The following is a 144,179-nucleotide window of genomic DNA, read 5'->3' as shown; positions in this document are numbered from 1 at the left end:
ATGTTTTTCTTGTTTCTCGTAGGGGTGGCAGTAGGTAGTCGGTTATTGGAGATGGGGTTTGAGGCTTCGAGGCCAAAGGTAAGGAGATGGTGGTCGCTCCATGGTTGAGGGGAGATGGTGGTGATGGAGGCCACACAGTTTTGGTCTGCAACCCAGTGAAGGGTTCACCCTATGTTGTTTGTAGGGATGGACACTCTTTGGATAAAGCCTAATTCTGACAGGGTATTGTCAATGAGGGTAGCCTTGGGGTCTTTGGGGTCTTTAAGGCCTAAGTTAAAATATCCTAAAATGAGAGTCTAGGAAGTATTTTTTAGGTTGTTAGTAAGGATGATAGTGAGGTCTTCCTTGAAAGAGCCTAACAGCCCAGGAGGTCTGTAGAATAAATGAATGGTGATAGTTTGGGAATTGGTAGGAGGCAATTTAGCTGTAAGCGATTCTCAAGATCTGAGGTTATTTGTGGTGTCAAGTCTAATATTGAGGTGTGCTTTGGCAATTATGTCGAGACCTCCGCCTCTGGATTCTATTCTGTCTACTCGGATGATAGCATATTCATCAGGGATAGCTAATGAGAGAGCTGGGCCAGTGGCTGCATGGACTAGTGATGGCTAGAAAGTCTAGTTTTTCTTCTAGAATTAAATCTGCTTTACCTGAGGCATGGGCTACTACAGATCGTACATTAATTAGTGCACCTCTAATGGGCGGGACAATAGTTTTAGTGTGGGTAGGTATGGTGGCTGTATTGTGAGGCTTATGTTTGGTCTTAGTATTAGTTAGTTTATGCTTAGGTCTGTTCATGGGACAGTTGGTAGGTGTGACTATGTGCATAGGTGGGGTCTGGTTAGTCAGTGTAGACTGGGTGGAATCCCTGGGACGAGGTTCATATAGTTTGGTTAGTCTGGCTTGTAGTCTGACATTTCTGGTGCATGGACTACATGGCGTGTAGAGGTGGGGCAAAGTGGGTGTGATGGTGGATGTAGTCGGTAGAGGGTAGGCATAAGGCATGATGGTAGGCGGAATGGTGCCTGTGGAGGCAAAGCTAAAGGTGAGGCTTGAATAGATAGATGAGTGTATAAGGTGGATAATTACTCTCAGCATTGCTGAGTAGATGCCTGGTAGGTACATTCTGTTGGGAGTAGGTGAAGTGCAACAGTCAGATGGCAGTGCAGCTAGAGGCTAAATGTGACAATCAAATGGCAGTGCAGCTAGAGGCTAAATGCAACAATCAAATGTTGCATCTAATGTTATCTCCCACAGGAACAGTTCCTCTTCCTTTGAAGCACGCTTGGTATTCTTGCTGCATTTGAGCCTTCACTGGGGGTTATTTTTCTTCAATCCATGTTAATTTAAAAGTGTGTTTCACCCAGATATCTTGACATTTGCTGTTCTCTTTCCATATTACGTATTCACCAAACCCAACCAGGGCCAAAACTCTACAGGTCACCATTGCCTCCTCCCATAGGTTAGATATAAACAATTCATCGTTTTGATCGGGTGCAGCATAAACTGTGGGTCTTTACAATTCTTGACACACTACTTGTCATCTTTATCCATTAGCACCAGTCATACTCCATCAACCTGCAACAAGATCTACACTCGGCATAAAGCTAGATTGACTAAGCAATGTCAATCTAACAACAACATTTCTTGCAGTACTGGTAACTTGGATGCCCCTGATGCACAGGGGACTAAGGAACAGAAGACATAGCGCTCATGTCGTTGTACCACATATTATTAAATCCTGGATGGTAAGCAGTCACCATTGCATTTAAACCAAGGCCTTACAGTTTATTATACAGTTGTATGGTGCCTGATTCCCTTTTTAGTTTTTAGTCTGTGCAAATTCGCTTTGGAATTCGTTGTTGATAGTGGTGCTGTGGACAATGGTTCATAGTGTTTTGTAGTTGGCCCCCATCAATTTCAGCTACTTACACACACCTATTTCTAGTCGCAGGAGGATAGATCAGGGGCAACGCACTCGCTTTGGAAGCAAGACGACACAGAGCAACACACATTCGATCCACGGGTCCATGCTTAGAAACCTCTGGGTATTAAGTGCGTTTAATTATAACCCTCCTTTTTATATCTTCAACCAATATAAAATTATTGCTGATCATGTATAATGTCAATCCACTCAGGAAGCTGAAAAGAAACTTACAAGTATAAATATTACACATTCATAATAAGAATAGTGTTGTATCTTGTTCCGGATACTAGTGTTGTACATATTTGGCTGTGCATGGTAACAAATATGTATGTCGGTGGCAATCATAGTATTCATGAAAACAGGTAAATACTTTGAAAACGTGAAATGTGTTGAGAAATAGCAGCTTTGTGTTAATGAGGTAGGTGTGTGGATAGGGTAAGGGATGAAGAAAAAGGTATTATGTATATATATATATATTGAGTAAAAAAACTTTGTAAACGGGACGTTATGGTTAAGTTACGCTAATAAAAACCTATGAAATTCAATGAACAAACTTTGTTAAAAGGGACGTTATGGTTAAGTTGCGCTACTAAAAATCTATCAAATTCAGAAAAAAACGTTGTTAAAGGGACGTTATGGTTCAAAGTAAAACTGAAAAACCCCTGAAATTCGGCAGTTATGGTAAGATAAGCAACAATAACTCGTGCCACCGTGCACTGCTAACAATAACACCCAGGACATCAAAGATGACATCACAAATGTCATTGATGACATCACTGATGACATCACATGTGCATTTACTTTTCATGAAAACTCTGTAGGAGGGATTCTTATAATGTTGACCAAAAAGTGTCAAGGATCATTTGAATAAATATCATGAGCTAATAAGTGCATTAAGCAATGCATTCATATAAATAGCATTCTATTATGAAGTTCTATCCAGTATACTAAGCAACTCATGCAGAAACTTAGGCAGTGTGTGCAGTACACATGATGAAGGTGCAATATTCATAATCTTGACATGTAGAATAATGAAATGATAACTGCTTTCTTATTAGAGTTGTGCGTACTGTGAAACATGCAATAAGTAGCTAATAAAACCCACTTAATACATAATTACACTTAATACAGACAAAACACAAAGAGACAACAACACATATAAATATGAGTATATACAGGGACAGAGAAGTTAGCAAAAAAGCAGAAGTAGTAGCAGAAAGAGTTCATAACCTAACTGATTATCTTTATTCAGAGAAATGATTGCTCTGTTTCAAAGCTGCTACTTACTGTATGTATGGGTATCAAATGATGTCAGTGAACCCTAAGGAAAGGAGTGTGAATACAATGTATACAAATATGAGCATATACAGGGAAGGTATAGTAATACAAATAAAACTATGAGAAAATGCTGATAACTCTAATGATTATCTTCATGCACAGAAAGGATTGCTCTCTTTCAAGCCTGTGTCTTCCGCTATATATATGTTTCATATGATATGACTTGACCCTAAGTCTACAAATATAGTACTTTTTGAATTTTTACTTCCTAACTGTTACTGAAGAAAACTATGTGGCTTAGATATGTCAGTAAAGGAAAAAAAGGGAGAGCCAGCCATGTGATGTCATCAGTGATGTCATCAATGACATTTGTGATGTCATCTTTGATGTCCTGGGTGTTAGTGTTAGCAGGGCACGGTGGCGCAAGTTATGGTTGCTTATCTTACCATAACTGCCGAATTTCAGGGGTTCTTCGGTTTTACTTTGAACCATAACGTCCCTTTAACAAAGTTTTTTTACTGAATTTCATAGGTTTTTATTAGCGCAACATAAGCATAACGTCCCTTTAACAAAGTTTTTTACTGAATTTCATAGATTTTTATTAGCGCAACTTAACCATAATGACCCGTTAACAAAGTTTTTTTACTGAATTTCATAGGTTTTTAGTAGCGCTTTTTTCATTAGCACGCAGACAATATACAAAGATGGAGTGTAAAAAGCAATTTCTCAGGGATGGCTTTACACAGAATGTTGCAAAGTAAGAATTTATGCTCGTTCACAGTGAAGGTCAGATGCTTCAATTTTTTGCTCGTGGGCTGGAGTGGCCCACGACTCGCACTATAAGGTTCTATTGTTTTTTTACCTTGACAGACAGGGATCGTGCCAAAAGACTTCTTTTGAAGGAGGGGTGCAAAAACGAGACGATAAGGATGAAATTTCTGAAACAAAACCGCTTTTATATATTATATCACTATGAGAAAGATCGTTGGCACAGACAGAGTCGTATTTAGGGACTGCATTACGCGTAGACAATGGAAAATGCCAATATAATGTAAGCAACCCTTTAAATTATTTTATACCGGAATATAATAACAATAGCGTGGCCTTAAAGCCCGGTTAAGTTGTACTTGTTCGTTCAATGTGGCATATTGTTTTGTACCGCACACTATCACCACCAAAGTGGTCCGCTGGCGCAGAGACGGCTCTGTAAAAGGCAGAGGAGAGAGGGTGGGTTAGTGGGAATAACATACTCCGTTGCACTATCCTCGCTAGCAAATAGTTTCACGCCCTAATAAATAAAATGAATATTTTTAATGAAGATCGGCTCGTGATACTAATTCATGTTTTTAAAACATGTCAATGCCACAATTTTCAGACCCTGGCCGACGCATTTTTTAACTGCCAGGTGCAGCTCCTAGTAAACAACTTCATGACCCTCACCACTTTATGGGACAATCGCCAAGGACCAATATGCCCTTACGTGGTATTAGCGGCTAGAAGCAACAAACTAACCGTTATGGTGGTCTAATGCTTCATTGTTGGAACAGCCTTCCGATTATCAGTGCGACCACAGTCCTTATTTTATCATAAACCAACACCCTGTGTAACGCAAGGTACAGCGCGTGACTCAAGATGAACTTTTGCAGATCGACAGCAAAGACAAATGCAAATTGCTGAATATTCTCTAAACATTTGATGTCAAATAAATGTACTTTACAAAATGTACAATCTTGCTGTTTGCTTTTAAATCACAGTTTCATATTCCGAATTGTGGCGTGCTGTGTTGTGAGATGATCTGTGTTGTTTTCTGGATTCTGTATGAAGTCGCGTAGGAGCAGTGTTGGCAACTCCTTAGTAAGAAAAGTAGCTATTTGCCATCATAAAAGTAGCTAGAAGTAGCTAAATGACATCATAACCTAATTTGCATAATTCACCAGGTGCATGATGGGTGATTGCCGAGGGCATGGTTGTTATAGCCTCTCATTGAGGTCACCCCTTTTTTGTAATGAAAGTCGCGAATGCACAGATGCAAACTCATTACATCCATATGCATACATTCACATGCACATGCACTAGTATTTAAATACACCCCACAATGATTAGGTTGTTCTGTTGTTGCTTCTTAAACGTGTACTGCCATTTTTAATATGCTAGTATTTTATAATCCATAATGCCTCGTTGTTGGAACAGCCTTCCGATTATCAGTGCGACCATAGTGCTTCTTTTATCATGAACCAACACCCTGTGTAGCGCAAAGGAACAGCGCGTGAGTCAAGATTAACTTTTGCGGATCGACAGCAAAGACAAATGCAAATCGCTGAATATTCTCTAAACATTTGATGTCAAATAAATGTACTTTATGAAATTTACAATCTTGCTGTTTGCTTTTAAATCACAGTTTCATATTCTGAATTGTGGCACGCTGTGTTGTGAGATGATGGGTGTTGTTTTCCGGGTTCTGTGTAAAGTTGCGTAGGACTGGAGACGACTGGGCACATTTGGCTACACACCCTGTAACATCACGGAGAGAGACGGGGAATATGAATGCTTTGATAATGTCAGGTTTAGGGGCGGGAGATATGATTTAGTGTTGCAAAAACAGGTCAGCCAGGTCGATGGGGCAAGTGATAGGATTATCACATAATGTCCGTGCACAGCAGCCTGATTTATCGTTTGTTTAGTGGACAAAAAGTCGGGTAAGGCCCATAGGAAATTGTAATGTCAGCGGACATAAGGAGGGTTCTTAGAACACTTTCAACCTGACGATGAACAATACGAATAGCGTTCTCAGAACACCCCCATTTTGTTTAATTGCAAACATGTCTGCACCGCGAGTGTTCTTAGAACACATTCAACTTGCCAGAGTACAATACGGACAGCATCCTCAGGACACCCCCATTTTGTTTATGTACCAACATTTAAGGACACTGCAAGTGTCCTTAGCTCAATTTTAGCTTGCTTACAAACAAAACGGACACATACTCTGGCCTCGGAACACCGCACCATTTAGTTTATATAGAAAATTTCAGAACAGCCGCGTTGTCCGCAGACAAATTGAACACAATAAAACCGTCTAGCACATAAAAAAAAACAGAACATTGAACCTATCTCATACTCCCCCACCCTCCCGAAACACTCTTACACACCAACACACTCCACTAAACACAATTTTTAGTCCAAGTACCACCGCGCTGTCCGGGGTCATCGCGAATGCAAGATGGCGGGCGCCACAAAAAATCTGACGTGCTTCATGCACCACGCTGTCCAATCAGCGAACATGTTGCATGTCCGCGGACATCATGCAAGCCACTTGGCCAATCGGGGCGCTGTCCGCGGAGCGAACAGGGAAGTCCGTCCATGGAGCGAACGGAGATATCACTAATTTTTGTGCCATACATTCTGATCATTTGAAAAAATATTACTGGACGGATTTACAGCAAATTTGCAAAAGCACGCTTTCGGGACCAAGCCCCCGCTCCTGCCGCAAATTTGGTGTAAATTCGTCCAGGGGTTTGGGGTGTAGGCGTGCGCAAAGTTTTTTCCCATTATGTCTATGGGAAAAAACAAAAGTTTGGGACCCCCCTATAACTTTGCCCCCCCTGGACCAAACCTCTCCAAACTTTGCAACAAAATTCAGAGTGGGCCATATACTTTTTTTGCAAATTTTGGTGAGATTTCGTCCAGAGGGATCGAAGTTATAAGCCACCCAAAAAATGCTCTTCCTATGGAAACACCAACTTAACCATAACTACATGGACGCTAACGCGTCCATGTAACTCACAACAAAAAACACTTTGTTGAGGGGACGTTATGGTTAAGTTGCCCTACCAAAAACCTGTGTACTTCATAAAAAAAATGTCTACCTCCCCATTATGGTTCAAATTAAAACCAAAAAAACCCTGAAATTCACCAGTTAAGGTAATAAGCCCCCATACCTGCCATCACCACTGTGCACTGCTAACACTAACACCCCGAACATGAAAGATGGCATCAAAAATGTTATTGATGACATCACTGACCTCATCACATGTTTAGCCCCTTTGTTTTCGTTCCCTGCCACATATACATATGTATATTCAGTAAAAAACTTTGTTAAAGGGATGTTATACTTCACACTGAAACCAAAAAACACTGCACATTCCCCCATTATGGTAAGCTCAGCAACCATAACTCGCAGCATCTACGTGCATTGCTAAGACTAACACCCAGGACATCAAATATGACATCACAAATATCATTGATGAAATCACTGATGACATCACATGCCTGCCTCAGTTATTTTGGTGCATTCACAAATCTAGGCCAGGTGGTTTTATTCACTGACAATCACAATATAAAAATTAAAAAGGAGTTGTATATCAAAACGGTAACCTTGTTGTGTGTTCTTAAAGTACTTTCCTTAGGGTCTGGTCTGAGCTCATGATGCACATGCATGGGGCAATAGCAGGCCTCAAACTCACAATTAATTTGTATAAAGGAAGATAAACTTTCTGATGATGCTGTTTCTTTCTTCCTTACTTGAGTTTCCCTGTATATGCCTCTGATTTATATGCATTGGGTCTTCATATGTATTGTTTTTACTAGCACAAGTGTGTATTAAGTCTTGAATTGTTAGCTAGTTATTACATAAATGAAACAGAATGCAACAAAATCCAACAGCAAATTCCTCAAAGAAAAGAAAAGAAGCTAAACTTTCAGCAATTACCGCAAACAAAGAATAACCTATTAGGGAATGTAAACCAGGGCTGTCGGCAAAGAAGGCACAGAAATTCCGAAAAAAAGGGCTCAGATACAGAACTCGCTGGTCCATTCACATTTGAAAATGAAAGTGGGGTAAGTTGCTATGCAAATGTAGCAATGAATATTCTATTTCAATTGCCACCAATTGTTAGAAATATTTACTTGCACAGTACAGACCAATTGTATTTGCAAATGTTAGTGCTTCATAGAAATGCAACAAGCAATCCTGACAACACCTACAGTGTTCAGAGAATACGGCAAGAATTGGACGACTGTGCTGGAATGGTGAGATTCACTCTGAACTCACAAGAAGATCCAGAAGAATTTGTAATGTACTTAATATTAGTATTGGAAAACAAAAGCAGACCTGTAAATGAAATCTTCCAGGTTTCATACATGTGGAAACATACATGCACTCTCTGTAGCAATGTGATACATGAAAAATCCCACATGAGCGATTTGTGTATGTTTCCAAACCAAATTGTGAAAGCATTCAATTTCAGCAACTTGTACAGAATGCAAACCATGGCAGATTATGTACTATTTGCAATTCAGAAAAAGGCTCCACCTTACTGATACAATCACATAGTGCCTACATCATTCTTATGCTTCTACGTTATAATGCAGATGGTACCAAAAACAACTGCAAACTGACTGGATTCACACACGGTCAAGTGTCACTTGGAAAGAAAACCTTTACAACAATAGGTATAATCTACCATGCAGGAACTACAACCAATGCAGGTCACTACACTGCATACATTAAAAAGAAATGTGGATGGTTCAAATGTAATGATAGCACCATTGCTCTAAAGCAAAGATTGCCAGATAATCTTACAAATGTGTATTTAATCTTCTTAAAGCCAAAATTTAATAAATAATGTGTACTTCAAGATTGCCAAAAAATTATGTGAACGACTACAAAAAGTTAGAATACGCCAATAGGTATCTAACTGCCCAAGAGGATATAACAATGACACAAATAAATGGATATCACAGATTTGTAGGAACAAATGCACAGTTGCAATACAACTACAGGTATGTAACTATCGTTAAAAATCGGAAGGAAGGCAACAAACATAACATTAATCAGAAAGATGAAGGGAACAGTATAAAACAACGACACAAATAAATGAATATCACAGATCTGTAGAAACAAATGCACAGTTACAATACGCCTAAAGGTATGTAACTGTTGTTAAAAATCGGCAGGAAGGCAACAAACATAACATTAATCAGAAACGATGAAGGAAACACTCAAAGGAAACAAGGAAGTAGTTAGTACCCTAGCAAAAGAAGTTTTTTTTTTAATCCAACAAGGATTTTATTTCCCCAGACCCAAGGATTAGAAAAGCAAACACAGAAACTGAGCACAATGCACAGTACAAAAAAGGTAAACTGTCTATTATGCAATCTAGTACGTTTTCATAAAATGCAAAGACTAACATACCTTTTTTTTATCACAGAAATTAAAAAAGGGATACTTCCGCGAAGTACGAAAAGCATTTAAAAAGTATATGTGGATTCTGAACAAAGTAAGGAGTAAGTATATTGGCAGTCATTTTCCACACATGCAAATCTACATGTCTAATCTATGGTAGTAATATGCTGCAGTGGCTGGAGGCTGGCCCTTGCATCTTCAGTGTCTAATCTACGACCTATGCCTTACGACCAAAGTACAAAGAGTATACTTCATAGCCACAACCATTGCTGCATATCAAAACCATGGTCCTTGTAAATTAGCTACTTATAAATGTACTGTTGGGACCATCGTCTGCAGCCATGCAGCCAAGACATTAGGGCTTGCACACAACTAGCGCATTACACCACTCCCATATTCACTTATAACTACACTGCTTATGACTTCAGTCTAGGTGTGCACGGGCTTTGGGCATGCAGTCAAGACTCTGGGTCTTGGCCAGAAACACCACAGCATATCAGAACCATTGTGCCTTCTCATTTCACTATATACAAAGTTGGTTTTGGGAGCATGGCCTTTAGCCATGCTTCCAAAATGCTACGCCCTCCCCACAACCATCTTAATGATGTTGCATAGTACAAGTGTACCAATAGCTGTGATATGTTGCAGTAGTTTGTAGCCACAAGCTACAGAAGAGAGTTTGAGGCCATAGAATTATCAATGTTTGGGTGTACAGTATGTAAAATGCACAGTTGCTTACAACTGCAGTTCTTATTACTTTGTTCAAATACTGTGCGTCATTGCCACTACTACCACAACTTATGACATCTATTGTGGCATATAAGTAAACTATATACAAATGTGCTTTTGGGGGAATGGCCTTCGGCCATATACACATGATTGCAGCCCCTTCCCACAGCCGCCTGAGTGATGCATTACCACACCATATCACACCCATTGTGCCTTGTAAGTACAACTACATACAACTGTTCTGTTTGGTGCACAGCCTGCGGCCATGCACTCATGACTGCAGACCCTCCCCTCAGCCACTGGACTGATTTTGAATATTAGGGGTGTCTCTGTAGCCCTGAAATGCTTCACTGTTTGTGGGCAGGGCCTAAAATCTAAGGTGTATATTCATACATTTCAATATATCGTTGTGAAGTAGCTTATAACTGCAGTGCTTACAAGTTTCCTTTTGGGTACTTTGGTGTATGGCATACAGCCTGCAACCATGCACCCAAAAGTACACATGTTGGCCAAAAGTACTGCACTAGATAAAACCCATGTGGGCTTGTAAGTGAAGAGGTTATAGCTTTGTTGTTGGGTGCATGGCCTCAGGTCATGCACTCAAGACTGCACACACTGCCCACAACCAGGCAATCAATACGCATTACTATGGGAGTATCCATGGGTGTGACATGCTGCAGTGTGTGTGGCCAGGGCCTAGAGTTTTGGAAATAAGCCCTTCGGCCTTCAGCCAACAGCCATGCATCCAAGACTCTAGGCCCTGGCCACAACCACTGTAGCATGTGACACCCATGGCGGCGTACTAATCAATACAATACCCATAGGAAAAAGTAATGCAATTACGGCATGTTGGCAATTTCAATGTTCGCTAACACTATACGTCTCCTTACAACAGTAACAAGTTTCCTGTGCACTGCATGGACTGAAATGCTACCGTTATTACACCCCTCATTTTCTGTGTGTACAAGGTGACCATAGGAAATACATCATGAAGAGGTTCTAACTTTGTTATTGGGTGCATGGCCTTCAGTCATGCACCCGAGAGTGCAGGGTCTCCCCACAACCGCCTCAGTGATGTGTGGTAGTGGGGTTTTTTCTATAAGTGTGGTATCCTTCACTGCTTCTGGCCAAAGCCTTCACTCCTAGCTGTATGTCCATAGATATTAAATGGGATGGGTGTGCAGTGGCTTGCCTTCGGCCATACACCCAGGACTGCACACACTCCCCAATTGATACGCAATACTACGGGTGTATCCATGGGTGTGACATGCTACGGTGGTTGTGGCCAGTGCCTATAGTCTTGAAAGTAACGCCTTCGGCCTTCGGCCGACGGCCATGCATCCAAGACTCTAGGCCCTGGCCACAACCACTGTAGCATGTCACACCCATGGTGGCATATTAATGAATATAATAATACCCATAGGATAAAGTATTGCAGTTATGGCATGTTGTCAATTTCAATGTTCTCTACCACTAAACGTCTCCTTACAACAGTAACAAGTTTCCTGTGCACTGCATGGACTGAAATACTACCGTTATTACACCGCTCATTTTCTGTGCGTACAAGGTGGCCATAGGAAATACATTGTGAAGACCGACCCCCAGAACAAATGCATTGATCACCCATGTCTTACTGTCTCAACCTGTCCCAGCGCTCTGTGACATAGCAAAATAGTTTTATAAATATAGCATGTGTACGCTGGTTGTTGCTCTGCTATCGGCGGATCCAAGATGTCGGCCACAGCCAAGCAATCTGACGCAGAACACGTCTCACAGCAGCCAATCGGCAGGGACGTTGCGTGTCCACGGTCATGACGCAAGCCCATTAGCCAATCACTGAACAGGGAAGTGTGACCGCGGAGCGGACATAGATATCACTTATTTTTTGAGACATACTTTTTGGTCGTTTTAAAGAAAAATACTGCACAGATTGTCACCAAATTTACAAAAGCACGCTTTCTGGACCAAGCTCCTATACCTGCCACAAATTTCATGAAAATACGTCCAGCGGTTTCACCTGTAGCCGTACGCAAAATTTTTCCCCCATTCAGTCTATGGGAAAAAAGACGTTTTGGAACCCCCCCTATAACTTTTCCCCCCCTGGACCAAACATCACCAAACTTTGAAAAAATATTCAGAGTGGCCAATATACTTTTTTTTGCAAAGTTTGGTGAGGATTCGTCCAGGGGGAGCGGAGTTATAAGCCGCCCAAAAAGTGCTCTACCAATGGAAACAGTAACTTAACCATAACTACACGGCCACTAGTGTGGCCGTGTAATATACACACTTACATACAAATATATATTTTTTGTTAGTCACCTTTTGTTAGTGTAAATGGGACATTTGTATTTCTTAGAACATCGTCAGAATTACTGAGCAAATGTTATTAAGCCATGGGTGTTGTCAATGCAGTAGGTGAAGGTGTAGGGTGGACGGTACAGGAAGCCGACGGACATCTGAGATGTGCACTCAATAGCATAGCTCCTTCACTTTAACTGCAAATAGAGTTTCATATATGATCATATAGGGGCCGTTATATCTAGGCTCACTCCATCTACAAACGAAAGTACTTACATATATTAACTCTGCCGGGAACAGTTAAATAGGGGGCAAGCTCGCCGAATCTAGTGCAGCGCTGGTGTCTTCTTCAGTCCGTCAAGGAACAATCTGTTGAGAGATAATTTTGAAGTCTCCAATTTTTAAAGAGTTCAGCCAAGTTGTTGGATGCCGCAGAGACATGGGCTTGGATGAGGGCTCTATTCTTGGTGTGGACTGAGAGCCGATATTGCTTTTGCTTTTGGAGCAGGTGGCAGGCCACTTTGTCAGAGGAAGTACAGGAAGCACACCATTTCCTCTCAGGTACCCTGCACTTGCGTTTAATGGTGACAAGGTCTGAGTCGTACCAGGAATTGCACTTGGCTTTGGGCTTGAAGCGGATCCTCATGACAGGGGCAAGAACTTCAAGAGTATCAGATAAAGCAGAGTGGAGCATAGAAAGGGCTGTGTCAGGGTGTGAGTAAGCTGAAGGGGTAGTGGGTGAGAAAGTGGCAGCAAAAGCTTCAACTGACACGTGTTATGAAGGACAATTGAACAACTTGTCCATTTGTGAGTGTACTTTCGCATTTCACACCTGTAGCACATGTGATTGTGTGGTGCGATGAGGCAGGTGACATGGACATTTGGTGTGCTGGCTGACACTGCTATGTGGGTGTGTGCTGTGTTATTATCTTTCTGTTCATCAGGTGGTGTGTGTCTGCTAAAATGTGTTTTTGCTACATGTTTCAAATCTGCTGTGGTGCATTAAGGTACGTGTTGTTTTCTTGTTTATGTTTGTTCAGATTGGCTGCTGCGATACTTGCACTGGATAGATCTCTAAGTTGCAGGCATGCATGTCAAGGGCTTGCACTCAGACATGCTCTAACTGTGTTTATGCATGCACAAAACAAACAACATAGCTGTCCTCTTATACTTAGTGAATGTGCATGTAGTGCTATGGACTTAATCATGGCAACCATTCCAATTTCCACTCCATATCCTGCACATTTTCCATTTCATGGTGTTTTATCATTTAAGGAGCACAGGTAAGTGGTATTTGAGATGGAAATAAGTATGCTATGCACACAGCCACAGGTGATGTATGTTAGACATGCCCACCAAATTCAGTAGTGCTCAGGGCCTAGTAGTTGTACTAACCCAGCAACCAGGTACACTATGCTGTTTCAAGCCTCCCTCCACCAATTCAATAGTGCTCATGGCCAAGTAGTTGTACTCACCCATCAGGCAGATACACTATGCTGTTTTATGTTCCCCCACCCCCCAATTCAAGAGTGCTCATGGCCTAGTAGTTGTACTCACCCAGCAGCCAGGTACTCTGTCTACCGTGACGTGACATGTACCGAGGCAGTGTGGAGTTGTGCAGCACCATGGAGTCATGGGTTGAACTGGGAGACATGGAACAGAAACGCGTGATGATGAGGCTGGCCTCACACATCATCTGTACGTCCAGCGAATTATACAGTTTTCAGTTGTGGTACACAACCTCCACAGCATGCCTGGTCACCAGCTCCACATGTGTGCAGTCCAAGGCACCAATGATGTTAGGCATGCCTGCAAGGTCATGGAAAGCTATTTTTGTGCCATTTACCTGGTCAGCAGCCCTGGGTTGGCTGATGTGGTCTTGTACGTGACACAGGAGCACATTAATCACCTGGAATAGCACATGGGAAAAACAGGGCTGCAAGATCTCATGCAGCTCACCAACAGCGTCCTGTTATATGCCTGTGGCTAGAAAGTGTAGCACAGACATTACATTCAGCAAGGGGGTGTGTGGCTGTGAGGATATTGATTAGGCTGACCAGGTCATCCTGGATCATGTCCACTATTGAGTTGGCGGTGTCCATGTCTAGCCAGTACAGGGTTTGGATCTGACATTGGCTGAGGTTGAATGGTGTGGCCCTTAAGCAAGGGATTGGTGGCTGCCTGCAGGCTGCAACTTGCTGGACATTGGGGATTTTTGCTGGGCCGTGACAGCCCTCCTTCACCTCAAGTGCCTCTGCTGCATCCTCAGCCTCCCTGCCTCTTCAAGTAATAGCTCTGCAGACAGGGCCTCCAGCTCCAGTATAGCAACAGCTACTGCTAGCATTGTGGTGTTGGAAGGGGTGTGGGGTGTGGGGTGTGGGGGTGGTCCTTTTGTGCTGTGGTACAGCCCATTGGGACAACCTGTGCGATTATGAGCACCTGTGTCATGTTTCTATACACCGGAATCCACTTAATGCTTGGTCCGCGATGCTGGTGTTTCCAGCATCAGTTTCACATTGTTACCGGCATGTCCATGCCAGTGATTGAGTGTCCACGCACCACGGAATGTGCACTTACTAACGCCATGCAGGTATCTCAGGCAGAGCAGCCGCGTCTCTCAGCAGGTACTGGCAACAGTGTTGCTGGATGCAGTGGTTCACTTGTGATGCTGGTGTTATCGGCTTCGCAACTCAGACTATACAAGTCCGTAAAAAAGTGCTGGTACGGATCTACTAGTAACGCTATTTCCGGACTGGCATACTTGTAATGAGGCGCATGGTATTTTCTATCTCAGTCATGGCTGCTAGGGACAATTCTCACCCAAGTGCTAAATTCCGTTCTCCTTAGATCCCTTCATCTCTTTTGCTATATTTTGGCACTTTGAACTTTTCATTTTTATATGTGATTTACTTTTGTGTTCTTTGGATATGGTGTTTTTAGACAAACTCCATAGGCAGCATCTTTTTCTTGAGTGTCAGACAGCACCTTCAGTGCAGTGGCACAGGGGTTTGTTTCAGACTCCCCAAGGTGTAAATACCTTCTCTGGGACTGACTACCATCTCCCAGAGCATGTGAAGTTAAATTGACTTTACTAGTCCTGTTAAATTCATAGACCCAGCACACACTATATTCCTATAGAGTGCTGGAGAGGTTGCTTAGCATGTCCTGTGTCTAAACACTCATGTAACATTCAAATGTTACCATTTCCAATTGAAATGGCGGGTGGCAGTGGTTTTAGAATAAACTACCATTATTTTTCCGGACCGGGAACACTGGTAGCTAAAAATCGGGTCAGCCATTTTTTCAATATGGCAACAGACTCCATCTTTTTTCACCATTTCTTTTAGGAAAGGTCCTTCTTGTGTTTAACTCTGCGCACCAAACCACCCCCCTCTGGTGCCTTAGTGTCTGGAGTAGACAGGATGTGAGGGAGGTGCCCGAAACTCCCTGTGCTTAGTCTCCTAGGAGACTTGAATGTACTCTGGCGTGATTAACTGGCTGACTGTCCGGCAAGGACAGCCACCCTGCTGGGTGAGTGGCAGCTGGGCTGGGATGAATGGGAGAACACTGTTTAAAAGGTGGGTCTCCGGGACTGGAAGGCAGAGTAGACCACTGGAACAAAAGAACCGAAGACGAGCTGAAGGAAGATGACTGCTGCAACTCCTGGACTGTTGGTTTGGCCGGTGAAGCCCTGCTGCACATTTGAATTGCCTGTAACTCCATCGACAGAGATGCTCCTTCAAGGATGACTTGTTCCCTTGAACTGGTGGGAACAACCAACTCATAAGCCACTTGGACACCGTCTCCATACTGGTCAAATTTTCTTCAGAGTGCTGTTGAAATCCAGATAGTCAGTGAGAAGGCTACCAGTTTGTGAGCTTTATGGCACTCACACCTTAAACTGACACTTAACCAAGCTTGTGGCCTCTTCCTTGGGTAGTGCAGGAACATCCCGACATCCTCCTTATTGTCCCTATGACTGATGCTCATGAACAGCGAGATTTGCAGGAACTGCCAGGTACAACTGCCTCAGCTACATCATATCTAAGGTACTGTGCAAACGCAGTGTGGAACTCGTTTCTGCCTCTGTGAAAGTTTGTGAAACTTTCCAAACTTTGGGGACTCGTTCGCTCCTAAACCGACATATAACTCTTTTTCTGGCAAACTACTTCCTCGAACATTGGAAAAGACTTCACCATTTACTACCAGAACTGTGCTATCCTATCCAAGACTCTGAACCATTGACTTTGGCCCAGGCCTATTTAATTGAATTGCTGGTTGTAGTGAACTGAAACTATTTGCCCTGCCTATGAAAGTAATTAGGCTTTAACTTATTTTAACCTTGTCTTTGCTCCCACTTCAGGGAAGCTTAACTTGTTCAGAAACATATTGGTTGTGTGCTGTAGTATATATGTGTGTGTGATATTGAGCTGCTTTCTTACTAGTGGAATGTTTTCCAACTGACTGTGTAAATAAATGTATATTCTTTTACCAAGAAACCTTGAATAGTGTCTGTTTGAACTACTCTGATTGCAAGTCCCTTGTGTAACATCTTGTACTGTTCACATTACTCTTGAGATAAGCCTGGCTGCTCAGCCACTGCTACCACATAACTGTGTAGTACAGGCGTTTACCAAAGGTGAAATTGTGCATACACTTGTAGTCTTAATTGGGTGTAGTGTTCCCAAAGGGTACTGCATGTAATTCTGCCTAACACTGGGTATTTATGGTACATTTACAATGAGTGGTCCTCCAAGTGGGTCTTGGCTTCCTGTAAGCGACGGTTGACTGTCCTCAGGAGTGTCTTTGGTTTGTTGAGCTTTAATTTCTTCCTCTTGCTGGTGTTCATTGTCTAACATGTGTTTTTACTGTTTGAAATTGTCAACTGTTATACTGCTTTGATTTGCTTTAAATGCAGCATCAAATGAGTCAGTCACTAATAAGTATTTTTCTTTTCTCCAAGGTTTAGAAAAGTGTAGTAGGGCCATAGGATACATTTCCCTATGGTGTGGAGTTTTACATGATAACTTTACATGATTAATTAGAATGGGTTTGGTTAGTTTTACTAGGCTTCCATCACAAGTTGAAACTGAATATTTGCCAGTTGTCTCATTTGATGTGACATTGTTTTTGTAGGTGTAGTTTTGGGCAATGTTGTAGAAACACATGTTTTTCAAAGTAGTCTTTCTGTTTGGGTAGTATGTGTCATGTATTTTCTTTTAAATGTCCTGGCTATTGGGATCATTTGTGGCTATGTTTTCTATCTCTTGGTAGCATTTTAGTTCTCTTTTTCAGATGAGGCTGGTCCAAGGTTCAGTGAGACAATGAGCAAAGATTTGCTATATAAGGCTGTAGCGGTAAAACGCTCTGCAGCTTTGTTGGATCCACATTCTCTATGGGAGAGTATTGTTATACCGAAGCTGTACAATTTCTTTGATAGTGTTTTGTCAGATGATATGTCATCCTAGAGGTTCTTTGGCTCTATTTTCTCAGATTTGGTGAGGTAGGCTGTGACATATCTTGCAACCGCAGGGGAATTGTCTGCAATGTATTGTATGTCTATGTCCACAAGTTTGCAATGATTGCATTGTAATCAATCATGTACTTGGATGCTTCATCGCTTTTAATGTTATTTTAGGGAAGTTGCCTTTTATGCTTTGTCTAACAGGAGACATCAGGCTATTTTCTTGTCCTTTTTTGCAAACTGGTCTATGGAAACCAAAGCAACATTTGCTATAGTATATCCCTTTGTTGTTACATCTACATTGGCAGTATTTGCCACATCGAAATGTAAGGGTCATCATCATTCTTTATGGCCTGTAAAGACGCTGCTGGGATCCTCAGCTCCAAAGGAGTATCCTTTGTGGGGACAGGAGCAGATGAAGATGATGGAGTGGAGGAAGTCAACCTGCTCTTACCTGAGAAAGGTATTGCCTTTCTCAGAGCTCTCTGGTTGGCCTTTTTGGTGTGGCTCCTCATGGAAGTAGTCCCATAGGAATACAAGCTAGTTTTCATGTGACTTAGTACATCTTTGCACTCAGTGCATCAAACCTTGCTTGCATGAACCTTTGGTACATTTTCAATGGTGGTGAAAAATTGACCCAACCAGGATTTATTCTGAGTACTGGTGACAGGGACTTCCTACACTTCATCCTCTTCTTCTTCTTCTTGATCCTTCTCTGTATCACTCTGCATGTTCCCCGCTTGGGGCCCTCCAGGTTGTTGAGGTGGTGGTGGCGTTGGTGGGGCTGGTTGCAAAACAAACTTAGCCATTGCAGATGCCATTCAAGCAGGTTTTCAGAGATTTGCAAATCAGATTTTCCACAGATGCTCTCTGCTGGACAGCCAGAATGAGAATGAGGACAAGTAAAGGTAAGTCTTGAATTCTTAGATATTTATTACATGCTTAACAGTACTCAAAACTCTGATAAGGTAGCATTCATTAATTTACTATCAAAAATTACAAGATAAAAAAAATTGTACCTTTTTGGTGCATGCTGCAGCAATTGCCAATGTGTATGTATTTTTAGGTTCCTGTATTAACAACAGCACTCCAATATAATGTTTTGTTTAGATGAGTACATTCTTTCTTAGATTAAGTAGTTCATGATAGGTCTCCCAATCACTCCTGACTTCTTGTTACCAATATTATAAACACAATCCCTTGTAGCGACTTTTCATCAAAATTAATTTCATATGTAATGTCATCAGTGATTTCATCTCTGATGTCCTGGGTGTTAATCTGAGCAGTGCACGGTGGTAGCACGAGTTATGGTTCTTAGCTTACCATAACTGGCTAATTTCTGAGGTTTTTCAGTTTTACTTGTAACAATAAAGTCCCTTTAACAAAGTTGAATTTCATAGGTTTGTATTAGTGCAACTTAACCATAACATTTCTTTAACAAAGTTTATTCAGTGAATTGCATGGGTTTTTGTAAGTGCAACTTATCCATAACATATTTTTGCACTGTGCATACATGCCCATACTAATAAAGACATGCTTACACTGAATCTACTTCCACACCTTCACCCTGTGCATAGAATCATCAACTGTGCATACACTTACAGACTTAGCATGCATCCACAAACTAAAAATATCCCCACATGATGTGCATATGCATATAAAGTGTATATATACACATGCTACTCAAGCACATACCACCACCAACATACTGTTCATAATCCCACATAATGCGCAAACATGCAGATATAAAGTCATACTGCACATACCCTTTGACACAACATTCACTCCCACAAAAGTGCACTCACCTTCACACTGTGCATACTTACATACAGTATGCCTATGCCAACCCACCCATATACACTTGCACACTGCATGTACACATATGCATTGTACATAGAGACACACACATTAGAGAGGTTATAGTTACCCGGGTAATCTGTTTACTGTATACTGTTACAAGTTTATTAGGTTTGCATAAACCATACATGCCAAATGGCATTTCAATGCAATCAAGTAGCAATTAAGTATACTCAAACATATCTGATATTGAATTAACAATATAACACATTCAAGCAACAATGATATACATGTACCATTTTGAAAGATTAAAGGAGCCCCCATGTGGTACAGCTCAATAGTCTAGTTTGTTTTCAGATGGGTATTCTTACATTAACTCATGTCCTTCACATGACAGAAGTATCAAAGTCTCAGTGAATCAATTGAAAATCACGAAACAAAATATGTACTATGTTGCACAGCAGAAGCGAATACTGTTTAATTTTACATGTCATCACTTGGAGTCTCAAATTTATAATGGGAAAGTCGCAGAGTCATGAACTATAATGCAAACAAAAACAAAGAAATGCTTTACGGATTACATATGCATTGCAAGGGGAACATGTGATGGCTCTGTGGAAAACTATTACTATGAAGGGTCTTTTTCAAGAATTGATCAGTATATTTGAACAAAAAAAAAAAAACTATCCAAGTAGTCGTGAAAACACCCAGGAGTCCCCTCTATGCCTTAACAGCAGAGCTATGTTAATAAACGGTTTGTGGGAGCATGGGGGGTTTGATGATAAATGAGCCACCTATTTAGTCAAGTGTAAAGCTAGGGCCTAGGTGATGGCCAAGACTCCAAACACCAACATGATAAGCACCCATCTCTTTGTACCGGATGCTAAACATGTTTTTTTAAAAGATGTTTTCTTTGATGGATAGTCACACATGGACCAAGTCCATCCATCAAAGGAAGTATCATTTGGAAGATCACCCGAAACAGACATCGCAGTCAGGGTGAAGCTCTCCATGGAGGCCTAGTGAGGGACAGATTGATGGAATGTGGAGAACGGTGGAGTGAAGTGCTGATGCATAGACCAGCAGGTAAGTGAGAAGAAGAGGTGGTGGAGGGGGGAAGGGGTGAGCAGGCTTTTAAGCTAGTGGGGGTGTGCCTCCCGAGACCAGCCTGAGAGAGAGTAGCCATCAGCTGTCATGGAATGTGTGCTTATCCAAGCATTATTAGCCCCGTAGTCCAGAATGCTGCTTGGCTGACCCTGTCTGGTTCATTGGCATTTTCTTTTGTTTGTATTATTATTTTTTTGTTTGTATTATTATTCATCATTCTTTCTGCATATTCGCAGCCCCTTAGTTACATTGCACATCTAAGCAAGACATTTGTTATTTGCAGAACTTGACATTGACTGAATTTCAAAGATATACATTAAACCTTCCTATGGTAAAATAAATCAAACATTTTCCCCCACCTTTTCATTCTCTATTTTCCCATTATTCCTCTCCTGATGTTGTTGTTCCCATCTTGTGTAATGCAAGTGCCAAGGTCAATAATACAAATCAATCCAATGAGCCAAAAAATAAAGCACGAGATGTGAGAAAAATGAAAAGTTTATTACAACACAGCCTAGGCCGGCAAACTATCAAAAAGACTTTCAACATGGTGACAGAAAAAGGCTGATTTTGTAGTAAATAACAGAGGTAAAATGACAACAAATGTTACAGGTTAGTCTCACTTTCCAGGCCTCTGATTTGGCATATCTATACAGTACCTAACCTTATTGGCGTATTCTATCCTCGTGAGGGAAGCAAGACATCACTTTATTAATTAATTAGCATTGATATCATCTCCTTTCCCATGCTGCTGATAGAATGCTTCTCTTTTTTTGCATTGGCTAGATTTGGTACTTGATTGGCTGCTCCAGGAGGTGTATCTGTGTAGTGAGCATCTGAGTAGACTTCAACCAATCTCTGAGGGAGATGTGACAGTGTGACAAAAGAATTATAACATTTACATCTCTTCCCAAATACCTCATCTGTTGGCACTGTCTTGCCATTCCCATTACTGTGAACTGTTCATCGCCAGTCCAACTTGCAATTTCTTGTTGGAAACATTACTTGCTTCCCCTTCCTTCCTCCTGATTCCATGTGCCCTGCATCGTACCTTATGAGCTGGGGGCTTAAATGCTTGCAAACTTCATTCTCTTGCAATGATATGAATAGATATGTATGTAGCTTGCAATATTATAAACATATTCTTCACTAATATTGTGTATGTGCGCTGAGGGTCATTCATAGGTTTCCATGAAAGTCAATGGTACCCGAATATTGTTATTCTATGTGTGATGGTGTTTTTGTATGGCTCCTACATTTGTAATAAATAATAATAATAATTATTATTATTAATAATAATAACAATAATAATAATAATTGGATCTCTTTCAGTGAGGTTTTTCCCACAGAGGGCAGTGTTGCTCCTTGATCATTCTTTCTTAACAGGCATACTCTTCACTGCTTATTGTTCGATTCCTACCAACGTGTGACCTTAATTATGTTGCATTTTGATGCACTGACTGTAAAGACTGGTAGGGGGTGTCTGTACTTCCGCTCTCTATATGGTAGAGGAGAGGCACAGACAGCCCATCCAAGATTCTCTAGTACGGTAGCAATGGACGAGCAATTGTAACGCTCACCTGATTTCCACGGAGGCGCTGGGCTGGACTGAGCTGTCGCCGTGTCTTCTAGTGTGACTCGTAGATCTCGGCCTTCTCCTAGGGCTGGTCCCCTTCTCACGATGTACCGGACGTGTAGAGTGAGGTGTCTGCAGACGGAAGAACAAGGATTTAGGAACTGGATTGACTGAACTTCTCCTTCCTCAGTCCTCTTATTCGAACCAAGGGCGTGGCTTGCTCACCTTAGATATATTAAGGCCGGGCTCTCCATCCTGCGTCTTTGCAGGGGCGCAAGTACCAGTTACTTCACTGGTTCACTGACAATCCTCTTGATTGCAGAGGTTGATGCTGGAAGATACCGCCGTTTACCGCACGAGTGGTTTCTTGATAGTTATTGGAGCACCCTTAATTTAGTCCCTTGCTCAGTCTCAGGGTGTCAATATTGAAATTGTAGAGGAATGATGCGGCGAGCAGGTGAGTAGGAAAGATGACCGGTTGCTCTCACCCTTTCTAATGTCTCTCTTTGTCCTGCAGGTTTAGGTGCAATGGACGCTGAATAAGTGCCCAGGATCGTGCAAGCGCGTATGTACAAAAAAGATGAAGCGCGGTGCACGTACGTAAAATGAGTGCTGTTTGTTTCAAAAGCACGCCTTAATGTCTCTTTTGTCCTTGCAGATCGTTGATGCAGATAGCGTTGCTAGATGGATGCCGGGGAACGTGCGAGCGCGTAAGTAGAAAGTTTATGGTTGGTTTAGAATGCGCCTTAAAATGTCTCCCTTTGTTTTGCAGATGCCGGCATGCAGCGCTTCTTGAAGTTCAGAACGTGCGAAGCGCAGGTAAGCAATTCAAGAATGCAATGCTTAATCAAGTCCTTTTCTTTGCAGATGTCGATGGGGAGCCGAAGAAAGCGGCGGAAAGCTTTGGAAGATGCTGCCGAATTTGGTAAGTAAGAGCGCTGCTCTCGAATTGAATTCTGCTAACCTGTTGTTTTGTCTTGGCAGGTGCACCTGAGGATCGGATCTCTAGCAGGTAAGGAATTCGTTTTCACAGGAACTGGAGCTGAAGAATCTCAGGAAGACTGGAGCTGACACGGTGAGCGTCCTGCTGCAGATGCAGAATAACGCGAAGCACGTTTCATCAATCGGGTGTGGTTTAAATAGCCTTCTGTAGTGCTTAGGCGTCTTCTTCCACAGCCTCGCCCAGGTAAGAAAAGAGTTCCTGTGTTCTGATTCCAGGGAGTGGCTCCTGCCCCACCCAGACAGGAAAAGTAGTTCCAGGCAGAGGAGGATCAGAAGACCATCGAGCTGGTAAGTAAGCAGCATGGTCTGCTGCAGGTAGGTCCACCCAAGCACTCTTAAGCATTATGAGCCCGGTGCTTCCAGCGCCGGGACCGGTCATCTTTATGAGCCTGGTGCCACTGGCGCCAGGACAAGGTCCAAAAGGTCCGGATAGGGACTGGCTGGTACCCAGGATCAAGATTATGGGCCTGCTTCCAAGGATGTGAGGCAAGTCCTGACCCCTTGGAAGCAGGGATCATGACAGCAATCAAGACCTAGCTTCTCAGGAGGTGATGCAGGCTGGTTCTTAAGTACAGTGTAGTCCCCGAACCCCCGCACACTGTATTACTGAAAACACAGTATTTATATAATTAATATTCAAAGGTATGTACACGATCACAATAACGCACTTTGTACTCGGAAGTCAATAATGATAAATATATACAATTCTACAGTGGTACCACTAATGTTATCCAATCTTATTAAAGTGCATCAACTGTACGGTTAAAATGTCACACAGATTAATAATGAGGAAACGAGCAATAGAGATTGGCAGGAACGTAAGATGGTTGAAACAATATGCAGAATGCTGACCCCTACCACTAGGCATGGTTGTGTGTGGAGATCCCCCCACCTGGGCAACCTGTAAAATAAGATATATCGCACAAGCCCAGTCCATATGTTCAATAGTCTCACTTCTTCCTAATAAGGTTTTACCCCCCCAATGTACCTGGTGGAGTAGCGTTCTCTGACGATGCGTCAACCAATCCTTCTTGAGTGCTTCCCTTTCAGGCGGGAGCCACGGATCGTCGAGAGGTGTCGGGGAACTTGGCGTTCGGGTCAAGGAATCGACAGCCCTTCTTGAGTGTCCTCCTTTTAAGGCAGGAGTCACGGGTCATCGAACGTCCGACGGTGAACAGGGTGAACTACGGCAGGGAAGTGGCAACTTTGTTCCTAGCGGTGCTCGTCGATGACAGAGCGTTGGCGTCCTGCAAGGAAGAGGCGTGCGGGGCACCTCGGTGACGATAGTTCTGGACCGCAAAGAGATGATGAAGAACGGTGGCCCAGCAAGGGCATCGAGTCGTCGGCGTCTCTGTGGCCTTTGGGTGGCGGGAAACCCACCGGTGGATGCTCCTCGGCGCGTTGACGGTCAAGCCTTCTCCAACGGGAGACAAGCGGATGACGATGCAGGCGAGAGCGTCCGATGATCAATGGAAGTTCTTAGGCAAACGGGAGCACGGCGGCTCTGGTCGGCGACGGCGGTCATCGACAGTGGCGGACAACCATCTGAGTGCTTCTCCTTGGAGTTCCGCAGCAGTCCCCATATCGGGTCGGCAGCCTGTCGAAGGTCTGTCTACCAGGGAGCTTTGGCAAAGATCAGCTGTGCACGATGATCCCTCATAGCTCGGAAAGAGGGCGCCTTACCAGGCCCTCTCTGGTTCAGACCTTGGAGGCACAGCAGCTTTCAGATTGCGAAGGAGAGCAACAGCAATTCTTCTCGTCCAGCAGGGCTTCAAGGTCAAGCTTCAGTTACTCCAGTTACACGTCATAGTGGACTTCAGCTTCTGAACACGATTCCTAGCAGTGAGAGGTCTCCAGATATACTGTTGATCTCCCATTCATTCCGCTGGGACACACTCAAGCATCCAATCACGACTACGGGCATTCATGCAGGCAGGCAGCCAATCAGACACACAAGGTATTCAGGCCATTCACTTCTCTCCAGATACTCACAACAAGTTATGTGTATTGGGACAAGTACCGAGCCATTCAACACTCCAAGCTGCATTTATACCGGTTTCGGGCAGGGCTGTCTCAGTCATTGTGTCAACAACCAGATACTAGACAACCACAACACAGAATGCATAATCGTCACACACTCTATACACCCAGGTCCCACCCACAGGTGGTACCCACAACATACATCACCGAGAAGGCTCCAGCTAGTCTGCCCGGGCCTTCACAACAACACCATATATGGCATTTACACCCAACAGCCAGTGAGGGGGAAGGGACAGAGTCAGGGCTTCCCAGGACTTTGGGAAAACAAGGTAATGGGTAATAGAAAGCAAGAGGCCACAGGGACCATCTTGTTTTCCATCAGGAATCAACGGATCCCAATGGCAGGGCCGGCGTATCCCAAAATGGAGGATACTCCACGCACCTGTCAAGTTCAGCATGGAGCTGACACCAGCCCATACCCTGCTCTGAGGGCCACCCACAGGTGCCCAAAAACATACACTAGGGGCACAGGGTTGTACCCCCACCCATGGGTGCAATAAGGGTATCCCACGGGTCCGTTCACCAAACCAACAGAAAGAGAGCTGCAATGCCAGGAGTCCCACATGAACTCCTGCGCGGAGAAACATGACAGAACACACGATAAAAAGCAGTAAAGGACAAGTATACGGAGGCCCTGTCCCTCCGATGCATTTCCAGCATCACACTGACAAGGAACATAAATTGACAGGTTTGGGAACTCGGCTAAGCTTATGTGTTTTGACCAATCCGTGTTCAGTGTGTGTCCTTTAGCTCTGGGGTCTGATAATTTGTGTTGCTTTTTCATGACCTCACTAACACAATTTGGGCCTGGGAATGTGCTTGACCCCTTGACTTAAGCAATCACTGTGCATCATTCAGTCTTTCAGGTTGCAGCTTCGTATGTGTGTGCCTGTTTGCAAGGGTTTGGCTAACATTTTCCGTTGAGAGGGTGAGTGTTTTCTTGTTTCAGGGATGACTAACTGGGTCTTGAGGCCTGCATATGTTGTTAATTAGATTAGTGTAATTGCTCAAATTAATTTTCTATCATCATCAAATTAAGTTTATTTGGATAAAATACATTGAACATTATTCAATAACAATATTAAAACATTGTGATGAAACCAGATAAGACAAACAATCATACAATAAATTGTGAAATTGTGAGTGTTATGGTGAGCAGTGAATTACACAGCATCAAGAGCATTCATGTTCACATGATCAGTTAAGTTAGGACAGTATTCTTAAGGCATTTCTTTGCAGCACTCCATGCCCTCCTTAAATATCTTAAAAATGCCCATGCAACAAAGAGTGGCTGCACCTGTAATAAGAAGGTTAATTCTGGTTGACATTGAATAAATGTCACTTTTTTTTCAATATCGGGAGAATTGTTTGCCTTCTTAATTCCCCATAATATGGACAAAATAAAGTGCATAAGATGTTCATCTAATAGGTTAAAACCAGGACATATGGATTCCTGGGCACCACCCGCCCATCTTCCTGTATTTCCTGGAAACGCCAATAGAGCACAGCTGGCTCTGGTCACTATCAAACAATCTATTTGGTTACTGCTATGGGTCAAGCAGGGTTGCATGGAGTTTGCTTTCAACACTATTGCATGGTTCCTGTTTGAGGTCAAAGAAAACCCCAGTGATTCACATATTTCCTTATTTAAGGAAACAACAGGGGATCTTTCTCCAGGCTTCACTACACATTAATGCTCGAATAAGATCTTTTGTTATATTTGCTTTGGTATTTGAGCAAATGTTGAGCCAGTGTAGGAAAGGTGCCTGGTACCATTAATCAGCTATATGGTTTGTTTCAAACTCTGCGTGCACTGCAAAAGACCAGGCCGAAAGTAGTAAACCCAGGTCTTTCTTAAAAATGTGTTTTCTGCACTCTGTATTGATGCAACATTTTCATACCCTAAGAGTGCCCCCCATATTTCATTGCTGCTCTTGTTTGTGTGTTGTATACTTTCTTGATTAGATCAAGTGGTTTCCCCTCACACATTTGCATGAAGCGATATACTCCTTCCCCCCAATGCCTGGAACATCGAATTCCTTTGTTTATTTATGTGTGCTGAACACTTCCAATTCTCTGAGAATTCTCTTTCACCCTTGGTATTATGGAACCCTTGATCTATATCTTTGGCTTTTCTAGTTTCTTTTTCTGGCCGTCAGCACACACCGTGACGGTGGCCTTTGATGTGTTGATTTTCAAGTCTAGAGCATCCATAAAGTCTGTATACACATTGATAAATCGCTGCAGGGCATTCAATGTCTGGGTGATGATCACTGTGTCATCATCGTAGGCCAACAGAGGGAAAGGTTTGTTCCTGACCCATTGGTAATCTGCTCCTGAGGCACTCCGGGCCCTATAAATATTGTTTAAATATAGGGTGAACAGGACCTGTGCCAGGACACAGCTCTGGCACACTCCTGTGTTCACGTCAAAGAATCCAGTACACTGTCCCTGCCCCCCATAACAAACACATGCCTTTGTGTCTTGTTGTAACAGCTGCAAGACTCTCAGTAGCCCACCTGGACAACCTATGGAAACGAGCAACTGCCAAAGCTTGTCACTGTTAGCTTTGTGAAAGGTGATGCTTAGGTCCATGAATGCCTAGTAAATAGGTTCAGCCTTCAGGAACACTGATTTTACCCCTACCGGATACAGATTCAGGGTCTGATCACAGGTTCCCACACCCAGTGGACATTTGAGAGCACCATGTTGGTTGAGATCCATTCTTTAATCCTCCCCAATATGACATGCCCGGAAATCTTAAATGACGTGTCCAAAAGCAAAATAGGCCTATAAGCCTCTGGACATTTGCAATCACCCTTTTTTGAAATGGGGTAAATATAAGCATGTTTCCAGGAATGTGGGAAATTCTCTATCTGAAGAAATGCATTGAAATAGTTGGTCAACAGAGGGGCCCGCAGGTCTTTCTCCCATATGTAAAGGTCAGGAGGAACTGCATCTTGTCCCTGAGTGCGATTGCGTGCTTGTTGATCAATCGCTATTTGACCTCTTTCAAGGTGGAATTTGCCCCACACCACCCTCCCCAGGAGTCAGTGTACCCACATTGCCCTCATATAATAGTGTAAAGTGGTCCACCCAGGACTTTGCCACCACATGGGTTTCCCTCATATCTTGCCTGCAATTGTGAGAGGGACCTCTTGATACAAACTCCCATAATCTGTTTGAGTCCTTGTAAAAATGTCTTTGAATATCTATGCTTGGTGTTCCAATGATTTTTTTCCTGGTGTTGATAATCTCTTTGTATACTACCCTTGCCCTGGTTATCTCCCCTCTGCAACTGTCTGTTTCTCTTTGCTATCGTTATGAGTGCCCCTTGATGTTTCCCTGACTAATAATAAGTGCTACTATACTTGTTATGGTTATGTTATGGATATGTGGTTTTATTCAAGTGTATGATCTGTGCTTTCATGGCTAACTTGACTCTCAGAGATATGGCTTTCGCATGATCTATCTGCCGCCTTCGATCTGGTGGACCACCAAATCCTTTGCAGCATCTCAAAACGGCCGCCCACTTCTCCGATGCAGCCACCTCTTGGATAAGCTCATTCCTTGCCAACAGATCCATGAGAGTCTTCTCACCCTTGGCCGCGGCTGACCCAGCACTTGTCCTTTGCGGAGTCCCACAAGGCTCATGCGTATCACCTACACTCTACAATGTATTTACTAAACCATTCTTTGATATTCTTGACCATCTGGGTGTCACCTACACAAATTATGCGGATGACACCCAGATACTCATCCCTATCACTGGTGACTATGTAACTGACGTCAAAGCTCTTAATGCAGTCTACTCCGTCATCCAGGCGTGGATGGCCCACCACGGTCTCTGCCTAAATGATGAGAAAACTGAGCTACTCATCCTCGGTTCTCAATCCAAACTTGCAAAACTTGACAGCAAATACGATGCCTTCATCATTGATGGTAACATTATCAAGGTCACTAAGGTCACTAAAACACTCGGTATTTATATAGACTCGACCCTCTCTCTCACAAGACAAACCAACTCAGTAGTTTCAGCATCTGCGCACACGTGCAAACTAATCACTGCTTGCCGCCCCTTCTTATCTACGGACAATTGCTTGATCCTTGCCAGAACTCTCATCTTATCCAAAATTGATTACTGCAATGCCCTTTACTTGGGAACCAGTCAAAAAAACATTGACAAACTTCAGGTAACCCAGAATAACGCCATCAGGGCTGCTCTTAATATACCCAGGCGCACCCACATCTCCTCCACTAGACACAATTTACGATGGCTCACCATCTCACAGCGCATTGCTCTCAAAACACTGGTTCTTAGTTACAAAGCACAGAACAACGCTGCACCAGCCTACCTGTCAGAGCGCTTCACACAACACACAGCCCACAGACCCCTAAGATCTGCACAAGCTAATACACTCATCAGTCCTAGCTTCAAGCTCCAGACTGCCAGAGGCTCGAGCTTCCCAGTCCTGGCAGCCAAGCTCTGGAACTCACTTCCCAATGATCTCAGGAATGTCCCCTCCCTTCAATCCTTCAAAAATAGTGCAAAACAATGGCTTTATGAGCAAGACGAAGCTTCAGCCTCCTTTTTGTAAACACTCACTGCATGCTGTACCAATCCTATCACTTCTGTATATATTGGGTCGACTAACTACCTTGTAAATGTATGTATATTTCTTTGCCTTACGTATATTTATACTTTGTAATATGTAACTGCCTTCCTGTAACTGCCTTTCTGTAACTTCTCATTGTAACCCTTCCAAACATGCGCCCTGATGCCCGTGGGCAGGCTGCGCAATATAAATAAAATAAATAAATAAATAAATAAATAAATAAATAAATAAATGGCTTACTGAATCATGGCTACTAGTGTCTTGTTGGGCATACACAGTGAACTCTATGTGTGTGGGGCTGCTTTTGTATTATGGGAGCCTTTTCACAGAGACTTTCAAAGCTTGTATTTTTCATGCACATTGGGGCATTGGATGTACTTCCCAACGCCCCCCCTTTTGTCCCATAAGGGATGAATATCTCCATTTTCTTTTGTTGTCCAGTCATATATAGTCTTGGACATCCATATCTTGCATACATTTCTTAAATCTGCTCCCCACCTTGCATAATCCCATGGGTTGCATTCTAAAAAATTGCTTTCCCCATCTGCATTAGGGTCTACGTAGAACTCTAGGCAATTTTCTGGATCAGGAGGTAGTGTCGAAGGGTACCCACTGGGCCTATGCACCCTATTGGGTATATTTTATTTCTCCTACTTTTGTTTCTGGATCAGTTTGACAGCTTTTGTCTTTCCAAGGAGGAGTGGCAGTACCTGTCATAACTGCAAAGTGGATAGCTTTATTTCCATGAGACACACAACAGGTTATTATAATTTGGTAAACACACCTGATTATTATCAAGAAGATAAGCAGAGGAAACGGAACTCATCCGATGTTGGTAAACCACTGAGGCATCCACACAGTGAAGACTAATAACCAATTGACATCTTTAATAACCCCCTGCTGCTTCCATTTCTGTTTTCTACCTTACCATTTGTTTAGTTGCAAGAGTCAATGTGCCAATATCTACAATTTTATGACGCATATTGGGGCAACATGTGCTGCTAATCTTCTTACAAACGCCACCTCCCATCGCTGTGGTTAGGTCTAGCACTATTCAATTTTTAATGCTATAAGCCAGAGCGCACCAATCTCCTCTCAGATTGTGTTAAGACAATGTTCTGTGACATTTGAAAGTTCCATCAGGTTCCAACTGACAATTTGGATCCATTGGGCATTTGTAGCAGTTTGTATTCCAGGAACTAGTAATGGGGTGAAGAATTTCTCTGTTCTTGAAAACAAGTATGTATTGTGCTGGTATCTTCTCTAGGGCCTCACCTGCTTCCTTTGAGAAGAGTTTGACATTTTCTTTTCTTGCTGTTTGTGGGGTTGTTTGTCCTACAACCATTGGGCATGGCAGGGGACTGGGACTGTCCTTTGGCAGGTCAGGTTTACATGTCTTTACTAAAGAACAAATACCATACCATGAAGGAGGTAAATACCAGTGTGTCTTGGTGCCATATTGCTACAGGAGGTCCATGATGGTGGCTATTGCCTCATTTAGTGCAGGTATCACATATGTTTAATTGCAGTTATTGTCAGAGCCAACCAGTATGGTTCCTTTGCACCTGAAACAAAATGAAGATCAAGTGAGTTTCTGTACTTTTACAGGTTGTTCATGTTGATGAAAACTGTTAATTTTATTCAAATGCAATGCCCATATATGTGTACAACTTTCATCTGTTTTCATTATGTCTTCTTCTGTAAATCCCATTAGTCTATTTGAATTAAACACTTCTTTCCCCTTCAGCCATTTCTTGTTCCAAACAATTGCTCCTTCTATGACCATCTGTGGTTGTGCAGGACACGGTTCTTCTTCATATTTTCTCATCCCTTCACATTCACATTTACTTTTGGATCTCTACTGCATGTCCCTGAAACTGCCCTTGCATTCTACAAATTACCAAATGTGCCAAGCACTGTGACTCTAAAGTTGGCACATTAATAGATAAGAATATTCTGGGGGTGCCAACCGTTTGTGGTATAAACCCACATATGTAACGTGACTCATTTACTTGGGCCTCCTTATGGCTTTCATTATATAGTATTATATAATATATGGGGAATCCCAGATTGTCACGATTAGGTGACCACCCTGCTTTTATCTGGGGGGTCAATATTCATATAAACAGAAGGTAGTAGAACAATTGTCAACAGTTATGACAGGATAGCTGTTGTGCTATTAAAAGGTCTATAATTGTATTCTCAATATGATACCATTCATATAAAAAATACACAATCAAAAGTATTAGGAAAGTTAGAAAATTGTGAAACATATAATATGAACAAGGCAGTGCATACAATATTAAAAACTATTATCTAAAAAACAATAGTCTATGTGACATCAATGTGTTTCCTTTTGAGGAGGTTTCTAAGTGCACACAGTCACTCAGTTTATTTTTTTTTCTACTTCTATGTTCGTATTGAACTCTTTAGAGGTGGACAAAGCTTACAAAGATTAAAATCTACGTATCTAGGTATTCTGTTACTATACTGAAATACTCAACATGTTTCTGTCCTCTCTTTTCATGTGGGACATTCGTCAGGAGGTGTCACTTGGGATCCAGGTCTAATATATAGCACTGAATCTTCGCTGTTGATATGTATATCCTTTGTTAGTTGGGATAACTGTTGCAAAAAAAGTAAAAAAGTAAAAAGCCTAGTCAGTTACAATTGTTGAAATATCGAGGGACAATATCCATTTGTCAATACTGGTGTGATGATAGAAAAATTACCTGCTTCAACCTGTGTGTTCCGTCCACAAAAATGGCGTCTTTCAAAAATGGAGATGCTGTTGACCACTAAGGTTTATTGTGTAGTCTGGAACAAAGCATATACATTGCATTTAGGGACATCAATAGTTCATAGCTGTAGTTACTTCATCTTCATTGTATAGTACCACACATTGGTAAAATCTGAATGATGGTCATCTAGCATGTTATTTGCTTATGCATTCAATTGCCTTTTGTATCAGGTCACAAGGCTATTTCTATGAGTGACTATTTTGTCTACTTCCATGTCATTATACTTATTACCTAGAACACCTAATCTCATTAATTTCATTTGTGCTAAAGAAAGACGAAAAGCGAAAAATAGACAACATATCCCTATAAAAACATTCTTGACATTTCTATGATTGGTCATTTTGGCTTCTTGAATACTGGTTGCTGCACTTGCTCTGCTGTTAGGTTTTTCTGAATTTCAACATCTGTTTCTCTTCAATCTTATGGTGCTGTGCTGGTGTCTTTGTGCAGCTCGGTCAGATGCACCCAGGCACTGTGATTCTTTAGCTTTGCTGCAATTAGTATGGCCCTTTCTACTTCATAGGGTCCTGTGAACTTTGGCTGATTCCAACATCATCTATGCTGTTTGGCATAAACTCTGTCACCAGGTTGTCGCTGAAAAGGTTTTTCTGTTGCTGTGTCTTGTTGGTCTGTTGGGCCCCATGGTGCACTTTGATGTTTACCTGAGAAGATATAAGCTTGGCACAGGTGGACATGCTTCTGAGATATACATAAAATTCCTCACGCAATAAATCTGCACTTCTGAGCGTGCCAGCCGCTGTTCATGTGGGCACCGCCAGCGTATGCATCCTCCTTCCCATCACCACCTCATGAGGTGACAGGTGGTGGTTCTTGCTTGGTTGGTTGCAGAAACTGATATTTGTGTTGCCTAGCGCACACCTAGGTTTAAGGTTTTTTTACAGGATTTGTTGAAAATTTACGGGGTGCCGGGGAGAATAACAACCTTGACACTGGGTTGCAGAAACTGAACAGGGCTAAAGGCAGACAATAGAACCAGCTCTACATACATGTATCACAAATCTTTGCTAACTTTATTTTGAGCAAATACTTAAAATGCTCCATCACCCAATTTGCGTGCAGGTGGCATGCTGTAAATAGTTTATGTCCAATGGCTAGTCTCCTGGTGACTTTGATAAAAAAAAAACTTTTTTACAGAATGGGGCCTGTTATCAGATCTCAGTACTTCACAAATGCCCCATCTGGGCAACACCTCCCTCACGAGGAGTCTAGCTGCAGGTTTGGCATCTTTATTCACACAGGCTCCTGCTTCTTTCCACTAGGATTATAGGCACACTACTACTAGTACATACCTGTATGTGCTGCATCTATTCACCATGTCAATATAGTCAACATGGAGCTCTTTGAAGGGCACTGTGGGGTGGGGAGATGTTGCCATTACTGTCTTTAGTGTGTGCCTAGGATGAAACGAGTGGCATGTGGTACTGTTTGACACAAATGTGTTGATTTGTTCAGCCAAAATAGGCACAAACTAGTACTCACGAATGTCAACAGCAATGTGCTGCTTAGGAAAGCAAAGTTGTTCCAAGGCAGCGTTAATAGCTTTATGGGCATTACTACTTTATCTGTGCTCTTTTTCTCTCCATATGATGTCACTGGGTGACAGGGTACATCAACATTTTACCCATAATGCCTTTTGTTCTTCTGGTGGTGCTCTTTCTTAAAACTCAATCATGTGCTCTTTTGCTAAAGCACTATACACCTCTGGCAGTTGCCCTTGTTGTACTGCTGTGTCAGGAGTTTAACTTTACTCTGGAAGGGGCATGTAAGCTGCCGGTTTGGAGGCTCTATACACAGCTGTGTTTCTGCACAAAATCATATCTTTGCCCTTGGAGTTCGAACTGGTGACCTATCTGCCCTCATGTAACCCCTTCTCTTCCACCATTATAATCGTACATATACTGTAGATATCATGTAAGACGAATCTGTATAAATGGTGACATCATTGTATGCTGATGCTTCTAGTGCTTCTATGAGTTCTGTTGCTTGTGCTGAATAGTGTGAAGGCAATCTCTGTTGAATCACTATTTGAAATTCATCTTCTTGGCTCTTCACTTATCTTATTAATGCTGCTCCTGTGTGCCTCTGGTCACTCTCTTGATCTTTACTCAATAACACATTGACAAGAGCATGTCTCCTTTGTCAATGGGGTCATCATTCACCCAGATGTATTTATCACGCTCTCCTTCATATATTGCAGACATGAACCTCATCTTGTGGACTCATTGGCTTGGCTATGAATGTTGCTGGGTTTATGGTGTGACATCTCACTATGGTGATGGATTGGTTAGTCAAGTTTACCTCATAACCACTTGCTATCTGGGTGGTGAGTGTTGATTTGTTTTTTTCTAAGATGAAAAAAACGACATGCTATAATATAAATAAAGTCAGTTGACATCCCATTAGTATGGTGCAGATTTGTGTTCAGCAAATACTGCTGCAGCTAATGTCTGTTCGCATGGGAATGTTGACCTGCATTACTGGTTCTAAAAGACCATTGCAGAATTCCGATAGCTTGTGTCACTGTTAGCATCGCTGTGTGAGTACTGCTGTCATGACCTGTCCATTTTAGTGTGAGAATTAAGAGGTTGCTAGTATTGGTGCACATACCTTTCATCTTTCATCTTCTGTGCTTCCTTGAGTTGCTATAATAGGGGTCTGACATGTGTAAAATAATCAAATACCCATGGTCTGCAATAATTACACAGGCATAGGAATTGCTGCATCTCTCTGACTGTTTTATACTGTGTTGTGGTTCTCATTGCTGTGGCTCTGTCTGGGCTTATCCATCTTCCGGCTGAGGATATGATCTGATCCAAATATACCACTTCATTCAGTACTGCAATTTGTCTTTGTTCATCTTGTACCCTTTGTCTACATGTATCGTCAGGAGTTTTATTGTGTCTTTTTTTCTGCACTATTCTTCCGTTGGGCTGCATACTAATAGATCATCTACATATTGTAGTACTGTGCTGGTCATATCCATGTGTCCTAAGTCAGTGTGAAAGACCCTGTTAAAAAAAACACTGGGGGATTCAAAGTGCCCTTAGGGCAAAAGAGTGCACTTGAATTTCTTTTCGTTATATGAAAACACAGTCAAATATTTGGGAGTCTGGATGTAGTGGTATTGTGAAAAATGCATTCCTAAGGTCAATTACAGTTCAATAGACTGCATCAGAGGGTATGTTACATAGTATGGATGCAAGGTTTGGAACTAGTGGTCATTCAGCTTTCACTATGTGGTGCAGATGACTGAGATCCTGAATAAATCTCCATGATCCTTCCTTTGATTTTTTTCAAAGAGTAGATAGCTGTGTTACATGGTTAGTCTGAAGGCACTATAATGAATTGGTCAAGTAGTGCTTTGATCGAGTCACACACTCCCATTATATGTTTGTTGACAATTGATATTGTTTTACTCTGGGGATTATGGCTCCTGGTTTGAGTTTGATTTTCACTGCCCCTATGCTGGTCAGTTGCCCTAGGTAGGATGGGATGCTTGTCCAAAGTTGACTAGGCACTTGTGCTAGATCCTCTTATAGCTGTAAGGGTGCTGCTATGGCTGTCAGGTTTGCCTGTGGTACTTCTCTGTGCTGCACTACCAAGTGTCAAGGTATGTTGTGTTTGAATACTATTTCTCCATCTGTTTCCATATTTGCAAATTGCTGTTTGTCTGTGACATCTCTTAGGGGCTGTGCCGGGTCTATGCATAGTACTGTTCTCCAATCCACCCTTTCTTCATCTGTGCCTGTTGTGATGATTGTGGGCCTCATTACACGGATGGCAGAGAACCATGGCGCTATTAGCACCATGGTTCATGCCGGTAAAATACCGGCACCACCTTGGCGGAAAGGGGAATTACTGCCCCATTCCAAGGTTGGCGGGGCAGTAATTCCCCCTTCCACCATTGCCCTTCCCCATTCCCATTTTTGCCCCATAGGGCATAATGGGAATGGGGAAGGCGCTAATTACGGGACCACAAATTGTGGTCCCGTAATTAGCTCCCTGGGTCCCTTTGCGGGTTGGTTTTTAACGCCTGCAAAAAGCATGCGTTAAATCCCCCAACCCGCAAAGGGACCTCGTAGTAAGGCGGTAAGGATTTACCGGTACCGGTATTTTACCGGTACTGGTAAATCCTTACCGCCATCCGTGTAATGAGGACCTGTGTCTTTACTCATGATCACTGCCTCAATGATTAATGTGAAACATTTTCCTGGGGCTGCCTCGTTTGGGACTAGAGGTCTGAATAGGAATTCTGCTGGTAGGCCAAATATCAGATCTTACCAGTTAACCAACCAAGGAAAAAGGTCTCTGCACATGCAACAGTGATGCTCGAATTGTGTTGGTGTTGCAAAGTGCTTGCATTACTGTAGTGATTCTGTTGTAATGCATTCCTGGTGTGACGTACACAATTCCTGTGTCAATAAATTAAATGGTCATGTTTAACTTTGGAAGGAGATCCCTGTCCAGAAAGTGCACTGGTGTTTCTGTGCTGTAAAGTAATGGTGCACTATTTCTTGAGTCCCCATAGTGAGGGCTAATTTGTCTTTAAAAGGAACCCTTACAATAGCCCCAGAGATTCTCTGCCTGCACATACTGTGATTGGTCAATGGAAACCATCCTTCCCTTATGAAAAATCTGGTGGCTCCGGTGTCCACCATAAAGGTGAAGATTCTGTGCTCTATCCTCCCTCCCTCTTTGGGTTCCTTGTCTGTGTCTGGGGTGATTGAGAGAACTGGGCATGTCAAGGCTCACTGTGAGTTGCCCTATTGTGTACATGTGTTGGACCCTGGAAGTGGGAAGCATTACTCTCTAGACCACTAGCTCCAGTATGGTGTGTAACTGCTCCTCTCAAAAGGGCATTCTGTTCCCATGATACCGTAGTTGATTGTGCTGGAGCCTGTTGGGTGTCATTCTACATGACATTTGGAGTTGGGTATTGTATGGACTGTCCCTGTGAGGGTGAAATCATATGTAATGGACCTACCTTCTTGGGTTGTGCAGAACATGGGGCATACATGTGTCCTGGGGCTGTGGCTTGATTTGGGCCTTGGTCCGTAATATGGAGCTGAGGTGCTCCTGGGTGGCACTGGATGTGGGGTCTGCTTCAGCAATCCTTAGCCATGTGTCCCATCTTCCCACTGTCCAACATTCTCATCCAAATCGAGGTTGTAATCTTCCAAGCCCCCCGCCTCTTAGCCTTTTTGTGTATTTCCTTTTGCCCCTTGGACCTTGCCCCTGTCGCGTTGATTATTATCTGGGTTATTGGTCCATTCCTGTGACAATCCTGATGGCTGTTTTGCATCTGTGGGGTTAGTTACTACTGAGCCCTCCATGCTAACTTTCACCAATTTCATCTGCACCAGCTTTGTTTCAGTGCACTGTGCCTTTTGTTTACAAAACTGTACTATGTGCTCCTGTATCTCGCCCCATCCTTTCACTTCCCTACCTGCTATTCTGTCTAATTCTACTTGTTCTTCTCTGGGTAGACCCTTTTGTAATACATGGTAGAATAGTGGTATGTTCTTTACCCATGTTTCCCCGTCTCCTCTCGCCACATCTCTTGGATGGACTGGATGTACGATGTGGGTTCCTTACTGTGTTTCATTGTGCATGCCATAATGGCACCTACATCAGATCTATCTAGTTATGTCCTTCTCAAGGCATCCCACACACGGGCTTGACAGTTATTGAATGGAGCTCCATCATGTGATCACTCTCTAACCAGTCCTCTGAGTATGCCGTTCTTTACCAAATAGTTTTTGTCTTATCTCCTATTATGCTTTGTAGTATACTTTTCATATCTTCTACTGCTAGAATAGCACCTGTTGTTTTATGTTCTCCACCTCTCGTCCCTTACCGTGGACAGTGGATAGGGTCCTCACTAGTGTGACACTCCCCACTCTTATTTCTAAAGCAGCGCTGTCCTCCCTCTCTTATTGAGGAATGTTTACAGTTCACTTACCAAGTTTACAACTAATGTGACATCACTGCTCCATGCTTCAGGAGCCTGCTTCAGTTTCTACTAAACGGGAGAAAAATGAAAAACAAAAGCAAAACAGATCACGTGGTTCACACTGTCATTCACTCCAGTTCTTCATGCATACAAACTCTCCCATTGTAGATATTGAATCAGGTGCACTGGCTTGCTATGGTCTTCTGTAGTCTTCTGGGGCTGCCTCTTCCTACAAATGCCTGAACACGAGGTGGCAGGTTGGGGCATGACGCTATCAGGCAAGCCTTCTGTTTAACCCTGATGCTTGCTGCCTCCTTGTGGTCTGCAGTCTTCTGTGCTCTGCAGGTGGACCTCGCTTACCCAGGAGTGCGGCGGAAGAGCCCACATATATCTCGAAGGGACCCCATACAGGCCACCAAAATATGTAAGGCAATACCCTAGTTCAATTGTAAGAATGAATCCAATGAGCCAAAAAAAAAAAAAAACAATACACTAGATGTGGCCAGCATCTTTCACGGTTATCAAAGCCACATCAATTTAATATCACACATGTGTAAGCCCTGTGAGCCTAGTTTAGCTGTTGACGAGTTTTGTCTATCCCCCCACAGACAGGCTGTCCTTACTTCTGCTACCCGGGCTATAGCCTTGGGGGTTGCCTCTCTTTGTTCCTTTGCAAGGGCAGGTAACACCCTCCCAAGAATGATAGCCATTCCTCAGGAAGATCTCCTCTGAACAGGAATCAAAGGGAACACCCATTCACAGAAGGCTAAGCCTCACACCGGAGTGCGGAAACCACATGTGCCTTTGATCCCATTATGAAGGGAAGGGACAGAGTTAGTGTTGACAGAGGGAGCTCTTTACAGCTGAAGGAAGCTTCCAACATCTTGATTCTCTCTGCCTCTATCTTTCCTTCCAATCCTCTCCACTTAGCTTATCACAAAGCATTTTGGGTGTGATGTCAGAAGGGAAAGTCCACTTGTTAAGAACATTAGTTGAACCCCTAAAACAGGATAGCTTTATTCCAATCACCTGAGGGCTTTTACCTTTAAACAAAGGAATACTCTACTCATTCTTTGATTTACTCTTGAACAAAATCCCGAGATCATTCATTGTACCTCTTGTGAGAGAGTTGATCTATCCAAAGCCCCAGTGAAGATAAGTGTCCAAGGCAGAGGGAAGCGCTGTCCCCTAACCATCCACAGGGACCAGTGTGCTTGAACTGCTGCTGGACTAAGACTTGCCTCTCTGTCAGCCACAATAGTACCCGGAACCTCACCATGTTGATGGGCCCATGCTACTGTGTGCCAGCCTCTCAGTGTTTGGGAGCCAGATAACCAGGACCAGTCAGCTCCTTGATTCCCTGGATTTGTTTTCCCAGCTAACCAAAGGATGGGTCACTGGATTAGACATGTGGTTGAAAACTGCCCCACCTCATCATTAAATTAAACTCTAGAACCACCTTGGGCTGCTAAGTCAGTGCCCATTAATTTTAGCTTCCACAATAAATACATGACACAGTTACTTAGATAACCATCAACAATCACAAACAATCCACATGATATATAAGGTTAGATTAACATACATTTTCTCACAAACATCATTATATATTATTTAGGAAAACGTGACTTAACAAGTGTAAAATATTACATAAACATTCAAGTGAATATATGTTCCAATCACACAATCATACTCATGTACTGCATTAAAATTAACTTGCACACACAAAACCAAAGATACTATTTTGAATTCTGTACAAATCAGACACGTTATTCCAGACATGTGCACGTGTCCATCCTTCTATGGGCCTACAGTACCCTGCACTTTCATCAGCAGGCAAACACTGTCTTTTTAGGCTTTTGGACAATTGAGCTGTAATTATTCTCTTGATATTCTAATTCTTATTTGGAGTAATTTCAAGCACATTTATAAAATTAAGCTGAAAAATCAAAAACGGACTCAGTCTTTTGTATAGACCTTATCAAATGCTTATTAATTATTCACATATAGTATGGCATCAGTGCCAATTTGTTCCTAGTTACAAAATCCCAATTTCTATTGTCAGTCTGCTGGCCCTTCTTAGTAGATGCATTTTACAAAATTCTGAAACTCATCCATCTTACGTGGGTGTGACTCGCCTCACAATCATCCCACTACGCTGATTTATGTCAGTAGTATTTGCAGCACTGCCTAGGAGAGACTTAGGCTAGATTTTGCGGGATATCCATTTAAAGCCCCTCTGCAGTCGTTGATGCTCTGATTTACCTGCTACTAATACTGTTTTTACTGCACATTGTGCTTTTATATTGTGACTCTTGTGATATTACTGGCATATCTTCATAGGACACTGTGTTCCCGGTCAGTCCTGTTTCTTTTTCTTACGTGGGCGTGACTCGCCTTGTTTTCATCCCGCTACGTGGATTAATGTGCAGAAGTGGTTGCTCGCGCAGCTGTTGGGCGCAGCGGCCCGACTGTGCTCGACCATGGTAGGACCGGGCTGGATGGGCTCATACATTTTTCTCGGGCTGAACTCCTTGCTTTGGCGAGCCCTAGCACTCACTATTCTACAGGCTGGGTGGGTTTGTTTACTTTTGGATTTAATACTGATGATCAACTGCCTTCTATGCAGTCACCAGTTATAGGTGACCTAGGATTGTTGCTCCTTAACACGCGCTCCTTCTCCCATGCAGATAATATCAACCAGGTACTGTCTGATCGCATTCCTGATTTATTATTTTAACTGAATCCTGGTTACAGGAGTCTTTGGCTCCTGCTTTGATTCAAGCTATAACAGATGGTTTTTACATCATCCATGCTGACCGCCCCTCTTCGCATATGGGAGGTGGGGTAGCAGTCATTTTCAAAGATTCCCTAAAGGTTTTTAAGTTGGATTTCCCCCATAATTTGGCTATGGAACCCCTTTTACTTCGTAGTGTTCCATCTCCTTCTTTTGTATGTCATTATTTGTGTTTGTATCACCCACCTGGGTCCTATACTGGTCATCTTGAGCCCTTACTGGACAATGTGGCTGACTTACATACACAATTCTCCCATCTTGTTGTATTAGGAGACCTAAATCTAAAATTGAAGAAACCCCAAACCCATACACTTAGCCCCTTTTTTGACAGTCTGGTTGATGTGGGCCTCGCTCAACTAGTCTTGCAACCTATGCACAAGTTGGGCAATACCCTGAATCTGGTCCTAGCTAATAAAGGTCTATTGAACACTTTTTCTGTGGAACAAGTACTCTGGTCTAACCACTATTTGGTGTCCTGCCTACTTAAGGGGGTTTATATACACCAAAAGGCAGCGCCCATGAAAAGATGTCAACGTGGCTGGCGCTCAGTTGACCTACCTAATCGATATCTACAGTCACAAGTAAAGGTTGTGAGGCGTCTGCATCTAAACTGACAGGGTTCAACAATCTGCTGCATGCTGCTGCAGATCTACTAGACCCTTTACTGCTTATTTAGCCTCAGAGACTCCCTTCAGATCGTTTGTTTACGGAGAATCTTAAATTACTTCGTCTCACCATGAGGCAAGCGGAACGTAAGTGGCGAATTGTGTATGATCCTAGCCTAAAAGTATGCTACACATCATGTACCAGTGCACATTCTGTAGCTATTTTGGCAGCCCAAAAAGCTTTTTTTCGCTCAGAAAATTGATTCCTTCATCTGCCAACCAAAATCGCTTTTCGCTGTGGTGAGATCTCTTTCATCAACAGATAGATTGACCCCCTTAGCTACGTCCACTCGGGACTTTTGTGATCTTCTGGCTCAATCTTTTATTACAAAAATTGAGACAATTCATATTAATATTGCAAAGGCCACAATGATAACCACTACTGTGGTTCCTAATCCTACTGTGGATCCTAATATTGTGTTTGAAACACACGCTCCTATGAGCCAGTCAGTCTCTGAGGGCTGGTCTTCATTTCCACTGTTCACACAGTCAGACGTTCTCACTGCTATCCGCCGTATTAAATCCAGTCTCCCTCAGACGCCATTTCCCTGGTCGTTATGAAAGACTTTTCTTCTGAACTGCTTGGTGAGATCACCAGTGCAGTTAACAATTCATGTCAAACTGGCAACCTCCCCTCTGAACTTAAGGCTGCCACAGTGATCCCTTTACTTAAGAAACCTTCACTCGATCCTCTGGTGCCTTCAAACTATCATCCCATTTCACTACTTCTGTTTCTTACGAAACTTCTTGAGTCTCTTGTCTCCCCCATGTTTTCATCCTATATGACATCCACTGGACTTGTTGATCCTGCCCAATCTGGATTTAGGCCAGGTCAGAGGACAGAGAGTGTCCTAGTTTCAGTTCTTGAGACATGGCCAGGTCGGTTGATGCAAGAGGGGTGGGTGCTCTGATTCTATCAGATCTGTCAGCGGCATTTGACACCTTTGACCACCCCATCCTGCTTGACCGCCTGGCCCAAGTCAGAATTTCGGGCCAGGTTCACACCTGGTTTACCTCTTTCCTGGACAAGAGAACTCAGACACTTTCTCTTCCTCGGCTTCTCTCCTCTATTTTTTCACGTCTCTGTGGTGTCCCCCAAGGCTCTGCTCTTTCCCCTATTCTCTTCAATATTTACTTCTGGCCTCTTGTGTGTCTCATCTGCTCCTTTGGCATCAGGTGCTACTCATATGCCGAAAAGACTCAGATCCTGATCCATTCAGATTTGATCAGGCTGAGATGTCTTGCCTGCGGGGGTGGCTGGTGGCCGTAGGAGATTGGATGAACCGCAACTGTCTGAAGTTGATCCTCCTGATCCTTCACTCTGGGTGTCCTCTTTCTGGCCTTCTTCTTTGGGTCCCCTTACTGTTCTGGATGATAAGTTAAGGAATATGGGGGTAATAGTTTCGGCTTCACTCTCTATGGAGTCTCAGGTTGCCACTGTCTGTAAAGTAGGGCATTTTCCTCTTAGAATTCTGAGGAAGGTCCTTCCATTGACACCTCCTCATATACATTCTCCAGTAGTGGCTGCCCTGGTGTTCAATGGTCTAGACTACTGTAATTCCCTGTATCTATCTCAACCAAAGGGACTTATTCAGTGGCTCCAACCTCTGCAAAACATGGCTGCTCGGGTCACCACTGGCTCCCCTTATGTTGCCCATATATGCCCTGTGCTTTGTTCCTTGCATTGGTTACCTTTTGCCCAGCACATTGTTTTTAAAGCTCTATGCCTGGTACATTGTGCCCTGCCTGCTCAAGGTGCTGAGTATCTCTTTGTTAAGTTCTCCAACCACCTTCCTATGTGTTTTCTGCATTCTGCTACAGTTGGCTTACTTGTTGTTCTTCTGTTTCAATACTTCCGTAGTGGCGGGAGTACATTTTCTTTTGCCGCAGCTCAGCTTTGGAATGGCCTTCCGCTGATTTTGAAAAACTTGGTAAATCACCTTATCTTTAGAAAGGCAATGAAAACGTATCTGTTTTGGGATGTTAGGCAGAATCATATGCAGTACCTTATGGGAATACCACACACAATTAAACTACAAGTGTAAGTATGATTTCACCTTTGGTACAAGCCTGTACTACACAGTGATGGCTGAGCAGCCAGACGTATCTCAAGAGTAAAGTGAGCAGTACAAGAGGTTACACAAAGGACAACAATTACTATGGTTCAAACAAACACTGATTCAAGGTTTCTGAGTAAAAGAATATATATTTATGTACACGTCAGTTATAAAACAGTTCACTATCACAAAGCAGCAGAAAATCACAATCTTAATATACTACAACAACCCCCAATCAATTCTGGACAAGTTAGGCTCAAAATGAAAATAGCACTGCCAACTGGAGACAGCAGCCCAGTAGTGGAACTATTGTCACTGTCACAAAGTGAGTTCCCATGTGCCTTGTAGGGATCGCAAGTTCGCCGTCTCGGGTTTGTTTACACATTACATCATGCACGCGCTAACGTGATGACGTCATGTTATCAACATCCCGGGCCTCCGTTACTCTGCCTCGCACTTTTCCACAACAATTACTCACTTTGTGACAGTGACAATAGTTCCACTATTGTGATGTCTTCCCCAGATAATACTTATGGCATATCTTGTAAATATACTCCAATTTGAGCACGCCGCGTCACACGCATCCGCGTGATGACGTCACGCCTTAGAACACAATATAAACAAGCACAGTGTTGCAAATGGCGTCGGCTTTCCTTCTGGGCTCCGGTCTCCAGTTGGCAGCGCTATTGTTAAACAGGTAGGATCTTACCTACCAAAGGTATTCTTGATATGCACAGGAGCCCTCTCTGTGCAGTACCTCCTTCCCACTAAGTCCTGCACCTCTTTAGTTACACTCTTCCCAATTTTTTTTCCCGCTAAGATATTTTCCACTCTTCCCATTGTTATTTCTTTTAGTGACAGTGGATACCTGCTGAACATTTGAAAAAGATATTGGCTACAATCTGGGTTTTTCAAGCCACCTCCTTGGACCACTAAGAACCTTGGGAACTATACCATGGCTATACATATTATTCAGTGTCCATATAGATCGCCATCAGTTGTAAGTTGATTATTATTTTTTTAGCCTTAGTTTTCTCTTCCTGCACCCTCTTACTAGCTTCTGATACTCACTCCTCTATTACAGATATGAGTCAGTTGACAATGACAATACTCATCTTGTACTGTCTCATCGATTACCTGGGATACTCTCCCCGGACCTACTACCTCTTTGCTTGAAGATATTTTACTAAATTCACAAGGTAAGAGCTACTTCTATCTGCTGTTACTCTTTAGTCTACACTGGTTATATCTATTCCATGATCATATAGTCACCCTTGTGTACAGCACAGTCTATAAAGTAATTCCATGACACCGATCTACTGCTTTTATTCTAATAGAAATGTTATGATAGCTGTCCAGTTAAAACATGTTAATTTGTTGCGTCAATGTACCCAGAACTTTGGATATCTACTGTTTATTATGCTCATTCAATTAGCCTGTATACCAGTTGAAGTTTGTAGAACCGACTTGTTTTGCAAAATTGTTGTTAATGGAAAATATCACTCTAATGTAAATTATGTACATATCTTTCCTTAGAATTTTTGATTTGCCCCTGATGAAGAGTGTTGTACCACTCGAAACGCGTTGGGCCATCCACAGTTTCAACATCAAGAATAAATATTAATTTTGGTTCTTGTGACCTACTTTGCCTGAATGTTGATTTCTTTAATAAATCACATTCTTAAGTTTGGTTTAATGCAATGGTTTCAAAAGATATTATTAGAAACACTGTTTAGTATACAAACTAATTGTTGTTCTGGTTTTCCAGACATTGGAAAGTGTGCAGGGGACGTGAGTTCTTTAATTGGGAACTTATCTTGTTTCTTATAACTTTGTGCAACCTAGGTGTCAAGGTTGCCTATCTCTCCTCTGCACCTCATATCTATTTTCTATTTTCCTTAAATTTCCTATTTAGACAATAATCCAATACACTATTACCCACATTAATACGGTGTGCCATATCCATCCAATTTTCTCTTTTCCCTGGTTGTAACAGCACATTCCTTTATTTGAGTTTGCAGAAGAGTTTCACCTTCAGACTACCATCTTCTTCATATGTAGTCAAATCAAGAACATCAATACCTTTATTACTCAGACTCGATGTAAACTGAAATACCTTCTAAGACTATTAAAAAGCTATTCTGGTGCTCACACGTTTATCTTCCATCACAGCACAATGCAAGCAAAGACAGCCACGATCCCTAGTGTTATCACCTCAAAACAGTAAAACTGCTTTTAAACTGGATTCACCACATCTCGAAGCACAGGACCCACCAGTTCTGCCTTTGCCACTTAACCTAACCCTTTATATCTAACAAGCTTGATGCCACATTGTAACTCACAAAGCCTGTCACCTGCTTGGCTCGAATCAACTGCTTATCACAAGACCCGACTCAAACCATTCGAATGTCACACATTGTCTCATGCCAGCGGTTTCATAACAACTTGGCCCAACTTGTCCTCGAAAGACCTCTCTACCAAAGTGCACATCAGAGCATAAAGATCACTGCTTTGAACCATCACCAAACTTTGACTCGAACCACAGGAGCGTCACTTGCTGATCCTATCCAGAGATTAATACATGTCCAGAACTGGCTCAACCCCGAACTGATCCTGCTGAGTGCTCTGACAGGTATCTCTTGAATGCCACCTTCAAACTGACCTGAGCCTCTGCATTTGACCCAACACATTCCCAGCTTGCGGCTTGCATCAAAATGACTCACTGCACCCGAACGTGCGTCAAACAGTTCTCACAACAGTTTGTGGCCTGTTTTGATGCTGCAGAATGGCCAATAACCTCAACAAGATATTATTAAGTGCTAACTGCCCCTGTGGTTCTTCTTGGACCCTAGAAACTGGTTAGGTCACTTTGATCGCTTTTGCACCCAAGAACAAATATTTTACAGAACAGTGGGCTTCATTACAAGTATGGAGGTAGCCATGCCGCTTTTAGTGGCATGGCTACCCCCATACTGGGTACCGGGTCCGGGTTCACTAAATCGGGAAATACCAGGCCATTCCGACCTTGGAGGGCACGGGATTTCCCCATTCAAGGAACTCGGACCCGGTACATCCCCATTCCCATTTGAGCCCCCATGTGGGCTCAATGGGAATGGGGAGGATGCTAACAACAGGCCCGTTAATGCCGGGCCCGTTGTTAGCATCCTGGTCTGCTTGCGGGTCCCGCTAAGGACGCCTAGTAAAACCAGACCTCGTAATGAGGCGGTAGGGGGTTAACGGCGCCGACAGCTCTACCAGTGCCGTTAACCCCCTGCCGCCTTAGTCTTAATGAGGTCCATTCTGTTTTTTTACTTGCCTTTCACCTCTGATTCAATAAATAGAATGGCTGCAACTTGCTATCTTTGCTTATTCTGTCCTCTTTCCTCAGGGATGGGATTTGTGTAGTGTTTCTATTTAGTTATTACTACATATGGTGTGTTATATTTAAGTATATATTTTTAAAGAATGTTCTTTTATTTTGGACTGTTATACTTCACTGTTCACACCCCTCGTGAGAGTATATACTTCCATCGGCACACGTTACCAAAAAAAAGTTAGTAAATCTCTAAATTGTGGGAGTTTTATCAGTTTATGTTGGCTCTTTTTTGTAGAAGTCAAGTGCAAGGGTTCAGTAGGAGCTTTAGCCTGTTTTCATCCTTGCACTCCTTCAGGCCACAATTGTCCAGATAGCCCTGATTTTTCTCTTCCCTCTTCTCCCTTCTTTGCGAGAGCATTATTACAAATATTGACATCCAACTAAGATTGGAAATCATGTTTTCCCCTCCTCCTTTAAATTCTCCCTCTTGCTGAGACCACTCCTCCCCTTCTTCTGGGTTGAGATGTTTCATAGTTTTAATAACAAGGAGAGCCCTCTTAAAGATTGCAAAATCATGGGTCTATTTTTCCTTATCTGCAAGGAAGGATGTTATTTTAAGTTGCAAGCCTTATTTTCCAAGGTCTTTCTTACATTTTATTCCTCTAAACATTTGTGATTTTTGCTTGTCAGTGCTAGTGTCTTCCTTCTTTGATGCAGCTTTTGATTTAACAGTCCACAGGTTTATTCCCGTCGACTTTGAAGTATATAAATCATTATGTTAAATGAGTGGACTGGAATTTTCCACCCAATGATTCCAGTTAAATTATGGAGAAAAAGACAACAGTTCTAACTTACTTTGTTGTGCTTCCAAAACAACTGTTTAGAGAGCACAAGGCCCTCTATGCCCACACAAACTGCTGCAACTGTGCTTTTCTGGAGCTTCTCTGGCGCGCTATGCCAGTAGGCATTATAAACAGGTGTGGGTGAAATCACAAACCACTGTAAGTTTCAATCATGGAACACAAATTAAAGGGATTATATTCTAATAGGGTTTGCTTATGTTTTGCTTAACAGAACCCCCTTCTCCTCTAACTTACTCACATCTTAATCTCCCTTCACACTAAACTACTAACAGAACCAACCCTTGCATGTGGCAAAATGCTACCTAGAAACACGCAAAACTAATAGAGCAACACCACTGCTCCCATCTCTACAGCAATCACACAACTCCACAATGACAGCTACCTAGGTTCCGAATTGGCTGATTTCAACTGATCAACCGTGAGCTTTCCCTTTTAGATGAATCCAGCACCCAAAGCTTCTGAGACACCTCCAACCCAGATTCACACTCGTTCACAGGATGAGTGTACTTCTGGCCTGATAGCATCAATGACACAGAACTGCCATTTGTTGTTTTCTTCATTCCCAATAACACCAAGTTCCCCCAGTTTTCATGCTGTGCCAAGTGGATCAAGGCTGCCAGAATGGCAGAAGTGCACATTGCAATACCATCTTACCTAATTTGTGTGCCCCAGTGCATAACATCAGGCCAGTTTTTGTTTTGAAGGGTGTTAACATATGAAAGAATGCAGCCACAAAATGTGTCTGTTAAATCTCCAAATGCCTCTTTTACCTAAAGTGGTTTGTTATTATCTGATTACACTGCCCCTTGCCCCCAAGGCAATCATCAAGTATAAGCATTCAAACTATACACAATGTCGGGATGAATGTCCAACTCCCCTTCCTTACTAAGCGGTTCAGACTAAGGACTCTATGGTAGAGAGGCCTGTAAGGGGTAACATGAGGTAGTCGCAGGAGGTGCACACACAGGATATTGTAATAGATGTAAGGGCCCTGGACGGTAGGTACCCCCAGTGGGGAGCATGTTGAACAGGTGCCATTTTGGCGAGCTAGGCCGAGCCTGGATGATGGTCAGAGGGGTTCAGCTGCAGCTCATATCTTCATCTCCATTCCCCTTACGGGGGCGGGGAGGTGTACAGGGTGAATGCAACAAATGTAGGCCAATGATGGGGAGGCAAAGTGGGGGCACCTGGATATCTGGGATCAAACAAAGCTTGCCACATATCTGAGAGCTGTTTTGACCTCAAGTATCCCCTGAGCTCAGGTCTAATTAACAGGTGAACATCACATGGACAGAATGTGAAAGAGAGGAGATTTTTTTATGTAAGGAGCTAATTGTGCTGTTAGAATGTAAAAGTAATTAGGGTAAGACCTGAAAGATTAAAAATAGCAAGGCTCATTACCACATAATAGAAATACGCCAGTCACAAGGTGAAAGTTACAATTGTATTTATTAGCAAGTGGCCACTTGGTTCTCAACACCCCACAAGGTGTGCAAGCGGACACCGTGAGATGAGAGACTACTGAAAATTCCACAAGTACACATATTTATACAAATTCTTCACAGCCTTGGACACATCGTCCAGCCCCTCTTCATAAAATACATAACCTAGGGTTCGTGACCTAACTACATAACTAATTCATACTTAAACATCATTGCATATTTTGCTGTTTTCATCAAACAATCCACATGTTTTCCAAATACAAGACACAAGGTAACATTCCTCATTTTACTCGCTTATATTTGTCTACCATTTGTTTTTGAGCTTAACGTTAGTTAGTTCCAAGGAGAGAAAACAGGGATTTCTGTAGAAAATCACATTCAGCTATTCATTATTCTACTTGACTGCTTGAACAGGGAAGGAACTGTTGGGACAGATGGCATCTAAATTACTGATTAGTACAGCTTTTGTTTAGCTTCAAGGTTCTTCAGTGCAGGATAAACAATCCACCTTAGCAGCTTCAACATTCTAAGTTAACATCATAAAGCAGCACAAAGTTCATCTTGCTCTGTTGAAGCTGAACACATAAGTTCTGAACATGGAAGAGAAAGCAGAAAGCGATCAAAATGGTGGACAACTCAAAATGGTGGCATAGTCAGCCTGTTTCAGGTTCATTCAATGTGATATTACAGAGTGATGCAAATGTGCTTAGGCCAACATTTACTATCAGGCGGTATTATAAAAAATACATCTTCAGAAACCCTCCTTTTGGCCTAAGCCAAGAGCATTATTCAAATATTAGCATCATTGAAGGACCACATATTATCATCAGAACATTCTGAATCGTCCTTTTCATAAACATTGATTGCCATGAATTCCTTTTGGTGACATCTTGCATTACCAAGGCATTAGTTACATTTTACCACGGATGTGTATTAGTTTCTAGTTTATCAATGGCTAGTGTACAGCTTCCCCCTATCATGGAACAAAATGGCAAGAATACACTGTATGCAACAACAACAAAAAACTACAATGCCAAGGATAACCATCACAACTGCAAATATTTTCCAGCCCCAAGTTCATAACAGGTCTCAGAACCATATGCCAGCCCAGCAGCATGTCTTATTGAAAATGGTGTGTGTGGCGTTTTTAATCATCAAGAAGGTGTTGCTATGATAACCCCTTCTATGTCGGATGTCCTGAGGACTAAAAGTATGCAAATGCACATATGATGGAGACATGGTAGACTAACTTGCAGTCGGCAATAAAGTTGCAAGTGGACCCATACTTCCCAAATACCAAAATACTCATGTCAATGTAATTGCATTACAAGTTGTTACTGTGATCAGTATCCACTTGATCCTAGGGGACCATGGCCCTTGATAGACAGGACCGTCATCAGCAAAATGGTCAGTGTCATCATTAGTATGAGCGGACCCAAACACGGGCATAGTTTCTCAGAGTCCATCAAGAATCCTCACTGTTAGGCTTTTCCTTTTCAGTTCATTCGTTGGTGGTACTTCACCACATGGCCAATGTTGCTTGAAGGTAACTTTGCCAGTCCCTGCCTCTTATCGTATGAAGAAGAGGAATGACGAGGGACTGGCTCAATGTTGGTTTCTTGTGGGTGAAAATCCTAGCCACACTTTCCTATTCTATTACATTACTGTAATGTCAAGCCCTAAATCTAAATCCTGTTTCGTGGTTGCATATTGTACCTTGAAACACCAGGTACAGAATGGTCTGCAAACAATGCGTTGTTGCTCTCTGAAAAGGATGAAGAAGAAACATCGGTTGATGGCGAAGAAGAAAATGAAGAAGAAGCTGCAATCTCCAAAGACCCCACGGGCTCAGGAAGCAATTTTGTAGCACGCTCATTGATCCGAGTTGGCTCAACTGGATTGTTGGGATAATCAATTTCCTTCTCATCCCCTTTATCACATGTCGAAGGAAGAGGAACTCTTTTAACATGCGTCGCGTGAATCCAGTGTCGCTTGCCGTTCACTCGTACAGCTGTTTGAGTAGCCCCTTCCAAGAGGTGAAAGACAGGTGCCCCTCTCAAAATTCTTCACCAAGACCCACTCGCTGGGTTGGAGTCCCTCATATTTTACAGGGAGGGCTGCTCGTACCTGTTGGTGAATCAAACGCACGTTTTGAGTCAACTGATCACATTAATCAGACAAAAGCAGATATTTGATGTTCCTCAATCGTTTTGGTCTCGGTGCATTCCATATATTGGCTGGTCTCCCCATGACAATCTCAGAGGGTGAGAGCCATGTTGTTGACTGTGCGGTCGTAATCTAACTGTTGACAAATTTTCCTAGCACATATGTGTGTTGGGCCATGAGCCATGGTGACTATAACAGTAACATAGGCATTGGGCAGCATCCATCTCTGTTTCTCATTGTCCACCCAACAACCCTCATCGTCTAGACTCGCTGGACCCTCAGCCCACTGTTTGATTTCTTCTGGATTAGCTTCAGCCTAAATTTCTTTTACACTGCTAATCCCTTCCTCTATCATGCAAGTATCAGTGACCCATCTCGCTGAATCGAGCACATACATTTTAGAGTACAGATCAGTAGCAGTCTATTTGGCTATCCTATCAGCAAAAGTGTTTCCTTTTCCCACATCGTTCGTCACTTTCTGGTGTGCGGCTCACTTCATTATTGCTAGTTGCGTAGGAAGCACAAGTGCTGATAGTAATTGGACCATCGGAGTGCCATGTTGAATTTTAGTCCCATGCGATGTCAAGAATCCCCATTCAGCCCATAGTAGGCCAAAATTATGAATCACCCCTGATGCATACTGGCTATCTGTATATATGTTTACACTAAGCCCTTCAGAAATTTCACAAGCTCTAGTTAATGCAATAATCCCTGCAGCTTGCACAGAATTATTTGGAATTCATTTGCTCTCTACAACAGTGTTTAATGCGGTTACCCCATAAGCAGCAGTGTATATACCATCCAGTAGCTTAAAACAGGAGCCATCACAAAATATTTCCCCTTGTGGAATCTTTAAGGGTGTATCAGTTAAATACATTTTGCCCGTGGTTTCTTGTTCTGTAACATAAAGGTAATCATGTGACATCTTGTCACTGCAGTCTCTTGTGGAGAATGCAATAGTTCAGCCGGATTCAATGAACAACATCTCTTAATTTGGATATGCGGTGCAAATAGAATCAGCATGTACCGTGTTAGTCAAGTTGATGTGAGATGTTGAGTCTGCATTCTGTTTAATAGAACGTCTACAGAGTGGGGTACCATCACGTTTAAAGAGTGACATAACACCATACCCTCACTTTCTTTTACAGATGCATCAGCAGCAGCTACAGCTCTCAAACCTCTGAGCAAAGCATGTGCAACAGGGTCTAATGTGGAGGACAATTAACCGAACGTCTATTCTTACCCCCATGTTCCTGTGTCAAAACAGCCACAGCACACCTGTCACGTTCATGCACATACAAAACAAAGCCCTTTTGGTAATTTGGTGTGCCCAAAACTGGTGCTGAACACAATACAGCCATAAGCAAATCAAAAGCGTTCAGGCAATCCATGTTCCACGTAAAGGCAAAGAAATGTCCTTTGTCAATGCCAACATAGGTTTTATCAACAACAAAACATTTGGAATCCACTGTCAACAATATGAAGCCATGCCAATTAAAGCTCTGACCTCCTTCTAGATTGTCTATGTATTGCAGCAAAGTGCACGTGGAAGACAATTCAAGCATATCAATCTGTTCTTTTATCGCTCTACTGTAAATACTTGGACTCTCAGTGTATCCTTGCAGGACACGAGTAAACATGAAAGAGCGTCCCCCTAGGGTGAACGAAAACAAATATCTTCTGTCAACATGCACAGGAATACTAAAGAAAGTTTTTCAAATACACAGCACTAAGATACGTAGCAGTGGCTGGAATCATAGTCAGAATAGTGGTGACATCAGGCAAACTCGGGAACTGAGGAGCAACCACCTTATTAATTGCGCGCAAATCAATAATGAAATGGAAAGTGCATTATCCCCTTTCTTGCAAACTGGCAAAATCAGGCTATTACACATGACCCCCCAAATTTCTTCAATCACACCTCGGTGTATGAAATCTGAAACAATACTTTTTAAGGCCTGTTCACCTTTGACCGAAATCTTGTACTGCGGGATACGTGGTATTTTAACACCTGTATTCAAAACAATTTTAACTGGCACAACCTATAAAATTCCAACGTCATTATCATTCACTGCCCATAAACATGTGGGAACCTTATTTAATTCAGTTGGTAAAGGCATCGACAAAAATTGTGGAACGGAAGTTTGTTGGGGCGAAATCATTACGTACACTTCATCTGGAAAAAGGAAATCACAGCATTCAATTTCTTCAACAAATTCAGTCCCAACAAGTTTTTGCCACAATTTGTTGTCAATATAAGTGCAATTAGTACCGGCCGAGAGACCGGACTAACCACTGGTGTACCAGAGAACCCTACAGAAATGTTTCTCTGACCTGATGTTCCCTATTCCCCACCTCAACAGGAATAGGTATTGGTCCCAGACCCTGTTTCGGGCTGTCCTACCAGAACAGTATATCGGGAGATATAAAATCCTCAGACAAATAGGCACTCAAAGTATTATCAAAACTATTCCCATGTTGTTGCTGATTATCTTGTGGTAGTGCCTTTTGGTTCTGTGCAAACTGATTTCTACCAGTACCCCCTATCCCAGGACCTCCTCTGGATTGTCTTCCCATGGTGCCATACGTGCTATTCGATCACTGCTGAAGGAATGGGCATTGTACTCACCAGTGACCCTCTTGTTTACATTATACACATTGGTTTAAAAGCACGGGACCCAGTTGTGCACCACCCTGTGGCATAAATTGGCCTTTAGACTATGGATTCGCTCCTCTAGCTATTTGCTCCAATAACACTCTAGTCTTCAAGTCTCCCTTCTTCTTTTCCACCTTCTTTATTAACCCTGTTTTCATAATACAGAGCCATGTGTAACACTTCGAATTGTGATTTTGCTTGCCATGCACTCCCAGAAGTCATTATCTGTGATTGTATTTCAGGCAACAATCCACACACAAACTTGTCAACAAACAACCTTTTTCCTGGCTCTGTACTTAAATTTTGACAACGAAAATCCGAAATACTTGCTCAAATCTGTTAAAATACTCTGTAGCAACCTCTGACGTCCCTTGCATGCAAGCTGTAAGCTTATTCCATATAATTCTCTTTTCAGGTACCAGAGTTTATAATTTAGTCACTATTCTATCTGGCAACATCAGTATCACCTGTGGCGGTTTCTTACCGGCTTTCCTTTCCCCATCTGCTTGTACTAAGGCATCCCATGTATCACCCATCCCTGCCTGATCATCTGCAGTTCTAATCCGCATTCATAAATCAGCCGGAAGGATCACAGGAAACAACAAATCTATATCACCCAGCATGAAAACTGACGAATGCAAGACAGATTCCATTTCTTTGTAAAATCCTGTTACATTCTTCCAAATATCTGGAATTGATTGCTTAATGGTATTCACTTCCTTTATAGAAAAGGGGACATGTACAAACTGTGAGATATAGTGTGCTGGAATAGTGGAGGCTGCTGTTCCTGCTGCTGCATCAGCAGGAATCTCTACTTTCGGAACAAATGTCGGAGGAACCTCCCTCATCGGCAATTGTAAAGGAAGCAAATCTGAATGTCTGTTAAGCAGTAAGGCCAAATCAAGTGACAAAGAAGTCAATGCAGTATCAGGTGAGAATGCTCTTTTATAAATAACCATCAAATCTGTGGGGCAACATACCTTTTTCTTCATACACTCACCATCGACTGTAACACTTTACATTGCATTGCCGGAGCTGTAGTATAATTTAGCGTGTTTTGGAGTGCAGCACCACTGCATGGACTATCTATTTTAAAAGCACACCATTTTTTATTCTCAATACCTTTTTAAAAGCACACCATTTTTTTCTCACTTGAAATGCCTGACTTACAGGAGACACATTAGATACTTGATTAATTAACTTAACTAACAAATACTAACACGATTCTAACTCCTTAACATTATAATGTGTTCTCCATGTGCAAAATGAGGCAGGCTGAGATACATTTTTTAAACATGCAATTTTTCTTTGCCCTGTTCACTGTCTTTGCAGGAAGCAACATTTGAATGCTAGGAAATCAGTTAGATACAGTTGCTTTCTGTAAAAGTGAGCTATTGTTGAGGAAGGAGGAGCGATACTATGAATTTTGATTGGTGCTACGTAAACTTAGGGGAGGTAACAGAGGTTTTTTGGAATAGCTCTGACAGAATTACAGGGAGAAGACATTTTGCGGAGTTGCAGTGAGGTCGCCTTCGTTCTGCTGCTGTGAGGAGCTGGACTACTGACCTTCAGAGACTGGGGTTTCCTAGTCACTTGGCACCGGCTTGAGAACTGCAGATTGCAGATTGAACTGCATGTTCTCGCTGGGTGCTTTAAAGAAAAAAAAAGAAAGCCCTGGGTCACTGCTCGGAGGCGACAAGCCAGGAGATTTTGCGTTCTGAAAAGCTACAAACATCTGGTAATTATACAAATGGAGTGAGATTACTGTGACTGCCGTATGAATGATCTACTATCAGGCAGCAGAGTAGCGATAGGGAATTCCCCTGTGTTTAACTGCCACGTTATAATGTTGCAAGGCAAATGATGTCATTTTTCTCTCTTGTTACAAATGTAAACTGAAATTTGTGGTATTATTGCATTTGTTTCTTATGTTTATTTCAGAGAGGATTGTCTCACAAGAATGGTAATGTATCATTGAAATTGTGAAAACACACAAGGCCTCACAACACGGTAGGCGGTGAGCCATGGCGCTATTAGCGCCATGTCTTATGCCGGTAAAATACTGGCACCGCCTTGGTGGAAAGGGGATTTACTGCCCCATTCCAAGGTTGGAGGGGCGGTAAATCCCCCTTCTACCATTGCCCTTCCCCATTCCCATTTCTGCCCCATAGTGCTCTATGGGAATGGGGAAGGAGCTAATTACGGCACCGCAATTTTGCGGTGCCGTAATTAGCTCTGAGGTCCCTTTGCGGGTTGAATTTTAACGCCTGCAAAAAGCAGGCGTTAAATCCCCCAACCCGCAAAGGGACCTCGTAGTAAGGCGGTAAGGATTTACCGGTACCGGTTTACCGGTACCGGTAAATCCTTACCGCCATCCGTGTAATGAGGCCCACAGTCTTCCTAAGAGTGTTCTTGCTTCTGTTTTTCATTTGGTGCCTCTAAAAAAAATACTCTGCAAGAGAGGGAATGATGTTTAATGTGCCAAGTTTCCTATACAGATGAAGCAATGTCATGAGCAATTATAAATAGCTGTGTGCGTGATTCCACTCAAGGTATGTGTGTGTGGCTTTTGAGTGGAATATAATACAATAGTCTGCTGAGCGTACATGAATCAGCCTCTGGAAACATAATCTCACTAATGTAAATAAATTAGTGATAATACCACATGTTATTGAGAGTAATTTATGGAAACATAGTTCACTGGTGTAGATAAATCAGTGATATCTGCCATAGGTGGCACTCTATATAAAAATGTGGTGTTTCTGAATAATGTAGGCCCGAGGCTTCTCTAGTGATCACACGAACAGACCAAGCAAGAAGAAGGGGGTTTTGTCTATTAGGGCCACAAATAAAAAAGAAAGCTGTGCTCATCACTATACCACAACAAATTGCATACCAACAAAATGTATTTGTGTACTGAAATAATGCATCATCACTATACCACCATAAAGCCAAACCCAATCTAGATGCAAGGAGTAGTTATTGCTAAATTACCTTTGTTTTTGGCAGTAAGAAAATACTGCTAGGCCCCAAATTTACACAAAATACCCTACATATGTATGGTGCGTTGCAGGCTGGGAAAGTGATCATAGAGCACCTACTGGGCATGACAAGTGTGTCTCACACTGCCATCTGTACATTAAAGGGAACCCATTTCATAATAACAGTGTGTCACTAAAAATGAATTTCAGAATGTCTCAAATGGAAGCCACATTCCCAGAGCTAGTGCAATATTTATAGGCAAAGTTATATGCACATGGGACATGGTCATCGAACAGTGCCTAAGAATGGCATGACCGCATTCATGGTGAGGTGCAGAAAGAAAAACTAGACACTATTTTTGCAGAAGGCAGCATAATTCAGGTCTACCTTCTAAGGTTATTAAGTGCAGATGATAAACAAAAGATTGTCTGATACTGCTATGCGCCAAGATCTGGTTTATTTTGAATAGGTCCCTGCAAATGCAAGAAAATGACACCAAGCGGATTAACAGGTTAAAGGCTGACCTAGATGGGGCAAGTAAAAAGGAGGAAAAGTTAAGAGCAGAATTAGAAGGATGTCAGAAAGACATGCAGTTAAAATGCAGCGATTTTGATATTCAATTGTCCAAAAGCAAGAAACAGTTTGAGGACAGTGAACACGAATTGGTACACTTAAAGGCATTGGTGGACCACATTAGACAAGATAAAGATGAGATGGTTTCAGAAATGCAGATTTTACAAAAAGAACATTCTGAAAAAGAAAGTGATCTCCAAAATGCAGAACAGGAAATGGTTAAAATGTGTCAAGAAAGAGACAAGAGAAACAAAGAATTTAATGCATGCCAAATGCAAATGTGCGACATGCAGGAGGTAATTAATAAAATGAGTGATGAAAACAACTATTTGCAAAACGAAGCAGACAGGCTCCTTAAAAAGTGTAAGGACTTGGAACAGCAAATGTGCATCCCCAGGTCCCAGGAGATGCGGCAGGGCACCACATTCAATGCAGTTGAGGTGAATTCTATTTCTACCCAAAGAGCTAGTGCCCCAGTGACTGGGGCGGTGACTGAACTTGGTTGCAGCGCCCTTGGGGGATTTGATACTCCCATTGGGGGCCGCCACCAATTCCATACACCTGGAACCAGGGTTGAGTCACCAAGTGGTGCAATTCCATGCACTGCAACAAGTAGCCCCATAAAGATAATAAAATCCATCAAAGCCCTGATCAAACCATTTAAAAAGGGAGGGGAATGCTGCATTTTTAAAGCCCTCCAGATACCTAAGGAACAATACAGGCAGTATTTTCATTTACCTTTAGATGCTCCCACGGCCAGTATCATAAGAGGATTGAATGAGCAGCAGAATATGACATGGGCAGAGTTTGGAAAAAGAGATTAGGCGTAATTTTTCTTCTTTCCGGTCATTGCAGGAGGCAAAGAAAGTCGCTTACACAATCACTGCTGGGCCTAATACATCCCCTCGCCAGTTTTGACAAGACTTAAAAAGAGCATTTTCTCGCTTTGATGTATCTTTTGAACCCAATTCTAATGAGTTTAAAACTGCATACTTCTATGGGTTACAGAAAGACATTATATCACAAATGGTCCGTGAATTTGATCGTGACAAGTCCCTTGAGTGGATTGTGCACCAAAGCACAAAACTATATGAAGTACTCTATTGTCAGGGTAGAGAAAGTGATACAATGAAAGACACTAGACCAACATCTAAAGAACCCTCAGCAACAGTGATGGAAATCAGGTCAGCCAAAATGCCCCTTAGTCTGCTCAAAGTCCTGGTAAAAATATTTTGACACCTGAACAAAGGGGTAATCAACAAAGATCATCACTTCCTGTACCAATGTTTCAATCACATGATCCTAGTAAAAGGGAGAGCTACATCAGACCCAGGTACTTAGGAGATAGGCCCCGGGCAGGCTATCGGCCTGATATGTCAGGTATGAACAATAACCAGAGACAAAATCCGGATCAAAGAAATGATGGTCCCTACCAGACATTGGGGACACAGAGCAGATTTGATCCCAATACCATGATATATGGTAATCAGGATAGACCCCGATATGTGGATCGATTTTCTGATAATGGGAATCAACATAGGGGCCAGTACACACAACCTGAGAGACAGGACATGAGGCAGAACATGAACTACACTCTACCTCAGTACAATGATTCCCCACCAGGGGACTACAACCAAAGGATGGGTGCACCCCGCTCCCCTCCACAAATGAATCAAGAGTTCAGGAACCATCCCAATAGAAATCATTTTCCTGAGAGGTACCAGAATAGATCCAATCAGGGGGAAAACAACCAATATCGATCTAGGCCACAGAGAGAGGATTCTAGAGAGATGGAAAGGTTCCAGTGTCTCGAGGCCCAAGTGAAAATATCAGCTGAGCAAATAGGAAAGCTCTGTACAGCACAAAAACAGTCATCCAAGGAGGGGGCAGAAGGTCCTAGCAATTTCCGGGGGGTTTCTGAAAAGTGACTAAGTACTTATGATACCTGCAGTGTCAAGAAAACAGATTGTTCTGATGTGATTTTCCATAATGACTCTGAGATGTATAAAGATTCAAAAATAAAGATACCGGTAAATGAACATGTGACAGAAAGTGCAAAGACCCTTATGAAAGAAGTTCGGTTTAACCTAGAGCTAAATCAGACATTGGAGATTTGTACAAATGGAAAAGGAAAACCTGACATTCAAAAAGAACAAAGAGACAGATTTAAGAAAAATGACTCATGCATGGGGAATACCAGTGAACAGGGAGTAAGTGGCGATGCTATAACTCCTTCCCTGGGCAATCAGAACAATAACCAAACACAGGCAGTAAAATGAAATGCTCAAAAGGAGGGTACATGTCAATCACCTGAAGAATTATTTGAGCCAAATATTTTTGAAGAGGTTAAACGGGCTGGTACTACACTAAATGATCACAAATGCACAGAATTAGACAATGACAAATTGCCAAGTGATGTTGTTACACATGTTCAGTTGGAGGGTTGTAATGTGGTCTCTGATGATACCAGGATGGATGAGCGAACGGTGGCCACACTCCAAAAAACCTCTGAACATGGGGAAATGAATAAAGTCTCTCACACAGGAATGGGCAAAAAGGAGGGAAAAATGTCTTTCTATTTACCAATGCGCTTAGCCAAAAGTGAAAAAGGCCTGAGAAAGGTAAGCCCTGAAATCAGTAAGAATTTGCACTTATTATGTGTGTTAGAGGAAGTTGAAGACAGGTATTATGCTCCCATCACTGTAGAAGAAAAATGCAATACATTTGCAATGATTGACATTGGCGCACAGGCCACAATTATGTCTAAAGAATTGGTAAAGAGTATCAATGAAGGGAAATCCCCACAGAATCAGATCACAGTGAAGGAAAATCAAAGTCCAGTGCATAATTTTAACAGGGAGGATGTGCCTATTATAGGTGTCACCGAGGTTGACATAAAGATAGGTAAACACAGAATAAGACAGGAGGTATTGGTCACATCCATTTGTGAAATTCCATTTCTGATGGGAACAGATTGCCTGAAAAGATTGTCTCCTCTCATAGATGAGGTGAATGGAGTACTGTGGTCCTTAACCAAAAAACCATTGAGACCTAAGAAATGAAAATCACAAAACAGCAACATAAATGAATGTCACACCTTTGCCAAAACAAATGATGCAGTGGAGGTACATCTCCAGAATAGCTGAATCCCTAGCGTCACTGTTATATTATTGAGTCAAGATAAAATGCAGAGTGAAGATGAGAAACAATCTGTACATATATACTTGGACCCAAGGAAAAGATGGCAAACTGCCATAGATGAGCACACATTACGCTTTCATTTAAAAGAGAAAACATGCAAACAGAATATTGCTCCTAAAGCAGATTCAGAAAAACACATCAACACTCTTGCTGAAATACACATGGAAGATGAGCAACCATGGGTTCACATTGGTATAAATGACTATTCTAAAACAACAAAAGCCACTTTAGCACTTGAACAGGAAAGGAGTTTCATTAATGAGAAATTGTTGCAAAAAATAATGGAGAGGGAGGAGATCCCGAAATTTAGAATTAAAAACCAATATGTCTCTGGTTTGGACAGCCCAGACTTTGAAAACCGAATTGCAGGAAGATGCATGCTAAAAATTAGCATGGGGCAGAAAACAATTTACCATAATGTATGGATAGTGAGTGGAACACAAAATGACGTTTACATGGGCAATGATATCATGCACAGAATGTGTATGGTGTTAGATTTCCTTAATCAAAAAATATGGTCACGCCTAGGGGGGCCTGCACCTGAATTTGACAACAAAAGAAGGGCTTATCATTGCGCACAACTGGTCCGATATGCAATTGAATTACAGCTGAGGAAGGATACTATTATCCCTGCATTCACCAAACAGGTTGCAATAACACTGAAATGCAAACATGGACAGCAGATGAAAGATTCTGATGCATTTCTGTGCCTGAATGAATCCATAAAACAGCAAGGGCTGGATTATGAATACATTCCATTGGTAGATATTGGTGAAGGGTCTGTAAAAATCATGGTGAATAATAAAGGTTGTCAAGATATTCATTTAGAAGAAAACTCCTCATTAGGAATGGCCATACAAAAATCACATTATACTGCAAATCTGAATAATACGGTGATTGGAAATATACCTGAAAAGTATGTCCATACCAAGGGTGAGTTGCCAGAACACCTGAATTCTCAGCCCAAAGGAATATTTAAAATTCATTTTGTGTACCCTTATGATTCAAATGAGACAGTGTGCTGTCATCAAGAGGATTGCATAACATTTAACTTAAATGAAAATGAAACAGAAAATCAGCCCATTGAAGTGGAAGCTGATACGCCAAAACATTTAAAAGTGGCAGCTTTACAGAGAGACACAGCCACACAGTTAGAGGAAAGAGCCGAGATTCCCCTACCAGAACAGTTTCCAGAATTTTCCAAAATGGTAGAGGAGCAGATTTTATCAGCGGATGCATGTGACAGCGATGAGGATAGAAATGAACTGAGGAAGATATTTATGGAGTTTAAAGATGTATTTGCAAAAGATGCTTATGTTTGCGGTCTAACTGATTTACATGTGGCCACGCTGCCGGAAGGGTGTAGCAGAAGCCCAGTATTTGTGTGCCAGTATAGATTACCACTGGCATGTTTAGAGTCATTGGCAGAGATTATTAAAAATGTGGAGTCTCAGGGAATTATCAGGACTATTCATAGCACATCCAACACACCTATTTTAGGTGTATTAAAGCCAAAATGGTCAATGGCGACTATGTGCAGATTTGAGGAAGTTAAATAAAAGAGTGCCAGTATCCAGATGGCCACTGCCATTCATTGATCAGGGCCTAGCTCAGGTACATGGTTCAAAAGTGTTTACGACGTAGGATCTCACCTCTGGATATTGGTGCGTGCCATTGGCAGAGGAGATTCAGAATTTATTTTCATTTTCATTTGATAAGATGCAATACGCGTGGGTTAGAGTTCCATTTGGGTATGTCAATTGTGGGAGTGAATATGGAATATTTTTGAGAAAGGCCATGCCTGATGCAGTGGAAAGAGGTACCATAGTTTATGTGGATGATGTACTGATAAAAAATGAAAGCTTGAAAAACCATTTTGATGAAATAAGACATGTTCTTGGCCAATTGCAGAAAGCAGGCGCCAAAGTATCTTTACAAAAGACACAATGGTGCAAGAAAAAGGTGTATTTTCTAGGCCATGAAGTGACTGAACATGGATTAAACCCACAAAAGAAGAAAGTGGAGGCTATACAAAAACTAAAAGACCCTAAAAATGTGAAAGGGGTAAAAAGTTTATTAGGAATGACGGGCTATAACAGGAAGTTCATTGAAAATTATGCTGAAATTACTCAACCATTAACTAAGCTGTTGAAGCTGAATACACCCTGGAAATGGGAAAACGAGCAGTCTGAGGCAGTGGCTAAATTAAAGGAATGTCTTGTAAAGGCACCATGTTTAGCATACCCCATAAAGGATAGGGATTTCTTTATAGAAATGGGTTTCTCTGAACAGTGTATGTCAGCAGTGCTATCACAAAAACATGATTTGAATCACAAAACCATTGCCTATGCAAGTAAGGTGTTTTCCCAAGATGAAATTAAATTCAGTGAATGTGAAAAGGCCCTTTTGACCACTGTGTGGGCGCTAAAGCATTTCCGCCCCATTGTTCAGGGAGAAAAGGTAATTATTGAGACCAATCATCAACCATTGCAGTTTTTAGAGAGTAAAGGAATCAGGTCAGGTAACCTAGCACAGTCCAGAATCACTTCATGGACGCTAGCATTACAAGGTTTTTCTGTAGAAGTGAGATATGGCCAAAATAAAAAAAGCCCAGTTGCTCAAATTTTAGCAGATCTACATGACTGTGCAGCTGAACATGTATCAAACGAAGTAGAAGTGGAATCTAGTTTACAGGATTTTGGGCAATCACCACACAAAGCTTTTGATGAAAAGACATGCAAGGATTTGCCAACTGTATATGTTGATGGTTGTGCTTTTCACATTGAAAATGACAGTAATAAACAATTAGGGGCCGATTCATGGAACAAACGTGTGCCGAAAATCCATGCGCAAGCGTGAGAAACGCAGCGCATGCGCACGCGTGCGATTCAAGGAAGACGCTGCGCGTGTCTCCCGCTGTCCATGTGCCCAATCCAGCCATGGCGCAAGCAGGTATACACGGCGTGCGCTACGCGCACAGCAAAAGCGCACATAGCGCGGCGCACAGAACCAAAGTGGGCGGAACAGTGGGCGTAACACGCGGAATGGGGAACAACGCGTGAAAAAGAAGGCGTAACTGGGGAAGTACTGCAGGGAACTACACGGAACGCCCACACGCACGCGAACAACCCGTATTCATGGATTCGAATACGGGAAACCCGGCACGGCAAAAGACGCACACAGGCGTCAACGCGTCCGACACATGAAGGCAGGCGGAAGCGTCCCCGTGCACAGTACAAAAGTGCGCGCAAACAACAAACACGTATATACAGCTACGATGAATGCCCCATTTGTCGCAGCACTGATCCTGGGACACCGCAGGAGGAGGAGAATAGCCAGGGCACGCATTTTCGCACCACGGACAAGCCTTTTTGGGATGCCTGACGACCAGGTCTATGGCAGGTATAGGTTTCCACCCCACATCATCCTAGACCTGGTCTGGGAGTGGGAAGATCACCTTACATCCCCCACCCTTTGCTCCCAAGCATTGAGCCCCTTGGAGAAGCTGCTCAATGTCCTGCATTTTTTGGCCACTGGGTCATTTCAGCGGACTACTGCCATAGTGGGGGGGGGTCTAACAGGCCACGCAGTCACGCTGCCTACACCAGGTACTGGCAATCATGACAGCGCGCCCCTCAGTCCGCAGGCACATATACATGCCCAGGACACCCGCAGAAAGGCAGGCCGTTGTCCTGGATTTTTACAGGGTGGCACACTTCCCCAAAGTGCTCGGTGCCATAGATTGCACCCATGTGGCCCTACATCCACCTAGGGCCACTGAGCACATCTACCGAAACCACAAGCACTGGCATTCCATCAATGTACAGGTGGTATGCGATGCAAAGGGAATCATCACCTCTGTCTATGCAAACTACCCTGGCTCCACCCATGACAGTTTCATATACAGAATGTCCGCCCTGAGCCGGGCCCTGGAAGCTGGGCAGCATGGCGACACATGGCTCCTAGGTGAGTACAAATGCCCTTGCACATGCATGCAAGTCACACACAGACAAATACCCAAACCCTAATAATCTCAACTATTATCACCTCCCCAGGGGACAGTGCCTACCCTCTGAGCAACCACATGATGACGCCAATCCGGAACCCCACCACACCACCCCAGGTAAGATACAACGCCGCCCATATTGCAACCAGGGCCATAGTGGAGCGCACATTCGGAGTGCTCAAGTCACGTTTCCGCTCCCTTGACCGCTCTGGGTGGCAACTACTCTATGCACCACCAGTAGTGTGCAGGATCATTGTGGCAGCATGTGTCCTGCACAATGTTGCAACACGGCAGGGCGTACCGGTGGACATGGTGGTGCCCCCACATCCCCAACCACAGGCACAGGCGCTGCCCATCGGAGGCCACATATGACCTGGGGGGAGGGGATGCACCCAGGAGGGGGGAGGTACAGGGTGCTGCTCAACATCCACATGCGATGATGCTGAGCCAAAAAAAACCCTCCATGGGCTCAACGCCTGCACAGCCCGACCTATGTGGGAGATAGATGGTCGTCTGAGTCTGGCTCATCCTGGAAAGGAGGACGTGGCACAGTAGCCTGGCCACGCCTATCCGCAGCTTGCCCCTCATCGGCAGCAAGTCTGCCGGATGGGAGAGCCTGGTTCTGTGTGGCGATGTGACGTAGGTCTACATGCAGAACCTCACGTGATACACGTGCTTCCTCTTGCAAGGTAGCACGTGTAACACGGAGTTCCTCCTGCAAGGCCTGGCTGGACAACCGCTGCACCTCCCGGCAAGCCTGTAGCTCAGCCGAGATGGTACGCTCATGCTGTGCAAACCTCTCCTCTGCCTGCTGCCTCTGGGACATCATAAGGACACCCAGAGTGGATCTGAGGGAAGCATACTCCTCCCTCAGGGCATCCATGTGCGCCTCTGCGTGAACAGCAATTGCTTGACGCAGAGACGACATTTCAGCCTGGCATGCCCTGTCTGAGGCCGCCATGCCCAGCCTGAGCGAGCGGGCCGTGGACCGTGCCGCCTGCTGCTGGAGAAGCACCTGCCTAGCAGGGGGGAGCACAGATCGGGCCACACGCTCCATGCTCTCAGCGATGTTCTCCATTGCTGCCCCCTGCCGTTCTGAATTGGCAGTCATGTCTTGCTCCCACTCAGTATACTGTGGTTGCGCGCGGAGACCGCGTTGCCGGGCTTGACCCCTGCGGGAATCAAGGACCGGGGGTCCTCGCTGTGTTGGCACCGCCCGCGGCTGCACGACTACATGCCCCCGTCGACGTGATGTCCCAGGCACATCAGTGACTGGTGTGGAGGGTGACCCTGCGTCCCGATCCGCCACGGGCGGAGGAACCAAGACTGTCTGATCCCTCAGTGCAGGTGTCGCAGACAGAGCAGTGTCCACATCAGAATCACTCACCCCTGACACATGGACTTGATGCTCATCCAACTCAACATGGACGTCAGAGTGGTCATCAAGGCTGGACTCATAGGCAGCCAGAGACAAGATGGACTGTAGCACTTGGGGGGTTTCGTGGCCTACCACCCCACGACCCCCACTAGTGCCGGGTTGATGTAGCGGTACCAACCCTGTGTCTGGCATGACAACAACATCCTCCGCCTCCATTGCATCATCACCTGAAAAATAGAGAGGAAAAAGGTCACTACACATGTCAGAAGCACACAACACACACACACACCGACAGCAAACGCATCAGGCAGACATGTGACACACAACATATAACCTGACATGCATGCTGGGTCAACTATGAATTGCTTCTGTGATCAGACCTGTTGAAAGGTGGCAGTTTCCATGGAAGTGGGTCTATGCAGTGCAGAAAATGTGTACGCCACTCACTACCTACATGTACAAGGACTCCATGGTGTGTGCCAGAAAATGTGAAGGCAGTGCAATGTCAAATTCAGACATCACGTGCATTGTGCATTCAATGTGTACCATATCTAGAAGCCAAGCACCCCTCCACCCCTGTACCAAAGCAGGGATGCCTAGCATGGTATCAAAAGGCTGACCAAACACCTGTGTATTGACAGGCAGTGTTGACTGGCATCAACAGCTGAATGTGATTCAAGTGACAACACTGCAAATGATGCAGGGACAGTAAGCAGGACACATGATGAAAACTCTGGATTCCGCCCATGTGTGAAGAAGACACAACAACAGTTGGACCGAGTCATTGGCCATTGAACAGGCTGAGGCCTGTGAGCCACACAGATTGTCAGACCCTAAACATGTGTGCAACGCAGGACTGAGCCATAGTTGACATGGGAAGGCTGATGAGATGGCAGGCAATGTATGTAACCAAGGACTTGTATTACAGTGATCATCCAGTCAAGGACACATAGGGGCTTGTGTGCAATGCACATGGGGCATGAATGGGCACTCATGTCCCTGCAGGAGATCTGACCTATGCACAGTACAAGTGAGATACCCTGCATCAAGTACTAAGGCTGTACCACACGGCAAATGTTAGGCAGATTCTACGCTGGAAGTTAGCATCTACACAGGACGCATGAACAATAAAGTACACATTGGCAAGATTGAAGAACACCAGTGCAAAGGTGGAACTGGGGTGCAGAGTGGTGGAGGAGGGGCAAGGGAGCATGCCTACATGGAGTCCAAGCATGCAGGCAGAGGAGACATGCATGACGGAAGCATTGCATTACTTACACATCAGAACCATGTACACGTCACATGTAGCGGCAATCATGCACAACACATCCCACAAGTGAAACACACACGTCCTCAACAAACACGCATCAACACTCACTGGACTGGGCATCAAAGTCCAGCATCTCTCCCACTCCTTCGACCAATTCAGGTGGTATGAACTCCGCAACGAGTGCCTCATGCGGAGTGAGCTCTTCCTCCTCTGGTGCAGGCCCACCGCCAGTCACCAGAGTCAAGTTGTAATTAGAGGCACGCTTAGCCTTAGTGCTGCGTTTGATGTCATTCCAACGCTTTTTGCACTCTTGCGCCGTGCGCAACTCATGGCCGAATGAACTGACATGTTCCGCAACATGCTTCCAGTGGGTGTCACGTTGGGCAGCCGTAGTCTGACTATTGGCACCCACTAGCATGTCACGGCTGTGGCCCCGCACGTAGTCCACGAGGAAGTCCAGTTCCTGCTTACAGAAAGGCGTCTTCCTCGACGTGCAGGAGGTCGTGGCTGTGTGTGGGGTCCCAGCATGTGCTGCAGGTGCAACCTTCCTCCTCTTGGACTGTGGTGCAGACCCTGGCTGGCTAATGCCGCCCTGACCAGTATGGCCAGTGGGTTCGGTGGATTGAGCCAAGGGAGTGGCAGGTGGAGGGATGACCAAAGGCCTGACTTGTGTCAGTGGCAGCTGGGTGCTCACTAATGGACCCTGCGCAGCAACATCAGCTGTGGCAGGGTCATTGACCGCAACGGTCCTGGTTGGCAGACTCACAACCGGGGTGCTGTTGGGTGCATCTGCCCCTGCACTTGCCAACACTCGGCTGTTCGGGGCAGCAGATGACATGACTTCCCCAGGGACACGTGTCTTGGTCTGAGCAGCCCGGCCTGCCCCTATGGTTTCCCCCCTGGCCTGTTGGAGATCTACCAAGGGCTCTTCAAGTGCCAACGCAGCCTGCGCTGGCAGACCCCGAGCCTGGGTGGCGGTGTCCACAGCTGCACCTGCAGCTACCACTACCCTTGGGCCCGTGGCAGTCGATGGAACGGACTGCCGGGTCACATGGGCGCCAGTGCCAGATGGCGAAGCTGCATCCCCCGGAACAACAGGGGGTGGTGGCATGACTGCACCGACACATGGCACAACATTGTGCTCAAGTGGCGCACCCCTGCCTCTTCCCCCTCTGTGGCCACCCTGGACACCCTGGATTCCCCCTACTCCCTGGTCACCACGGCCACGTCCCCGACCATGCCCGCCACGAGGAGGACGCCCAGCTGAGGCACCCCTCACCTTTGGTGCCCTCCCAACCATGGCACAGATGTAGTAGTGCTGGCACAGATGGAGTGGTGCCAATGGGAGGTGTACACCACAATTGACCTGGGCAATTGGGGTGAAGGGGGTGGGAAGCAAGATGTTAACAGCCCCCCTGCACCTGCAAGACTGTATGTGACCCCGGTGATGTGGTGATGGGTCACACAACGCTCAGGCACCCCAAAACTGCAGTAAAACCGTGCACGCAACCCTGCAGCCTACGTGCGTGGATTCAACCTCCCACAGTACGCGGTGGCAGCCAGTAACATGAATAACGCGTACGAGTGGGACACGCAGGCTACTATGACATCGAAAATGGGTGCGATACACAGGGGCACCCGCAGTGGGAAAAAGAGCGTGTGCGACTCACCGTCTGACTAGCGCGATGCAGAAAAACACGCGTAGCCAATACCCCCGCCAAAAGAAGAGATACGTCCTTGATAGCTGTGAAGTTGTGATGGCGCGCGAAACAACAGGAAGCAGCAACACACGTCGGTCTCCACGAAAGGCACGTACAGCGAACTGCTGGGCCCGCTCACCTTTAACCCGTGCTGAGGGAAAAGCACACGCGCGTCACGTCACTTACGCGCATGGGCCCTTTCCTCGTATTACACGCGGACGTGCAGTTTTTCACGCGCGCTGAAATGCCCATGCACGCCTGTGCGCGTCACGTCACAGGGGCGCTTGCGCTTCAGGGGCCTTCTGTCCAATGAAATTGCGTATGCGTGCAGACGCGCTTACGCGCTAAGGGCCTTTCCTCGAATTACACGCTGACGTGCCGAATTTTCATGTGCCAAATCACTCCATATCAAGCTGGCCACGCGTAAGCACACGGAAGACCACGCTCCTGCCCAGAAGGCCGAACTACTGCCCCCCAGAGTCCCGAGCACGCTCCCACCTGCCATCTGCTGCTGCCTGACTGCCTGCTGCCCACGTGCCCTGCCATTTGCTGCCTGCACATCAGCCAGGGGTGTTGTTGCTGTGACCACCCCTGCTGGAACCGAAGACTCCCGACTGGGATTCCATCGCTCCACAGCCCAGCCCCAGGACCCAGTTGCCCACCCACTCCTGCCTCTGGGGTTGTCATGTCGGGGCAAACACCATCTGAGACCACTGACAATCCCCGGCCAGAGAGGCAGAGGGGCACCAGCTTCAGTGCCACCGAAGTTGGTGGCCTGGTGGATCAAGTCCTGGGGCAGTATGATGCCCTCTTCGGAAGTTCCTGCGCCGACAAGGAAGGACGGACTCGGATCTGGACTGACATTGTGACTGCCATCAACGCGGAGGGGGTGGCAGTCCGCGACTTCCAACATGTCAAGAAGCGCTGGGAGGACTTCAGGTCCAGGACCCTGAACAAGGCCCGGCGCCTCTTGAAGGCAGCGGATGCCAAGGGGCGCCGGGGCCACTTGTCGGAAGATCAGATGAGGGTCCTGGAACGAATATCCCCAGCGCTCCACGTCCAGGTCCTTGAGAGGCAGACCCGTCTGGAGTCGAGCGGTAAGTGTACATGCATCCTGATTGTGAGCTGTGCGTGTGGTGATGTTTCAGTAGTGTGCAGGTTGCACATCTGTTTGTATGGGGTCGAGTATGGGTGGGGGTGTACAGGGCCGTGGGGCTAACACATGCGAGGGTTGGAATGTGTGAGACATGGATGGTGCTTGTGTGTGTAGGCTTGCATGCCAAATGCAGTTGTGTGGGCACACATGTTTGGATGATGTGTATGTAAGTAGACATGTCCGTGATGTCACGCATGTATGTTGTTTTCAGCTGCATGTATCAGCACTGTGTACATGTGCATTTGTGTGTATTTGACAAGGGTGCAACAGTGATGCAACATGGATGCATGTGACAGCCGGATGTGGAAGCCTGACTGGCAGATGTGACATGGATGCCCATCCGAACACTGCGACATTTGGCAGAGGTGTACACATGCATGCAAGTGTGGTGGTGTGTGTACATGTGTGGTGCACTTCCTGTGTTGCATGTGATGTCTGGCTCAGCTTTGCCTGCTCATGCTGTTGTATGGGTATGGATGGTGCTGGCAGTTGCGATATGGCTGTGGTATGGCTCATGTGTGCGAGTTGAAATGACATGTGTGTTGGGGATTGTGATGGCATGTCTGAGGTTTGCCAATGCAACTCATGTACAACTGTCATGTGTGTATGTGTCCATTGTACAGTGCCCTGATGCCTGTGTTTTATTTCTCCCTGTCTGCAGCATCAACTGATGAAGAGGGCGGAGAAGGTGCTGTGGAGCACAGCGGCGGGGATCCCACCGCCAGCCGGAGACGCAAGGCCTGGCTCCCCTCCCATGTTGTCATCTCATCGGGGAGTGAGGAGTCTGGTGCCGCGTCCCAGGCCGCAGCTGCCGGGGGGAGGTCCAAGAGGCGGAGGTTGGAGTTGGACTCCTCGGCAGCAGAAGGGGCAGCTGGGACCCCACAGGGCCCAACGGGGGAAGATGGCACGGAGTCATCCAGGTTGGTGGGGGGTTTCGTGGAGGAGGAGGCCGTGCAAGCAACAGAGACGTGGTCTGGAGGTGGGGATCCCACTGGTGCTAGTGATGCAGTGCAGGACCAGGGACAGGAGGCAGCACAGGCCGCCGCGGAGGTGCCTGTGTGCAATCCTGTCCCTGATCCTGTCCCTGCATCATCTTGCACCAGCAGGGATGCCTACGTCCAGACCTGTTTTCAGGCAGGGGATGAGCAAACGACAACTGGCCTTCCTCTGCCTGCGGACGTGGCTATCCGGGTCCGGGTTGAGCCTGTCCTGACTGGTGTGGCGTTGCGTCAACGGGCCATGCGAGGTGACCTGCAGTCTTTTCATGAGGAGACTGCACGTCATCTCGAATGGCTCGTTGACCACGTCAGCCTGCTGGGACAGGTCACCCAGGCCGGATTCCTCCGTTTGATGGGGCTTGCTACGACCCCCTCCTCAACTGAACCCCCTACGCGCCAGTCATCCTCCGTGCCATCTTCCCACCCATCAGTCACCTGGGTGCCCTGTGGAGCTGCCTCTGACGGCGTGGCCAGGCTGGTGGAGGAGGCATCCCTGCCACAGTCGGGAGTCGGACGTCCAGCAGGGGTGGCCACATCAACGACTGCACCCCAGCCGGCAGAGGATGTGCAGGCAGCAGGAGGCAGTGCACGGGCAGAGGCACAGCAGCAGCAGCAACGTGGTGGGAGCCATGAAGGCTCGGGGCCTTCAACATCGGAGGGGCAGGCATCGGCCGGAGGGCAGGAGGACCCAGGACAGAGAGTGTCTTCCGTGTGGCAGCGGTTGGGCCACGCCATAGATGCGGAGCGGCAGCGGGCGGAAGAGGCACGGCTCACAATGGTCATGGCGGAGAACTCCATGCGGAGGGCCCTGAGGCTGGCCGAGTGCCTCGAGGCAATCCGCAGGGGTTTGGAGGTGGACACGTCGACGGCCCTGCGGACCCTCGGGGCTATGGAGAAGGACCGCCTCCGGGACATTGAGCAGGAGTTCGATGATGCCCTGGCCCGGGACATCCAAAAGTGAGCCGTCAAACTAGCCCGCTTCCCTTGTACATAGTTATGTAGGTAGTGTTAGGTTTCCTTTTTTTTGGATTTATTTTGGACCTTTTGGACATTGGCCACATTTTTGTATATAGTTTATTTTATTAGTTAGTGTAGTTAGATAGGTTTCATTTTTTTTGTTGGGATAATGGACCCTGGCTTGTTCGTATGTACATAGTTCAATGTTGGATTGTATTTTTCTTTCGCAATTTGACCATGGAGCAATGGCTTTCAATTATTATTTCCCATTGGATTTTCTTTTGTGGACAGTGACTTTGGACACCATTACTTTGGATTATGATTTTTGGTTTTGCTTTTTTTCACGGACATGCTTCTTTTCATTTTTGTACATTCCCATTTCTGTTTCTTTATTTTTGATTCTATTTATGTTTCCTTTAATACATATTTTTTTATTGAACTTCAATGTGTAGTATCTCATTGGTTTCATGCATGTCATGATATGGGTTTTGAGATTCACTGACACCCATTGGGTGTATGTGAGGGAAATGTGTTTGTTTCGGAACTTGCAATTGGTGTTCTGTCATGTAATTGCCAATTATGAGTGGGTGGATGCAATACTCGGGTGGGTGTTTTGCATTTGGAGGCTGACCATAGGGACCAGGGATCTAGATTGTGATGACATGTTGGCTGGGGAACATGAGTTGGACATGGGTGGGGGCCTGGTGGCAGGTGCCCCACAGTGCTGGGGGGTGGGGGTGGTGGGGAACATGAGTTGGACAAGGGTGGGGGCCTGGTGGCAGGTGCCCCACAGTGCTGGGGGGTGGGGGAGGTGGGAGACATGGGTGGGGGCCTGGTGGAGGCTGCCCCTGCACTGCTGGGGGGTGGGGGTGGTGGGGAACATGAGTTAGACATGGGTGGGGGCCTGGTGGCAGGTGCCCCACAGTGCTGGGGGGTGGGGGTGGTGGGAGACATGGGTGGGGGCCTGGTGGAGGCTGCCCCTGCACTGCTGGAGGGTGGGGGTGGTGGGAGACATGGGTGGGGGCCTGGTGGAGGCTGCCCCTGCACTGCTGGGGGGTGGGGGTGGTGGGAGACATGGGTGGGGGCCTGGTGGAGGCTGACCCTGCACTGCTGGGGGGTGGGGGTGGTGGGGAACATGAGTTGGACATGGGTGGGGGCCTGCTGGCAGGTGCCCCACAGTGCTGGGGGGTGGGGGTGGGGGGAGACATGGGTGGGGGCCTGGTGGAGGCTGCCCCTGCACTGCTGGGGGGTGGGGGTGGTGGGAGACATAGGTGGGGGCCTGGTGGAGGCTGACCCTGCACTGCTGGGGGGTGGGGGTGGTGGGGAACATGAGTTGGACATGGGTGGGGGCCTGCTGGCAGGTGCCCCACAGTGCTGGAGAGTGGGGGTGGTGGGGAACATGAGTTGGACATGGGTGGGGGCCTGGTGGCAGGTGCCCCACAGTTCCGGGGTGGTGGGGGTGGTGGGAAACATGAGTTGGGCATGGGTGGGGGCCTGGTGGCAGGTGCCCCACAGTGCTGGGGGGTGGGGGTGGTGGGAGACATGGGTGGGGGCCTGGTGGAGGCTGCCCCTGCACAGCTGGGGGGTGGTGGTGGTGGGATACATGGGTGGGGGCCTGGTGGAGGCTGCCCCTGCACTACTGGGGGGTGGGGGTGGTGGGAGACATGGGTGGGGGCCTGGTGGAGGCTGCCCCTGCACTGCTGGGGGGTGGGGGTGGTGAGAGACATGGGTGGGGGCCTGGTGGAGGCTGCCTCTGCACTGATGGGGGGTGGGGGTGGTGGGACACATGGGTGGGGGCCTGGTGGAGGCTGCCCCTGCACTGCTGGGGGGTGGGGGTGGTGAGAGACATGGGTGGGGGCCTGGTGGAGGCTGCCCTTGCACTGCTGGGGGGTGGGGGTGGTGAGAGACATGGGTGGGGGCCTGGTGGAGGCTGCCCCTGCACTGCTGGGAGGTGGGGGTGGCGGGAGAAATGGTTGGGGGCCTGGTGGCAGGTGCCCCTGCACTGCTGGGGGTTGGGGGTGGTGGGAGACATGGGTGGGGGCCTGGTGGTGGCTGCCCCTGCACTGCTGGGGGGTGGGGGTGGTGCGGAACATGAGTTGGACATGGGTGGGGGCCTGCTGGCAGGTGCCCCACAGTGCTGGGGGTGGGGCTGGTGGGGAACATGAGTTGGACATGGGTGGGGGCCTGGTGGCAGGTGCCCCACAGTGCTGGGGGGTGGGGGTGGTGGGGAACATGAGTTGGACATGGGTGGGGGCCTGGTGGCAGGTGCCCCACAGTGCTGGGGGGTGGGGGTGGTGGGAGACATGGGTGGGGGCCTGGTGGAGGCTGCCCCTGCACTGCTGGGGGGTGGGGGTGGTGGGAGACATGGGTGGGGGCCTGGTGGAGGGTGACCCTGCACTGTGGGGGGTGGGGGTGGTGGGAGACATGGGTGGGGGCCTGGTGGAGGCTGCCCCTGCACTGCTGGGGGTTGGGGGTGGTTGGAGACATGGGTGGGGGCCTGGTGGAGGCTGCCCCTGCACTGCTGCACTGCTGGGGGGTGGGGGTGGTGGGAGACATGGGTGGGGGCCTGGTGGAGGCTGCCCCTGCACTGCTGGGGGGTGGGGGTGGTGGGAGACAAGGGTGGGAGCCTGGTGGAGGCTGCCCCTGCACTGCTGGGGGGTGGGGGTGGTGGGAGACATGGGTGGGGGCCTGGTGGAGGCTGCCCCTGCACTGCTGGGGGGTGGGGGTGGTGGGAGACATGGGTGGGGGCCTGGTGGAGGCTGCTCCTGCACTGCTGGGGGGTGGGGGTGGTGGGAGACATGGGTGGGGGCCTGGTGGCAGGTGCCCCTGCACTGCTGGGGGGTGGGGGTGGTGGGAAACATTGGTGGGGGCCTGGTGGCAGGTGCCCCTGCACTGCTGGGGGTTGGGGGTGGTGGGAGACATGGGTGGGGGCCTGGTGGAGGCTGCCCCTGCACTGCTGGGAGTTGGGGGTGGTGGGGACATGTGTAGGGGCCTGCTGGCAGGTGCCCCACAGTGCTGGGGGGTGGGGGTGGTGGGAGACATGGGTGGGGGCCTGGTGGGGGCCTGGTGGAGGGTGCCCCTGGTGGCTGGGGGTGCAGGGGGACATGCGTTGGTGGGCAGTAGTGCAAGTTGACATGTGGGTTGGCTGGGGGGCATGGCCATGGTGGATGGGGTGCCTGCAGGACATGTGCAGGGTAGGCCCCTGTGGTGTGAGCCACCTGCAGGGGCCGTAGAGGGTGTAGAGGGAACACCTGGGAGGACCCACATGTGCAATTCACGTGTGGTGCACCCCGCATACCCCTGTAATACACATACCCTGATTGAATCGCGTATGGAACTTCAAGCGCACCCCTGTGATACATGTACCCTGCTGAAATCGCGTGTGGAACTTCCCGCGCACCCCTGGAATACACGTACCCTGCTGACTTTGCGTGTGTGACTTCCCACGCACCCCTGGAATACACGTACCCTGCTGATATCGCGTATGAAACTTCCCCCACACCCCGAAATACACGTGGCATGGACATTCGAGTGTGGAACTTCCCGCGCACCCCTGGAATACACGTACCCTGCTGATATCGCGTGTGAAACTTCCCGCGCACCCCTGGAATACACGTACCCTGCTGATATCGCGTGTGAAACTTCCCACGCACCCCGAAATACACATAGCCAGGACATTCGCGTGTGGAACTTCCCGCGCACCCCTGGAATACACGTACCCTGCTGATATCGCGTGTGCAACTTCCCCCGCACCCCGAAATACATGTAGCCAGGACATTCGCATGTGGAACTTCCCGCGCACCCCTGGAATACACCGTACTCTGCTGACATCGCGTGTGAAACTTCCCGCGCACCCCTGGAATACACGTACCCTGCTGATATCGCGTGTGGAACTTCCCGCGCACCCCTGGAATACACGTACACTGCTGATATCGCGTGTGAAACTTCCCCCGCACCCTGAAATACACGTAGCCAGGACATTCGCGTGTGGAACTTCCCGCGCACCCCTGGAATACACGTACCCTGCTGATATCGCGTGTGAAACTTTCTGCGCACCCCTGGAATACACATACCCTGCTGATATCGCGTGTGAAACTTCCCCCTCACCCCGAAATACACGTAGCCAGGACATTCGCGTATGGAACTTCCCGCGCTCCCCTGGAATACACGTACCCTGCTGATATCGCGTGTGAAACTTCCCGGGCACCCCTGGAATACACATACACTGCTGATATCGCGTGTGAAACTTCCCCCGCCCCCCGAAATGCACGTAGCCAGGACATTCGCGTGTGGAACTTCCCGCGCACCCCTGGAATACACGCACCCTGCTGATATCGCGTGTGAAACTTCCCGCGCACCCCTGGAATACACGTACCCTGCTGATATCGCATGTGCAACTTCCCCCGCACCCCGAAATACACATAGCCAGGACATTCGCGTGTGGAACTTCCCGCGCACCCCTGGAATACACGTACCCTGCTGATATCGCGTGTGAAACTTCCCGCGCACCCCGAAATGCACGTAGCCAGGACATTCGCGTGTGGAACTTCCCACGCACCCCTGAAATGCACGTACCCAGCTGAAATGAGGTGAGGTACTTCCCGCGCACCCCAGTGATACACGTAGCCCGCTTGCCGTGCTGGTACAGGGTTAGCGCAGCCCTTTGCGCTGGATTGGGGATTTTGATGGCTTTTCCCTGCGCGAGAGGTGTTCTTGGGGGCATAACTGGCGCTGCTGCAGGGACGCTGCGCCACTTTGCGCCACGGCTGGTTTTGGTGGCTGGTATCCATGAATACGCTGTGCGCTGAAATGGGTTTTGGCGCACGCGGCTGGTGCAGGGATTCGCACGCGCACACTGTGCGCCAGCCGCGTGCGCCACTTGTGCGCTGAATTCTATGAATTACCCCCTTAGTGTCAGGAATAGGAAATGTCTGGTTGAAATGTGAAGGCGTCCCCAGTATAGGGATGAGAATTGGAGCTAGGAGCAGTCAAGTAGTGGAATTGCCAGCCATTTATAAAGAAATTGCTACTGCAGTTGATAATAAATTTAGTTAAAGTGTCCTGGTGACTGATTCTGACCTGATTCTGACTATGCACGAAATAGCTTTGTGGAATATTTACCTGGCTGGAAAGCGAGAGACATGATTACATACAACAAAAAGCCACTTAAACATGGAAAAATGATACAGGCCATAGACAAATTGGTGTCAGAGAATGATTTAACAATATACTGGAGGAAAATTTGTGGGAATTTAAAAACTCCAAGAGAGGATAAGGAGGGGAATGATAAGGCAGATCACCTTGCTAAAATTGGGACTTTGATGGGAGAATTGCTACCTATTGAACATTTACTTGGTGAAATACAAATTGATGCAGTAACACGTTCTAAAGCACCAAAGGAGGTAGATTAACCAGTATCACAATGGAGTTATGATACACCAGACCAAGAGCTGATTGGGGCACAAAAGGATGATCACATTTTTGGAATCTATTATAATGATTTGATAGATCCTGAACAAAACCCTTTAACAGAAAAAGATTTTATGGGAAAAGAAGAGTTGAGGGTGCTATTAAAGAATAAAAAACAAATTAGACTACAGGATGGACTCACGAGTAGAGAGTCCATAACAGGACAGATACAGTCGGTGGTACCCCTTTCATTCAGAGGGTTAATGCTACACCATGCACATGATGCAATAACTGCATTCCACAGAGGTTCATAAAAAACATTGGAAATACTAAAAGATTATGCTTACTGGCCACATATGACCCAAGATGTGGAATTATACACTAGAGGGTGTCTAGTATGTGCCCAATTTAAACCTGCTTCACCAATGCATAGAGCACCATTAATGAAAAGAGGCTTAACTCTTCCATGGTCAGATTTGCAAATAGACTATGTAGGACCTGTAAGGAGGTCGAGCAGGGGGAATCATTATATTTTGAGTGTGGTGTGTTTGATGTCGAAATGGATTGAGTGTATTCCTGCACCAGATTGTAGTGCGCAAACAGCAGCTACATTGCTGGTGAATCATGTGTTTTCAAGGTTTGGGTTACCACAAAGAATAGAATCAGACAGAAGAAGTCATTTCACAAGCGCTTTAGTAAGTATGTTATGGCAAATATTGAGAGTGAAAAGAAAATTACATATTGCATATCGAGCTGCTTCTTCTGGGGGAGTTGAACGCTGTAATCGGTCTGTTGTGGACATATTAAAGAAATTTGTAGCAGAAGCAGTTTCCAGCTGGGATTTACGTTTACCTTTGGTTTTGATGGCAATCAGATCAACTCCTGCCAAAGCAACAGGTATTGTCCCCATGAGGTTTTGACAGGTAGGAAAATGGTGTTACCGCAACACCTACTATACTGACACATGAGCAGACACTTGTAAGCGCATCTACAGTTCATGAATACATGGATGAGCTGAGGAAGCATTTACAACATGCATTTGCTTTTGTACAGCGAAATCTAGAAAGAGCTGCTGACAGTGCAAAGTCATATTATGATAAAAAGACATCACTGAAAGAGTATTGTGTGGGCGATCAGGTGTATAAATTTCATTTTGGAAAAGGTAAACAGAAGAATTCCAAATTTTTGGCAGCCTGGCAGGGGCCATTTCGAATTATAGATAAGATCTCTCCCGTAGTGTACAACATTTTGAAAACTGAGGGTGAAACAGCAACAGAACAGTTTGTTCATGTAAATCAAATTAAGCCATGGCACCCCAAACATGAGGTAAGGAGACTTGAGCGTGTAGAAACAAATACAGTCCCTTAAATACATAAAAATAAATAAATGAGGTTAGTCATAGGGCAATGACAGAGAAATAAAAATAGATGTGATTGATTACTGTGATGAAACACAAATACTGTGACATATATATATGTATACATAAAAAAATGTGGGCTGAAACTGATGGAGTTATTTTACAAAATTAAAATGTATTAAATGTTGGATGCTGTTTTATGTATGTTTGTTTTCTCTTTAACATGTGCTTAATTTCAGAAAGCGAGAGGAAGAGGGCAAACTGATTTATGAAGTGCATGGATATATATATAATTTTATTTTTGGCAAAAGGGTGAAGTTAGTATTATGCTATGTACTTAATTTGTTCCTTTTCTATTTGATTTAGACTATTGATTAACACATTTTGGCTTGGAGGTCACGGGATCGCAGGACAGGGGAGACGATGGAGTCCTGGAGTCCCCTGGATGAAGATCAAATGATGCCTGACTCCGGATGGAGGTGAAGACAAAGTAACCGGGATTCCAAGAGAGATGACTCCTATGGAAAAAGCATCCAAGAGTGCCAGGATGGAAGAGTGCCCCAAATGAACCAAGTGATGTGACATTGCTGGTCGGGACATATCCGAGGCAGACAAGTGTCCTGGAGTATGGAGTTCCACAGATTTATTATTTTAATTAATTATTTTAATCTGTTATGTTAATTATTTATTTTAATTATTTATATTATTTTTTTGTTTTATGGTTGACTTCAACTGGACTATGGACACTTCCGTTGGGAAGAAATATGTAAAATATTTTATAAGAACTGATGGACTCAGAGATTAATTTTAATATTACGATGGTTGAACAGTGATTTTTCATTTTTCATTTTTTCATATGTGAATATTCATTTTGTTGAATTGCTATGATTTAAAAGAAGAAAAGGAGCAAGTTGGGTTTCTTCCAATTGTGGCTTGGACCATGGCCAAATTCTCAGAAAAAGGAGGGGTTATGTAGTATAATTTAGCGTGTTTTGGAGTGCAGCTTCACTGCATGGGATATCTATTTTAAAAGCACACCATTTTCTTTTTCTCAATACCTATTTAAAAGCACACCATTTTTTTTTCTCACTTGAAATACCTCACTTACAGGGGACACATTATATACTTGATTAATTAACTTAACTAACAAATACTAACACAATTCTAACTCCTTAACATTATAATGTGTTCTCCATGTGCAAAATGAGGCAGGCTGAGATTCATTTTTTTAAACGTGCATGTTCTCGCTGGGTGTTTTAAAGAAAAAAAAGAAAGCCCTGGGTCACTGCTCGGAGGCAACAAGCCAGGAGATTTCACGTGCTGAAAAGCTACAAACATCTGGTAATGATACAAATGGAGTGAGATTACTGTGACTGCCGTACAAATGATCTACTATCAGGCAGCAGAGTAGCGATGGGGAATTCCCCTGTGTTTAACTGCCACGTTATAATGTTGCAAGGCATATGATGTAATTTTTCTCTCTTGTTGCAAATGTAAAGTGAAATTCGTGGTATTATTGCATTTGTTTCTTATTTTTATTTCAGAGAGGATTGTCTCACAAGAATGGTAATGCATAATTTTGAAATGAAATTGTGATAACACACAGTCTGCCTAAGAGTGTTCTTGCTTCTGTTTTTCATTTGGTGCCTCTAAAAAAAAATACTCTGCAAGAGAGGGAATGATGTTTAATGTGACAAGTTTCCTATACAGATGAAGCAATGTCATGAGCAATTATAAACAGTTGTGTGCGTGATTCCAATCAAGGTATGTGTGTGTGGCTTCTGAGTGGAATATAATACAATAGTCTTCTGAGCGTACATGAATCAGCAGAGAGAGGCCTGTGGAAACATAATCTCACTCGTGTAAATAAATTAGTGATAATACCACATGTTGTTGTGAGTATTTTATGGAAACATAGTTCACTGGTGTAGATAAATCAGTGATAACAGCCATAGGTGGCACTCTGTATGAAAATGTGGTGTTTCTGAATAATGTAGGCCCGAGGCCTCTCTAGTGATCACACAAACAGACCAAGCAAGAAGAAGGGGGTTTTGTATATTAGGTCCACAAATAAAAAAGAAAGCTATGCTCATCACTATACCACAACAAAATGGATACCAACAAAATGTATTTGTGTACATAAATAATGCATCATCACTATACCACCATAAAGCCAAACCCAATCTAAATGCAAGGAGTAGTTATTGCTAAATTACCTTTGTTTTTGGCGGTAAGAAAATACCGCTAGGCCCCAAATTTACACAAAATACCCTACAGAGCATACTGACTAAACGTGTCATGCACGTCAATGGGAGAAGTTGAAACATCCGAAATCCATCTAAGAGTGTCTATTGTGCAAATGCACATTTCTTCACTCTTTGGTTTCAATGGAGGAAGAAATAGCTTCTGCACATGTGAAGCCTGCCATCCATTTTCATCCATCTCATATTTCTGTAACCAATCTTGCTCCCTTTTAAACTCAAATAACTTCACTACATGCTCATATACTTTCACTGCTGTGCCCCTTGAGCGGGCAAGGACATTCAAATCCTGCAACCCCTGTGGGACATTCATGTCTGTCAAATCATTTCATATATCAACTAAATAAGTTCCCATAGTTCTATCAAAATATTCTGTTCAGGAATACCCCCTTGCTCAGAAATCGCAACCAAAGTAGCCAATTCATCACCTTCTTCTATGTATTTTTCAGCCCATGTATACAATTCTTTCTTCCCCTCTTTAGTTATCGTACTACAAGTCACTATTCTTGCATCAGCACCCGCCCCTTCAAACACTACAGGTGGAGTTGAACCACCCGGCAAAGAGAGTTCATACAAATCTTGTTCAGTAGACGGTGTAGGAAATATGCAGCCGGTACAGCAGAACTATGGGAATTGCAACTGTTGGTGCAGGGGCAGGAAGAGGAGCAAGAACGTGAGGAAGAGGAACAAGAAAAGGAGGAGGCACATAAGGAGGCCGTGCAATTGAAACAGTTCTAGATCATTCAATAATGTATTAATTAACCGATCTGAAGCATGCACATCTTGAGAGGGACATACCTTTTGCATTTCTAGTTGGAAAGCCCTGTCCATACTTCTAATGGATTCTGACTGTTTCTGCTGAACATGCAACAATGCTTTCTCAGCATTTGTCATGTGTCTACGCACATGCTTTTCTCTACTTTTTTGTCCACCTGAAAAAGTGATGAGATGTAAAAAAAAATGCTCAGACAGATGTTTTGATCTCTAAGCAGCACAGTGGCAAATACTTTGCTTACCGAATCAATCAAGGCAATTGGTCTATAGTTGCCGGAATTGTACGGGTCTCCCTTTTTATCCCTTAATATGGATAGGAATGATAATAGATTGAGACCAGTACTCAGGGTCATTATGCGTAGTGTAGATATAATCAAAATGCAGTTTGAGGAAATGAGGATCTTTTTTCAGTATGAAAGGCGTGAGGCCATCTGGGCCAGGAGCCTTTGAAGGTTTAAGTTTATGAATGGCCCATACTTCGTCCTCAATTCACCATGGGCAATCACCTGCAACAGACATACTTCCAAGCAGGGTGGGAAGATAAGTGAATTTTTCTGGTATAGAGCATTTACTAGAAGAAAAACTCACCGAGGTGTGTTGCTGAATGGTATCTACCGCAGAAGAAGTAATAATGCCCAGTTTATTTTTGATACAGGCCCAGAATTGTCTTGTTTTGGAATTTAATGATGTCCTCAGTATTGACTGCTTGTCTCTAAAGTGTAAATTAAATTTTAAGGATCTGACAAAATGTCTGTGCCGTTGACAGACTATTTTTTTACACCTTATATATTCTTCCACCGTCAGATCCTTAGCTCTGAAAGACTTCATATCGACCAATTTTTGAGCTTTGGAGAATTTTATCCTAGGGTCAAAGTGATCGAAGTGAGTGTTTTATTGGTTTGAAAATGGATCTCCAGTGATACATTAGAAATACTTTGTATAATGCACACATCCAAGGGGTTGAATGGTCTCCTACCAGTGGGTCGACAAAGAACAGATGCCAACTGAATATAGGAGCCATCAATGACCCATTAGTGTCCAATAGATGCATGTCCCATTTATGCGTATAAGCCTCCCTACTTAAACCCCACGTGAGATTTGAATTACACACGTGTGGGGTACAAGAAAATTGGTTATAGCCTTTGCCCCTGGCACAATAATTCTGGGGTAGTTGCCTTCCATCAGCCATGTTTCAAACAGTGTGGCCATGGTCGAATAGAAATCATAAATAGTGTGCTTGGACAAATTCCAGTAGAAACTGACTGATAGGAATTCCACCACTTAATCTGGCAGAGTAACCCGAACAGCTAATAAAATTTCACAGACAATCCACAAAGTAGAATTCATGTTCAAATGAATATCAATGGAAATCATCAAACCCTGCTCGTTCGCCCTTTGACCGAGCAGGTCACTGGCAAACAAAAAGTCAAGAATCACAGCAAAGACACATTTTCCATGTACATTTCTTGAAAAAACTTAATGTTGGAATTTCAAAAGAAGTGGGCACCATTCCACACCCACCAAAAATTATTAAGAATGCATGTAGGTCACAATGGTTTTGATAGCATACTCCACCCATGACCAATCTTGTACCTATTTGGTCTTTGCAAGGAGGGGCATTACAGGATTTTAATACTGTACACAAGTTTGAGGGTGCTCACACTAACTGAACTTGAAGTCAATTGGGAAACTGCCTCTGGGGCGTTAGAAATAGCTTCACTGCATCGCTAGAATAGAGAACAAACAAGTCATACCCCAAACAATGGACAATTTCCCTTTTACCCCAAACCCAATGTACCACAATTTCAGAATCCAAGTAAGAAACTATGCAGTTGTTGTTCATCAGAGGGAGAGAGATGCACTCAATGTCCCCAAAATGAAATAATCTTAGTGGAGGAATCAGGAAGACTATGTCCAGCACCTCTGGTCGATTCAGCCTTGTGGAGCCATTCATCTGTGCGTTGACATCAAAGCATAAAAGTTTAGATGAACATGAGACCGTGAGGTCAACAACTGGTACCAATGTGTCCTGATAGGATCTATCGCTTTTAAGTGTGAATATACTGAAGACACATCTGAGGATCTCATAAAAATGCAGCGCAAGGCTTGAGTCTCAGACGAATCAGAGGCCCTCGCAACATGTGGATCCATCATTGGAGAAAGAAGCCCTTCTCCTACCGACTGTGCCTCCCGGTCCGTGGTTAAAGTATTTCTTGGAAAGATTTCAGACCTGGAAGAAACAATGGTAATAGATTTTGTAAGCTGTGTTGGCCATAAAGAAGTTTTTACTTGTTACTTGCTTTCCTCTGACCTGTCACTCAATCGATTTAGAACTGAGTAGGGGAGGTGGTTCAATGAAATTATTAGTGTTGGTCAAGGGCAGGAGAGACCTTTCAATGAAGTTATGGGGAGCAGGATCAGTGCCATTGTGCTCAACCAGGTTGGCTCTCTCCAAGGAATTGGCCAACCCATTGCTAGTCTCTTCTTCGCCAGACCATTCTCTGAAGTTAAAGGAGTGGATCTTTTGGAACCCTAACATGAAAGCGTCCAACCCTGGCATTTGAGATGGAACTTTAGTGGTAGCAGATTTAGGATATTTTGCTAAACCAAGCATTATTTGTGGGTTAGATATCGGTAATGCAGCGTGAAAGCAGACATGTTAACAAAAAGGTGGATGTCTGGGGCTGTCATCAAAGCCTGCAGTGTGGCAGGAGGAATGTTACAAGCTTGAAAATCACTCTCCAATGGTTAATGTTTTTCTTGAAGCAATTTTAGTAAAACTTGAATCATGCCCCGCACTTCAGATGTCAGTGTCAACCTTATAGAAGCAACTTCAGATTCAGAAAACCAAGGATACAAAGTTGACATCCTCAAGTCCCCAAAAGACTGATTTAGGCTGTCTTCGTTAGATGTATGTGTCTCAAGAGGCTGTAAGTTTTGATTTAGCAGTGCATTGGTTGACATTTGTGCAGAAGTATTCTCCGGTAAAGTATGCTACGGGAAAGAGTGCATGCAAAGCACAGTACCCCACCGCAGCATATGGAGAGACATGCAAGGCTAGCCCTTTGCTTTGTTACAGTCCAGCTCTTAATTAACGGGTGACTCAAAGACCACTAGCCCACCGTCGTCGCCCATGGCAAGGATATGCTGATTAAGCCTGGACAGTTCCAAGGTCAAGAAGACTTTGCCAGTGTCAGTATCATCAAGTATCAAAGTATCATCAAGTCACTCAAATTACCACAGGCAAATATGCCTTCAAAGAAGAAGGGGAAAAATCTCCTAAAAGTCAAATAGATCAGAACACAAGCTGCTTAACATTGCAGATCTGCGTCTGCTGCCAAAAAAAACGCAATCACGTGGCAATATGGGGTAGTCCAAGAGAGGACCCCATGATGTAAAGTGAGGTTGTGGCCACAGAGCCGGCACAGTCGACTCTGACTGTACCGACTGCCACTCTCACTCCACTCCACTCCACACAGCTCCGCAGAGTTCCTAGTATTTTTGTAAGAAAGTCACCTCCTCCCGTAAATCAATGTCTCCAGTTGAAAGACTTCAATTTAGTCTCACAAGAGAGTTCTGCACCAATTATCACACTAACACCACTCTGCACCGCTCTGCAGTGTTCCTGGTGTTTTTGTAAGGAAGGCACTTCCTCCAGTAAAGCAGTGCCACAGCATAAATACCTCAACTTAGTCTCACAAGAGAGTCCTGCACCGACTGCCACTCTCAGGCCACTCTGCATTGTTTCTGCCAAGTCTGTCCCATATTTCATTATCTTGAGAAAATGGGTGTCTTTTGGCCTTTGTGCTAACTTTGATGATGTGAAAGAAATGGACCACTGGTGTCAGTTAGAAAGACAGATACCTTTGAGAGACATTGAAATAAGATTTGAACCAATAATGAATGTATAGTGTGCATCGTTGAAAAAAAAGCCTTAAAAACCCGATCAAGTATTTAATTTCAGAGACACTAGGCCTCATTAGGAGTGTGGCGGCTACGGAATGAACGGTGCCGGTACATTCCGGGCTGCCACATTACGAGCTCTGCAGTGGGTCCCGCTCTGGACGCCTGGCAAGACCAGATGTGCAGAGTGGGACCAGCTAGCAGACCAGGATTCTAACAACAGGCCCATCATTAACAGGCCCAATTTTAGCATCCTCCCCATTCCCATTGAGCCCTATGGGGGCTCAAATGGGAATGGGGATGTACCGGGTCCCGGGAATGGGAATTACTGGGCCCGCCAAAGTCGGCATGTCCCGGTAATTCCCTATTTTCAGGACCCGGACCCGGTAGCTGGTTTGGGGGTAGCCATGCTGCTAAAAATGCCATGGCTACCGCCAAACTCGTAATGAGGCCCACTGTTGCCAAATCTGCATATTGTGACAACCCTTTGCATAGTAAAACATGCATAGAATAATAGACAGATGACACATCCACTCCTGAACTTCCCAAAAAATGTTAATTTGATGAATGTGAGCTGCTTTTGTCTGTGTAATTAATGTGAATACCTACCAGTATCCTTTATTGAGGAGTTACAAAGCTGAGATGGATCAATAAAAGCTGGACACAGAAGTTAAGGATTCAATGAAACAGTCTTATCAACTAAGGGAATTTTAAGTTAATAAAGAAATGGCTTCCCTTGTGAGTCACTCCTATGGGTTTCAGTGTCGTCACTCTTTTTTTTGGCTCCTTGATCGGATTATTGAGCTTCTCTGCTTTTTGTCCTTGATTTATTTGTATTTTTATTTTATAAAATCGTGGGCTTTGAGCTGCTGTTGCAAGCAAATTACTTGGTTACAGCTTCATGGAGGTTCACTCATAAGTTACAGAGAGCAGAACCTGGGCAAAGAGACAGGTACATCTGTACAAGATAACACACTGAGAATCATACATCAAAAGGGTGTAGTACATACGTTCTGGATCAGCAGGAAGGTGGCCATACAAAATCATGCAGCCTTTTATACAAAATGCCAGGTTTTGATGGCCTTCCTGAAAGTTGTGTGTGTGGGAGGTAGGATACAGAAGTGGGGTGGAGTTGTACTGGGTGGCAGGGATGAGAGGGTCGGGCGAGGTCTAGCAAGTCAGGTGGCACAAGGGCCTTATGGATAATGCAGCAAGACTTGAAGGTATTTCTGTATTTCTTTATTTCTATAGTGCTCCGGGCCCAAAGGCATCTGGGCACTTTGTTTTTAGGTTGCAGGAAGGCGATACAGTTTAAGGTACAGGATATAATACATAATTAAATAATAATGACAAAATATGAAGTGAGGTAAATGACAGGCATATGATACAATTTACGGTCCCTAATACATGAGGGTGATAATAATCAAAATTACAAGACCTACAGTGAAATAGATGAACATGAAGAATAAGCTTTGATGATTGTACACAAGGGCTCAGAATATATACAAGAACAAGTTGTGACATGTGTAGATGCCAACGCAGGTGCAGACTGAGCAGTCAGAGGATTGACAGTGGCTGTTAACCACAGTTTGGTTTTCATTTTGAAGGAGTGGAATGAGGGTTCAGATCTCAGCAGGTTGGGCATGGTGTTCCATAGTTTGGATGCTAGTGTAGGGAAATTAGAACCACTCGCTTTCTCTAGTTTGAATTTAGGCAAGGGAAAGCAATTTGCTTTAGCTGGTCTAAGTAGTCGGAGTAAAGTGTGAGGTGTGAAGCAGCTTGCCAGGTAGAAAGGTGCATGGTTATTTAGGCATTTATGAGTGAGGCCAATGCTTTCAGGGAAATTCTTTGACATACTGAGAGCCAGAATAAGTTATGTCTGGTATCTGAAATGTGCTGACCCCTGGGGAAGTATAAAGCTGCCCTGATGGCATTATTCTGTGTGACCTGAAGTTTGTTTAGGTTATGTTGACTTGTCCCTAAGTAGAGTGCATTACAATAGTCGATCTTGGACATGATAAGCGTTCTCGCTAGGATGATGCAATTTGCTGTTGTGAGGAAGGGGCAGCAGGCAGTGATGAGTTTACATATATAGGCAGAAGCGTAACTAATCGCATTGGTTTACCTCAAGAATGATAGAGTGGAATCGAGGTAGATACTGAATGTTTTAGTGTCATTGGTACCCTTAATGATGTTGCCCTCGATAGTGAAAGTTTTGAAAGTGGGGTTGAGTTTTTAAGTCGATAATGAGTGCCCAGGATAAGGAGCTCGGTCTTATCATCATTAAGACACAACTTGCGTTGAGCCATCCACGCCTGAATGACCAAGTAGACCTTGTTCAGATGTTAAGTGTCAGCCAGATAGTCTCCTGTGATGGGTTTGAGTATCTGGTTGTCACCTGCATAATTTATGTAGGTGACACCCAGATAGTCCAGAATATCTAATAATGGTTTGGTAAACACATTGGGCCTCACTATAAGTGTTGAGGTAAGGCAACAACAGCGTCGGCAGTGCTACCGGCGCCATTGTTACCTCGCCACAATATTATGAGTTTGCTCACGGGTGTTGCTCTGGACGCCTGGTCAGACCAGACGTGCAGAGCGCCACCCGCTAGCAGACCAGGATGGTAGCAACAGTCCTGTTATTAACGGGACCATTGTTACCATCTTCCCAATTCCCATTGAGCCCAATGGGGTCTCAAATGGGAATGGGGACGTACTGGGTACGTGTCCCACGAATGGAAATTACCGGGCCCACAAAAGGTCAGAATGGCCTGGTAATTCCCATTTTTCAGGACTCAGACTCAGACCCAGACCCGAGTTTGGGGGTAGCCATTCCAGTAAAAATAGATAGGCTACCTCCAAACTCGTAATGAGGCCCATTAGAAAGTGTAAGCGATGTATTGGTGATGGTTCAGCAGATGATGTAGGGGAGAAGACCCTCATTGATCTGTTGTTAAGGAAGGACTTGATCCACAAGGTGGCAGAGTCTGAGAAATGGTCTGCTGATTTGAGATGCTGGCAGAGGATTTAGTGATTTGAGTGTGAAGCAGAGCTAGTGAAGGCTGATGTGGGCTGGGGTGAAGTGGTTGTATCTCTGTAGACCCTTAATGAGGTCTGCGGCCACGTGTATGACTCTTCTCAGGGATGCAAGGGAATATGACTGGAGGCCTTGAGGAGTGCATTTCCTGCATCCAGGTGGGCTATGATCGGTACTTGAACGGTTGATCTAAAGCTATCTAGAGGGAGGAAGGAGGGAGAGCTGATACCAAGCAGTCTGAATTTTCTTAGCTATATGTGTATTGAAAGAGAGATGTTTGTCGATGTGGAACCAGAAGGACTTGGATCAGGAGGAGGGCCTGGGTGTGAAGCCCTCAGAGTTCATGTTTAATAGCCAAGTCTGTATGTATGGGTGTTCAGTGTTCTTGGTGAGGAGTAGGAATTTGGTCTTGGAGGGGTTGAGCTTAAATTATGCACTGGGCATTCAAGACTGGATCAGCGAGAAGCAGGTTTTGCACCTATGGATAACCTTGATGGAGTCCATCTTGAGGTCTAGATGTTTTGTGTGGCTAGGAGGGCTCCCAGCAGCTCCATGTATTGATCAAAGATCCCTGGGGAGAGGATGGAACCCTGCAGGACTGCACATGTGATGGGCATTATTGATCGCAAGGAATGTCTACTCTTCTTTGGTGTTATCTACAGCCCCTTTCTGAATACAATACTTCTCCACTCCCTTAATGTCACCGTCAACCTCCCCTGAATAGACTCATCCTCTTATCCTGCAAATGTCTACTCCAAAGGCCTCCTGAAAACCCTCCTCTGCCTTCCACTTGATGTCACCTCCCAAATCCTCTGTATGTCTTCCTTTTTCCTCTTCTTTGGCTCCCATGCATCCCCCTAATCACTTAAGATCGTTTCTCCACAAATGCTCGTGAATATGCTGAAACTTCACTCATGGTATCTTCAATTCTGGAAAGGCCTCTCTATTTCCCACCTTTTCTCATGCTGTCCTCACCACCAACTCTCTCACAAGCTTGTTCATCATCTCCAACCTCCAAAATCATTAACCAAACTCCTGCTGTTTATGTAGCTGCTTGACCCTGCCCCTGGGGATCACCTTTTTACAACCGCACCCAAGTGTTTATCTTAGGAAGCATTTTATTCAAATGTGTTAAAAAGTGATGGAGAGGGGGTATGCTGCCTCATTTATTTCTCCTCCCCTCGCTGTTTGTAGATGCTTGTCGAGCTTTGATTTCAGCCAGTCACAATCTTGGCTTCCCAATTTGTGAACATAACATTCAGGGCTGCTGCAGTGGAGTTGTCCGATGGATATTCAGGGTTGCTGCAATGAAGTTGTGTGATGGAATCTTCAGACTAGACAGACATTCCTCAGCCATGTATGTACATCAGTCAATTGTTTCCCAGTGTGCAGTTACCTGTGGGTACTTTTTTATCCAGTGTCTAATGGTCTTGATAACATTTTCTCTTTATCGGTAACACTTGTTCATCCCTAACCTTATCGTGATTCCTGTATTCCCCAGTCAGGACCCAGAACACCATGATTGAGTTGGGGGTCCAGAAAGCACCACTGCAACAACTTTTGGGAATGCCTGTTCAACAGTGGTGTTGTTTTTTAAGTGTACTGTCAATGCTTGGTGTCTCTCTTGAGGGGACACAGGCATGTCCTTGCTCAATACAATGAGCCCCTAAGGAAAGAGAGCCTTGAATCCTCCATCCCCAGACAAGTATCACATTCCCGGTGGAATCAACTGGTCCAATGACTCACCTATCCCCTATTCCAAGTGACAGGCAATGGATTTTTTTACTGAGTGCAGTTGAAAGTCAATGGGTGTAGAGTTCTTTTGCTGTATCACACATTCACACATTTGTGTTGAACTGCTTTACTTGTTACAACCTAAACAAATGAATAATGCATTCCAATTCAATGTGCATGTTAAAAAAAAAGAAACAAAAAAACGTCCTGACCTATTTGGCACTGCAAACACTTTTAACAGACCCATTTGCATGTTTAAAAACATTTAGAATATCAATGGGCAGCCGTGTGTATGTATGAAAACTTTCTAAAAGTGAAGAGATAATCATGCTTCTGACGGCCCCAGTACATGCTTTTCAAAATTTACATATTTATCTTTTGCATTTTAACGTTGCAAATGCTTAGCCACATTCATTACATTTGCTTAGCTCCATTATGCTGAATAAGTATTACCGTTGCCATAGTGTTTATCTCATCGTGGGCCATGCCCAGTATTCAGGGTTGCCAAATCTGGAACATCCTTGTGACTCTGGTACTCTCAGTAGTAAAGTACTATCCCTTGGCTTGTATACGTTCATAAAAGGGTGCTGCCAGCTAGTGGGCAGTGAAGTAAATTATATAGGGCATCATTATGATGCTGGACATAGCCGTGCCTGTAGTACAGGCACGGCTGCTGCCGGTATCCATTTTTTCCGGCACCCGCGAAGGGGCAATTACTGGGTCATGCCGAACTTGGCGGACCCAGTAATTGCCCATTCGCGGGTGCTGGTAATAAGGGACTCCCCATCCCCATTCAGCCCTATAGGGCCGAATGGGAATGGGGAGGGTGGTAGCACTGGTACCATTAATAACAGTCCCGGTGCTAACATCCTCTTCTGCTGGCGGGTGCCGGTACGGCCACCAGGTCAGACCTGGTGGCTGCAAGGCCACCCACGAGCATAACTCCTAGTATGGCAGCAACGGTGCCGGTCGCTTACCAGCACCATTGTTACAGTACCGCCAGGGTTATAATGAGTAAAATACTCCTGGCAGTTACCTCACTCTGAATGATCCCATGTCAGCTGCATTTAGTCAATTATTTGTAGTCTTTCATTCTGTATTTTAACTCCCTCTGCCCTTATGTCCACCTGTGAACATGATACCTGTGTTAGAGCTGTGTGAATTTTTGTACCATTTATTTTTAACTCTATTTTCCAAATGTCCTGGACTAACGCTGAAGGTGCAAGAAGTTTTCCTACTTTGTGTTTAGTGGTTATTAAATTGACAGTGTAATTGGATGTCTCAATTTCATAAAACCTGCCATAAAGCAGCCTAACAATGCAATCTTCCTTTACCTTTCAATTATGGAAATATCTGGTTTTCTAGGAGAATAGTAATCCTGTAACCAATTAACTATGTCGCATTTTTAAGGATTGCGTGTAGTGGGTGTAATTTAGGCAACTCATTCTGTAAATGTGGCCAGAGCTTGAGATATTAGAGCCAGTGCTTTATTGTATTTGTAGTACTCAATAATTAAATTATTTTCTTAAATCCCAAACACCATTCTTTTGTCCCACACTTTGAAAAACTGGTGTACTTGGGGGGCATATCTATCCATTTATTTAAGTTATCCCTCATTATTTCTTTAATTGGTAGCAAACCATTTTTAGATATTCGGTACTGAGTATATTTCATTATAGTTTACTCTTGTGTGCAATCTACTCATGTAAGCTTTCTTTGGCAAACATTTATAAAGTGTTGTATTCATGTGTTAGGGAGAATTCTCCAGAATGGCTAATTTCCCTTACCTACTGAGTCCCTCAGCAGCTTTGCTGGATTTCTGGGGTTTATTTTTTTCTGTTGGTAAGAGTGTGAGCCTTTTTTCCTACTCCATAGGCATCATCCTTTACTGTGCTTTACACAGCACCTTAAGTGCAGTGACACAGGGTTGTCTTTTTGACTTCCCAACTCTGACTCCATTTTCTGGGACTGACTTTATTAGTCTCTTTGAAGAAAAAAAAACAGACCCAGTACAAACTATCTTAAATATAGTTCTGGAAATACTTATCCCTTTTTGTCTGTTTTTCTTGGAGCATTGTTTTGCTCCCTTTTCATTAAGACTTGGCTGGTGGCAGTGGTAACTACCCTATCTTTCCTACAGCGGTTATCTCAAATAGCCTTTTATTGTTTTAGGCAATCTTGGTAGCCTAGAACTTAAACCCGCTAGACCATATACGTTTTTATACGGTTCCAGCTGGGTTAGTCACCATTTCTTTTTGTAAAAGTCTTTCTCGGGTTTTACTCTGCGCGCCAAACCAGGTTTGGTTTCTTTGTTTGTCGTCCTTTTGCGGCCTTCTGCACAGAAGCCCACCTTAGGCACCTGTATGTCTGGGGGGGACAGGATGTCAGGATGTGAGGGAGGGGTTTAGGACTCCCTGCACAGGGTCTCCTTGGAGACCCATGTCACACTCTGATATGATTGGCAGTGGTGACTGTCCCGGTGGGACAACCACCCTGCTGTGTGATTGACAGTCAGGCTGTGTGAATGGGGGAAAACTGCATACAAAGCAGGTCTCTGGGGCTGGAAAGGCAGAGTCGCCACTGGAACAAGAGAACCAAAGAGGAGCTGACAGAAGAGGACCCCTACCACGACTGAACCTCCCGGTGAAGCCCTGCTGCACATCCGAATCTTCATACTCCAATGACAGGGAAGGTCTGCACGGAATCTTCTCCCCATGAGCTGGTGGGAACAAACAGTTTACCAAACTGCTCGCCAGGCCTCCCTTCTCTGGTCGAATTTGCTGTACAGTGCTACAGTGAACCAGATAGCCAGCAGGAACGGACCCTGCTTGCATTTTAAGGAGAGCACAGTTTATTTATTGCTTTGCTCTGGTGTTGGGTTCTTCCATGGGCAGTACAGGACCCTCCAGTCTTCTTACTTTGTGTCAATCTGACAGTCGCTTCAAGTACCTTGAGCCTGCAGGACCTGTCAGGAACGTCCACCTCAGCTACAGCCTTCTTCTCCATTTAAGGTACTGTTCAAATCTGGTTGTTCGTTTATTTTCCAAATACAAGACACAAGGTAACATTCCTCATTTTACTTGCTTATATTTCTCTACCATTTGTTTTTGAGCTTAATGTCAGTTAGTTCCAAGGAGAGAAAACACGGATTTCTGCAGAAAATCACGTTCAGCTATTCATTATTCTACTTGACTGTTTGAACAGGGAAGGAACTGTTGGGACACATGGCATCTAAATTACTTATTAGTACAACTTTTGTTTAGCTTCAAGGTTCTTCAGTGCAGAATAAACAATCCAATTTAGCAGCTTCAACATTCTTATCTAAGTTAACATCATAAAGCAGCACAAAGTTCATCTTGCTCTGTTGAAGCTGAAAACACAAGTTCTGAACATGGAAGAGAAAGCAGGAAGCGATCAAAATGGTGAACTCAAAATGGTGGCATAGTCAGCCTGTTTCAGGTTCATTCAATGTGATATTACAGTGTGATGCGAATGTGCTTAAGCCGACATTTACTATCAGGCGGTATTATAGAAAATACATTTTCACAAACCCTCCTTTTGGCCTAAGCCAAGAGCATTATTCAAATATTAGCATCATCGAAGGACCACATATCATCATCAGAACATTCTGAATCGTCATTTTAATAAACATTGATTGCCATGAATTCCTTTTGGTGACATCTTGCATTACCAAGGCATTAGTAACATTTTACCATGGATGTGTATTAGTTTATAGTTTATCAATGGCTAGTGTACAGCTTCCCCCTATCATGGAACAAAATGGCAAGAAGACACTGTATGCAACAACAACAAACCACTACAATGCCAAGGATAACCATCACAACTGCAAATATTTTCCAGCCCCAAGTTCATAACAGGTCTCAGAACCATATGCCAACCAGCAGTCTTTCTTATTCAAAATGGTGTGTGTGGCGTTCATAATCATCAAGAGGGTGTTGTTATGATTACCCCCTCTATGTCGGATGTCCTGAGGATGAAAAGTATGCGAAGGCACCTATGGTGCAGACATGGTAGATTAACTTGCAGTCAGCAATAAAGTATCAAGTGGACGCATACTTCCCAAATACCAAAATACTTGTGTCAATGTAATTGCAATACAAGCTGTTTTTGTGATAAGTATCCATTTGATCCTATGGGACCATGGCCATTGATAGACACCATTAGTATGAGCGGACCCAAACAAGGGCATAGTTTCTCAGAGTCCATCAAGAAGCCTCACTGTTAGGCTTTTCCTTTTCAGTTCATTCGTTGATGGCACTTCACCACATGGCCAATGTTGCTTGAAGGTATCTTTGCCAGTCCCTGCTTCTTATCGTATGCAGAAGAGGAATGATGAAGGGACTGGCTCAATTTTGGTTTCTTGTGGGTGCAAAATCCTAGCCACACTTTCCTATTCTATTACATTACCATAATGTCAAGCCCTAAATCTAAATCCTGTTTCGTGGTCGCATATTGTACCTTGAAACACCAGGTACAGAATGGCCAGCAAACAATGTGTTGTTGCTCTCTGAAAAGGATGAAGAAGCAACATTGGTCGATGGTGAAGAAGAAAATGAAGAAGAAGCTGCGGTCTCCCAAGACCCCACGGGCTCAGGAAGCTATTTTGTAGCACACTCAATCTCCTTGGTATTGATCAGAGTTGGCTCAACTGGATTGTTGGCATCATCAATTTCCTTCTTATGCCCTTTATCACATGGCAAAGGAAGAGGAACTCTTTTAACATGCGTCACGTGAATCCAGTGTCGTTTGCCATTGACTCGTATAGCTGTTTGCGTAGCCAAAAGGATCTGGTAGGGCCCCCTCCAGCGAGGTGAAAGACAGGTGCCCCTCTCAAAATTCTTCACCAAGACCCACTCGCCGGGTCGGAGTTGGTGACCTGGACCCTCATATTTTACAGGGAGGGCTGCTCGTACCTGTTGGTGAATCAAACGCAAGTTTTGAATCAACTTATCAAAATAATCAGACAAAAGCAGATATTTGTTGTTATTCAATCGTTTTGGTCTAGGTGCATTCCATACGTTGGCTGGTCTCCCCATGACAATCTCAGAGGGTGAGAGCCATGTTCTTGACTGTGCGGTCGTAATCTAACTGTTGACAAACGTTCCTAGCACATATGTGTGTTGGGCTATGAGCCATGGTGACTATAACAGTAACATAGGCGTTGGGCAGCATCCATCTCTGTTTCTCATTGTCCACCCAACAATCCTCATCGTCTGGACACGCTGGACCCTCAGCCCACTGTTTGATTTCTTCTGGAGTAGCTTCAGTCTACATTTCTTTTACACTGCTAATCCCTTCCTCTATCATGCAAATATCAGTGACCCATCTCGCTGAATCGAGCACATACATTTTAGAGTACAGATCAGTAGCTGTCTATTTGGCTATCCTATCAGCAAAAGTGTTTCCTTTTCCCACATCGTCACTTTCTGGTGTGCGGCTCACTTCATTATTGCTAGTTGCGTAGGAAGCGCAAGTGCTGATAGTAATTGGACTATCAGAGTGCCATGTTGAATTTTAGTCCCATGCAATGTCAAGAATCCCCATTCAGCCCATAGTCGGCCAAAATTATGAACCACCCCAAATGCATACTGGCTATCTGTATATATGTTTACACTAAGCCCTTCAGAAATTTCACAAGCTCTAGTTAATGCAATAATCCCTGCAGTTTGCACAGAATTATGTGGAATTCATTTGCTCTCTACAACAGTGTTTAATGTGGTTATCACATAAGCAGCAGTGTATATACCATCCAGTAGCTTAAAACAGGAGCCATCACAAAATATTTCCCCTTGTGGAATCTATAAGGGTGTGTCAGTTAAATACATTCTGCCCTTGGTTTCTTGTTCTGTAACATAAGGGTAATCATGTGACATGTTGCCACTGCAGTCTGTCTCTTGTGGAGAAGGCAATAGTTCAGCCGGATTCAATGAACATCTCTTAATTTGGATATGCGGTGCAAATAGAATCAGCACATACCGTGTTAGTCAAGCTGATGTGAGATGTTGAGTCTGCGTTCTGTTAATAGAACTTCTACAGAGTGGGGTACCATCACGGTTAAAGAGTGACCTAAAACCATACCCTCACTTTGTTTTACAGATGCATCAGCAGCAGCTACAGCTCTCAAACCTCTGAGCAAAGCACATGCAACAGTGTCTAATGTGGAGGAAAATTAGCCGCAAGGTCTATTCTTACCCCCATGTTCCTGTGTCAAAACAGCCACAGCACACCTGTCACGTTCATACACATACAAAACAAAGCCATTTTGGTAATTTGGTGTGCCCAAAACTGGTGCTGAACACAACGCAGCCATAAGCAAATCAAAAGCATTCAGGCAATCCATGTTCCACGGTAAAGGCAAAGAAATGTCCTTTGTCAATGCCAACATAGGGTTTATCAACAACAAAACATTTGGAATCCACTGTCTACAATATGAAGCCATGCAAATTAAAGCTCTGACTTCCTTCTGTGTATTTGCAACAGACATATCAGAGATGCTTTGTATCCATTCAGGTGGCAGCCTTCTACCCTCTTTCATGCTCTGTTAAATGGATGAGCAGCAACATGGTGTCCTCCTTGCAAGCATCTTCAGATTCAGCAGCTAGAAGTAGATTGTCTACATATCGCAGCAAAAAGCACGTGGAAGGCAATTTAAGCATATCAAGCTGTTCTTTTATTGCTCTACTGTAAATACTTGGACTCTCAGTGTATCCTTCCAGGACTCGAGTGAACATGAAAGAGCGTCCCCCAAGGGTGAACGCAAACAAATATCTGCTGTCAACATGCACACGAATACTAAAGAAAGCGTTTTCCAAATCCACAGCACTAAAATACGTAGCTGTGGCTGGAATCATAGTCAGAATAATGGTGACATTGGGCACCATCGGGAACTGAGGAGCAACCACCTTATTAATTGCGCGCAAATCAATAATGAAATGGAAAAGAAGTGCATTATCCCCTTTCTTGTAAACTGGTAAAATCAGGCTATTACACATGCTCCACGCAATTTCTTCAATCACACCTCGGTGTATGAAATCTGAAACAATACTTTTTAAGGCCTGTTCATCTTCGACCAAAATCTTGTATTGCGGGATACACAGTATTTTAACACCTGTTTTCAAAACAATTTTAACTGGCACAACCTATAAAATTCCAACGTCATTATCATTCACTGCCCATAAAGATGTGGGAACCTTATTTAATTTAGTTGGTAAAGGCATAGACAAAAATTGTGGAACAGATGTTTGTTGGGGCAAAATCATTGGGCCTCATTCCGAGTACGGCGCTAACCAATGGCGCTATTAACGCCTTGGTTGATGCCGTACCCGGACCGGCAGCGCCTTGGTGGATGGCGGAATCACCGCACCATTCCAAGGTTGGCGGGGCGGTAATTCCCCATTCACCAAGGCTCTTCCCCATTCCCGAATGAGCCCCCATAGGGCTCAATGGGAATGGGGAAGATGCAAATAACGGTGACCGTTCATTACGGTCACCGTTATTGGCTTGGAGGCCCCTTTGCGCCCTCGACTTTAACACCTGCTCAAAGCAGGCGTTAAGGGCGAGGGCGCAGAGGGAACTCGGAGTATGGCGGTAAGGGATTACCGCCACCGGTCTTGTTACCGGTGGCCGCTATCCCTTACCGCTATACTCGGAATGAGGCCCATTAAGTACACTTCATCTGGAAACAGTAAATCACAGCATTCAATTTCTTCAACAAATTCAGTCCCAACAAGTTTTCACCACAATTTGTCGTCAATAGAAATGGACAAGAATCAGTGAATGGTCCCAGTGAAATTGATACCGGCCGAGAGACCGGCCTAACCACTGGTGTACCAGAGAACCCTACAGAACTGTTGCTCTGACCTGACAGTGAAATATCTGGAACCCGCAGATGATCAATAGAACACTTCTGTGCCTCTGTATCTATTAAAAAGAGATGTTCCCTATTCCCCACCTTCATTTCAACTTAGGGCCGTTTCTGATCAACGGGAATAGGTATTGGTTCCAAGCCCTGTTTTGGGCTGTTCTACCAGAACAGTATATCGGGAGATATAACATTTTCAGAAAAATAGGCACTCGAAATATTATCAAAAATATTCCCACTATTAACATTCTGTTGCTGATTATCTTGTGGTAGTGCCTTTTGGCTCTGTGCAAACTGATTTCTACCAGGACCCCCTATCCCAGGACCTCCTCTGGATCGTCTACCCATGGTGCCATACGTGCGATTCGATCTCTGCAGAAGGAATGGGCACTGTGCTCACCAGTGACCCTCTTGACTACAGTATGCACATTGGTTTATATGCACTGGACTCAGTTGTGCACCACCTGTGGCATAAATTGGCCTTTAGACTGTGTATTCGCTCCTTTAGTTAGTTGCTGCAGTAACACTCTAGTCTCCAAGTCACCCTTCTTCTTTTGCACCTTCTCCTTCTCTGTATTAACCCTGTTTTCATAATACAGAGCCATGTGTAACACTTCGAATTGTGATTTTGCTTGCCATGCACTCCCAGAAGTCATAATCTGTGATTGTATTTCAGGCCACAATCCACACACAAAATTGTCAACAAACAACCTCTTTCCTGGCGCCGTACTTAAATCTTGACCAGTAAAATCCAAACTATTTGCTCAAATCTGTTAAAATACTCTGTAGCAACTGCTGACTTCCCTTCCATGCAAGCTGTAAGCTTATTCCATATAATTCTCTTTTCAAGTACCAGAGTTTATAATGTAGTCACTATTCAATCTGGCAACATCAGTATCACCTGTGGCGGTTTCTTACCGGCTTTCCTTTCCCCATCTGCTTGTACTAAGGCATTCCATGTATCACCCATCCCTGCCTGATCATCTACAGTTCTAATCCGCATTCATAAGTCAGCAGGAAGGATCCCGGGAAACAACAAATCTATATCACCCAGCATGAAAAATGACAAATGCAAGACAGATTCTATTTATTTGTAAAATCCTGTTGCATTCTCCTTATATCTGGAATTGATTGCTTAATGGTATTCACTTCCTTTCTAGAAAAGGGGACATGAATAAACTGTGAGATACAGTGTGCTGGAATAGTGGAGGCAGCTGTTCCTGCTGCTGCATCAGCAGGAATCCCTACTTTCGGAACAAATGTCGGAGGAACCTCCCTCATAGGCAACTGTAAAGGAAGCAAATCTGAACGTCTATTAAGCAGTAAGGCCAAATCAAGTGACAAAGAAGTCAATGCAGTATCAAGTGAGAATGCTCTTTTATAAATAACTTTCCGCGCGGCAACATACCTTTTTATTCATACATTCACCATCGACTGTAACACTTTCCATTGCATTGCCGGAGCATAATGACTAAACGTGTCATGCACGTCAATGGGAGAAATTGAAACATCTGAAATCATCTAAGAGCGTCTATTGTGCAAATGCGCATTTCTTCACTCTTTGGTTTCAATGGAGGAAGAAATAGCTTCTGCACATGTGAAGCCTGCCATCCATTTTCATCCATCTCATCTTTCTGTAACCAATCTTGTTCCCTTTTAATCTCAAATACCTTCGCTAAATGCTCATATACCTTCGCTGCTGTGTGCCTTGAGCAGGCAAGGGCATTCAAATCCTGCAACCCCTGTGGGACATTCATGTCTGTCAAATCACTCCATATATCTACTAAATAAGTTCCTATATGTTCTATCAAATTATTCTGTTCAGGAATACTCCCTTGCTCAGAAATTGCAACCAAAGTAGCTGATTCATCACATTCTTCTATGTACTTTTCAGCCCACGTATACAATTCTTTCTTCCCCTCTTTAGTTATCGTACTACAAGTCACTAACCTTGAATCAGCACCCGCCCCTTCAACCACTACAGGTGGAGTTGAACCACCTGGAAAGAGAGTTCATACAAATCTTGTTCAGTAGGCGGTGGAAGAAATACTGCTGCCGGTACAGCAGAACTATGGGAATGGCAACTGTTGGTGCAGGGGCAGGAAGAGGAAAGAACGTGAGGAAGAAGAACAAGAACAGGAGGAGGCACATAAGGAGGCGGTGCGGTTGAATCAGTTCTAGATCATTCAATAATATATTAATTAACCGATCTGATGCATGCACATCTTGAGAGAGATATATCTTTTGTATTTCAAGTTGGAAAGCCCTGTCCATACTTCTAATGGCTTCTGACTGTTTCTGCTGATCATGCAACAAAGCTTTCTCAGCATTTGTCATGTGTCTATGCACATGCTTTTCTCTACTTTTGAGTCCACCTGGAAAAGTGATGAGATGTAAAAAATGCTCAGACAGATGTTTTCATCTCTAAGTAGCAGAGCGGCAAATACTTTGCTTACCGAATCTATCAAGGCAATTGGTCTATATTTGCCTGAATTATACGGGTCTCCCTTTTTATCCCTTTTTATGGATAGGAATGATAATAGATTGAGACCAGTACCCAGGGACTTTTTTTATTATTTATTTATTTATTACATTTGTTACTCGCCCAGACCTGAGGGTATCACAGTGATTATACAGGAGAATTATCACATTTTTATACATTGTTGCAGTTACAGTCATATAAACACATTTTGTGCTATGTTACAGTTACAGTCATATAATCAACTTTTTTGTACTATCTTCCAATCGGTCAAGTAGTGAGTTACAGTTTGTATAAAACACTAGATACAGGTCTAAAGGAGACCACTGGACAGAGATGTGGGCCATAGGAACTACATTAGTATTTTGGTTTAGCGAAAAAAGCCGAGAAGGTTTTGAAGGTTTAAGTTTATGAATGGCCCATACTTCGTCCACAATTCCGCATGGGCAATCACCTGCGATAGACATACTTCCAAGCAGGGTGGGAAGATTAGTGAATTTTTCTGGGATAGAGCATTTACTAGAAGAAAAACTCACTGAGGTGTGTTGCTGAATGGTATCTACCGCAGAAGAAGTAATAATTCCCAGTTTATTTTTGATACAGGCCCAGAATTGTCTGGTATTGGAATTTAATGAAGTCCTCAGTATTGACTGCTTGTCTCTAAAGTGTAAATTAAATTTTAAGGATTTGACAAAATGGCTGTGCCGTTGACAGACTATTTTTTAACACCTTATATATTCTTCCATAGTAAGATCCTTAGCTCTCAAAGACTTCATATCGACCAATTTTTGAGCTTTGGAGAATTTTATCCTAGGGTCAAAGTGATAGAAGCGGATTGTTTTATTATTTTGCAAAATGGATCTCCAGTTATACATTAGAAATACTTTGTATAATGCACACATCGAACGGTTTAAGAGCAGTAGATACGTTACCCCTCTGTAGCAGAGACATCTCATCATGTTCCCACATGATAGCCCTAAATAGAAGCCTGGAAAATGTGTTGTAAATAGTGCCATCCCAAAGGCATGTTAGACCATTCCTATCTGGCAAGAGTGGTAGCAACAAAGGCCGTATCTGATGCTTAAGGGTAGACATTTTCAGAGTAAACATGATCATCGAATGGTCTCCTACCCATGGGTTGACAAAGAACAGATGCCAACTGAATATAGGAGCCATCAATGACCCATTAGTGTCCAATAGATGCACGTCCCATTTATGCATATAAGCCTCCCTACTTAAGCCCCACGTAAGACTTTGATTACACACTTGGGGGGTACAAGAAAATTGCTTATTGTGGGGTAGTTGCCTTCCATCAGCCATGTTTCAAACAGTGTGGCCCAGGTCGAAAGGAAATCATAAATAGTGTGCTTCGCCAAATTCCAGTAGAAATTGACTGATAGGAATTCCACCTCTTAATCTGGCAGAGTAACCCGAACAGCTAATATAACTTCACAGACAATCCACAAAGTAGAATTCATGTTCAAATGAATATCAATGGAAATCATCAAACCCGGCTCGGTCGCCCTTTGACCGAGCAGGTCATTGGCAAACAAAAAGTCGAGAATCACTGCAAAGACACATTTTCCATGTACATAGTTTCTTAAAAAAAAATAATGTTGGAAAGAAGTGGGCACCATTCCACACCCGCCAAAAATGATTAAGAATGCATATGGGTCACAATGGTTTTGATAGCTTACTCCACCCATGGCCAATCCTGTACCTCTTTCATCTTTGCAAGGAGGGGCATTACAGGATTTTAATACTGTCACAAGTTTGAGGGGGCTCACACTAACTGAACTTGAAGTCAATTGGGAAGCAGCCTCTGGGGCGTTAGAAATAGCTTCACTGCATCGCTAGAATAGAGTACAAACAAGTCATACCCCAAACAATGGACAATTTCCCTTTTACCCCAAACCCAATGTACCACAATTTCAGAATCCAAGTAAGAAACTATGCAGTTGTTGTTCATCAGAGGGAGAGAGATGCACTCAATGTCCCCAAAATGAAATAATCTTAGTGGAGGAATCAGGAAGACTATGTCCAGCACCTCTGGTCGATTCAGCCTTGTGGAGCCATTCATCTGTGCGTTGACATCCAAGCATAAAAGTTTAGATGAACATGAGACCGTGAGGTCAACAACTGGTACCAATGTGTCCTGATAGGGTCTATCGCTTTTAAGTGTGAATATACTGAAGACACTCTGAGGATCTCATAAAAATGCAGCGCAAGGCTTGAGTCTCAGACGAATCAGAGGCCCTCGCAACATGTGGATCCATCATTGGAGAAAGAAGCCCTTCTCCTACCGACTGTGCCTCCCGGTCCGTGGTTAAAGTATTTCTTGGAAAGATTTCAGACCTGGAAGAAACAATGGTAATAGATTTTGTAAGCTGTGTTGGCCATAAAAAAGTTTATACTTGTTACTTGTTTTCCTCTGACCAGTCGCTCAATCGATTTAGAACTGAGTAGGGGTGGTGGTTCAATCAAGTTATTAGAGTTGCTCAATGGCAGGAGATAACTTTCAAGTAAGTTATGGGTAGCATGATCAGTACCCATTGTGCTCAACCAGACCATAGGACTAGTAGGTCGATCAATTAGTCTCACACGACTTTGTCACCCTCCAATGGTTTAGTTAAATGAGGTTTACCTGAAGTGGACACCAGAAATGAAATGAAAAGGATTGAGAATTATGATCTACATTTTCCATTTTATTTCCCGATTCACATGATTTGTAAAGGGGAGTAAGTTCCTCTGTCTCAACTGGTGCAAGATCCACTTCAAGAACACAACCTTTGCCCACTAGATCCATCACAATTGCAGATTCTATTTGTGTCCCTTTTGTGGATGCCCTCACAATGCAACCACCAATGGAGACAGAGCATTAGGGGGTGTGTTGCTACCCATGTGAGAGGCTCCCGTTTAACCACCTGCATGAACTGGAGACTTAGTTGTTCTGTCAACTGGTACATTATGAAACCCCTCCACCCGCTTTAGTGACAAGTGAATGAGCCACTGAAAACAAATCTCCTTGCATGCAAACCCCCTCAGAAACACCTACACAAGCACCTCTTTTCATTCAACACATTGAGAATGGCAGTGCTAGATTACACTGCAAATGACACCAGTTCTTGTTGTTCATTATCTGGCAAATATTTCCCCCCGGTTGAGCATTCGGAACACCTGTCTGGCTCCCCCTGAGGAAACTTGTTCCAGAAGCCCCCGTCAGGAGATGTTACAGCTGGCATGGGGTGTACTCTTTGGACATTATTTCGATATGAGAGAAGTCAATTGGGTGCTGTCCTTGTTGCTCAAAGTGCCAGCCACATCTGTACCAACATGTGTGTCACTTTCAGGGTCCCCACTGTACACCCTGACATTCACAGGAGGACAGGGAGGAGACGACGGCAGGCCCAACCATGTAGAGCATTTATCAGAGGTCCCGCACTTACCCTTCATCCCCATCCCTTTACAGGAATCTATATGAATTTGTGCCATAATTTTGACAACTTCACAGCCAGATAACAGTTCCAGATGTGTAATTTAATCTGGAATGGCCCTGTCTCCAGTTGCCCAATTGTAGTCCTTGTTCAAATTTGATTGTCACAATCCTGCCATAGTATCTTCATAGTCGGCTCTCTCCAAGGAATTGGCCAACCCATTGCTAATGTCTTCTTCGCCAGACAGTTCTTTGAAGATAAAGGAGTGGATCTTTTGGAACCCTAACACGAAAGCGTCCAACCCTGGCATTTGAGATGGAACTTTAGGGGTAGCAGATTTAGGATATTTTGCTAAACCAAGCATTATTTTTAGTTTAGATATCGGTAATGCAGCATGAAAGCAGACCTGTTAACAAAAAGGGAAGATGTCTGGTGCTGTCAACATAGCCCGCAGTGTGGCAGGAGGAATGTTACAAGCTTGAAAATCACTCTCCCATGGTTAATGTTTTTCTTGAAGCAATTTTAGTAAAACTTTAATCATGCCCCGCACTTCAGATGTCAGTGTCAACCTTATAGAAGCAACTTCAGATTCAGGTAACCCAGGATACAAAGTCGACATCCTCAAGTCCCAACAGACTGATTTAGGCTGCCTTCGTTAGATGTATGTGTTTCAAGAGGCTGTAAGGTTTGATTTGGCAGTGAATTGGTTGACATTTGTGCAGAAGTATTCTCCGGTAAAGTATGCTGCTGGGAAGAGTGCATGCAAAGCACCGTACCCCACTGCAGCATATGCAGAGACATGCAAGGATAGCCCTTTGCTTTATTACAGTCCAGCTCTTAATTAATGGGTGACTCAAAGGCCACTAGCACACCATCGTCGCCCATCGCAAGGATATGCTGATTAAGCCTGGACAGTTCCAAGGTCCAGAAGACTTTGACAGTGTCAGTATCATCAAGTCACTCAAATTACCACAGGGGAATATGCCTTCAAAGAAGAAGGGGGAAAAAAACTCCTAAAAGTCAAATAGATTAGAACACAAGCTGTTTAACATTGCAGATCTGCGTCTGCTCCCAAAAAAAACGCAATCACGTGGCAATATGGGGTAGTGCAAGAGAGGACCCCATGATGTAAAGTGAGGCTGTGGCCGCAGAGCCGGCACAGTCGACACTGACTGCACCGACTGCCACTCTCACTCCACTCCACACAGCTCCGCAGAGTTCCTAGTATTTTTCTAAGAAAGGCACATCATCCCATAAATCAATACCACAGTTGAAAGACTTCAACTTAGTCTCACAAGAGAGTTCTGCACCAATTACCACACTCACGCCACTCTGCACCGCTCTGCAGTGTTCCTGGTATTTTTGTAAGTAACGCACCTCCTACAGTAAAGCAATGCCAGAGTAGAAATACTTCAACTTAGTCTCACAAGAGAGTCCTGCACCGACTGCCACCCTCAGGCCACTCTGCATTGTTTCTGCCAAGTCTGTCCCATATTTCATTATCTTGAGCAAATGGGTGTCTTTTGGCCTTTGTGCTAACTTTGATGATGTGAAAGAAATGGACCAATGGTGTCAGTTAGAAAGACAGATACCTTTGAGAGACATTGAAATAAGATTTGAACCAACAATGAATGTAGAGTGTGCATTGTTGAAAAAAAAGCCTTAAAAACCCGATCAAGTATTTAATTTCAGAGACACTGGGCCTCATTAGGAGTGTGGCGGCTACGGAATGAATGGTGCCGGTAACGGAATGGCACCGTTCATTCCGGCCTGCCACATTACGAGGTCTGCAGCGGTGTGGAAATCGAAATAATATTGTACCTCCTATCGCATTGTTTGAATGTATGTTGGCCTACGCCAAGTTGTCTAAAAACATTGTGTACATAGATTCCGCGGCAAGGTCTTGACCTTAATGTATTGTGTAAATCGCCATCTTGGATTTAGTCGCCATTTTAGGTTCTCTCGTAGTGTGGAAGTCACCCTGAACAACAAAATGGAGGCCGAATGCCATTTCGAGTGGGATTCTGGCCGTTGTGACCTCCGCACACATGAATAAGTAATATGCCTGCAGGCCACTTGTTGGGGACGCGAACTGAGACCTTGTCCTATCCCTGACCTATGTGTAAATGAACAACTATATCAGCGGAACCGATCAAATGCATACATTATGGGATTGACCTGGCAACGAATCCTAGGCCTGGTTCTGAGAATGGTTAACCCGCGAGGGGGTTAGCCAGAGCTGGATAAAAAAGTATAAAAACCCGAGTATCCCAATGTTCGCTCTCTCACACTAACACGGCGAACTTACGTTGATAGTTCGTTCTGTTACTCTGAGGGCCGAATAGCTATCCGTATGTCAATTGACTTTTGGTAATTATTGTACCTTTGAATAAAGCACTTTGTATGTCCTTTGTAACCTGTGTTGGTGTGTTTCCTTTTGGGCTTCCCAGCCTCATATCAATTTTTCTGTTTCCACAGCGGGTCCCGCTCTGGACGCCTGGCCAGACCGGATGTGCAGAGCGGACCCGCTAGCAGTCCAGGATCCTAACAACGGGCCCATCATTAACAGGCCCATTGTCAGCTTCCTCCCCATTCCCATTGAGCCCTATGGGGGCTCAAATGGGAATGGGGATGTACCGGGTCCCGGGAATGGGAATTACTGGGCCTGCCAAAGACGGCATGGCCTGGTAATTCCCGATTTTTGGACACGGTACCTGGTTTGGGGGTAGCCATGCCACTAAAAATGGCATGGGTGGCCTCCAAACTCGTAATGAGTTCCACTGTTGCCAAATCTGCATATTGTGACAACCCTTTGCATAGTAAAACATGCATAGAATAATAGACAGATGCCACTGCTTTGTCTCTTATGAGGGGAACACATCCACTCCTGAACTTCCCAAAAAATGTTAATTTGATGAATGTGAGCTTTGTCTGTGTAATTAATGTGAATACCTACCAGTATCCTTTATTGAGGAGTTACAAAGCTGAGATGGATCAATAAAAGCAGGACACAGAAGTTAAGGATTCAATGAAACAGTCTTATCATCGAAAGGAATTTTAAGTTAATAAAGAAATGGCTTCCCTTGTGAGTCACTCTTATGGGTTTGAGTGTCCTCACACTTTTTTCGGCTCCTTGATCGGATTATTGAGCTTCTCTGCTTTTCGTCCTTGATTTATTTTTATTTTTATTTTATAAAACCGTGGGCTTTGAGGTGCTGTTGCAAGCAAATTACTTAGTTACAGCTTCATGGAGGTTCGCTCATAAGTTACAGAGAGCAGAACCTGGGCAAAGAGACAGGTATATCTGTACAAGATAACACAATGAGAATCATAAATCGAAAGGTTATTCTTCATATGTGCTGGATCAGCAGGAAGGTGGCCATACAAAAACTTGCAGCCTATTATATAAAATGCCAGGTTTTGACGGCCTTCCTGAAAGTTGTGTGTAACTCAATGCTCCTTATATGTGTAAATAGGGCGTTCAATTGAGAAGCAGCAATGAAGGGGAAACTCGAGCCTCCAGTGCGGGACGTTGCGATTTTCGGAACAGTGACCCTGTTGGAATAGGCCATTCTAGTAGGCCCACAGAGCTGGTTTTGACACGCCTCTGAGAAAGATAGAGGGGTGCAGAGTTGTTTTGGCATTTGTGTGAGATCCTGAGAATGTTTAAAGTGATACGTTCCTTGATGGGAATCCAATGTTCTTCTGTCCTGGGGGCAGACATATGTTCCCTTTTTGAGATGCCCGTGGCCGCACGGAGGGCATTGTTCTGTATTGTCTGAAGTTTTCCGATTTTCTTTGGGAGGTGCTTGCCAAGAGGGCATTACAATAATCTAGCCTTGATCCAATTATAGTTATTGCTATTCTTTGGCAGTTCTCTTTGGACAAGATCGGTCTGGCTGCATTGATCAGTTTGGCAAGCTAGAAGGCAGTGTATGCAATCATATTGACTTGTCTGCTCATGGTGAGATTCGAGTCTAAGAAGACCCCCAGGGTTTTGACCGCATGCAGTACAGGGATAGGAGTGTTGTCAATGGTGAAGGAATGGTATCTTTCGTCCAGTTTCTTTAAGGTTGCCGGGGTTCCAATGAGAAGCAGTTCAGTTTTTTCCCCATTGAGGCATGGCCAGTTTTCTGACTTCCAGATTTGAATTTTGGAGTAGATGGATTTTAGCTGATCCCTGTCAGTATCATAGTCACTGTGGAGAGGAATGAGCACCTGTGTGTCATCCGCGTGGTTAGTATGTGATATACCTAGCTCATCTAAGAAATTAAATAGGGGCTAAATGAAAAGGTTTTGGGGACAAATCGTCCCTGCATCTAGAGGATCCAAGTGAGCTTCCATGCTAAGGAAGGATAGATACAGTCATTATGATTCTGTGCTACTAGAAATAGCTCCACAGCTACGGCCAAGAGTTTGCATGGGCTTTTCCACAGGTTTGAATGTAGTTGGGCCCAGATATCTTTCACTTAAATAATTACTATTCATATTCTTGTTTGTAGTGGATTACGTGTATTATCTTTGTGTGATTTTAGTGGTCAGCCAGACCACTTAAATCACACAAATTAAAAATATGTATGTAAAGAGTAATTCTTTAAGCGAAAGTATCCGAGCCTATCTACAATCAAATCCAAATACGAGGTGTGGGCAACACCTCCCCTTCTTGTGATCTTGGTACAAATTAACTCATTAACTCAACCAGAAATATCCAAGTGCTGCTGAAAATTTAGTCACAGTCTAGTGCCCAAATGTCTATGCTTATGCTTCCATGGGTTGGTTCAGGATACATTCTTTGTCATTCTGCTTGTACCTACACCCATTTACACTCACAGCTGTCAGTCTTAGGTTGTGTCAGATCTTGTTTCCATCTGGTCTCCTCCTCTGACCACCTCTCTGACATTATTCCTACCATCCTCCTCCAACCTCCTTTTTACATAATAATAATAATAATAATAATAATAATAATAATAATAATAATAATAATTAATATTATTATTATTGTATTCATTGACCGCTGACCTAGCTTTGAGAATAAACGGAGTGCCTTACAGAGGTATATAACAATACAGATACATAACATTGCGCTTTGCAGAGCTAACAACTGAACAGATATGCAGTGGGAGGTAGGATACAGAGGTGGGCTACAGTTGTACTGGGTGGCAGGGATGAGAGGGTCGGGCGAGGTCTAGCGAGTCAGGTGGCACAAGGGCCTTATGGATAATGCAGCAAGATTGAAGGTATTTCTGTACTTTTTTATTTTGTATAGCGCTCCGGGCCCAAAGGCATCTGGGCACTTTGTTTTTAGATTGCAGGCAGGAAATACAGTTTAAGGTACAGGATATATAATACATAATGAAAGTAATAATGACAAAATATACAGTGAGCTAAATGACAGGCATGTGTTACATTTTACGGTCCCTAATACATGAGGGTGATAATAATCAAAATGACAAGATCTACAGTGAAATAGATGAAAATGAACAATAAGCTTTGGTGATTGTACCCAAGGGCTCAGAATATATACAAGAACAAGTTGTGACATGTGTAGATACCAACGCAGGCGCAGACTGAGCAGTCAGAAAATTGACAGTGGCTGTTAACCACAGTTTGGTTTTCAGTTTAAAGGAGTGGAATGAGGGTTTAGATCTCAGCAGGTGGTCATGGTGTTCCATAGTTTGTAGGCTAGTGTAGGGAAGCTAGACCCACCCGCTTTCTCTAGTTTGAATTTAAGCAATGTAAAGCAATTTGTTTTAGCTGATCCAAGTAGTCGGAGTAAAGTGTGAGGTGTGAAGCAGCATGCCAGGTAGAAAGGTGCATGGCTATTGAGGCATTTATGTGTGAGGTCAATGCTTTCAGGGAAATTCTTTGACATACTGAGAGCCAGAGTAAGTTATGTCTGGTATCTGAAATTTGCTGACCCCTGGGGAAGTTTAAAGCTGCCCCAATGGCATTATTCTGCATGACCTGAAGTTTATTTAGGTTATGTTGACTTGTCCCTAAGTAGAGTACATTACAATAGTTGATCTTGGACATGATGAGCGTTCTCGCTAGGATGATGCAATTTTCTGTAGTGAGGAAGGGGCAACAGTCAGTGATGAGTTTACATATATAGGCAGAAGCGGAACTAATTGCATTGGTTTGCCTCACAAATGATAGAGTGGAATTGAGGTAGATACTGAATGTTTTAGTGTCATTGGTACCCTTAATGATGTTGCCCTCGATAGTGAAAGTTTTGAAAGTGGGTTCGAGTTTCTTAAGTCGATAATGAGTGCCCAGGATAAGGCGCTCGGTCTTATCATCATTAAGACACAACTTGCATTGAGCCATCCACACCTGAATGACCAAGTAGACCTTGTTCAGAGTTTTAGTGGCAGCCAGATAGTCTCCTGTGATGGGGATGAGTTTCTGGGTGTCATCTACATAATTTATGTAGGTGACACCCAGATAGTCCAGAATATCGAATAATGGTTTGGTAAACACATTGGGCCTCATTATAAGTATTGAGGTAAGGCAACAATGGCATTGGCAGTGCTACCGGCACCGTTGTTACCTCGCCACAACATTATGAGTTTGCTCGGGGGTGCCGCTCTGGACGCCTTGTCAGACCAGACGTGCAGAGCGGCACCTGCTAGCAGAACAGGATGGTAGCAACGGTCCTGTTATTAACGGTACCGTATTTACCATCCTCCCCATTCCCATTGAGCCTAATGGGGGCTCAAATGGGAATGGGGACGTACTGGGTGCGGGTCCCACGAATGGGAATTACCGGGCCTGCAAAAGGCCAGAATGGCCCGGTAATTCCCATTTTTCAGGACCCAGACCCGGACCCGAGTTTTGAGGTAGCCATTCCGGTAAAAATGGCTAGGCTACCTCCAAACTCGTAATGAGGCCCATTACACACAAGATCCTTGGGGGAAGCCACATAGTATTGGTGATGGTTCAGCAGATGATGTAGGGGAGAAGACCTTCATTTATCTGTTGTTAAGGAAGGACTTGATCCACAAGGTGGCAGAGTCTGAGAAATGGTTGGCTGATATCTGAGTTTTCTTAGCTAAGTGTGTGTTGAAGGAGAGATGTTTGTCGATGTGGAACCAGAGGGACTTGGCTCAGGAGGCGAGCCTGGGTGTGAAGCTCTCAGAGTTCACGTTCAATAGCCAAGTCTGTATGTATGGGTGTTCAGTGTTCTTGGTGAGGAGTAGGAATTTGGTCTTGGAGGGGTTGAGCTTAAATTATGCACTGGACATTCAAGACTGGATCAGCGAGAAGCAGGTTTTGCACCTATGGATAACCTTGATGGAGTCCATCTTGAGGTCTAGAGGTGTGTTATCAGTGTATTGGTGGATGTTCTGTGTGGCTAGGAGGGCTCCCAGCACCTCCATGTATTGATCAAAGATCACTGGGGAGAGGATGGAACCCTGCAGGACAGCACATGTGATGGGCATTATCGATCTCAAGGGGTGTCTACTCTTCTTTGGTGTTATCTACAGCCCCTTTCTGAATACAGTACTTCACTCCCTTAATGTCACCGTCAACCTCCCCTGAATGGACTCATCCTCTTATCCTACACATGTCTCCTCCAAAGGCCTCCTGAAAAACCCTCCTCTGCCTTCCCCTTGATGTAACCTCCCAAATCCTCTGCATGTCTTCCTTTTTCCTCTTCTTTGGCTCTCATGCATCCCCCTCACCACTTAAGATTGTTTCTCCACAAATGCTCAAGAATATGCTGAACCTTCACTCATGGTATCTTCAAATCTGGAAAGGCCTCTCCATTTCCCACCTATTGCAGCACATTCTTCTTATGCTGTCCTCACCACAAACTCTCTTACAAGCTTCATCATCTCCAACCTCCAACATCATTAACCAAACTCCTGCTGCTTATGTAGCTGCTTGACCCTGCCCCTGGGGATCACCTTTTCACAACCGCACCCAAGTGTTTATCTTAGGAAGCATTTTATTCAAATTTGTTAAGCAGTGATTAAGAGGGGGTATACTGCCTCATTTATTTCTCCTCCCCTCGCTATTTGTAGATGCTTGTCGGGCTTTGATTTCAGCCAGTCACAATCTTGGTGTTCCAATTTGTGAATATAATACTCAGGACTGCTGCAGTGTGTGATGGATATTCAGGGTTGCTGCAGTGAAGTTGTGTGATGGAATCTTCAGACAAGACAGACATTCCTCAGCCATGTATGTACATTAGTCAATTGTTTCCCAGTGTGCAGTTACCTATGGGTACGTTTTTATCCAGTGTCTAATGGTCTGGATAACATTTTCTCTTTATGGGTAATACTTGTTCATCCCTAACCTTATCGCGATTGCTGTATTCCCAGTCAGGACCAAAGAACACCATGATTGAGTTGGAGGTCAGAAAGTACCACTGCAGCAACTTTTCGGAACGCCTGTTCAACAGTGGTGTTGTTTTTTAAGTGTACTGTCAATGCTTGGGGTCTCTCTTGAGGGGACACAGGCATGTCCTTGCTCAATACAATGAGCCCCTAAGGAATGGTGGTCTAGGAGAGCCTTGAATCCTCCCTCCCCAGACCAGTATCACATTGCCGGTGGAATCAACTGGTCCAGTGACACACCTATCCCCTATTCCAAGAGACAGGCAGTGGATGTTTTCACTGAGTGCAGTTGCCAGTCAATGGGTGTAGATTTCTTTTGCTGTATCACACATTTGTGTTGAACTGCTTTACTTGTTACAACCTAAACAAATGAATAATGCATTCCAATTCAATGTACATTTTAAAAAAAACGAAAAAAACGTCCTGACCTATTTGGCACTGCAAACACTTTTAACAGACCCATTTGCATTTTTAAAAACATTAAGAATATCAATGGGCAGCCATGTGTATATATGAACACTTTCTAAAAGTGAAGACATATTCATGCTTCTGACGGCCCCAGTACATGGAGAGGACTGCTTTTCACAATTTACATATTTATCTTTTGCATTTTAACATTGCAAATGCTTAGCCACATTAATTTTATTTGCTTAGCTTCATTATGCTGAATAAGTATTACCGTTGCCATAGTGTTTATCTGATCGTGGGCCATGCATGGAAGAGAAGCCCAGTATTCAGGTTCGCCAAATCTGGAACATCCTTGTGACTCTGGTACTCTCAGTAGTGAAGTTCTATCCCTTGGCTTGCATACATTCATAAAAGGGTGCTGCCAGCTCAGTGGGCAGTGAAGTAAATTATATTGGGCCTCATTACGAGGCTGGACATAGCCGTGCCTGTAGTACAGGCACGGCTGCCACCGGTATCCATTTTTTCCGGTACTCGCGAAGGGGCAATTACCGGGTCATGCCAAGCTTGGCGGACTCAGTAATTGCCCATTCGTGGGTGCCAGTAATAAGGGACTCCCCATCCCCATTTGGCCCCATAGGGCTGAATGGGAATGGGGAGGGTGGTAGCACTGGTACCATTAATAACGGTCCCGGTGCTAACATCCTCTTCTGCTGGCGGTTGCCGGTATGGCCACCAGGTCAGACCAGGTGGCTGCAAGGCCACCCTCAAGCATCACTCCTAGCATGTCAGTATGGTAGCAACAGTGCCTTTGTTACAGTACCGCCAGGGTTATAATGAGTAAAATACTCCTGGCAGTTACCTCACTCTGAACGATCCCATGTCAGCTGCATTTAGTCAATCATTTAGTCAATTATTTGTAGTCTTTCATTCTGTATGTTATCTCCCTCTGCCCTTATGTCCGCCTGTAAATACGATACCTGTGTTAGAGCTGTCGGCATTTTTGTACCATTTATTTTGAACTCTCTTTTACAAATGTCTTGGACTAACGCTATGGTGCAAGAAGTTTTCCTACTTTGTGTTTAGTGGTTATTAAATTGTCAGTGTAATTGGATGTCTCAATTGCATAGCATCTGCGATAAAGCAGCCTAAGAAAGCAATCTTCCTGTACCTTACAATTATGGAAACATCTGTTTTTCTGGGAGAATAGTAACCCTATAACCAATTAACTATGTCACATGTTTAAGGATTGCTAGTAGTGGGTGTAATTTAGGCAACTCATTCTGTACATGTGGCCAGAGCTTGAGATATTAGAGCCAGTGCTTTATTGTATTTGTAGTAATCAATAATGAAACAATTTTCCCAAACACCATTCTTTTGTCCCACACTTGTGAAAACAATGTAGTGGTGTAGTTAGGGGGCATATCTATCCATTTATTTAACAAATCCCTCATTATTTCTTTAATCGGTAGCAGACCATTTTCAGATATTCGGTACTGAGTATATTTCATTATAGTTGACTCTTGTGTGCAATCTACTCATGTAAACTTTCTTTGGCAAACATATTTATAAAGTGTTGTATTCATGTGTTAGGGAGAATTCTCCAGAATGGCTAATTCCCCTTACCTACTGAGTCCCTCAGCAGCTTTGCTGGATTTCTGGGGTTTATATCTTTCAGCTGGTAAGAGTGTGAGCCTTTTCTCCCAATCTTTCATGTGTTTTGCTGTCTGTGTTGAACATTTTTCTTGTGTTCATAGACTGTGGAGCCTCACCTACTCCATAGGCATCATCTTTTACTGTGCATTACACAGCACCTTCAGTGCAGTGACACAGGGTTGTCTTTTTGACTTCCCAACTCTGACATTTTCTGGGACTGACTACTATCTCCATTGACTTTATTAGTCTCCTTTAAAAAACTCAGACCCAGTACAAACTATCTTAAATAGAGTTCTGGAAATACTTATCCTGTTTTGTCTGTTTTTCTTGTAGCATTGTTTCGCTCCCTTTTCATTAAGACTTGGGTGGCGGCAGTGCTAACAACCCTATTTTTCCTACCACAGTTATCTCAAATAGCCTTATATTGTTTTAGGCTATCTTGGTAGCCTAGAACTTAAACACGCTAGACCATATATGTTTTTATATAGTTCCGGCTGGGTTTAGTCGCCATTTCTTTTTGAAAAAGTATTTCTCGTGTTTTACTCTGCAGGCCAAAATAGTTTTGGTTTCTTTGTTTGCCGTCCTTTTGCGGGCTTCTGCACAGAAGCCCTCCTTAGGCACCTGTATGTCTGGGGGGACAGGATGTCAGGATGTGAGGGAGAAGTTTAGGACTCCCTGCACAGGGTCTCCTTGGAGACCCATGTCAAACTCTGATATGATTGACTGTGGTGACTGTCCCGGTGGGACAGCCACCCTGCTGTGTGATTGACAGACATGCTGTGTGAATGGGGGAAAACTGCATAAAAAGCAGGTCTCTGGGGCTGGAAAGGCAGAGTCGCCACTGGAACGAGAGAACCGAAGAGGATCTGACAGAAGAGGACCCCTACCATGACTGAACATCCCAGTGAAGCCATGCTGCACGTCCGAATCTTCAAACTCCAATGACAGGGAAGGTCTGCAAGGAATCTTCTCCCCTTGAGCTGGTGGGAACAAACAGTTTACCAAACTGCTTGCCAGGCCTCCATTCTCTGGTCGAATTTGCTGTACAGAGCTACAGTGAACCGGATAGCCAGCAGGAACGGACCCTGCTTGCATTTTAAGGAGCACACCTTTTATTTATTGCTTTGCTCTGCTGCTGGTTTCTTCCCCGGGCAGTGCAGAACCCTCCAGTCTTCTTACTTTGTGTCAGTGTGAAGTCCCTTCAGGAACCGTGAGCCTGCAGGACATGCCAGGAACGTCAACCTCAGCTACAGCCTTCTTTTACATTTAAGGTACTGTGCAAATCCGGTTGTTCGTTTCATCCAGCTGCAGTGAAAGTGTGTGAAACCTTTCGCCAATCCGAGGGCTTGTCGTTCTCCATTCTTTAAGCTAACTTTTCTGCCGACCAACTTCGTCCTGTACTCTTTTCAAAGACTAAACCACAAACTACCTTGAACTGTGTGATCTTGAGACTTTGGTCCATTGACTTTGATTTTCTCACTGTAGTTCCTTTTTCTAGATTGCCCTGCTTAATTACTTGTTGATGCTGCTCATTTCTTGTCCAACGGTGTCTTTCCCTCCCCTTTAAACTGCTGGAGTGCCATTTTGCTCACACTTCATTTTGAGCCTAACTTGTCCAGAATCTATTGGGCGTGGTGAAGTGTATTAAGAATGTGATTGTTCAACTGCTTTACTTTAGTGAAATGTTTTACAACTGGTGTGTAAATAAATGTATATTCTTTTACTCAGGAACCATGAGTCAGTGTTTGTTTGAATCATAGTGATTGCTGTCCTTTGTGTAACTATTGATACTGTAACTCGCTCTTGAGATAAGTCTTGCTGCTCAGCCATCGCTACCACTTTACTGTGTAGTATAGGCTTGTACCAAAGGTGAATTTGTACTTGTAGTCCTAATTGTGTGTGGTGTGCCCAAAGGGTACTGCATATAATTCTGCCTAACATCATACAATTAGTATTCCACTGTCCAGCCTTCCTTTGATTATTCTTGCTATATTTATCATTATTTTGAAAGTGCAAATTGTTAGTCCTCTCTTTTAACTGACACAATGTGAAATGTGCAGTGCCAATTTGCAGATGCCACTCATTAAGTGGCTTCAACATCATGATATTATTAATTTCTTGTGGAAAAGGGATGCCCACCATATCTACACAATCTTCCCATGTTTGAAAGCCTAATTGCTCTCTTAAATTGTAATTTCTGGGAATGGCACCCTCTCCTATCGGATCCATGTGTGTGCTGTTGCTTCCTGGGGATTGTGTAGAATAATGGAGAGTAAAGTGTCCCTGGTTCCAATGCCACTGATCAACTAGTATATAAACGAATCCACATCTTGTGCAAATGTCCAGCATGTGTCACTTTTAAGGGTGAACTGTATTGCACGTGTCCTAATTGTGTTTTCTGGTATACCCATTAGATTTGCCCTTTGAAGGGATACTGTGGCAATTCGTTGCCTTCTCGGCCATTCTCTTCATGTATGAGCTAGCACCTTCTCATACATTATCTACTCTACTGCTTGCATCCCATTCCTAGCAACCTCCCTTACTTGTCCATTTCATCTCCTGGACAACGTTTCTGCAGTTGACTCGGACATGTACTCATCCTCCCAATCTCCCATCAGGTCTCCTTCTAATAACTCAATTGTGTGCTTGCTGACTGTTAGATATGAAGGTGAGACAAGACACACACGAGACATCAATAAAGTTCAACACTTATTATATTGAAATGGGTATTAATTATTCCATTGTCTGTAATCTACTCTTACAGCCTCAATTAGAATGATGCTAGCATACATTTTACTATAGGAATCTAGAAGCAAAATTGGGTGGTAATTGGCTGGGTCATCATGCTTTCCCTTCTTGTATAACGGGACAATCTCTGCTTTAGTCCAGGAAGCTGGAATCGTAGACACTCAGTACAACATTAAACAGTATAACATAGGTGCCCAGATTGCTTGCTCTCATTAAAATTAATAATTTAGAACATTGTCTGGGCCTAGGGTCTTGCCACTCAGTTGCCAAACAAGTGCATGTCTAACTTTCTCCACAGTGAGTTATTTTATTTCTTGGAAATGATCTAAGTTTCAGGAGGCCAAATTATTTCAGATCATATTGAAATATCTACTTTAGGTATATACGTTGAGAAGACAAGTATTTCTCAACACACTGGGCCTCATTACGACCCAGGCAGTAAGTTAGCGCCTGGGTCGTACCCTTACCACCATGGTGTAAACTACGTTTACACCATGGTGGATGGCGGATTTACCGCCCCATTCCAAGGTGAGTGGGGCGGTAAATTCCCATTTCCCATTTTACCCTTCCCCATTCCCATTTTTGCCCCATAGGGCATAATGGGAGTGGGGAAGGCGCTAATTACGCCACCGTAAATTACGGTGGCGTAATTAGCACCATGGTCCCTTAGCGCCATGGATTTTAACGCCTGCAAAAAGCAGGCGTTAATATCACCATGGCGCTAATGGACCTTGTAATCAGGCGTTAAGGGTCGGCGCCGTTTACGGCGCCGTTAACCCCTTAATGCCTGATTCGTAATGAGGCCCACTCTCTGTAATGTTACCTTGTATAGTGCTTCTGCTTTAAGCATCTCCTGAGAGGACCTCTTTCCCAAAGTCAGAAGTGTGTGTGTTGTTCTCTTGATTGCATACCCACCAACAGGTTCTTGGCACTACCTATGAAGTCCCATTTAGTACATGACATTCTTTATCACACCACATTTAATGCTTGATAGATGCTTGTTTTATTGCCCCGCATTTTGAGTCACAAGTGGTGTAATATCTCATCATGTAAGCATACTAACTCGGTTCCAGATTAATCTGTTTTCACAAAGGAATAACTCAAGGTGACCCAAGGTGCTTGCATGAACGTCTGGGAATATATTGAGGTCCTCAATGACAGTCCACATTATCTTTGCCTTGAGTAACCTTCAATGTCAATGTTTACATTCCATCCCTGTACTCACGTCTTATGTGCAATAATTGATAGCTTAATTCCAGGCTCAATGGACTATGTGTTATGACTTTAACATATAACTTAGAGAATAGTTGTTCACGGGACCCTTACCTGCCATGTAGGAGATGATTGCAAAAGGAGAGCATTTCCAATTTCACCTCTGCATATCCTTTCCAGTATATTAAATATTGGAGTCTACCCTTGTACTAGCGAGTCTCACATATCACGGCCACTTCATATTCTGGGCCAGATGAGTGTCAGTCGGTGGGGTGTAGTAGTGATTTTCCTCTGAAAGTGGTCTGGGATGACTGGTTTTAATTGAGGTATATGAAAGACCGGGTGAATACGAGAATAAGATTTGGGGAGCTGTACATGATAGGCTACGGGACCTACTGCTGCCATTACAGAGAATGGACAGAAGTATCGTGGAGACAATTTGGAAGGTACTAGGTGGCGAGGGAGAAATTTGGAGACTAGCCAGACTTTATCTCCGACTAGTTAATTCAGGGCTGCTAATCGTTTCTTATCTACTTGTTTCTTTTGCATTTCTCCAAATGTGCTAAAGCAGGCAAGGCTTCAGCATGTCCTTCTTGAATGGAATCTATTAGTGAATCTACGGTTGGACTTGGAGAAATAATGGGAGCAATGCTGGGTAATTTCACTAGTTTTTTACACATGGGAACACCCTTTTGTTTTCGCTCTAGTTTACCACTCCATTTAGTTCCCGTGGTGTATGGAGTTCCTCTTTGTTTCAGTATATTGACAGCCAGGGCTGTCTGTAGGGGAAAAGAATGACATTGTTTTTTTCAGACTCAATCCGTGTGATGGGTCGCATTTTATTGTGGCTGGAGCTTGTTTCCTTCTCCCTGAGATGGTTGCCCCGGATGATCCTCTTTGATTAAACCTCTTATCTCTACTGAACTGTGTTTTCCATAAATTGAGCACTTCACACTATTATGGCTGAAAGTTTCACACTTAGTTATGATGATGACCAGATCTGAGCCATACTACGTGGTCCCTTGCTCTTTGACCCTATAGGTATAAACCAAGGTTCAGCAACTCTAACACTGGCAATGACTTACTCAAATTAAAAAAGAAAAGTGTGCACTACATGCACACTTCCTTAAAGAGTACCTCAAAAATAACATCATTCCTACTGGTCTCATTGCTACATTGCTACAAAATGTAGCCGTGATCTGATGGTGCTAACCATATCCATGGCTCAACGGCTTGGAGATATAGAGCAAAAAGAACTAGATAGTGCAGAACAACTATTTGCCCACAACACCAATATAGCAAACACTAAAGAAAAGCTCATAGAAATCAATAAACAGTTTCAAGAATTCAAAGACGCTATTCTAGCAACAAAAAAAAACACAAGAAGTTGATGAAAGATATACAAGACTTTAAGATGGAATCTATTTACCCTTATCTAGACCCTAATTATTTGCAAAACATTGCCAGTAAGAGGAAGCAGTCAGGTAACACTCAACAACAACATTGGGTTACTTTTTCAGGGAGTAGTAGTAACTCCTCTGGTTCGGACGGGGACTACTTCTGCCCCCCCCTACAACCGCATTCCATGGGTTTCCATCTTTTCTAGGCAAAGGTCCATCTCGAGGCCAGGCCCTGGCTGGTTCCCTCCACAGTACCAACAATGGGGGTCCTAGGTCCTACCAGAGATGACCACGCACTCGCAGGCGGAACACCAGACAACAGTGGCGCCGCTAGACCTCCCCATTTTGAATCTCTCACAGACTCCACTTTCCCAGATGGAAATGGCAGTCTTAGCGAAAGGTCTGATGTTCATTCCAACTCATCGCACAGACTGGTTTATTGTGCAGACTGAGATCCGCAGATTCTTTACAACCATCTGGCTTAAAATTTTCTTTCAAGATAGGGAGAATCCGATAGATGAGGGTGACACAGGGCTGGACCCACAATCTACCTTTACACCAGAGGATAGTACCAACCCTAAGGAACTACTCACGTTTGAAAATGTGTTTTGAATTACCTCAAACCAATACAAGTCAAACACATTCCAATGCGATACAATCTTAAGGAACAAGAATGACAGGCGCTAACTTCTCTTGCCAATAACTCTCAAATTGTCATTAAACCAGCTGCCAAGGACGGTGGCAATCTCGTGATAAATTGTGACCAATACCACACTATGATGATGGATTTACTGAATACACCTGGTAGCTATTGCCGGCTGCTTAGAGACCCAACTAAAGAAATTCAGAGTTCAATCCAAGAGATTTCCAAATATGCATGTGAATGTGCCTGGATTGCACAGAAAGAATTTGAGTTCCTTAATAAAACCCAAGGATCCATCCCTACATTTTATGCCATCCCAAAAATACACAAGGATGTTGCCAAACCACCTGGTAGACCAATTTTAGCAGGATCTGGCACAATCCTTGAGCCTGTCTGTCAATTCATTGACAATTATCTGCAACCAATTAGCCAACAAACGGCTACGTACCTTAGGGACAGCACCTCGGTTATATCACTATTTGAAGGTAAATAATTTGACCCCACCACCAGTTTTCTGGTTCTATTCGATATTGTAGCATTATACACAAATATCCCTCATGATGAGGCTATCAACTGTATTCCCTCCAGTTTGACATCCTTCACACCATCTGCCCAGGCACTAGTGGAACTAATAATGGAACTACTCACATTATCACTCACCAAAAACCTCTTTAAATAGCAAGAACAGTTTTTTTAACAAACTCAAGGCACGGCTATGGGGGCTATGGGGGCAGCATTTGCCCCAAGCCTGGCTATCATATTTATGGCAGAATTTGAAGACACATTTATTTTCTCAGATCTCAATCCATACCACCAACACATCGATAGCTGGCAAGGGTACATTGATGATATTATTTTCATCTGGCATAATACCTCTGACAACCTAAATGCCTTCTTGACATGGCTTAATAAATGCCACAATACCATTAAATTCACAATGACAATGAGTAATACTCAGATATCCTTTTTGGACCTTCTCATTCAACAACAGGCCTATAAACTAATTTGTTCACTATACACTAAAACAACTGACCGGAATACTTTGTTGCATTTTGACAAATGAAAAAATGTGAGGGACCAAAACAAATCCTTTTTCATCTTTCTAAGAAGAGCCACACCAATCTCTCTTACCAGGTCATTTTCCCCTGCATGAATAATCACCCCATATGGCGACCCATAGCGTTCCCTCAACCCCGCAGTAATTGATCCCAGCAAAGCCTCCCTAAACCGGTACATCTTAACAATACCTCCTTATAGCTGCAACCCAATTGCCTACCAAAACCCCTTTTCTCTGCCTCCTTCACCGCCCACTTAACAATTGAATGGCCGACAATCCCCCAACCTCCAAGCAACATCTGAAAAAGAAATTACAAAATCACTTACAAATCAAACCAACCTACCACATACCACTCTCCTTAGGTCCTCTGAAAGCTTCTTTCAAACATCCCCATTACCCAACTCCCTGACATACCCTTTGTATCTCCCGGACCCCCACTGCCCCAAACTTTTCACTTTATCCTCCGAAAAGCCCAGCCTACTACCTTCAGATGCTGCACCCATCCTAAAGGAATGTGTTCCAAAATCCTCTTTCCGCTACTGCTACCAGAACCTTTTGTAATACCCCCAGAACTTGCGTTGCTGATACCGGCACCCCATCCTCATGCTGTAAAACCAAACCTGTCCTCCCCCCACAACAATCCTTCCACAGCAAACCTGTCTGAACCGGTAATACATCGTTGCTCCCCCACCCCAGCAAAACCCAAGAGCCCTTTCCTTCTTGCTCTGTCTTAGACCTCTTGATCTTGATGTCCAAACCTTGCTCGGTAAAATGCACATCTTCCCATCGCAGTCCCCCTTCCTCCTCCCCCCTAGCAGCACAGACACCCTAAAGGCCCCGAAGAATATCCAAGTAAAGCAAGTCACAAACAACTCTCCTTCCCAGGCCGACCAGCAAACCCCTCCCACAGCCTGACACAGCCTTGTTACCAATTCCGCCAAGAGGGCTCTGCATTCCACGGCCTCATAGAATCCATTACAGGCAACTAGCCTTCAGCCAGCGGCACCTTAGACCCATCAAGCGGCTGCAACAAATAAGTAAGCATTTCTCCATTCACAATGTTTCATGTACGAATACTGACAGCTTCCCGTGCATTAGAACCTCACAGGTTTATGCATGTTCGTATGATTTGTTTTCTCCCCTGCAGGCGTCTCAAGCACGCATCTGCCCTAATTGACAGCCCTGCACTACACTGGGCCACAAGATTCTGTAAATAACAGTGAGTACCAACCCACTAATTGGAATTACCACAGTTGGCTCCACTTTTCAGTTTTTTTCATTCTATAGGACATCGAATACGACGTGAAGTGCCATTTTTGGAAGCACTCACGATGGGATTCATTCCACTCCACCGGTTCACCATTCCCTCAGTCTCAGAGGAGGTGAGCGGTCGGTATACAGTCAAATGAGACAGCTGTATGTCTTACTCAGTGAAGGGTTTTTGAATTAACACAGAGATGACATTTCTATATTTTTTTTACTATTTTCTAGATCAAAGGCTCCATTGCCACACACCCCCCACTTTTGTTTCCACCAAGAGGCAATGCAGATTCAGCGATTGCTCTCCTGTCCTGAAGGAGGTTGAATATTAAGTCATTATATGAGGGGGTTGTGTTTCCTCACCAAGAGAACTCAGCTAAAACATGTTGACAACAGTTTTCCAACCCCCTGAATACAGACAGAAGGGTCCACTGTAAAATAGCTGAGTGTCTAATTTACAATTGTTTGATCTACCACTGTGATATGAATAAGATATCACTCTTGTTTTCTATCCTGTGTGAATATGATGAATGCATGAAGAAGTTGTGAATGAGCTGTGTATGGAGGGATGTGCTGTGTTTGGTATCTAGAGCTAAAAATCACTGTGTATAATTTGTTATAATCTGGTATGTATTTGTACAAAAAAACAGAAAGCTACTATGATTTAAATAATAGGTAGCTGTCATCTTTGGTCTAGTATAAATTGTGACTACATGCTGGGTTAAACCAACCTGTAAAAGTCAGGTGAAGTTTGCAAATTGCTCACATTAGACGCAGCAGCTCCACTAGTTGCAAGGCTTCTGTTTACACGGCAACAGGTGAGGAACAGCCCGGGTTAGCGGGAGTGGTTGAGAATAAGGAAGTGAATCAAAGCACAAGGACAGCGAAAGAGGACTAGGCACTTTATTTCCACATTTGCTTGCTTTTCAGATACAATTAAATAGTCAAACATGGTAATCTCTTATTTGGTGAATATGCAAATTCTTTGGACTGATGGCAAATGCATGGCATGATTTTAATATATAAACTGCACAATCACACAAACAGACATTGGCAGTTCATATCAATCAGCCAAAACTTTTATTCAATGACATTTGTGATGTCATCTTTGATGTCCTGGGTGTTAGTCTTAGCAGTGCACGGTGGCGCGAGTTATGGTTGCTTATCTTACCATAACGGCCGAATTTTAGGGGTTTTTCAGTTTTACTTTGAACCATAACGTCCCGTTAACTAAGTTTTTTCACTGAATTTCATAGGTTTTTAGTAGCGCAACTTAACCATAACGTCCCTTTAACAAAGTTTTTTCACTGAATTTCATAGGTTTTTAGTAGCACAACTTATATATAATATCCCTGACTTCATATACATGTAACATAGAACATGCTAACCCCCTCGTAGTGATTTTCATGTCCGCGGACTACCGCCATGTCCGCGGACATATCGAAAATCTGAGCGTGGTGAATGTAAATTTAAATAGTGTGCCCCATTTCCCCTTTGAAGTTGGCTCTGAAAAGAGACGGTTTTTTTTGGTTTTTTTACATATGCTTGACAGACACCTGTTATTTTGTATTTTTTTTCTTGTTTTTTTTTCTTACTTTACTCCTAAAATCGTCACATAACCTTCTCCAAAGCAACCCTTACATTCCAAAATAGAAAGGCATTTCCCATAAAAGATAAAGAGATGCCATCTTCTTTAAAATTAACAGCATTACTGGCATCAATATTCTCATTATTACAGACGAACATACCAGCTCTAAGCATGAAGGCACACATGCCTCGGTTGATGACACACCTAGCAATGTTTTGCTGAGGACAAAAAACGGAACTAATGTCCCATATTGCCCTTGGTAGTAATCCAGAAAAAATTACTTTCGCATTTGGAAGGATCATCATTACGGCTTGAACCAAGCGTTCCAAATCAGCCAACAAAGTAGGGGCACTGACGTTGCCCAAATGGAAAGCACCATAGTGCAAAACTACCACATGCGGACTGTTCATCGTGGCCATATCCTCACAAACTTGTACAATTCCCTGTACATTGCAATCAGGCACAGTGCTCCACACCACCTCCACTCCTTTCACATCAAAGTTCTTTGCAACATGCCTGCATTGAGCGTACTGTTGTAAACCATGCACAAACATATCTCCAAGCACCAACACCCTGACTTTCTCTACTTCTGCCATCTTCACCACACACAGTCTCGTTCAACACAAATCCACAACCTCGACATCTGATTGGCTGATCCGTACAGTCTTCTTTCCATGTTGGATTTCCTGGAAAAACCTGGATGTACCATGCCATGTCCACGAACAGCCGAGGTTCCGCGGACGGCGTCCACTTTACTCTCTGTGCCATTCCCTCATTGCATACAGCTAAGCAATCACACAATACGAATAACGTCCTCAGAACACCCCCATTTTGTGAATTTTCAATCATTTCAGGACAATTATCATTTCATTATTCAACATATTAACATTACAGATATTATACTTTCATCTTGTACTCTGCACACAATGCTATGTTTCTCCATTAGTAGCTCAGTATACTAGGTAGAATCCCATAATACAATGCTATTTATATCAATGCATCGTTCAAAGCACTAATAACGGTATGATATTTATTGCAATATCCTTGACACTTTTTTCGCAACATTATAATAAAAATGCCTAGTACACAAATTCCATGAAAAGTACATACACATGTGATGTCATCAGTGATTTCATCAATGACATTTGCGATGTCATCTTTGATGTCCTGGGTGTTAGTCTTAGCAGTGCACGGTGGTGGCGCGAGTTATTTTTCATAGCTTACCATAACTCGCGATTTTCAGGGGTATTTCGGCTGTACTTAGAACCATAACGTCCCTTAAACAAACTTTTTTTAATATCACGCAAACTATGTACAAACATGGCGTGCAAAAACCAACTTCTCACAGATGGCTTTACACAGAATGTTGCAAAGTAAGAATTTATGCTCGTTCACAGTGAAGGTCAGCTGCTTTATTATTCTAAAAAAATAAAGAATAATTCTTCCAAAAGAAGTAATTTGTTCGCTGCTTCCATTTTTTTCTCGGGCCCCGGAGAGGCTCACGAAACGGGCTGTAAGGTTGTATTGTGTTTTGACCTTGACAGACAGAGATTGTGATGAAAGACTTCTCTTGAAGGAGTGTTGCTAAAACGTAAGAGAAGATAAAGATGAAATTTCTGAAACGAAACCACTTTTATATATTATATCACTATGCGAAAGATCATTCGCACACACGGAGTCATATTTTGGGACTGCACTTCTCGTAGACAATGGAAATTGCAATTGTACTGTAAGTAACCCTTTAGATTATTTTATACCAAATATAATTACAATAGCGTAGCATTAAAGACCGCTCAAGTCGAACTTGTTCGTTCAAAGTGGCATAATGTTTTCTACCGCGCACTATCACCGCCGAATTGATCCCCTGTCGTTTAGAAGGCTCTGAAAAAGGAAGACGACACAGGGTGGGTTAATAGAAATAATTTAACCGGTCTATAGGCGGTCAAGCGCTCGACTCGCTGTGCCACTTCATTGTAGCCTGTCAAGTGGCACAGCGAGTACAATGCTCGCTTTGACATCCGTGCACAGCTTGCTAACGCAAGTTCGAATCCCGGCAAGGCTAAACTCAGCCTTTCATCCTTCCGTGGTCGATAAATGAGCACCACATACCGTGGGTAATAATAAGAACTGCTTGGATACCTCACGGTTCTTAGCGCTATATGAATGGGAAAATATGATTATTTTATTATTAACATACTCCGTTACACTATCTTCGATAGCAAATAGTTTCTAGCCCTAATAAATAAAATGATGATTTTTAATGAAGATCGGCTGGTGAGACTAATTTATGTTTTTTAAAACAGGTATGTCGCCCCATTTTGCCTATGTCACGATTTACAGACTCCAGCGGATGGGGTCTTCAACTGCCAGGTGCAGGTCCAAATATGCAACTTCATGACCCTCACCATTTTATGGGACAATCGCCAAGGACCAATATGCCCTTACGCAGTACTAGCAGCTACAAACAACATACCAACCAATAGGGTGGTCTAATGGCTCATTGTTGGAGCAACCTTCCGGTTATCAGAACGACCATTTACTGCTTTTATCATAAACCAACAGCCTATCTACCGCAAAGGAACAACACGTGGCTCAAAATAAACTTTTGCTGATCGACAGCAGAGACGATAGCAAATCGCTGAATATTCACTAAACGTTTCATGTGAAATAAATGTACTTTACCAAATGTACAATCCTGCTGTTTACTTTTAAACCACAGTTTCATATTCCGAATTGTGGCGCACTGAGTTGTAAGCTGATCTAACACCCTCTGTACCGCAAAGGAACATCGCGTGCCTCAACATGAACTTTTGCGGATCGACAACAAAGACAAATGCAAATTGCTGAATATTCTCTAAACATTTGATGTCAAATAAATGTACTTTACAAAATTTACAATCTTGCTGTTTGCTTTTAAATCACTGTTTCATATTCCGAATTGTGGCGCGCTGTGTTGCGACATAATATGTGTTGTCTTCCGGGTTCTGTGTAAAGTCACTTAGGACTGGAGAGGACTGGGCGCGTTTGATGACGCACCCTGTAACGTCACGGAGAGAGGCGGGGAATATGAATGCTTTGATAATATCAGGCTTAGGGGCGGGAGATATGATTTAGTGTCGCAAAAGCAATTCAGCCAGGTCAATAGCTCCAGTCATAGGATTATCACATAATGTCGGAGCACACCAGCCGGATTTATCGTTTCTTTAGTGGACAAAAAGTCGGTTGACGCCCATAGGAAATTGTACTATTAGCGGACAAAAGGAGTGGTCTTAAAACACTTTCACCCTGACAACGAACAATACAAACAACGTTCTGAGAACACCCCCATTTTGTGTAATTGCAACCATTTCGGGACACCGCGAGTGTTCTTAGAACACATTCAACTAGACAGATTACAATACGGACAGCGTCCTGAGGACACCCCCGGTTTGTGTATTTACGAACAATTAAGTACACCGCGAGTGTTCATAGCTCATTTTTACCTTCCTTGCGAACAAAAATGACACATACTCCGTCCTCTAAACACCCCACCATTTAGTTTATTTACAAAATGTCAGAACAGCCGTGTTCTCCGCGGACAAATCGAACACAACAAAAACGTCTAGCACATAAAAAAAAAAACATTGAACCTATCTCATACTCTCCCACCCTCCCCAAACACTCTTACACACCAACACACGGCACTAAATACAATGTTTTATCCACGTTTCACCGCGCTGTACGCGGTCGACGGCGAATACATGATGGCAGGTGCCACAGAAAATCTGACGCGCTCCACGCCCCTCGCCGTCCAATCAGCGAACACGTCGCATGTCCGCGGACATGACGCAAGGCCATGGGCCAATCGGGGTGCTGTCCGCGGAGCGAACAGGGAAGTCCGTCCGCGAAGCGAACACAGATATCACTAATTTTTTTGCCTTACGTTTTGGTCATTTTATAAAAAACTACTGGACGGATTTACACCAAATTTGCAAAAGCACGCTTTCGGGACCAAGCCCCCGCTCCTGCCGCAAATTTGGTGTAAATCCGTCCAGCGATTTGGCCTGTGGCCGTGCGCAAAATTTTTCCCATTATGTCTATAGGAAAAAACACAAGTTTTGGGAACCCCCCTATAACTTTTCCCCCCCTGGACGAATCCTCACCAAACTTTCGTCCAGAGGTAGCGAAGTTATAAGCCACCCAAAAAATGCTTTTCCTATGGAAACACCAACTTAGCCATAACTACATGGACGCTACCGCGTCCATGTAATATATATATGTATATATATATTCAGTGAAAAAAACTTTGTTAAAGGGACGTTATGGTTAAGTTGCGCTACTAAAAACCTATGAAATTCAGTGAAAAAACCTTGTTAAAGGGACGTTATGGTTCCAAGTAAAACCGAAAAACCCTTGATATTCGCCAGTTATGGTAAGCTAAGCAACCATAACTCGCGCCACCACCGTGCACTGCTAAGACTAACACCCAGGACATCAAAGATGACATCACAAATGTCATTGATGACATCACTGATGACATCACATGTCTGGCTCACTATTTTCTGTCTTGCTGACATATCTAGGCCGAATGGTTTTCTTCAGTAACAGTCAGAAACTAAGAATTTTATTTTATTTGTAGACATATCCTTCTAGTAGGTTCTTACAGTAATTCCCTTAGAGTACAGTCACATCATATGAAACATATACATATGGGAAAACACAAGCTTGAAAGACAGCAATCCTTTTGGTGCATAAAGATAATCACTAGACTTATGAGCACTTTCTGATAGTTCTGTTTTTATGGCTGTACTTTCCCTGTATATGGTCATATTTGTATACATTGTACTCACACTACTTTCCTTAGGGTCCAATCACATCAAGTGATAAATATACATAGGGTAAATAGCAGCTTTGAAACAGAGCAATCATTTATTTGCATGAATCTAATCAGTTAAGTTATGAATTGTTTCTGCTACTACTTGTGCTTTTTTGCTAACTTCACTTTCCCTGTATATACCCATATTGGTATGTGTTCTTGTGTCTTTGTGTTTTGTCTATAGTAATGCAATTATGTAATACATGGGTTTTATTAGCTACTTATTACATATTTCACAGTACACAAAAATCTATTAAGAAAACAATTATCATTTCATTATTCAACATATTAACATTACGAATATCATACCTTCATCTTGTACGCTGCACACAATGTTATGTTTCTGTATGAGTATTTTAGTATACTAGATAGAACCCCATAATAGGATGCTATTTATATCAATGCATCGTTCAATGCACTTATTAGGGTATATTTCTTGTAATGATTCTTGACACTTTTTTCGCAACATAATAAGAATCCCTTCTACACATATTTCATGAGAAGTACATACACATGTGATGTCATCAGTGATGTCATCAATGACATTTGTGATGTCATCTTTGATGTCCTGGGTGTTAGTCTTAGCAGTGCACGGTGGTGGCGCGAGTTATGGTTGCTTAGCTTACCATAACTGGCGAATTTCAAGGGTTTTTCGGTTTTACTTGGAACCATAACGTCCCTTTAACAAAGTTTTTCACTGAATTTCATAGGTTTTTAGTAGCGCAACTTAACCATAACGTCCCTTTAACAAAGTTTTTTTCACTGAATTTCATAGGTTTTTAGTAGCGCAAATTAACCATAACGTCCCTTTAACAAAGTTTTTTCACTGAATTTCATAGTTTTTTAGTAGCACAATTTAACAAGAATGACTTTGACTTTATATACATGTCATATGGAACTGACCAGATCTCTTCTTATGAACTTGATGTCCACAAACTTATTTAATGTTCGCGGACATGTTCGGAGAACAGTACCAATACCTAAAAACTGTGGGGGGGGGGGTGGTGGGGTATGTTTGATTGTTATATCATAATATAGGAACATTTAACAAATTCAAAAAGCAGCACACAAACACATTATATATAGTAATACATAAGAAATGTAACCCATATATGTAACACACTAACCATTCATTTAAATACAATATGTTCTGAAATGGAATATACCACAAGAAGATAAATTGGCTTCCAACATAATTACCTCACAGACACAACAGAACTGAGAACAAGACCAGACTCACTGAATACATAGGACTTATCTTACCAGAAATAGTAAGTGTACTTCATTTTACTCATATATTTATAAACTTTCTGTATTAGATTAAAAAATATATTATATTTTTTTTTTTCTCACAGAAATGTCTAGTACTCTGGAATGGCTAGAGGACAATTTCCCACATGAAGAAATGTCACAAGATAGTGAAACTAATGGTAAACACTTTATAATATGAACCATTTATTAATTATTTTTTTATATACATTTAACATATATATTATTTTTTTGTACAGAGCATACCAGAATAGAAAAAACTTCAGAAAACCCTGTTATGGATAACAGTCTTCACAATATAGAAGAAAAAATTGATGTATTGTTGGCTAATTTTAATAATTTAAAAACTTTTGTAGAAAATCATTTCAAACCAAAAACCTCGTACCATTGCCCCACATGTACTTGTCCCTCCTCACCATACCCCAGTCAATTATCCCCAAGCCCTCTCCATAATCCAAAACGTTTTGATGAGATTTCCATCCCTTCTTCACCTAATACCAATCATGTTGAAACCCCAAATTCTCCTGTTTTTGTTTCTGTTTCTGCCTCACCTTCTCTGTCATAAATTATTAATATATGTTAAATAAAGTTTAATTTTTATATTGTATTGTGAATAGTTTCCGTTTTTTTTTTTTTAAAACAATAAAAGTGTCCGCGGACAGTGCGAGTATTCTGAAATGTTCGTAAAGAAACAAAAATTAAAGTGTTCTAAAGAACACTATATCTGTCCGTAATGTTCGCTATCAATTTAAAAGTGTCCTAAGAACACAATTGGTGTCCTGAAATGTTCGTAAAAAAACGAAAATGATGTGTCCTGAACAACAGTACAACTGTTCGTAGTGTTCGCTAGCAACATGAAACTGTACTAAGAACACACGCGGTGTCCTGAATTGTTCGTAAACAAACAAAAATTAAAGTGTCCTAAAGAACACTATACCTGTCCGGTACTGTTCGCTAGCAACTTCAAACTGTTCTAAGAACGCTGTTGGTGTCCTGAAATGTTTGTACGTAAACGAAAATGGAGGTGTCCTGAAGAACACTATACCTGTTCGTAGTGTTCGCTACCCAATTGAAACTGTTCTAAGAACACAATTGGTGTCCTGAAATGTTCGTATATAAACTAAAATACACGTGTCCTGAAGAACACTTTATCTGTCCTTACTGTTCGCTACCAAGTTTAAACTGTTCTAAGAACACACGCGGTGTCCTGAAATGTTCGTTTCACGTGTGACGCACTTTTAATTACTTCAGAACCCGAACAGTGTCCGTAGGACATCAATGCGCATGCGCTAACCAATCTCTGTGCAGTTGGTGTCCTGTGGACAGGCGCTTCCTTCGCGGACTAGTTCGCAAACGGATCATATGACCGCGCCCACGCTCATCGTGTGTCCTGAAATGCGGACACTGTTCGTGTCCCCGAACAATTTAAAAGTACATTTTCAGTTAATCCATAATATTTTTCAATAAAATCTCACCATGGCACAAGTCCCACATAGCAATCTTGAGTTTCTATATACCTTTTGAAGCTTTCCGATCCTTTTTTTGTGTTCGATCTGTCTGCGGACAGTGCGCATGTCCGCGGACCCGCACAAGCACCCCTATAAAAGACCACGCCCAAGAGCTTATTCCTATTGTGTTTCTGGCTATTCTTCAGAACACAGTGATTTTTGCTGCCACCTGCAGACTACACCATCATCAAGATGGCATCCTTGGCTGCTGAACTGCCACTTGGTGCTGCACCTGCTTCAGCACCACCCCCACCCCCTCCACCACCACCACCTCCCCAAGGGCCTGAAGAGGGGAACAGGAGTGAGGATGCGGAGGAGGAAGAAGAGGATGATGAGAATGAGGTAGAGGAAATCCCTACTAGCCGCACTAGGCGTGAGTCTTGGGTGTGGTGGTTATTTACCATTCATGGGAATGGTCCTAAGGCTCGTGCGAACCGTGTTACCTGCAATGAGTGCAAAATGATACTCAGTCGCAGGAAGCACGGTAAGTACAGCTTTGGGACCACTACTATGAAGCAACACCTGAGGTCATTTCACTCTGGGGCTATTCGCAGGGTTGTACCTTGCGAAGAACGTAGCAGGTTGATTTCCTCTACTTCATCCTCTGTTTCTGATCCTGTCACCACAAGGACCACCTCTGTGGGACAGCGTCTTTCTCAAGCTGCCTCACAGGCCATACAGAATGCTGATGACCCTTACCTTTCGAGGGTCACAGTTGTATGTATGTACTGTGACACAGTACTCTGCAGGGGGGAGCGACTTCGGAGTGCTTTTGAGACTATCGTCTCAGAGCACGAGAAGACCTGCTCACTACTCAAATAAAACCCACTCTACATCTTCCTCTCTCAGCTCGCCCTTTCTTATCCCTGTGGTTGGTGTCCCCCCTTCACCCTCCTTTACCCTCCTCTCCTAGTGTGTCGTGTCTGAAAAACCAAAAAAAATACAAAATTACAAAAATCAAAAAAAATAAGGCTCTTTTCAGAGCCGCCTTTCCCAGTTGAAAAAATAGAAGTGAAAATAAATGAAGCAGGGCTCTTTGTATTTTTTAGAAGTCCGCGGACAGTTCGCGAACATTAAAAAAATTGGGTTGCTACTCCATCACAAACATTGTAATTTTCTCTGGAAAGAAGTGGTGGCTCTGAAAAGAGCCTTTGGGTGGTGTTTGTAAGTCAAAAATTGTAAATGCTTAACATCTACTTCAAAATCGTTGTTGTAATTCCAAAAAAGGTCGCAATGCATTTTGTACATTTCTCAGAAAAATCAGATTGCCAGCATAAGTAAGATGGACTCCATCTCTGCGAAAAATGTATGTACTACAAAACATAATATTTTCATTGTAAAAAGAAGACATGCCAAAATCTCTTAGAAAGGCACAAACAGCCTTATTAACATTGCGCCTTGCTTTTTCCATTTGTGGACCAAATGAAGAAGAACGGAGCCACATTTGACTCTGCGCAATCCGTGAAAATATCACTTGAGAATTAGGAAACATGTCCATAACCTTCCTAAGTCCTTCTTTCATAGCAAATTGCAAAAAAATTCCAGTCATATGTCCTAAACTGTTCCCTCCACAATGAATTACAATTATGTCTGGATGTTGCTCAGTCTCCAAAGTAGCACAGAGAGGTAGCAAGTCCAACCACTTCATTCCACGTACTCCATGCCAGTGTACTTCCACATGTGGGAATCCAAGATCTACAGCTACTCCACAGCTTTCTGCATGCTCCTTCAACCAATGTATCCACGAGTCTCCTAAAATCCAAACAATCTGATTTCTGAAACACACAGCCATAGCTATCTTTTGTTCTCTCAGCAAAAAGAGTATCTGAGAAAATCTCTCCTGGCACAACACACCCACCAAACTTTCCTGACCAATCCCTTTCAGTGATTATTCTCATTTGCATGACTTCTGAACCCAAAAATCCCCGGATGTAACTCCCGATGTCCGCGAACTACCGCCATGTCCGCGGACATATCGTAACATGAACAGCCCTTCTACCATTTCCACTACACTCTCTCTGCCATTCCCTCATTGGATGTACCTCAAAAATCACATGACCATGCACCAATCACATTCAAGACCTCTACATCTAACTGCATCATCATAGATCAGCACTGCAAATGTACTCTGAATCTCTCTGAGTACAAGTGTCATATCATTGGCAAGCAGCATCTCCCAGAAATACTGTACAAGTCTTCAAGATTTCTACTTGCAGCTCCATGCATATCCATATGCATGAACACAAACTTCAGGTATGCATATTTTCTGCATAGTAGATGAACACATTTTCAAACAGACTTTTACCTTGTAAAATCTGTAAAATGAATTTACTGTACTTTTTTCAATTTCCTAAAATCAACTTTCACTTATAAACCTTTATACTTTTTACTTTCTTTATACACACACACTCAAATCATGTTAAACTAACATTTTTTAAATGAAATATATAGACTACATATATTCAAACAAAATTGCATGCAAACACAATCTATGTTTAAACCTTTATAAAAATACTTATACAATTTCATATTTTTTGTTTTTATTTATTTATTTACTTAATTACTTTAAATTAGACATGACATTGAGGCGCTATTACCTAGAACAGTTTACTTACAGAAATAGTGTTATTCAGTAATATATTATAAATTTCACAAGACATAGTAAAGATATTTTTTTTGCTACAGTTAGTCATTCAATACCATACCATATCATATGTACTGAACTGATGCAATGTATCTTATGTAAATAAATTAGTTTAATGGTTTTACAGAAGGCACTGAGGATTTCAATTAAAAAAATCAATATCTAAATTAAAAACAGTGCTATATACAAACAAAGTTACTAATTTGAAGCTTTTACAATTGCAGTGAAGACCAGTTACCTGAAAAGAAGCAGCCGAATTCGAAGAAGAAAGAAAAACTAAGAAGTTACCTGTTAATTTTAAAAAAAGTAAGTTAAATATCACCATAATATTTGTATTATTAATCAAATATACTATAACATTAATACGAGCTATTTCGGTTTCTAAAAATAGAGATTTTGTACCATTTTGTCCAAAAATTTCCATGTCTTAAACAGCGATTTACAGCCAGAATGGCCCACAAATTTCTATTTTTGGACACACAAATTACCCAACTGAACCATTACAATTTTCATATTATAGAACAAACAACTGTTTTAATTGTATACATTAGATTAACTATTTGTACTTTTCCACACCACTAGCTTACTTTTTTTTTGTCATCTGAACCCCAGTTTAGTAACACACATTAAAAACGCTCCCAGAGCACGGAGCGCAGCGCGGAGTCCGGAGCAGAGTTCAGTCTGCCTCCAGTCCCCTGTGTTTTCCATTGAGAGGAGCTGCACGACGCGAGTCTGAGCTGCTGAGCTTCAGTCCTCTTTCTACTGGTACTGTTTGTTTCCTTAAAAACGCTCCCAGAGCGCGGAGCGCGGCGCGGAGTCCGGAGCAGAGTCCAGTCTGCCTCCAGTCCCCTGTGTTTTCCATTGAGAGGAGCTGCACGACGCGAGTCTGAGCTGCTGAGCTTCAGTCCTCTTTCTACTGGTACTGTTTGTTTCCTTAAAAACGATCCTAGAGTCTGCCTCCAGTCCCTTGTGTTTTCCATTGAGAGGAGCTGCACGATGGGAGTCTGAGCTGCTGAGCTTCAGTCCTCTTTCTACTGGTACTGTTTGTTTCGGTCCGGAGCAGAGTCCAGTCTGCCTCCAGTCCGCCTTCATCGTCTTCAGCGTCGAGAAAGCCATCGAATACTTGAAAAAGCAAGAGAAGTTTCGAGACCTGCACCCGTGGCTGGTGGCGGCTAGTACTGGTAAGACCTAATAATGGTGATTGACATTCGACCGCAGACGCGGCAAACAACCCAAAATGCCCGAAATCGTGGCGAGTCTTCCGCTCATATGGAAGTCGCTCTCCCTGTGCAGAGCGAGACTGTAATCCCTCCCTCTCCCTCCCCTTCCCTGATCATCGCCTGCCAGGACCCCCTACCTACCTGTCCGCCGCTGTCCCCCCGCTCGATGATGTTTGTGGCGTGGGATGTCCCCCTTCCTCATCGTGCAGTAGCCCCGCGGTCCAGCTGGATACAGAGAGTCCGCCTCATAGCCCCTCGCAGTCTCTGGCAGTAGGTGCGAGTGTGGTTTTTTCGGCTGCACCTAACAGAGCGGTGGTACAAATGGGGAAACATTTGGCTGAGGAGTCTGGAGCTATAGAGTCAAACAATGAGACTCCACAAAGCCTCGGTACGGCAATTAGTACGAGAAAAAATGCATTTATTGCGGCAGCACAAAAGATGAGCTTGCCTAAAAATTCAAACATAAATGCGACTATGACAGCTGAAACGACAGGTCTTCTCCCACAGCATCCACTGGAATGTCGTAATTACAGCGAAATAAGCGAAGCAGAGGCGAATGCAGCAATCCAAAATGCAGCTCAGACGGCAGTTGTACAAAGTTTGGGGACCCACACGGCAAACAGGCCATCTTCTCATGATAAAATCATGACAGTTGAAATCAACACTGCTTCCTTTTTGTCCCCGTTCAATGTAACGGACACTGAACTCATGGCCCTAAAGTTACCTAATGGGTCGGATTCTCAGACGAACTTCTTTGTGCCACCGTTAGATGGCGACTTGCCAAGTAATCTGTCAAGAATCAGGGTTGATATTGGGACAGAAGCTCTTGATAAAGATGCTCATTCACAACAAAGATCGATGGCAAGTTCATCTATAAATGCCGTGCTCTTGCCGCCCTTGAAAGTGCCATCCTTCTCCAACCATAAAAAATGCTTAGAAAGTGATTTAACAGGATGTGAAGCACGGCTTACGGAGAGACTAACTGCAGACTACCAAGCCGTAAAAAACAAACTGATACATAGCTTCTCCACTGGTTCCCAGAGTGTTTCTTTTTTAACACATAAGCCGCTGGTAAACGGTGAAAATGGAACGAAAGGTGCTTCAAAATCAAATGAGATGCTGAAATCTTGGACCAGTACACCGCAGCAAAAAGAAACATTGAACAGCAAATATACAAACACGCCGTAATTAACAAAACACAAGCGTGTTTCTCTAAAGATCCGATTGAACACAGGCGTTTTCATTGTAACACAAAAGCGTTACTCCAAGCATCAAGAAACGATGGTGGTCCTGGCAAACTTGATGATACATCGATTCCAGAGCTGGAGTCAACGACTCATTGTAAAGAAATTCTTTCAGTGGCAGCGGGAATCCAGATCCATAGTAACGTTCTGGCTGCAACATCATTAGCTTTGATCCCTTTCATCAAACCCCTTAGCCGCCCTGTTATTCAAATTTGTCATATCTGACGTATCTGAAGCCTTCTCTCAGACTCAATGCTTCCCCCCTAAGATTGATAACAATAATATCAGTTGGACTATATATGCAGACGATATTGTCCTAATTGATGAAACACCAATCGGGCTGCAGAGATCCTTATCTGCACTGGAGAGGTACCTGAGTGACAATTCACTGCAAATAAATGTGGAGAAAACAAAGATAATGATAATTGGGCACTCATCTAAAAGACTGATGAAGAATTTTAGATGGAATCTTGAGGCTGTGCGGATCGAACCGAGACCCTGTATACGATATCTAGGTATCGTGCTTAACACTTCAATCAGAGAACACGACTGGATTTGTGACCTCAAACAACGCATGCTGACTTTTGCGCTGCAAGGAGCCAAACTCCACGCTGAATATGGCAAATTCTCACTTAAACCGGTTGTAACCTTTTATTCACAAAAGGTAGTGCCCTCAATTACGTTTGGAGCAGAGGCGGGTTGGAATCTAGATTAACAGCTTTGGCCCACCCTTGAAGGCATTTTCTTGAGACATATCCTTAAGTTAGCAAAGATGTATCAATGATTGCCATAAAATATGAACTTGGGATTGAATCGATGCACAATATAGTCATATGGAAATCGCTAGCCATGCTACGAAAGATGTCATTGAAGGTCCAGGCACCAGCATATCATATTTTTACGAATATGGTTCAACAACAGCACTGTAGTATAATGCTAAACTGGTCCAGTGGTTTAATAAAAGTTCTTGAGTCAGCAGATATAAAGTGGGAGACACTTATAGAAGCACCACAGATCGCTAAAAAGAAACTAAGGCAGTGGAATTGGATCCAGAACTTAGAACAAAGAAACTGCCTAACCTCGTCAATTGATTTGGGCCCGGTAACAAACTGTTTAGATTGTCTGCCCAGATATTTACAAACATTTCCATCAAGGAAACATCAAAACCAATTCATGAGACTACGTCTGAATACACATAAAACCAAGGAGATTCTTTGGAGAAGGAGAGCGAGCAATATTGTGAACAATCTTTGCAGGTTCTGTGGAAGTTCGGTGGAATCAATCAAACATCTGATCACTGAGTGCCTCAAAATCACACAACAACGAACATGGTATCTTGAAGCCTATGCCCCAGCTGATGAAGATATGAGCAACTGGTGGTTTGGGATACTCTCAGGAACAAACGTGTCTCTCACATGTGCAGTTTGTGATTTTGTAGACAACATGCTAAGTGAGGACACACCTCAATAAATTAAGGATTCAACCGTTTATTTGACAACTAATCGACTAATCATAAAAGCATAATTGTGGACAGTCGTGTTTGTGATACACATACTTGATGTGATGAATGTTTTAAAGAGTAACATGGCTAAGGGAAAAAAGCTGAATAGATGAGATGTAAAAAAAAAAAACTGGATGGGACACTGTTTATTGTAATTGAAGTTTACTTGTAAACTAATTGTTACAATTAAAATAAAAAATAAAAAAATAAAAATGTTTGTGTTTTATAATTTGTTTTGCTTTTTTTCACAAGACACACAAAGGAGGGAAGGGAAGGGAGGCTAGGGAAGGGGCACCAACCACAGGGACGAAGCAGCATTTGGAGAGAAGAAGATGTTGGGTGGGCCTTACTTAAGTAGAGGACAGTGATTCTCGTGCTTCCGGACCGCAGCCTTGAAAGCACTTTGAAACTGGTCCCCGAATGCAGAGTGATGTGCCACAGTATATACAGAGCACTGTGACCCTCGATAGGTAAGGGTTGACTGCATCATGTATTGCCTGCAAGGCATCCGCAGGTATCCTCCGCCCCACAGGAGTGTCTCTTCTCGTGGCAGGAGCGGATGATAAGTACGTGACAGTTGATATCAGCCTACTCAACCTTTCAAAAGGTACGACCCTCTGAACTGCTGCCTTGTGATTTTACCGTAGTTGTCACTGCATGGAGGTGGTCCTGTAGCTGGGTTTTCCATGACTGAGTAGAACTTTGCACTCAGTCCATCTAACCTTGTCTGCAGGTGCCTTTGGGTACCCCCACCATGGTGCTAAAAAGCCTACACACCCAAGATTCACACTGTCAGCTGGTGAGAGGGATTTCCACTACCTCATCCTCTTCCCCCTCTTCATCCGCCTTTGCATATCCATACATGTTCCCGTCTCCAGGCCCTCCGGATGGTGTTGGTGGTGGGGTACTTTCATAGGCATGGATGCCATCTTCTCACAGAAGAACAAAGTAGAGATCAAAATCCCAAAATCTGCAGCAGGTGCTCAATCCTGGAGAGCCAGAAACACAATGAGGAGCAGCAGTGGGTGTGTCCCTTTATAGGGGTGCTGTCCCCATAGGGGGTAAAAAAGTTACAAAAAGTCACTATATCAACCAGAAAATGGTCTAGGAACACTCACCATGAGAAAGAGAAGCAGGGGAGGGCCAGCATGAGATTTGCGGGGATGAGGCACCAAGACTCAATGGGGCTCAAGGTAGGAGTTAGCCATGCCGCTATTGGCGGGATGGCTACCCCTTTACCGTGTATAGGGTCCAGGTTCCTCGAATGAGGAATTACCAGGCCATTCTGACCTTGGAGGGCCCGGTAATTCCTCATTTGAGGCGACCATTCCCCCTTCCCATTGAGCCCTATAGGGCTCAATGGGAACGGGGAGGGGCTAACAACGGGCCCGTTAATAACAGGCCCATTGTTAGCACCCTGGTCTGCTCGCAGGACCCGCTAAGGGCACCTGGTAAAACCAGGCGCCCTTAGCTGGTTCCCGTGAGCAGACTCATAATGAGGCGGTAAGGGGTTGACAGCTCCGGCACCATTACTGGCGCTGTTAACCCCTTACCGCCTCACTCGGAATGACGCCCAATGTGTCCATAAGTCAAATCCAATCATTGGCAACAGGTCGGCGATGTTGAAAACCATACTGAATCAAGACAGCTCCTGCAGTGAATAGGTGTAAGGGGCGGGATGTGGAAGGGAGTGCTGAGGGAAGGGGATGCAAAGATAATGATAGTTATTGCACAAAAGGCAACCCTGTGTCACAGACCTTTGGGTGTGTGTTTTCTCCAGCCATTCACCAGACTCGAAGAAAAAAAAAGTGTAGACTTTAGATTCTTGCAGGTTGGAATGAAAACTTTAAAAAAATCCCAAAAAAAAAAAAATGTTTTAAACTTGTTCATTAAAAACACAAATCTACAGTATTCCACTTCAAAACAAACTTAGTGAGCACCAAACCCGTGAATCTAAGATCAGGTGACTTTGCAAAACACAAGAGGTGTGTCTGCACTACCCAGTTAAAGCCCCCCAGCCCCTCTTCTGGTTTTGTGGCAGTTTGTTACGAAATAAGGTACTTAATTACGCTGCATACCGATGCCCACTAGTCTTTACTGAAATTGCAAGCAAGTCACTTTACCGAAAGTGTGCAGCTTATTGGAATCATATTCCATGGTGCCACAGGACATCTAATTCTCTCCCTGCTGCTTCATACATCGTGCAGCATCGATTATGGGACTGATGTCTTTTTAAACATCTTTGTGAGGGGGGGCGTAACATAAGAACACACAGGAGTTATGTGAAGTAGGCACATATCCACGTCTGACTGCCAGCCAGAGAACGTCCTTCCACAAAATAATTCATAGAGATAGAAAGGGTCCTCACACTGGCCAGATCAATGCAATGAAAAAGGTAATTATGATGTAGGCTGCACTCCATAACTCAGACAGTAACTGAGGCTATGTAAGACTATGCAAAAAAACACATGTGTGTCCAAGGAAGAGACAAAACATACATCCTTTTTAAACTAAGGGATTAGCCGACATTTGTTATGTTGTGCATCTGCACATATATCGAATGAACACACAAATTGCAAATAAAAAATTATTTACCAAGCACAGAATCAACACATTGCATTATGTCCCAAAGTCCCATTCTTCCATGGAGACCAAACCTCGTACAAATGTTTTGAGATTTAAAATCCAGATTTGCTCTTCATAGACCAGTGTTTGGGCTTCCTTTTCAGCATTGGCTTTCTAGATTACATTAACACAAAACCAGACTAACTCTTCCAATGTATGTCCTATTTCCACAAAATGTGTTACCAAATGTCTTTTTCAGCATTTTCTAATAGTGTTTGTTTATTCTTAAATGGACTTCTCTTGATGTCTTCCTGATGTAAACCTTTTTACATGGGCAAAAGACAGCGTAAATAACATTCTTACTTTTGCAAGTGGTGAATGAGCAAAGTTGCAACATTTTACATTTGTGTTCAAAGGTTTTCTTTTTGGATGAAAACTTGCAATACACACATCAAGTGCAAGGGTGGGGGCCGTCCACCAGAACATGATAAATGTTTCAGATGGTAGCTCGACATGCTGGCCTTTGTAAGTTTCTGTTTTAAATGTGTACCTTTTTTAAAGCAAAAAAAGGTTCTCTGGTTTCACTCCCGTCAATGTAAGGTTGGCTCAAAAACCTGAGTCGTACAAAAACAATCCAATGAGCCAATAAAAGGGCACGAGGAGCATGGAAAACAAAAATTCACAGCCTCAGACAAGAATAATTAAAAAAACATTCAACATTCCATCATTAAATGGCTGCTTTTTTAGGAGGGAACTTTGGTTTGAGATACATGTAAATTTGCATATACTGATTGGCTGCGCTCCCATACATGATTCTATACAATACTTAGCTCTATTGGCCTATCCTTTTCCTCGTGACTATTCTAATGACTTCCTCTTGACAATGGCCTAACTATGTGGTTGTCCATCTTCTCCATTTCTATTTGGACAATAAACATTTTAACTTTTTTAAAATACAACTCAGTTTCCCCATTTGTCCAAACTCGAGTGTTCCACGGTGTTTTTCTTAAACCTTAATTGACCAATCATTTTGTTAGGTGTAGGGAGTGTGGCAACTGAGAAGAATATGCCATAATTTTCCCATGGGACCAGACAGTTTAAACCAGCTGACCATTCTCAGGCTTGTGACTATTGAACTGACAGTTAATATTGTGACTTCTCTTTGGAAACATGTTTCACCTTTTGGTACATTTCCTTCCTGGGACTACATGACTTCATGGGGCATACTTCTTGGACCTTTGCTCCGGGACCACGTGCAAAGCTGAACTGCGCATGTATGTGCGGGTGGGTGTGAGTGGTCATAGCTCTTGTGAATATATTTACATTAAAGAGGTATCAGAACATTTGATGTATCCCCAACCCTTCCATTATCCCTTATTGTATTGCCAGCATTGATCAAGCATCTCCTTTCTTCTATGGTCATGGAAACATATTTATTTCTATTCATAGTCGAAGTACCCTTGTTGCTTGGTACTTGTAACTCCAATACTAAGTGGATGATTTGGGCCAGGGGGCAGTGTTTGTCTTCTGCCCAGTCAACTTCACCTTGTGCCCAACTCTACACATTACTTCGCTCTCACCAAACTGTGGTCTTCATCTTGCTAGTTTTAAGTGATCTGTAAAATCATTATTTGTATAATTTTCACTTGTTTGAGGCTTGGTAACCTGCTGGAACCTTGACTCCTAGCCAATCCCTGTGCAGCTTTTCGCATCTTCCCTTATGGAGTCTGATCTTGTTTTTCCAGCATCTGAGACAAGCAGGAATGAGCTTTATGTGCCCACTGTACATGTGCATGTTTCTCTGTGGCCTAGCTAACTACTGT

This window comes from Ambystoma mexicanum, chromosome 3q, assembly GCF_040938575.1.
Source record: "Ambystoma mexicanum isolate Mex_15411 chromosome 3q, UKY_AmexF1_1, whole genome shotgun sequence".
Classification (NCBI taxonomy): Eukaryota; Metazoa; Chordata; class Amphibia; order Caudata; family Ambystomatidae; genus Ambystoma; species Ambystoma mexicanum.
The sequence above is the reverse complement of the archived record's forward strand: the minus strand, read 5'-3'. Positions refer to the sequence as shown.